Raw genomic sequence first — 144179 nt, 5'->3', positions numbered from 1 at the left:
GCAACTGATAGCAAACCCTTTTCTGTATCCTCCTACTTTCTCTATACTCATTTCAAAGCCAAAGGTGGCTGTTGTGTATACATACGCAACGACTTATCTTGCTCTCGTGTTCCTGAACTTGATTCTTCTGAATTCTCCACACTCTGGCTTCGGCTTTCCTGTCATTCTCTGACTAAATATATCTGTGCTGTTTACTTATCCCCTAATTCTACCGACTATCAAAAATTCTTCGACTATCTTACTTCTACGATGGAACACATTCTGTCCATTTCTCCTTTCTCTGAAATCTCCATTCTTGGAGATTTCAATGTTCACCACCACCTTTGGCTCTCCTCTCCTTTCACGGATCCACCTGGTGAACAAGCCTACATCTTTTCTATCCTTAATGACCTAGAGCAGCTTGTACAGCACCCTACCCATATCCCTGACCGCCTTGGAGAGAGCTCCAACATACTTGACCTCTTCCTCACAACTAATCCTTCTGCTTACTCTGTTAATCTTTTCTCTCCGTTGGGCTCCTCCGATCACAATCTTATTACCTTAACCTGCCCTATCACTCCGGTACGGCCTGTGGACCCTCCAGGGAAGCGTCGTCTGTGGCATTTTGGAGCCGCGGACTGGGAGGCCCTCAGGCAGTACTTCTTTGATTTTCCCTGGAATGATTATTGCTTCCATGGCCGTGAGCCATCTGAGTGTGCCTTGCGCATTACAGAGGTTATTCTCTCTGGCATGGAAGCATACATTCCTTTCTCATATCCTTTGACTAATGCAAGAAAGCCTTGGTTTAATCACGCTTGTTCTAATGCTGTCCGCAACAAGGAGAAGGCCTACAAAAGGTACCGGAGCCAACCCACCCCTGAATCACATCGTCTTTACGTTTCTGCCCGGAATCATGCTAAGTCTGTTCTTCGCTCTATTAAAAATAATTTCATCCATACTAAATGCTCTCAACTCTCCAACTCGAATTCTTCCCGCTCCTTCTGGCACCTTGCCAAAAATCTTTCTAACAACTTTACCTCATCTTCCTTCCCTCCTCTTTTCTACTCTGATGGTTCTGTAGCTATTTCTTCTACTGATAAAGCAGATCTCTTCGCACAGACTTTCTCCTCCAATTCCACCTTAGACGATTCCGGTGCTGTTCCTCCATCACTTCCCCCCTCTGACTTCCTCATGGCTGACATTAAAATTTCTTCAGTTGATGTATTTTCTGCCATCACTGGCCTCAGTACTAACAAGGCATATGGGCCTGATGGGGTCCCTCCTGTTGTTCTCAAGAACTGTGCTTCTGTGCTTACACCCTGCCTAGGTAAACTCTTTCGCCTTTGTCTGTCAACTTGTACCTTTCCTTCTTGCTGGAAGTTTGCTCTCATTCAGCCAGTCCCTAAGAAGGGTGACCACTCCCAACCCTCCAACTATCGTCCAATTGCTTTAACGTCCTGTATTTCAAAAGTTTTCGAGTCAATTCTTAATAGAAAAATTTTAAGGCATCTTTCCTATCACAACCTTCTTTCCGATTGTCAGTATGGGTTCCGTCAGGGACGCTCCACTGGCGATCTTCTCACCTACCTTTCGGACTCCTGGTCATCCTCCTTTCGGGACTTTGGCGAAAGCTTTGCCATTGCACTTGACATCTCAAAGGCTTTCGATCGAGTCTGGCATAAATCTTTAATTTCCAAACTGCCCTCCTACGGTTTCTATCCTTCTATCTGTGCCTTCATCGCTAGTTTCCTTTCTGGTCGTTCTATAGCCGCTGTTGTAGACGGACATCGTTCTTCTCCTAGATCTATCAACAGTGGTGTTCCTCAGGGCTCTGTCCTATCACTAACTCTCTTCCTTTTATTCATCAATGATCTTCTAAGCTGTACATCTAACCCTATCCACTCATACGCTGATGACTCCACCCTTCACCTTTCCATTCGGTTCCCGGAACGCCCATCTCAACAGTTACTTCAACAAACAAGGGATGAGGCTATGGCACACCTAATGTCTGACTTGGCTCGTATCTCTGACTGGGGCAAAAATAATATGGTTGTCTTTAATGCATCTAAGACTCAGTTCTTACACCTATCAACCCGACAAAATCTTCCACAGGTATACCCACTAATGTTTAATAATATTCAGCTTAATCCTGCATCATCCTTGAACATGCTTGGGGTTTCATTTACTCGGGACTTATCTTGGAAAAATCATATTACATCTCTTGTAAAATCTGCTTCCAAGAGATTGGGTGTGCTAAGCCGACTCCGCTCTTTCTTTACCCCTGCACAATTGTTGACTCTATACAGGGGTTTTATCCGCCCCTGTGTGGAGTACAACTCTCATGTCTGGGGAGGCTCCCCACATACAGCTCTTCTCAATAGGGTGGAGTCAAAGGCTTTTCGTCTCATTAACTCTCCTCCTCTTACTGACTCCCTTCAACCTCTGTCTCTTCGCCACTCTGTTGCATCTTTATCTCTTTTCTATTGCTACTTTAATGGTCACTGCTCCTCTGAACTGTCTGCTTGCATTCCTCCACCTCTACGACGGGCGCGTAGCACCCGTCTGGCAGCAAACTCTCATCCCTTTTCTGTCCAACTCTCTAATGCAAGAGTTAACCGTTATTCCCAGTCTTTCATTTATGCAACAGGTCAGCTCTGGAACTGTCTCCCTCTGTCTGTATTTCCTGCTGCCTATGATCTCCAGTCTTTCAAACGCAGTGTGTCCAGGCATCTCAAAATGATCGGATCTTGAATTTGGCTCTCTATTGTATTTTGTTTTTCTCTTGGAGGGAACTGTTACTGCAGGCTCATGGCCTTTGGTTCCTTCTTCCTCGCATAAAAAAAAAAAAAAAAAAAAAGGCCGTCTCCTGAAGGACTGAGCTGCTACTGGCCGTCTCACAAAGGGCGTGGCTGCTGGCCGTCGCTGGGGTATTGCTTGGAGCTGAGGAACTAGCTCCACCCTGATCCTGTTGAGGGTCAGCTCACCCGCAAGGTAGTCTCTGTTTCCTGCTATGTGAGTTCCGGGTCATAGGGACGCGCGGCCCGGGTGGACTTACGTCCCTGTCGCCCGGAGCCGGGCTGCACTCTGTCTGCTCCTCTGTAGGCTCTTCTTGAGGGTGTTGTGATGCCCTCGGTGATATTCCCAGCATTTTACCACTGCCGTTGGGGAAAAAGTCACGTCCCCATGACTGGAGGTGATAGACTTTGATGTTGTTGGTGTGGTGCACTGGTTGGAGGTGTCGGAGGAGGGCGTTCCATGCTGTGGTGGCCGGGTTTTCATCCATCTGGGTGTCACAGGTGATGAAGAGGATGGATGGGTTGGTGGTGGTGTGGAGTCGCGGGAGGTGGAGAGGACAATGGATGCGGTGTTTGTGTCCGGAGGGCGGCGCCCATGTAGCTCGTCGTATTCTCATGTTGGTAGGTCTTGTCTTCTGTAGAGAGCTGTGCTGGATGCTGGAGATTGCCGGGGAGCATGGGGTTTTATGATGGGGCAATGCGGCATGGTGTCTCTGGGGAGTAGTGGTGGATGGGATTTGTGCTTGATGTAGCATGAGTGTGCTGGGGCTCGTGTTAGGAGAAGGAATGTTGTTTTGTGGTGAGGTGGGTGGTGTAGGGGTGGTGACGTATCTTGCAGGTGGGTATGAAAGGCGGCTGGAGCGTGTGATGGTGGTTTTTAGGGTGGGTGTGGGTGATGAGTTAGATGTGTGGTGTCAGTCTGTTTGAGTTGCGTGTGGTGGGGAGATTGGAGGGGTGTGTGGGGGTGGAGGTGCAGCGACAGGGCTGTGGGTGGTGATGGGCGTTGGATGGGGTGAAGTTTGGGTGGGCAGAGGAGAGGTTGGTGCGTGGGTGGGACACATGGTGCTGAGTGTGGGGGATGGGGAGGGTGGCAGGGAAAGGGATGGGGAGGGGTTTGAACTTTGCGGCATTGGCAAGTCTTCAGGTCAGGTGTGATGCAGCGTGACAGGCGGTGGGGTGTGAAAGGATGGGGAGGGAGAGGCGGAGAGGGAAGGTGAGGGGGGTATGTAGCAGTTGTAGGAGGTAGGGGGGGGCAGGGTGGAGGTGGCGGGCAGTGGTTGGTGTGGGGTGGGGGGTGGGGAAGCAAGGGCGAGGAATGGGCACACATGGCGATTCCTGAGTGTCTGGGGCGTGTTGTGGTAATCAACCGTCACTTGGTAGGGGTTGAGGACGTTGGTGATGGTGTAGGGTCCTGTGAAGCGAGGTGCAGGCTTGTGGGGTGTAGGGAGCTTCGCTATCATGACGGTGTCATCCGGCTTGTACAGGTTGGAGGTGGTGTTGGGTCGGAGGTCTAAGTTATTATGTAGGTGTGAAAGTCACCTTTTGAGATGGTGAAGGGGGTCGGACGAGAGGGAGGTGATGGGGGGTTGTAGGTGATGCCACAAAGGTAGGAGGAGAGGTGCTTCCCCAAACACACGTTCGTGAGGTGAGATGCCGTCCTCTCGCGGGAAAGAGTTTATGCCTCATTGCACGATCTTGAAGTGCTGACCAGTCGTCATTCTTCATTTCTTCTATCCAGGTGCAGAGCTGGTTCATTAAGGTACGGTGGTTTCGTTTACGGATGGCGTTTCCTTGCAGCCAGTAGGGGGACGAATGGGAGATGTGATACCCGAAGATTTTAGCTAATTCCTGCCAGATTTTACCAGTAAACTCTGGGACGTTGTCGGATTGGATAGCCTGTGGGATGCCAATATACAGAAACACATGACGGACCAATGGATCGGCGATTGCAACAGCGTGACGTTTCTTTGCTGTGCAAGTGACGATGAATTTAGAGTGCGTATCGACGAAAGTGATGACTTACCAATGGTCTGATTCTGGAGGCAGGGGCCCCACTACGTCAATTGAGAGCAACTGCCAGGGTTTGTGGGTGGTGGTGTGTCCTGACGGGCTGGCAGTCCACGTGATGTCCTTCCCTAAAGCGCACGTTCGGCAGGATTGAATAATGCCCTCGGCTAGGGTGGATGGGTTAGGAGTCCAGTATGCGTCATTGAAAACTTGCTGGAGTGTCTTTGTGCCGAGGTGTATCCCGTTGTGGGTATGTAGGTATCGGAGGGTGCTGAGGGCGGCGTCGGGGGTGAGGAGGATATGCCCTGATGGGGTGAACAAGTGGTCACCCTGGCGATGTACTTTTTGGAAAAGATGTTGGGGAATCCAGGGGGGTCATTCCTTGTGTTGCCACTGTTGGAGGAGGTCTGGTTTGGGCTGTACAGCATTGAAGGGGAGCCAAGAGAGAGTGTCTGCATTTGTATGAAGTTTACCGGGGCAGTAGGAGATTTCATATTTAAACTCCTCCAGTGTTTCGTGCCATCTGATGAGCTGGGTGTTGTGTGTGTTGGACTACCGCAGCCATTGAAGGGACTGGTGGTCGGTAATGATCGTAACCTGGGTCCCCGACAGGTATGCCTGGAAATGCTCTAATGCCCAGACAATGCCTAGGCATTCCCTCTTTGTGGCAGCATAGTTCTTTTCCACCTGATTGAGGGTGTGGCTGGCTCAGGCGATGATATGTTCACGGCCCTCTTAGACTTGGGCTAGCACAGCTCCTATTGCTATCAAGGAGACGTCAGTGTAGAGACGGAATGGGAGGGAGTAGTTGGGGAAGGCCATGACTGGGGCAGAGATGAGCTTGTCCTTAAGTTGTTGGAAGGCGGCTCGTCTTTCGTTCGTCCAAATACAAGGTTCTCCCTTCCGGGTGAGGTTGTGGAGTGGCTTGGCAATGTGGGCGAACCCCTTCACGAAGCATCGGTAATAGGATGTTAGGCCGAGGAAGACCTGGACTCCGTGGACGTCTTGTGGTGGGGGGATGTCCTCAATGGCATGGAGCTTGTCTAGGTCGGGGGATATGACGTCCTGGGAGATGACGTGCCCCAGGAAAGATATGGTTCTGGCGGCTAGGATGCACATGGAGGGCCAGAGTTTGAGGCAAAGACCTTTTGGAGGCACTGGAGGTGGTCAGCCCAGGTCTTGCTGAACACAATAAAGTCGTCTAAGTAGGCTAAACAGATCTCCCAGATGAGACCACTGAGGACAGACTCCATTAGCCACGAGAAGGTGGCTGGGGCATTACAAAGGCCGAGGGTAAGATGTTAAACTCGTAATGCTTCCCATTGCTGATAAAGAAGGCAATCTTACCTCTGTCTTCTGATCATACTGGGACCTGCCAGTACCGCAACTGGAAATCGAGGGTGGAGAATCAGGAGGCACCATACAGGGAATCAAGGGAGTCGTCTATCCTGGGAAGTGGGGTTGCGTCCTTGATGGTCACGTCGTTGAGCTGGTGGTAATTGACACAGAACCTCATGGTGTCATCCTTCTTCTTCACGAGAACGAGGGGAGAGAACCATGAGCCGGTGGAAGGGGAAATGATCCCGGCCTTGATCATTTCCTGGACCTGGCAGTCCTCCTCCTCCCGTTGCTTAGGATTTTTCCGCCGGGATGGCTGGCGGATCGGCGGACCTGTCGTGTGGATTTCGTGAGATGGGTAGGTGGTGTGTCCAATGTTGGAAGACCCTGCCGTGAAGAGGTCCTGGAAATCCAGAAGGAGGCGGTGGAGGGTGTCTGGGGGGAGAGGTGGTCGGGGATGGGGGGTAGGGAGGCAGGAGAGCTGGAGGGGAGGGGGGCAGGGTTCGGCCTCTTCCATCTTCCCTATTACGAGTCTCTTAGGTAATGTTAGGAGGGATGGGGTGAGGTTTGCAATTCGGACTGCCGTGACGTGAGGGGAGAAAAGTTGAGGGCAAGAGGCAGGCCGAGAGAGTTCCTGGTGGCAGGTGTGGAGAGAACAGGACAGACGTACCTGTAGGCCTGTTCAGGGGCAAGCAGGCTTCGTGGTGGGGGGGAATCGTAACTGTGGAGGGGGAGGTATCGGGGAACGTGGGAGGGGGGGAGGGGGGCAGGGTTGGAGGTCGGGGTGCGCAGGTGCACACTGCTCTGAAGGGGGGGCCTGGGGGTGGAAGGGGGCGTCGGGGGATTTCCGGAACTGGAGCTGTCTGTTGTGGCAATCAATGGTGGCTTGCAATTTCTGTAGCAGGTCCAGTCCCAGATACCCATCATAGTTACGGCAGGTGGAGTCAGATATGATGAATTTGTGTTGTGTCGAAGTCGGTTTATGAGTGTCGACATGTAGGGCCCGGGCTTCCCCATGGGTAAGCAGGGACCATCCCCCGTGTCCACAAGATGAGTTGACATCGGGAAAAGTGGGCCAAAGGTCGATTTGTGACGGGAGTAGAAATGACTGTATAGGCAAGATCTGGCTGCTCCCGTGTTGCCCAGAAGCCTGGCTTTCACCCCGTTCAGCCTCATCTTGTTGTAGGCTGGGGCGTGATATTTGAGAGAGGTGGCCCCCGCCGCTGTGAGGAGGTGCGGGGGCGGTCCTAAAAATACAACTGTCGTGTACTGCCTTCTTCTTCCTCTTGCTCTGTCTCCCCAGGGTCAATTTCCTCTAAGGGTGTGGGTTCGTGCTCGTGCCCCTCGTCTTGGGTGATTGGTTTGCGCCTATAGCAGCCTTCAGTTGGTCCCAGATGTCGTGGAGTGGACACCTGGAGCTGCATGCAGAGAATTCTCAAGGATTAATTAGGATGAGGTTCAGGTTCTCCTTGTGGCTGGGGCGTCTGTGGGTGGGGTGCACCCTGGGCAAGCTGGGTGTCGGGATGGGGCTGGTGTGCAGCATAGGCGGACGTGGCTTGACTTATGGTGCGGGTTTGTTCATGGGGAACTTATGCACCACGTTAATTTGCTGAGGGGTGGGGCAGGAGGTCAGAAGGCATCGTATGAGTTGGATGTCCCTGTCTAGGTATCCTGTCGGGTTGTGCATCGTGAAGTGCTCCTTGACCATGCTGAGGAGGACTCTGAGGAGGGTGTTGAAGGTGTGTTGTTGCTTGTTCGCGGCTTTCATCATTTGCCGCTGGGTAGGCAGCGGTGACAAGGCGCCTGGTCTGGATCAAAGTGTCATCCAGGTTGTCATCATATGTCAGGCTATCCAGCTGGGATAGTGCCACCGGTTTCCCTAGTGAGGGTGTGATGGCCTGGATTACGAGTTTCGTAAAGTTTTGCTATGTGAGCCTGAGATGATTTTTGGCACAATATTTGCTGCCGCTTTACCCAAGAATGGAACTGTGACCGCTATTTTCTGTTTGTCGTCCTCAAACCAGGTATCTAGTAATGGTTTAATAATTGCTAGATACGTGTGGACGTCATATTGTTCTGGATCGAATTTAGACAATTGAACGTGTGGTTTGGTTGCCATTTTGCCGGTATTCCCTGAATCCCCCTCACGTATGCCTGGGTCAAGAACCACCACTGTCCACCAATGTTATGCTAAGTGTTTTTAGGCGGCTTCCCGCACTGGAAGCGCCTAGGATGTGGCTGGGTCCTTCGTAGACCGGAGCTTAAATATTAAGAGAGAGGCAGGGCACAAAAACTTAGGGCAGCAACCTTACACGTATATTGACAAATTCGATGCTTAGGAACAGGCAGATATCACAAGACAGTAACCTAGACAATTATAGGACATGTACTGAGATCATGGGTGGCAGTATCACACAGGATACTGATTGGACAATAGTTCTGGATCGAAGTCAACAGCACACTGTACGTACTCGTGATGTTGGGCAGGGAGAATTATTCAGTCACACTAAGGGAAATTCACACTGACACTGGGGTGTGTGGCTCGGTGTTAGGCCCTATTACACTGAGGAACTTTTATTACCGGGGCCGAGACGCGGATCTTGCACATTCACTGAGGTCACTATATTCACTACTCGGCCTTTCCTCAAGTCACTGTTCTCACTGGGGGTCTATCCTCAAGTCACTATATTACTGGCAGATCTTTTACTTAATTTCCCCCCATCACATATTAACACACTGCCCTGTCTATAAGTCACTGTTCCACCATCACTGCACTTGCACTGTCACTCACTGTCGGGATCTGGGTAGGGCGGCGGTGATGGCAGAGGGTGGCGGGGTGCTCACAGCCCTATTCCTGAAGGGGGCTGAGCTTTGACAGGGGCCTCTGCGTCCTGCGGCCACGGGACCACTCGCTGGGGTGTTTCTCTCTCATCCGGGGCTGAGTGCGGCAAAGGGCCCCACACTGTCGGGCCTGGGAACTGGAGTGCGGCCCTCAGGCCTGGGGCCGAAGAGGTTCCGGAGGCGCTCACTTAGGTGCCTGATGGAGGACGAGTGTCTCCTGCGTCTGGGTGGGGAGAAATCCCGCCCGGGAGTCCTGGGGGTGGCCTCAGGGTCCTGTCAGCTGCAGTCTCCTGCAGTCAGGGACGCTGTCAGGAGCTGGCTGTGGTGTCGGCCTCTGTCAGAGTCAGTCAGGTAGGGCCCCTCTGGAGCTGGCTGTACTGAGAGGAGCCCTGGGGATAGTACAGGGCCTCACCAGTAGTCCTCTTGGCTGGGACCTTCCTCCTGAAGGTTGCCTCATTCGCGGTGGACAGCACGGTCGTCTGCGCCACCACCAGTCGGCAGATCTGATGGCAGGTGGCCCTCTCATAGTGGAGTCATAGGGAGCGAGGGGCTTTGGTGCTCCTCCCTGGTGTGGCTACCAGCCGTCGCTGGGTTCCCGTGGGCAATAAAATGAGGGCGGCTACCGGCCATCCCTTCATTGTCAGCACGGCTGCTGGCCATCGCCTGGGCCCGACTCCCCGAAGGAGGCACAGGTGAAGTGCGGCTACCAGATGTCACTTGCCTGTCAGCGCGGCTACCGGCCATTGCCGAGGCTCCGCATGGAGGACAACATGCCTATGACGAGCAGCTGCAGGCCGTCTCCTGCCGAAGAGTGCGGCTACTGGCCGTTGCCTGTGTCGTGTCCTCTGAGGCAACTACAGGAGGAGAGGGGACATACCCTTCTCTCCCCAGTGCGGCTACTGGCCGTCTCTGGTTCCTGTAGGGTGGAATAGCAGCACCTGACAGGGGAACAGCTACCAGCCATCTCCTGACGTGTGGCCCGGCTACAGGCTGTGGCCTTTTGGGGGCATAGCTTCCGGCCATTGCCTGAAGGGCAGAGCGGCTACTGGCCGTCTCCTGAAGGCCTTCCAAGCGGCTACCGACCGTTTCCTGAAGGGCTGAGCAGCTACTGGCCGTCTCACAAAAAATTGTGGCTGCTGGCCGTCGCTGGGGTGCTGCTTGGAGCTGAGGAACTAGCTCCACCCCGATCCTGTTGAGGGTCAGCTCGCCCGCAAGGTAGTCTCCATTTCCTGCTATGGTGGCGGCGGGCGAGTTCTGGGTCATAGGGGCGCACAGCCCAGGTGGACTTGCTTCCTTGTCACCTGGAGTTGTGCCGCGCTCTGTCTGCCCCTCTGTAGGCTCCTCCTGGGGGTGTTGTGATGCCCTTGGTGACTATTCCAGACATTTTAGATTTTGCGCAACTTGAAGACTCTCTGGTAGTGAAGGACTTACTGAAAGTTATAACTCTTCCCCTCTCCACAGCTGAATAAACCCGACTGGACATAGTTTAATACAAAAGACGTTGTCGTAGTGAAGGGGTAACATTGTGACACTTTTTCACCCATGGTGAGTAGCTTAGCCTACAATATTTCGCCCGACGCGCAGGCGCATGCATCTGTCTGCCTGTGGGTACTATAACTCAGGCTCTTTTATCGTTTTAATCATATTTGGCGAATGTGTTGAGGGTCAACCAAGGGAATGTCGGATAATATATTGACCCCACTACATGGAAGAGTGACTTAACCTAACCTAACTCTAACTTCAAGTTTGAATTATTTACATGAGAGGTCAGTTTTCCATGTTACGAGTGAACCACGGGTCAGTTATTTAAAAAGGCAAATGACTTTGGATCAGCTTTCCATAAGGGCAGTTTTCTGTATGACATGTATAATTACCTGTTGTAATGGAGATCCATTGATCAAACATCAAGGTCACAAGGCAAGGTTAGCATACACAGTTTTGATCCAGTTTGGACTAAACTTGGTAGAAAGTTTAAGGGTAAGAGATGGTTTAAGTTATTCAATTTTGAGTACAATCGGATGGAAGTCAAGGTCACAACCAAAGTCAGATTGTTAACCTCAGACCAATTGTAGGGTGCGAGTATAAGTGGCTGGGGAATGTCTGGGAGACGGAGGGTTGTGCGAAGAGAGGAAGAAATCAGTAAGATGGAAGTTGTGGAAGCGACGAAAAAAGTTAAAATGGGGAACGCCCCAGGAATTGATGGCGTGTGTGGTGAAATGCTGAAGCATGGGGAAGAGATAGTAGTAGAATGGATGTGGAAGACGTGCAGATTGGCCTGGGAGGAAGGTAGAGTCCTGGATGATTGGAAGTCAGGTATAATTATTCCTCTGTACAAAGGAAAAGGGGAAAAAAGAAGTATGTGGTAATCATAGGGGCATCTGTCTTCTTAGTGTAATAAGAAAAGTATATGGTATACTTATTGACAGAGTTAGGGAAATAACAGAGGAATTAGTTGGAGATGAACAGGGAAGTTTTAGGAAGGGAAGAGGTTGTGTAGATCAGATATTCATTCTTAGATCTTTAGTGGAAAAGTTACTAGAGAAGGGAGAGAAGTTGTATGCGGCCTTCATGGTTTTGAGAAAGCATATGACAGGGTGGATATACAAGGATGGAAAGTATTAAGAATATATGGAGTAGATGGGAAGTTGCTGAATGCCGTGAAGAGCATGTATGAGGACGGTAAGGCTGCAGTGCGTGTGGATAGTGAACTGAGTGAATTTTTGATACTGAAGGTTGGATTGAAACAGAGATGTGTCATGACTCCATGGCTGTTCAGTCTGTATATGGATGGGGTTATAAAAAGAGATACAAGGTAGGGCAGTGAATGTTGGAGTGGCCCTAATGAGAGAGCAGTGTTTGGAAACTCCCTGTACTGTATTGTTGTTTGCAGATGAAACTGTGCATGTTATGTGAAGAAGAAGGGGAGCTGCAAGGCTTGGTGGATGAGTTTGGGAGAGTATGTGAGAAACGGAATCTAAAGGTGAATGTAGGGAAGAGTAAAGTTATGGTCTTCGAGAGAGGTGAAGTCAGTGAATGTACAGTGAGGCTGGATGAGGAGGAAATGGAAAATGTGAGTGCGTTTAAGTACTTGGATAGTATGATGAATAAGGATGGAAGTTTAAAGGGTGAAGTGCGTGAAAGAGTACATCAAGGAAGAAAAGTTGCTGGTTCCTTGGAAGCAGTGATAAGAAACGGAGATTTGAGCATGGAAGTGAAAAAGTTACTACATGACAGTATTGTGATACCAACTCTAACGTATGGAAGTGAAGCTTGGACCTTGTTGGAGGGACACAAGCCAAGAGTGAGAGCAATGGAAATGAGTTATTTGACAGGAGCATGTGGAGCCACATGGAGAGACGGATTGACAAATGAGGAAGTGAAGGAGCGTTGTGGTGTGGATGTGGATGTGACAGGAAGCGTTAGAAGAAACACACTGAGGTGGTTTGGCCATGTGGAAAGGATGGAGAATGAGAGATTAACGAGGAGAGTATGTGAGTGAGATGGAGGGGGGGAGAGGGAGGGGGAGGCCAAGGATGAGATGGAGGGATGGAGTGGAGTGGTATATGAGAGAGAGGGGTGTGGGCTTGGAGCAGGACAGTGAAATAGCAGGGGACAGGGCGACACGGAGGCGATTTGTTTGTGGCCACCCTTTACGGGATTAAGGCGTCTGGCAATAGATAGATAGATAGATAGGGTGTTGCACTGTGTACTCATTGTGTTAGTTTCTCTCTCTCTCTCTCTCTCTCTCTCTCTGTATTTATCTCCGTGGACACTTTTGTTCATCCTTACAACAGCAGTAATCTGGGGCCTTCCTAGCTTGAATGAAATCGTAAGCGGTAACAAAACTTATTCAAAGTAGTCGCCATCGTGCTGGGGAGATTGTTTCCAACCTTTCAGAGGAGCTTTCCTAAATCAACCGATCGTGGAAAGAGAGAGAGAGAGAGAGAGAGAGAGAGAGAGAGAGATTCAGGTATGAAATTATAGACTGAAAGATATAGATATATTAATATACATGTATATTTTTTTTACAAATAAAATCAAGGTCAAAAGAGAGAGAGAGAGAGAGAGAGAGAGAGAGAGAGAGAGAGAGAGAGAGAGAGAGAGAGAGAGAGAGAGAGATTCAGATATGAAATTACAGACACAGACTGAAAGATATAGATATATTAATATACATGTATTTAAAAATAAAAATTCAAGGTCAAAAGAGAGATGGTGCTGCCGCGTGGCTGAGGTATGCACTCTATGAGCATTCTTGCTGTGATCCTATAGACTCATTCGAGCGTGATCAGGTGGACCTGAGACTGAAGTTGCCCTCGTGCAGTCCACCATTCCAAGGAGAGTGAGTGTTCAGAGGTAACAAAGAGGATACATACAACTGGCAGCTCATGGTTGTGCCCTCAGTAGCGAGGTGTCCAGCATGGGAGAACCACCAGGACCACTGGGGCACATAACTACATGAAGCTCTCCCACCACGACAAGGTGGCTACCACGGGGAAGGGAGGTGGATGTGACAGCGGTGACAATCGACAAGGAAGAGGACGGTGGGAGAGGTGGAGTAGGCCGAAACTGAACAAGGTATTTCCTGGACGGTGGGAGAGGTGGAGTAGGCCGAAACTAAACAGGGTATTTCCTGGTGCCCTGTGGTTTCATGATACATTAGAACCCCAGCAATGGTCATGATTTTGCAGCATAATTCACCTGGGGCATAGCTATTGCAGCTCCGGAGGGTGACGCTCTGGTATTTATTTCCTCACATTCAGTTTGTTTTCAGCTCATGCTTCACTCTGCGCCGCTCGTACGCCGCCTTTCTCTTGTATTCAGCCTTTATACCGTTCATGGTGATAGGGTGTGATGCTGATTTTTCTCACAAAGATAAAAACACAGTACAAAGCTCGGTGATATATAGGAATCTTAGGGACCGGACACACTTGCCCCGGAACATGTGATCGCCAAGAGGAGACGAGGCTCAGGGGTCAGTCCAAAGTTTAGACTCGAATATTGAAGCAGCTCTAACCCGGTGCTTCGTTTCGTTTTGTCGATCACATGTTCAAGGGCAAGTGTGACCGGGCCCTTTGAGCTAACCTGGAATCTTTACAGTACGAATAGCTCCATACATTAAAAAAAGCGGCATGGTGCCAGAGAGGGAAGCGTTCACGTGGTGGCATCGACAAAGCCAAGTGTCTCCAACGTCCGATTATTATTATTGTGTGTGTGTAATTCATCGGGTCGGTCAGGATCACTTGATGGTCGTGATCGTCAGCTTTTACCCTCCCGGAAGGGAGCTGAGAGCTCATATAGTCCGATCTAAGGGCAAGGCTGTGACCTTCACACAAGCACACACCCGTCCCCTTGCTCAAGGGGGACAGTAACCACCCACTTCGTCAGTGAAACTTTTCGCAACCTGAGCGAGGCGCGAATTCCCGTGTGTGTGTGTGTGTGTGTGTGTGTGTGTGTGTGTGTGTGTGTGTGTGTGTGTTTGTGTCCGACTCTGGGCAAAGGCTTCAGGGGCTATTTCTCGGGGGCAATGGCCTATCCCAAGGCCCAGTAGTCCTCCTACACCTCCACATGTCACCACATCGGCGCTAACACCCACCGTCCATATTGAATACATGCTAAGGCTGTCTCATACAGGTCTGGTGTGTTGGTATTAGCGGGGGTACTTTTTCGACATGTTGGCGGGTCTTTTGGTAGATTATTAAATGTCTGCATTATGAAATTCAAATCCTTAAACTGTTCCCTGTCCCATCCAGGATTCGAACCTAGGTTCCTCAGGACTGCAGGCCACCTCTCTACCGATTCAGCTACCGCCTCCCCCAGTATAACAGAGTATCTCAATTCCTTCCCTATTCCTCAAAAGGAGGATGGTGAACTTACCTAAGAAAAGCAATTTCAGCGTGCAGTCCACACACTAGGTTTACGTTTCAGATGTACTGTACTTGAGATTATGACTCCTACTACTAACAAGGCCTCTCTCTCTCTCTCTATCTCTCTCTCTCTCTCGAAATTTGCTAGTCATCATGGTGGAGCTTGGTGTCCGGGTGGGTAGGTTGTTGGGAGGATGGATGGGGTGTGCGGGCAGGTGGGTGGGGTGGGAGGTGGGTGTAGTGGGTGGGGCGGACTAGGTGAGTGGGCAAAGTAGGACAGTTGGTCGAGTAGGTGGGTGTTTGGGATGGTGTGTTGGTGTGTAGTTAGTGGGAAAACAGGTCAGTGGGAATTAGGTCCATGGTAGGATTAGGACCCTGTACGATAATACACCCATGGGAAATATATCCCTGAGGAAATGAGTCAAAGGAAAAATAAGACCAGTGGGTAAAAACAGGTCCATGTTGGGCTATAGGTCCTTGTGCAGATTTGGTGTATCCAAATGGGGAAAATACAGGTCCTTGGAAAAAATAGGTCCATGATGAAAATAAGTTTTTGGGGAAAATAGGCTGACGAGGGAAAGTGCGTCCGTGAGGGGAAACGTCTACTGTAGAAAATAGAGAAAAATAAGACCATGTGGAAAATTGGTCCATGGTGGAAAATAGGGAACAATAAGACCATGGGGAAAATAGGTCCATGAGGAACAATAGGTCCACTGGGGGAAACAAAACATGGAAATACATGCTTGAGCAAAAATGGGTTCATGAGGAAAAATAGGTCAAAGGGGGAAGAGTTCCAAAAGAAGGAAAGTTTGCCAAGGCGTGCATACATTAAACGTAGGTTATACTCGTATGCAACAACATATGCAGCCTTTTGATACGTGTGTACTTATGCATGAAAGAAAGAAAATAAAGCCTATCATTCACATTTTCATACAGTTTCAAGAAAAATATTCATCATCCATCAGGAGAGCACATTGGGAACCTGACTAGGCTGATATTTAAGCAAGGGTGACCAGCCTCACTTACCTGAGTAGCATTTTGTTCCTAATAAACCCAACACCCCTGGGATATACACTCTTGTGGGCCCCATCTGAAGCGCCTTGGGTTGACACATTACGCATCATTTTGGTTATATGGTTACCACCCTGTGAAGTAAACTGGCCACAGTTACCCATTTAGCTTATCATTCAGTGCAGAGTCATCTGAAAACAGCAGTGCAAAGGAACAAGAGGATGGTGGGTGTTATGCTACATGTTCTAGGGTCGACTTCTCGTCCTCTGAACACTAGCTACTGAGCTGGGATTCTCTTTTGAGACCGGGTCTAGAATACGCAACAAGAGGAACAGGGCATAAAAACTTGGATTGACCAACCTTACACGTATATTATCTTAATTACAACTTAGAACAGAATACAATATTAATATTATATGCTGATCAGGTCAGGGGACACAATAGGACTAGTGGACTCTGGCCAGGGCTACTGTAGTCTTGGGCTGCTTACAGGTGTCGTCTGGGTGTGGGAGGAATCTCGTCAGGTGTGCCCTCCCGCAGGAGGCACCAGACTACTGCCTAGGGCTGGGGCGTCCGGAGTGGGCTGCTGGGTGGCATGGAGGAAGGCCCTTCCCTAGGGGTGGCTTGGTGGGGAAGGCAGCCCTCTGGACTGGGGCCAAACAAGGCAAGCAGGCGGGCTTGCCTTTGCCTACTCCTGGAGGAGGGCCTCTTTCTGGTGGGGCTGGGGAGGTCACACCCCAGAGTCCTGGGGGTGCCCCTTGGTGTCTGGGGGTTGCAGCCAGGAGCTGCCTGCAGCGTCCCTTCCCCATGGAGTCCGACAGAGAGGGGCGTCACCCGGGTGCTGGCTGCAGGGCACTGACTCCCAGGCTCACGACAGGGCCTCACCAGAGCTCCTCCAGCTGCAACTCTGCCTGGGAACTGCACCTGTGGGGAGAGAGAGAGGGGTGTCCCACTCAGCCTCTGGGTGGTTGGTGAAGCGAACAAGGGATGTCCTCTGTGGGGGTAGTTGCAAGGGCAGTGGACGAGGAATGTGCGGTGGCCATTCCTTCCCTGACACATACGGTGGCTGTCGTCATGGTTCCACGTGCCCCTGAGACAGCAGGTGAAGAGTGTACGGTGACCGTCCCTTCCTTCCCAGTGCAGACAGCGGCCATCACCACAGTCTTGCTCCCTGAGGAGGCGGTAGACGAAGGGCATACAGAGGCCATCCCTTCCTTCCTGGTGCGGACAGTAGCCATCACAGCGGTTTTGCCCTTCTCCGGGGCCACAGCAGGGAGACCATTCTCCACCCAGTGCAGATGGTGGCCGTCACTGCGGCGCTGTTCTAAGGAGTGGTTGCAGGAGAAAGGTGTACAGTGGCCGTCCATTCCTTCCTGATGTGGGCATTGGCCGTAACCACCGTCCAGCAGGGGGTAGCAGCAGAGGAGCGTGCAGTGGCCGTCTCATCCTTCCCGACGTGGATGGTAGCCATCGTCGCAGTGCTGCCTGGGACTGAATTATTACAAGTCCAACCCTGATCCTGGCGAGGACTGACCCAGCTGTGGGGTAGTCTGCCGGGGCAGCATTCCTGCTCCTGGCTCTGTTGAGGGGAAGAGGGGTGCAAGGTCACACGCGCACCCTATGGGCCTCCCTGTGGTCTCCCCTCAGGGTGGGTGTTTTGACACCCAGTCTATGGCTCCTCCATGGGGTGGGTACTGTGCCACCCATACCGTGGTCTCCCGTTGGGGTGGGGATTTCAGTGGGAGCTTAAAAAAAAAAAAAAAAAAAAATCAGCTGATCTGAAGGACAATTGAAATACCCACCCCAGGAGGAGGCCCCGGGGAGGGCAAGACACCCACCCCAGGAGGAGGCCCTGGGGAGGCGTGCAAGGGCCCTGAGCCAAACAGGCCCACATCCCCCGCTACAATATACCCCCTCTTACCCCCAACAAAACCAGCAGAGAGTTCATTGCCCCGCTGCACTACACTGCAGCCGGGATCACACTCGCCACCATCAGGGTGGGACTTGTACCTGTACAGTCCCCAGTAGGCCCTCGGTAATGTCCACCAGACTTACCAGCAGAGGAACGTCCACCAGATTTTCCTCACCTACAGACCCTGCAGGGAGCAGTGCAGCAGCAACGTCCACTGGACTTGATGTAGAGGGAACATCCACCGGATTTCCCTCATCTGCCACCCACCACCAGGAACAGGGACACAGTAATGTCCACTGGACTTACCGCCGAAGGAATGTCCACCAGGCTTCCCTCACCTGTCATCCCAGGGAAGGGAGCAGAACTGCGGCAGCATCCACTGAACCTGCCATAGAGGGAACTTCTACTGGATTCCCCTCAGCTGCATCCCTCCCCTGGCAGCAGGACCATGGTAACGTCCACTGGACTTGCTGCAGGCGGAAAGTCCACTGGACTTTACCTACCGCCCCCAGGACGAGTGGAGCCTCGGTAACATCCACCGGACTTGCCAGGCAGAAGAAATGTCCACCGGACTTCCTCTGTCCACTGCCCCGGAGTGGAGTTACAGTAACGTCCACCAGACTTGCCAGGCAGAAGGAACAACCACCTGTCTTCCTCCACTACCCCAGAGGCTCCCACCAAGGACAGCATTCCTTGCTCGGCCTGCCCCTCCAGAGGCAGAGGAGGATGCCCCTCACACTCCCCCCATACCTCTAGGGGCGAAGACTGCTCGTCAACAGAGTCCCTGGTGGAGAACATCTGGAGTGGCCCCATCATAAGCCTGGGAGTCCGCTCAATGCAGCCGGCCCCTTAACGTCACCAGCCACAGTTGGACTCCCTGAGTAAGAGTAGCTGCAGGCAGCCCCTGATGGCCTCCCCAGCCCAGTGAGACTGCAGCCCCCAGCCTTCGAGGGGCGTCCCAAAGACCCCAGGCCAGGACCAGCCCAGACCCCCCAGCAAGACTCCCACCACCTTACTCTAAGGGCAGGCACAGAGCTGGACACCTGCTAGCCCTGTTTGGCCCTAGTCCCAAGGGCCACCACACACCTAAGGGCCCCGCCAGCAGGTGGCGGCCAATGACGTCGCCCCACATCCCATGCCAGATGGTCCACCGCGCAGCCAGAGACTTGCGCCTCTCCCGAGAGCGCACCCCAGACGGCCCCCCTCCTACACCTGGCTGTAACCTACACCTGCCTGACATCTAGTTATTTTATATTTTTATTTACCAATACTGACTTGTACTGTGTCACATGTATTAAGTGCTGTATATCTTTGTATGATAATATACGTGTAAGACTGGTTAGCCTGTGTTGAGCCCTGTTCCTTTGTTGCATGCACTTGACTCAGTTCTGAAAAAGAACCCAAGTCCGTGCTCGTGTTCTGAGTACAAGAACTTGGACTCAGAACACGCCGCATAACACTGGTAGCTAGCAGTGGTTCTAGGTCCGGTAAGAGAGCAACAAGGAGCAAAGGGAAAGTAGCAAAAATGGCGACCAAACCTCACGTGCAGTTACCAAAATATGACCCCGAACAGTGCGACATAGACACATACATGTGCATGGTCAAACCTTTATTGGAGATAGGATTTGAGCATGACAGAGAAAAGATTGCAGTGACCCTGCCCCACCTGGGAAATGTAGTCTCCAGCATCACTGCAAAAATCGTCCCTGAGCTGACATGGGCACAATTCAAACAAATCGTGACCCAGGCGGTCACGCCATCACTAGGGAAGGTCGTTGCCTTCTCTCAACTCAACGCCCTCACCTACGAAGGTAACCTAGACAACACCCTCATCCAGGCCAAGCAACTCGTCACCGCTGCCTACCCGGAGGCTGACACTGCCACCAGGGACCAACACACCTTCAACACCCTACTGAGGATCCTCCCCAGTGCCATCAGAGAGCACTTTATGATCTATGATCTGAAGGGGGACCTTGATGAAGATGTCCAGCTTGTCAGGTGCCTCCTCACTGCCTGCACTGCCCTGCAACACATTGACGCGGTTAACTGAGTCCCAACCCGCAAACCACCACAACCCAAACCCCAGACGCCCCCCAATAACACTGTTCCTTCAGTACCACCCACCATTCCAAGGGCACTCCCCACCAAGAGGCACCCCGCCCCTAAAGAAAACACCAACCTCATCTCCATCAACCCTTGGGAATTCTCTGTTTGTAATCATTGGTGCCCTATCCATAACATACGGGAGCAGCTGAAGGCTGCCCGGCACAGATCAGCCACCCAGGGACACCACAAAGTCTCATCCGTAGAGGATGACGGCATCGAGGACGATGCCCCCACAGCAAACTACTCTGACCCCAGTGAAACATAGCTCAGCGAGGAGGATGCCTCACAACAGCTGGATTTATAGGACCGCCCTGCACCTCCTCACAGTAGCAGGGGCCACCTCACACAAATACCGCCCCCCAGTCTATGACAAGATGAGGCTGAATGGGGTGAAGGCAAGGCTACTGGTCGATATGGGAGCGACCAGGTCCTGCCTCTACCACCACTACTACTCCCGCCATACCTTGGCTTTCGGCCCACTCCTCCCCAGTTCTGCCCATCTCATAGACATGAGGGATGGCCCCCTGCCCATATGTGGGGAGACCCGGGTCCTACGTGCCGAAACCCATGAGAATGTGTTTGCTCAATACCAGTTTATTATCTTCAGCTCAACCTGCCATGCTTATGATGGCTACCTGGGGCTAGACCTCCTGCAAAAACTGCGCACCAACATCGATTGCCACTTCAGGAAGCCTCCAGACCCACCTCCAGACCCACCCACCCTCAGCCACACTGCATGTGCACACACCCCCTTTCGTCCTACCCACCCCACCATGTCCTCCACCCTACCCCCTACTGCCCCTAGCCCCGCACTGCCCCGTCCACCCACCTTCCCTGCCACAATCACCTCCACCCTTACCATCTCTTCCCCCACCATTAGGCCCGGCTCCACCTGCACAGGCCCACCAGAAACTCCACTCTGTTTTCACCAAGCCTACCTTCAGGAGCCATCACCTCCTGCCTGTTGTGCCCCACCTTCCTCCCCCTTCATCTCAGGGCAGTGCGCATTGCCAACATTTCCACTATCCCCCTCACCCCCCCAAAAGGATTAGTGGTCGGTGAAATGGAGAAAGCCGAGCCGTGTGCCTACCCCTCTCTCCCCCGCTGCCCTCCACCCTCTACCTGAACACCTCTCATCACACCGAACTGACAGCCTTCGACGCCTCCTCCTGGACTTCCAAGACATCTTCTCGTTGGGACCAAAGGACATCAGTTACACCACATACTTGTCACACGAGATCCACACCACAGGACCACCTATCTGCCAACCATCTTGGAGAAAAAAAAACAACCAACGGGCTGAAGCAGACTGACAGGTCCAGGACATGCTCAATACTGGTGTGATATCTCCATCCACCAGCCCTTGGTCCTCCCCCGTCATCTTGGTGAAAAAGAAAAACGACACTGTGCGATTCTGCATAGACTATAGGCGGTTAAACAACGTACCACCAAGTATGCCACACCCCTGCCCAGGATGGACAATTCTCTCAACTCCCTGTACTGAGCATCCTGGTTCTCCACCCTCGACCTGCAGTCAGGATATTGGCAGGTCCCATTGCATCCTGAAGACGGGTAAAACAGCGTTTTCCACTAGCACCGGGAAGCATTACAAATTCAACGTCCTTCCCTTCGGCCTATGCAACTCCCCTGGAACATTCTTCTGGCTAATGGAATCAGTTTTCAGCGGCCTCACCTGGGATATATGTCTCGCATACCTGGACAGCGTCAATTTTTTCAGCCAGACATGGGCTGACCACCTCCACTGCCTCCAACAAGTCTTCCTCAGGATCCATCAGGCAGGGCTCAAACTCAGGCTGTCCAAGTGTGTCCTAGCTCAACGATCCGTCTGCTTCCTAGGACACATCATCTTCAAGGAAGGCATAGCACCCCACCCGGATAAGCTGCATGCTATTGCAGACTTCCCCCTACCCCGAGACGTCCACGAGATCCGCGCCTTCATTGGCCTCGTATCTTACTACCGGTGCTTTGTGAAGGGTTTCGCTGACATAGCAAAATCCCTACATGACATGAAAAGGAAGGGTGAAACTTTCACCTGGACAGTAGACTGCGTACAAGCTTTCAACACCCTCAAAAAGCAACTAATCACCGCCCCAATCATTGTGTTCCCTGACTACACCCTGCCTTTTCGCCTGTACACCGACATATCCTTAGTAGTGATCAGTGCCGTCCTGGCCCAAGTCCAATAAGGGAAGGAACACATCATCGCCTGCACCAGCTGTACCCTTAACCAGGCCAAAAAGGACTACACCGCCACCAAACGGGAATGCCTGGGCATCATCTGGGCTTTGGACTACTTCCGGGCCTAATTGTCCAGCACCCACGTCACCACAATCACAGACCACCAGTCCCTCCAGTGGTTACGACAATCGGAGATTCATAACACCCAACTAATCAGGTGGAGAGAAGTACTCGAAGAATTCAACTTTGACATAGCATACCAGCCAGGGAAACTACACACAAATGCTGACGCCCTATCCAGACTACCCATCAACGACATCAACGTCACCCCTAGCCTCCTACAGCAATTGAAAAATAAAGATTGGCCCGAATGGATCCCACACCAAATATTCTCCGAGCTCCATCGACATGGCGACCACCTGTTCACGCATTCGGGGCACATAGCACTCGATCCAGACACCGCCCTAGACACCATGACCCACTTACATTAAGACAACGGAATATATCTCGGGACTAAGAAACTACTGCAAATTTTCAATGACATATACTAGACACCAAACCCCTCCCATCAAGTCAAGCAAGTTGTTCAGGCCTGCTGGGTGTGTGCAATCTGTAAAGATGCCACCAGGACACCCAACCCGTCCGGCAACATCACAGCCAAGAAACTGTGGCAACTCCTCTCCGTGGACATAGTGTGACCCCTTCCATGCAAATCAGGCTATAAATACATTATCACTTTCGTAGACACCTACTCCAAATTCCTAATTGCCTGTCCAGCCAAAGAACACCATGCCATCGCCGTGGCAGACGCCCTCATTTGCCATGTGTTCCCTTATTTCAACATTCCCCAGGCCCTCCACTCCGACAACGTCCTGGAGTTCACCAGCAGGGTATGGACAGAACTCACTGAAATCGGGTACAAACTCTCCCACTCCTCCCTACACTGGCCAAAGGGCAATGGCATTTGCGAGAGAAGCCATCACACCCTACTCAGCCAAGTGTGAACCAGGGTCCAAGAAACACAAAATGAAGACTGGCCAGCCCACGTAAAGATCGTGCAATGGGGAATGAACACCTGCCCACACGAGGACAGCATCACCCCGCACGAGTGAGTATTCAGAGAAACACAACTCCTCCTGCCACTCCGCCACCACTTACAGCCACCCGCCACCCCCCCCCCACATCCGATCCCCCTCCACCACTTCAAGCGCTGAATACACAACATACAAAACAACCAGGACCTCCAACCCAACACCACTCCACACAGTCCTTACAAGCCAGGTGGCTCCGTCATGGTGGCCAAGCTACCGGCCTCTAACAAACTATCACCCTGATACATGGGACCCTTCACCATCGTAAAAGTCCCCAACCCCTACCAAGTAACCATCCAATACCATAACACCACCTGCACCTACTGAAATCGCCACGTGCGTCCTTTCCATTCACCTCCAACCACACCACCCCACCAAGCTCACCCTCCTGACCAGCACACCGCACCACCACCCTTCCCCCTGACCACTGTGCTGACTCATGCACCTACTATTTCACACCTTCCCTCTCCGCACCCTCACTCAGCCTCCCTCCACGATCACGTCTACCACCACACCCCCCTCTGACCCCTCGCCTTCTCCCCAGACTCCCCACTCGCCTCTGGTGACCTCACCTCACACTCCCACCTCCATGGCTGTGCTGCCGTTCCCAACCACGACACCACGTGGCCAGCATTCCCCACCCCCTTCACCTGCCCTCACCACCGTCACCCCCAAAACTCACACCCACATGCCCCTCACCCTCACCCACTCTTCATTTCACACCCACACCCCGCACCAGGCTCTGCACCACTTCCCCTTGCTTGACCACCACCAAAGTACCATGCGCCCCAACCTCCTCGCCGCCCACGCCCATACTGACCATCATCACAACCCGATCAGGCCGCCTATCCCACCACTCGCCATATATGCCCCAGCACCTTCACCACCACCTACACCCCCCATACGAACCTCCCCCACACCATGCACACCCAACACCACCCCCACACCCTAGAAATATACCACACAGGATGGAAGATTCCAGTAGCCCAGCCCACTAAGACTCTCCGCCACCCAAGATGAAGATCAAGCACCTCCTGTGGACCCCTACCCAGGGAAACAAATGCCGGCTGAAGGGAACCTCACAAATGCTACACCTCCTGCAGAAGATGACCCAGACCTCCACCCTAGAAATCATATGCAACGCACAGCTGTAGCCGAATCACCCCACACGCCACTGGACTGACCTACTCCACCACCTCACGCCCTCCCAACAGACGTCCACCTTGGATACCTACCACCTCCAGCCACAGGGACGAACTTTCACCCCTGTGATGGTGGTGAAATACCCACCCCAGGAGGAGACCCCGGGGAGGGTGAGACACCCACCCCAGGAGGAGGCCATTGGGAGATGTGCAAGGGCCCCAAGCCAAACAGGCCCACATCCCCCAGTACCATATGCCCCTCTTCCCCCAACGGAACCAGCAGGGAGTTCATCGCCCCGACGCACTACACTGCAACCAGGATGACACTTGCCACCATCGGAGTGGGACTTGCACCTGTACAGTCCCCAGTAGGCCCTCGGTACTGTCCACCAGACTTACCAGCAGAGGAATATCCACCGGACTTTCCACACCTACAGACCCTGCAGGGAGCAGTGCAGCAGCAACGTCCACTGGACTTGCTGTAGAGGGAACATCCACCGCGGTTTTCCCTCATCTGCCACCCATCACCGGGAGCATGGACACAGTAACGTCCACAGGACATACCGCCGAAGGAACGTCCACCGGACTTCCCTCACCTGTTGTCCCAATGCAGGGAGCAGCACTGCGGCAGCGTCCACCGGACCTGCTATAGAGGGGACTTCCACCGGATTTCCCACAGCTGCATCCCTCCCCCAGCAGCAGGGCTGCAGTAACTTCCACCAGGCTTGCCACAGGCAGAATGTCCACTGGACTTCCTCTACCTGCTGCCCCCGGGAGTGCATGGAGCCTTAGAAACATCCACTGGACTTGCCAGGAGGATGGAATGTACACCGGACTTCCTTCCTCCACTACCGTGGAGTGGAGCCTCGGTAACATTCACTGGACTTGCCAGGCAGAGGGAACGTCCATTGGACTTCCTTCGTCCACTGCCCCGGAGTGGAGTTACAGTAACATCCACTGGACTTGCCAGGCTGAAGGAACGACCACCAGTCTTCTTTCCTCCACTACCCCGGAGGCTCCCACTGAGGGCAGCGCCCCTGGCTTGGCCTGCCCCTCCAGAGGCCGAGCAGGACCCCCCTTGCACTCCCCCCGCACCTCTAGGGGTGAAGACTGCTCCCCAGCAGAGTCCCTGGTGGAGAACATCTGCGGAGTGGCCCCATCATGAGCCTGGGAGTCCACTCAATGCAGCTGGCCCCTTGATGTCACCAGCCGCTGTCAGACTCCCCGAGTGAGAGCAGCTGCAGGCAGCCCCTGACGGCCACCCCACCCTGATGAGACCACAGCCCCCAGCCTTCGAGGGACGTCCCGAAGACCCCAGCTAGTCAGGACCAGCCCGGACCCCCCAGCAAGACTCCCACCACCTCTAAGGGCAGAGTCGTGCGCCTGCTAGCCCTGTTTGGCCCCAGTCCCGAGGGCCACCACACACCTTAGGGCCTTGCCAGCAGGGGGCCTCCCACGACGTCGCCCCACAGCTCACGCCGGACGATCCACCACGCAGCCAGAGACTTGCGCCTCTTCCGAGAGCGCACCCCAGACCACAGTGTAGTCCCCCTCCTACACCTGGCCGTCACCTACATCTGCCTGACATCTCCTAGTCTGTTTTATATCTTTACTTACCAATACTGACTTGTACTGTGTCACATGTATTGTGTTAGGTGCTGTATATCTTTCGTATGGTAATATACGTGTACGACTGGTTAGCCTGTGTTTTAGCCCCATTCCTTTGTTGCATGCTCTTAACCCGGTCCTGAAAAAGAACCCAAGTCCGTGCTCGTGTTCTGAGTACAAGAAATTGGACTCAGAGCAAGCTGCATAGCAACAATCATGATTAAAGGGATTAATCCCCAAGCTAGACCTCATCAGATCATATAGCCCTGCTAAGGTTACAGGAGAGAGCTACCCCTCCCAGCACAGCAGCCACCGGGCGGGGTGGGAACTCGCAATCTCAAGATTACGATTACGAGCCCTACACCCTACCACCGAGCTACCGCGCTCCCCAACAGCGATGATTAAAAGTTCATAAACTTGGCTCCACGGACTCCTGCCTTTGACACATATGCTAGGGTAACCCTTCTCTGACACATTATAAATAGGACAGGATTACTGTATTTCCACATGAAAAATGTAAGATGGAGATTAAATAATTGGCAGACTTTTGTCCCAGAGTCTACCTCAAAATTGAAAACGTTTTCTGTGAAAGTCATGAAAGCCTGAGTAGGCTGAGTGGGGCGGAAAACAAGTGTTGTCTAGGACAAGTGTTGTCAGGTGTAACCGGTATCGGTGGTACGGTTCTAGGAGTACGTACAGTATTTCATTCCGAGTTGGGAACGCCTAGAGAGCAGGCTCTTCGTTTCAGAAGGTGCTTAGACAGGAAAAGCAAAATGTTGTTTGCCATAACCTTGCTGGTGGTGGCAACGTGCCTGGCAGAGGAGCAACAGCAACAGGCTCCCAGCAATGTTATCGCCTTTAACCCTGAAACATTTGCTGAGGCCGTCCCAAAGAAGCCGCACTTTATTATGTTCTATGCACCATGGTGGGTTATTTTATTTCCATTGGTTTTCTTAAGTTGTTTAAAGGTTATCAGGATGCAGCCAGAGTGATTGGGACCTTATTTTTAAATATCTCATTGATATTTCTCAAATGCACCACTTTTTAAGTTTACAATTAGACACTAATTTCATGTAGTAATACTTCATTTTTAGGGGCAAGGAAGGGAACTACTGTAATGCTAAAAGAGTGCTCCTGGACATTTATAAGTTAAATTTGCAAGTCACGTTCTGTAAGTTAGGTTGAGAACCTAAATTAGTCTGATCTAATCTAAAGAGGTTTGAACATAATTAGCAAATGAAAATTGCACAATGGTACAATCGTCTATCCATATTTGCAGTTTGCTATTTCTGTATTGCTTATTCGTGAGTTATTGAACCATTACAAAATACACTAGTTTTGTTTGTGTTCGTGTTTTGGGATGATTTTTTGGTCTGTGTTGTTAAATTACCTGAAAATAGCTATGCCGTTAAAAGTACAGGCAGACCCCGAGATATGATACCTCTAGATGCGATACCCAAGCATAGCAGTAGGTATAGAAATACCACACTACCCCACCAAATGATGGCCAAGCCCAGATATAACGATGGGTTTGTTTGTTTTACAGATTTTGATATTTTAGACCTAAAGTTTGTGTTTAGGTTACCGTACTTAGATTAATATGTTTTAGTCATAGGTGGGGTGAACGTTGTCATTTTGCGGTACAGTTTTGATTTTTTCCCAGACATTTTTGATGATTTTCAGATTTTATTTTGGGGTTTAGGTGAGGTATAAATAACTTTTAGGCTTAGTTTAGCATGTTGTAAAGCTATTTGGGGGTTTAGGTTAACTAGAAACTTGTTTTTGGACTCATTTGGGTGGGTTTAGGACTTTGTTGGGGGGGGGGGACTCAAGGCTCAAAAACGCATCCCTGTATGTTACATGTTAAATCTACCCAGAGATATGATACCCTGCCTAGCAATGGGCTTTTACTTAACCATTTGCATCGTTAAACCCGGGTATGCCTGTAGATGCTATTGTTGGTGATGCTGTTTGGCACTACAGATGATTTGTAGACAATCACACAGTTAAACTACAGCTCCAGGGTTCTGTTTTGAAGGATTTTAATTATTCAGTAAATTTTACCTTGTGTTTGTGGTACGTTCCCCCATTGCCGTGAACAGTAAGGAAACATATTACTGTACTGTACTTTGCAATGTAGAACATGTTGCCTCACATCTGCTGAACTAAAACACCTAAGTTATTCTAATTTAAAGCTGACATCATGTTTCCTCCTAAGGGATTCTCATGTTAGAGTTGGCCATATTACAGTTGATTTTTCCTATGTTTTGGAAGCAGAAATTACCAGCAGAACCTGCTAATTATTTCCCAACAGTTGCTAGAAGCTGTTAGCAACAAAGAGATTTGAGATCTGTTATAAGATTTGGAACCACTGGTATGTGATAGTTTCAGCCTAGATTTGGACTCCAAAGAAAAATCACAAATGCAGAAATGTTTCACTCCTAGAGTGATAAGTTGTGAGGCTAGTTACCAAGCTTGTAACCACATTTCACTTATGGTAGTACCTACCAGAGTTGATAGTAGCCACTGTGAGGGGTAAAAATAAATCAGTCCAACATAAATGACCTTATCTGCATGAGTAGGCAATGACCATGGTACAGTACCAATACGATAAAAGCATAGTAAAGAAATCCATATGGTAAAGACAATAATTCAGGAGGCATTATGAACCTTAGTAAATATATGGTACCATACAGAGCAAAATATTATTACCAACTCATTGCTGCATCCAGCACTGGCATCACTATATCGGGCAACAATTGTAGGACAAGTGATGCTATCCATAGTACCGATAACTGTATCATAGGGAGGGAGATGACAATGGGTGCTGCACTTGGGGTGAAAAGTGCAGCTCCACACTGGTCAGTCTTGCCAGGACTGGAGAAAGAGGGGCATCCAAGGTGAGGGAGACTGGGACAACTATACAGTACAGGTACTCTTTTCACTTTAACTTAGCCGAAAACTGCCATCTTTCCATGTGGAATACTGAGTTATTACAAGCGATTAGCAACAGTATGTGATACTAGTTACGAGGAAGTGCTACAGAAAGGCTGCAGAAGTGTAGTAATGTCCTATTTTGCCATTAATCTATGTGAAATAAGCAGCAGAAAGGTTGCAGAACTGTAGTAATGTCTTATTCTGCCATTAATCAATGTGAAATAAGCAGTACCATAGAAGGATGAAAAGCCTGATCAAATTGAGATAAAAAGACTACATTATAGCAGAATAGCAGGAATATGGCAACCAGGAAATTTTAGTGAGAGCATAAAAGCCAGATTGTGTCCCCCCCCGTGGCTGGGGGGACACAATCTGGCCGCAGTATGGGGTGGTACTACTACTCTGCGGCCAGGTTGTGTTAGGAAGAATACTGCCACCATATTCCCTGCATCTTGTAAAAGGTGACTAAAAGGGGCAGGGTGAGGGGACTAGGGAGCCCCTCCTTTGGTTTTTAGTTCCTAAAAAGAGACAGGCCAGAGAAAGGGATGGGGGATGGAGTTATCCCCGTACCCTGTAGATTGGGTCTGTGAATGTGCGTGGATGTAGTATGATTGAGGCTAAAAGGGAGGAGATTGGGAGAATGTTTGTGAGAAGAAAGTTGGATGTGTTAGCTTTGAGTGAAACGAAGATGAAAGGGAAGGGTGAGTCTATGTTTTGAAGTGTGAATGGAAGATTGTCAGGTGTTGATAGAGGAAGGGCAAGAGAAGGTGTGGCCTTGTTAGTGAGTCCGGAAGTACAGCAGTGTGTGATTGAATGGAAGGAGGTGTCATCGAGACTGATGTGGGTGAAAGCGAAATTTGAACATTGAGTTGTGGGTGTTTGTGTGTGCATATGGGCCTGGTAGTGAAAGGGATGAAGAAGAGAGGGAGTCTTTCTGGAATGATGTTGATGAGTGTCTGCAGAGTTTTGGAGCGAATGTGAATGTGGTAATGATGGGAGATCTGAATGCTAGAGTGGGAAATGTAGCAGTTGAAGGTGTAGTTGGTATGCATGGTGTGCCTGGAAGAAATGAAAATGGGGAACGAATGATAGCGATGTGTGTTGAGTGAGAGATGGTGATTGGAAATACGCTGTTTGAGAAGAAAGAAGTCACTGCATGATGGTATTGTGATCCTTACCCTGACGTATGGAAGCGAGGCGTGGACCTTGCAAGAGGGGAACAAGTCAAGAGTGAGAGCAGTGGAAATGAGTTACTTGAGAGGAGCATGTGGAGTGACATGGAGGGACAGGTTGACGAATGAAGAAGTGAAGGAACGTTGTGGGGTAGATGTGGATGTGGTTGAAAAGATTAGGAGAAATACACTGAGGTGGTTTGGACATGTGGAGAGGATGGAGAATGAGAGACTGACTAAGAGGGTGTATGTAGGTGAGGTGGAGGGGGGGAGAGGGAGGGGTAGACCGAGGATGAGGTGGAGGGATGGAGTTGAGAGGTATATGAGGGAGGGGGGGTTGAGTTGGGGGGAGGGGAGTCAAATGGTGGGTGACAGAGTGACTTGGAGGCGTTTTGTCTGCGGCCACCCTTTGCGGGATTAGGGCATCGGGCTATAGATAGATAGATAGATAGAGACAGGAGGGTGGAAGGGTTGTTGATAGAGCTTTGATGGACTATGTGGTTGTGTCTAGGAATGTAATAGGAAGATTGTTGGATGTGAGAGTTCTGAGAGGGGAGGGTGGAGGTATGTCTGACCACTACCTGGTGGAGGGAAAGTTAAGAGTAGGTAAGAGATGGGTGAGAGCTAGGAGGGTTAGGTGTGGCAGGGAGGTTTTGAAAGTGAGTGAGTTGGATAAAAGAGAGAAAAAGATAGAGTATCAGGAGAAATTGAAAGATGAGCGGAATGCAGTGAAAGATCAGGAAAATGGCAGTGTGGAGGAGGAATGGCAGTTGTTTAAGAGTGCTGTGGTGGGGCATGCAGAAGAGGTGTGTGGTGTGAGACGTGTGGGTGGTGGTGTAAGAAAAGGAAGTGAATGGTGGTGCGAGGAAGTAAGTATGGCTGTGGCTGAGAAGAGACGTGCATATGAAGTGTGGCTGCAGAGGAAGGATGAGATGTCATATGAAAGGTATAAGGAAAAGAGGAATAGGACGAGAAGGGCTGTGCGTGATGCTAAAGTGGCAGCAGATGAGAGGTGGGGTAGGCGGCTGACAGAGAATTTTCGACAGAATAAGAAAATGTTTTGGAAGGAGGTGAAAAGGGTGCGAAAGGGAGAGTCTGGGAAGGAAGAACGAGTATAAGCAGAGGATGGAAGGATGTTAATTGAGGTGGATGCAGTAAGGAAGAGATGGGCAGAGTATTTTGAAAGATTGTTAAATGTAGAGGAGGAAAGGGTGGCTGAGATTGTGGCAGATGGAAGGGTGCAAGGAATAAATGTGTTGGGAGAGTTGAATGATTCTTTGATCACGAAGGAGGAAGTGGAGAAGGCAGTAAAGGAGATGAAAACAGGCAAAGCTGCAGGTATGGATGGGTATGCTGTGGAATGCCTGAAGGGTGGTGGAGTGACTATTGTTGACTGGTTAGTAAGATTGTTGAATGTGTGCTTTGTGAAAGGTATGGTGCCAATTGACTGGGCAAGTGCTTGTGTGGTCCCGTTGTATAAAGGCAAGGGTGATAAGTATGAATGTACTAGCTTTAGGGGTATAAGTTTGTTGAGTGTTGTAGGTAAGGTTTATGGTAGAGTGTTAATTATGAGAGTTAGAGAGGGTACAGAGGGAGTGATTGGTGATGAGCAGTGTGGCTTTAGGAGAGGGAAGGGATGCATGGATCAGGTGTTTGCTGTGAGACAAGTGTGTGAAACGTATTTAGCGAAAGGCAAGGACGTGTTTTGGGCATTCATGGATTTAGAGAAAGCGTATGATAGAATTGATAGGGAGGCTTTGTGGACTGTTTTAAGATTGTATGGACTTGATGGTAGGTTACTAAAAGGGGTGAAAAGTTTTTATGTAAATAGTAGAGTGTGTGTAAGAGTGGGAATTGCTGTGAGTGATTGGTATCCCTGCTTGTCGTAAAAGGCGACTAAAAGGGTTGGCGGAGGGTTAGTGCCCCTCCCCGGAAAACAACTAACTAAAAAAACAAACAATAAGCCTCGGACAAGGACTGACCAAACGTTGACAACCAAGGACCGGACAAAGGACATTGCAATTGGAACGTGGAATGTAAGGGGAGCAAATGATGAGGTGAAAGAGAGAGAGATTGTCCAGGTGCTTGAGGATGCGAAAGTGGATGTATGTGGAATAACTGAAACAAAATGGAGAGGAGAAAGTGTGAGAGAATGGGAGTATGGATGGGGTATATGTGCAGGAGTAGGTGTGAATGAGAGGGCAAAGGAAGGAGTATGTATAGTTGTGAGTAAAAGATGGAAGAGGAGCATAAGACAGTATGGATCAGTTGGATCAAGGATTGTGTGGGTAAAGTTGAAAGTTGGAATACAAATGTGGGCGATTGTGTGTGTGTATGTGCCAACGCAAGATCGTGCTAGAAGAGTGAGAGAAGAGTTCTGGACAAATGTAGAAGTGTGCATGGAAAAGTTTGGAAGGAATGATAGAGTGTTTTTGATTGGTGATATGAATGGTAAAGTTGGGAATGTGAAGGTGGATGGAATAGTTGGTGAGTGGGGTGTGCCTGCTGAGATAGATGAGAATGGGAGTGCATTAGTGGACATTTGTGCTGGGAGGGGGTTGGTGATAGCCAATACCCTCTTCAGGCATAAAATGATCCACAGGTATACATGGCGAGTGATGAGAAGGGTGGGTGGTGAATTTAGTGAAAGGAAGGCAATGATTGATTATGTGTGTGTGGATGAAAGGATGCGAAGATGTATATTGGATGCAAGAGTTTATAGAGGTTGGGGGAGTGGACTTTCTGACCACTACTTGGTGGTGGCCAGAGTTAAAGTTCAAGTAAGATGGAGGAATAGAAGAAGGGAAAGACAAGAGGAAGGAGTAGTTGCAAGGAGAGTGGAAAGGTTACAAGAGGATGAGAAAAAGGCAGAGTATAAGAGAGAAGTGGAGGAATGATTGGGCAAATATGAGTTGGAGCAGATGGGGGACGTGGAAGGTGTGTGTAGAATATTTACAGAAGAAATATGTACAGCATGTGATGTGGTGTGTGGAAGGAAGAGAAGATGGAGAGGGGTGCAAGGAACAGCGTGGTGGACTGAAGAGGTGAAACGGGCTGTGGCACAAAAGAAGAAAGCATACAATGAATGGATGAGAAATAGGGGCGTGGAAGAAGTTGAGAGGCGGAAGAGAGAGTTATATGTAGAAAGAAAGAGAGAGGTGAAAAGATTAGTAAGAGAGAGTAAGAAGAGAGTGGATGAGGAATTTGGAAGGAATTTGAGTGTAAAGTGGAGGGACTGTAAGAAAATGTTCTGGAAAGAGGTGAAAAGAGTAAGACAGGGTGGAAGTGAAGTTAGCAGGGGAGTGAAAGATAAAAATGGTAGATTACTAGTGGAGAAGGGAGAAAAAGTGAGCAGATGGAGAGAACACTTTAAGGAATTGTTGAACGTGGAGGATGGAAGTAATGCGAGTATAAGTGGCTGGGGAATGGCTGGAAGAAGGAGGGAGGTGAGAAGACAGGAAGAAATCAGTAGGATAGAAGTTGTGGAAGCAGTGAAGAAAGTTAAGGGAGCCCCCGGCCCTCAAAATATGTAATTTTCTGACACATGGTCGAAAATCAGCAAAATATTTTTAAAAAGTGGTTGTGGTGGTGGCAACACTCAGACAAAGTTTTATCCTTATATCTCGTCTAAAACCGATGTTATTAATGTAACCAAATAAAAATATTGTGACCCCCGGCAACCTATGGTACGTAAAAATACTTTTGTAATGCTATATACGCAAAAAATTACTACAAAAAATTGTGGTTTGCAAAGCTATTTCGTCTCTTGGATATCTCTGGGAACTCCACTGAGAGAGGGAAGAGTCGGTCCCAGAGACCCAGGCAGAGAACATCAGTGCATGCTAGACAGGTAAGAGGGAAGGTGCGTCACTAGTCCCCTCAGCTCGTCCCCAGTACTCCCTCCATTTGCTGAGTTTTTATACTTCGTATTTACTCTACACAGATGGAAGGCAAGGGAAAGCTCACGGACACAGTGATAAATAAACTAACAAATTACTATGGAATTGCGGTGTGGAGACACATAAATGGGACCGTCAGTGACATGAGGAAGGAAATATTGTCTTCGTTCTTTCACTGTACTTCCACTGATGCAGCTCCACGTCATCATTTGTGCCCTAAATCAGTGGAGAGTTGGTGCTTCTACGAAAGAGCTGTGGCCAGAAATGAACCAATACCAAGTCACACAACAATGAAGGTGAATACAAGAGAATAACAAGTGATAAATTGCTAAATGCGTGTTTGTTGAGTAAAACCCAAAATCCTAACGAACACATGCATTCAAGAGTGTGGAGATACTGCTCCAAGTATAAGAACGCAAACAAACAAATATTGGACTTTGCTTCAGCGCAGGCAATATTGGACTATAATGTGGGTTACGTGGAGGGACATTTGTGTGATGAACTGAAATTTCCTATGAGTAAAATAACAATGTCCTTACTACAAGACCGAGATAGGAAAAGAGAAAGGCTGCGACAGAAGGTGAAGAAGAGGAGGGAGGTGGAAGACAAGTCATCGTACATCGCTGGGGACTTTTAGGTTGTTAAATGGCCGCCCACGGGAGCAGGAGATTTAAAAATGGCTCTCCTGTAAAGTTTGTTTTTTTTTAGTTTTGATTGAGTGTATCTCGGCCATTTTTCAATCGATTTTCGCCATTTTTCTTTTTATTTGAAATATAGCTGTAAGGGCAAAAGTCTGTGGAACCAAAATAAGAGAAATGTTTGAGTTCATTTTTTCGTTTAATATTTTTCCACCAAACTTTCAATTTTTATGGAAATTATACTTTAAAAATTCATTGTCCTTATCATGGGAGGGATATAAAAAAAGTTTATGCACAAAAGTGTTACATAAGGCCACTCTTTTCATGGAGACTTAAGCAAAAGATTTTGGTAAGTTCGTTTCACTGATACACCATTTTGAACTGCATTAGAAATTTGCACATGATTCTTAGTTAACTATGGTATTATCGAATGGATGGAAGTGATACTACATACAACAATAGTTAATTAGAAATGGAAATGGTTTATAACTTTTCTGTGTCTGTAAACTAATTCGGTTGTACCAACCAAGAGTAACCATGGCGGGGTCTCCCTTAAATCAGGGAAAGCCCCAGGAATTGATGGAGTGTGTGGTGAAATGCTGAAGCATGGGGGAGAGATAGTAGTAGAATGGATGTGGAAGATGTGCAGATTGGCCTGGGAGGAAGGTAGAGTCCCGGAGGATTGGAAGTCAGGTATAATTATTCCCTTGTACAAAGGAAAAGGGGAAAAAGAAGTGTGTGGTAATCATAGGGGCATTTGTCTTCTTAGTATAATAGGAAAAGTATATGGTAGGATACTTATTGACAGAGTTAGAGAAAGAACAGAGAAATTAGTTGGAGAAGAACAGGGAGGCTTTAGGAAGGGAAGAGGTTGTGTAGATCAGATATTCATTCTTAGATCTTTAGTGGAAAAGTTTCTAGAGAAGGGAAAGAAGTTGTATGTGGCTTTCATGGATTTGGAGAAAGCATATGACAGGGTGGATAGACTAGGATTGTGGAAAGTGTTAAGAATATATGGAATAGATGGGAAGTTGCTGAATGCTGTGAAGAGTATGTACGATGGTGCGAAGGCTGCAGTGCGTGTGGATGGTGAACTAAGTGAATTTTTCTCTTTGAAAGTTGGGTTGAAACAGGGATGTGTCATGTCTCCATGGTTGTTCAATCTGTACATGGATGGGGTAATAAAAGAGGTACAAGGTAGGGTAATGGATGTTGGAGTGGCCCTGGTGAGAGAGGATAGTGTTTGGAAACTCCCTGTACTGTTGTTTGCAGATGATACCGTGTTGTTGAGTGAAGACGAAGGGGAGCTGCAAGGCTTGGTGGATGAGTTTGGGAGAGTGTGTAAGAAATGGAATCTAAAGGTGAATGTAGGGAAGAGTAAAGTGATGGTCTTTGAGAGAGGTGAAGTCAGTGAATGTACAGCGAGGTTGGATGGTGAGGAATTGGAAAATGTGAGTACGTTTAAGTACTTGGGTAGTGTGATGAGTAAGGATGGAGGTTTGGAGGGTGAAGTGCTTGGAAGGGTACAGCAGGGAAGAAAGGTTGCTGGTTCTTTGAAAGCAGTGATAATAAACAGGGAAGTGAGCATGGAAGTGAAAAAGTTACTACATGACAGTATTGTGATACCAACTCTAACGTACGGAAGTGAAGCTTGGACGTTGTTGGAAGGATACAAGTCAAGAGTGAGAGCCGTGGAAATGAGTTATTTAAGAGGAGCCTGTGGAGTCACATGGAGAGACAGGCTGACGAATGAGGATATAAAGGAGCGTTGTGGTGTTGATGTGGATGTGATAGGAAGCGTTATGAGGAACACACTGAGGTGGTTTGGCCATGTGGAGAGGATGGAGGGTCAAAGACTGACGAAGAGAGTGTATGTGAGTGAGGTGGAGGGGGAAAGAGGGAGGGGGAGGCCGAGGATGAGATGGAGAGATGGGGTGGAGAGGTATATGAGAGAGGGGGGTGTGAGTTGGGAGCAGGGGAGTGAAATGGCAGGGGACAGGGCGACTTGGAGGCGATTTGTTTGTGGCCACCTCAAACGGGATTGAGGCATCTGGCAATAGATAGATAGATTGGTTTCCCATGAGAGTGAGGCTGCAACAGGGATGTGCGATGTCGCCTTGGTTGTTTAATATTTACATGGATGGTGTTGTAAGGGAGGTGAATGCAAGAGTTTTAGGTGGAGGTCTGAGTCTGGTGAATGTTGATGGTGGAGAGTGGAATCTGAAGCAGCTGCTGTTTGCAGATGATACTGCACTGGTGGCTGATTCAGAGGAGAGATTGAGACAGTTGGTAGAGGAGTTTGGAAGGGTGTGTGAAAGGAGGAAATTGAAAGTAAATGAGAGTAAGAGTAAAGTGATGAAGTGTACGAGGTTGGTAGATGGTAGGGGGATGAATATAGTTTTGAATGGCGAGTTGCTTGAGGAGGTAGAATGTTTTAAATATCTAGGGTCACATGTTGCTGTGGATGGAAGAATAGATGCAGAAGTGAAGTTTAGAATAAATGAAGTAGGAAAGGTGCTGGGAGGAATGAAAAAAGTGTTTAGATGTCGTTCGCTTAGAATTGATGTAAAGAGAAGGCTGTATGAGGGTGTTGTGGTACTGACTGCATTATATGGGGCTGAAACATGGAATATGGGTGTAGCAGAGAGGAAAAGTTTGAATGTAATGGAGATGAGATGTCTGAGGAGTACCGGTATGTGTGGTGTGATGCATATGGATCGAGTGCGAAATGATGAAGTGCGAAGGAGAACTGGAGTTGTTCGGGAGATGGCTGGTAGAGTTGAGCAGAGGGTGTTGCAATGTTTTGGGCATATGGAGAGAATGGATAATGAGCGATTGGTGAAAAAGATAACTAGATCTGATGTGAGAGGTGTAAGGCTGAGAGGAAGACCACTAATAGGATGGATGGACAGTGAGAAGAGAGCGCTGGATGCAAGAGGGATGTCTGTTGAGCAAGGAAGAGTGGCTGTGCGTGACAGAAATAAATGGAGAGAAATTGTGAATGAATAAGTGATGACGGAGCCCTGAGGGGATATTCTCCTGCATTTTGTCTGCTCAGCTAGTCAGGTCAGGTGTGGGTAAGGGGATGGGTCTGTTATGATGTGGTAGGAGTAAACCAGCTCTGCTGTCGAGCCCTGCTGTGGATGTCACTGATTGCATAGCGCAGTTGACCCTTGTGCGGTGTGGTGCAGTGAGGATCTGTCCGTTCTCCCCTTTGGGGCTAAGATGCGAATGAATATTTTTGAATGGATGAGTAAATGGGGAGTGTGTCGTCCTGTCTCGGCTACCTCCCTTTCCTTGAGGGAAGCAGCATAGGTATGTAGATAGATAGATAGTAAAAAACATTTGAGTACATTAACAGTAAGAGAAGGTAAGGTTGATAGCCACATTGTAGTCTAAAAAATGGGTGAAGAGGACTTGTGTCAGATAGTTGCATGTACATGTGTGATACCTGTACTTAACTTTTGTGCAAGTTTTAGCAAATATTCAGGTCATTTCAACCTGGGTTCACAATAACCTTTACTCGTATACTGTACTCCCCTGTACCTCCACTATAGTAGCAATACAGTGGTCCTCCCTTATCCATGGAACTGCTATCCATGGTTTCAGTTACCTGCAGTTAACTTTGGTCTGAATATATTAACCCCTTAACTGCGGGGCGTCACTTTCAGGACGCTTGGGAGCAAGGGATCATACCGCGGGGCGTCACTTTTGTGATTCTGTGTTATTTTGAATTCGCCCGGGCTTTCAGATGGTGGCTTGTATCATCTATCAGTACTGCCAGTGTCCAACACTAGTCAGCACTCCTAATCTCATCTGTACTCCCATCCATTGTTGACAATTTAGCCATTTCTCCCCGTTCTTGACTCCCCTCCATTACCCTCTCCTATCGCCTGTCTGGCCGCACTACGTTAAGTAAATCTTCCCTGGAATTTTCCACTGATTTCATCCATTGAAGTAGCCCTATGCCCTATTCTTATACTAAATAATATATACAAAAAAGAAATAAGGTAAGTGAGAGTGCAATACACCTGAAATTGGCTAATTATCACCTGACAACACCTCACGTGCACTCGTTCGCTAATTTTCGCTGTTTATTTCCCCTTGAAATATGCCGTATAATCTATTCTCGTAATAAAAATGTATATAAGAAAGGAAGGGAGAAGCCTAAGTGATATTTACATTCACCTGGAACTACCTAATTTATAATGTATTGTCTAGATTGCCTGCCAGTCATTTCATAGCTATATATTAGCAGCTCTCATGAGGCTGACAGTGGCAGTAATGCATTTTCCCTAGGTAGGCCACCCCGGCCCACCATTATCAGTTTACTGTCATCTTTCAAGGTGAAAGTACGTCGGATTCGCGCCTGCTAACTACCGCCGTGTTTTAGCCCCATGCAAAGGGCCCTGTGACCTCTACCCCCTACTAAACCTCGTGTGGAAAGAGGTAAAGGGCTGACAATTGATAGAGAGTGACTATGATCTTTCTGGTGAGTAAAACAGTGCAAGTGGAATTGTAAATACAGTAATGTGTAAATAATGTATAAACAGCAAGTGAAAGCAATGAATGTAAATATAAGTGAACAGTGGAAAATAGTTTTATAAGTTACTGCAAGTGACTGCCTAACACAGTGTAAATAAAAAAGAAATGTAAATAATGTAAATAAAATAGAGAACGTAAATAGAAATGTAAATGAGTAGTATTATAAGAATATGAGTATATATACTAGGAGTAATGAAAGTGAAAGTTTCACTCGAGCATGTATGAATACAGTACCCTCACGTCCAACATGGTAATATTGTCATGCATGGGTCCCGTGTTGGACCAAAAACGTGTTGGACAAACAACAGAGCTTATGGGGAAAAATGAATTATGTCAGCAAGCCTAGGAAAAGTCACCCTAAATACCTACCATATACCTATACATATATTGGTACTACTGTAATTATAATAAATGGTGCTGTACTATGAATGATATCTAACCTTTTAGGATAGTGTTGGTGGGCTTGCTGGGAATGGAAAGTGGTATTCGAGGCTGTAGGTAGTCCTACTGGGTCCCCGGAGTATGGCTGCTGGCGTCACTAGCGGGTAATGGCTGCTGCTCCTCCTCAACCTCCCTCATAAATCCTTTGAAATTCCTCTCCCTTTTCTTCTTCCTCTCGATGATTTCTAGCTTGGTGGCCTGAGAGAGGTACCGCTGCTTCTTGGGGTTCTCAGAAGGCTTCCTAGGCATCGTGAGCAGGATAAAATGCCAATGCAAGGGCAGAAAATGCATCGAGAAAAAAAGCACCTTCCAATGTGAATTATGCGACTGAGTGGCACTGTGGTGGGAGAAATTTGAACAAAACAAATTTGAACAAAACATCACGTGAGAGCAGAAGTATTTTTGATTGGGCGACATCACGATCACGTCACGATAGCGGGTGGGGGAGGCAACTTGATCAGAAGTTTTGATTGGCTGTCAGCATCACAGGAATGTCCAGTATGACCATGGTGGACCGGGGGTGATCGTGCTAGAGGCGAACTCTGCGGATTTCGCCCACTTCTCGGAGCTCTGTGCGTGTTATGCTAATGCACCCATGTTACAGTAATTAAATTGTATTAAATCGTACTAATTTTTTGCTGTCCATGCTAGACGCGAATCGTGCTGGACAAACGCGTGTTGGACGTGAGGGTACTGTACTATGAGTTATGAGAGTGAAGGTGAAAGTGACATTCACTCTCAACGCTAGTATACAGGACGAGAAAGTGAATGCTACGTATTTTACTGATAGAGAAATTGAATGCCTACAGTGACAATAAACTACGATACTATTACTGAAGGAAACTTATGGATAAAGACTGTAGATATATATAAATGTTACCGGTATATAGTAATAGAAATATAAACCGTGAGTGTTTTTATGAATAATAAATGACAGAACACCAGCGGCGAACGATGTCAAGTGGGAAGGTCATACGCCCTCGTAATTTTCATTGCTTTCACGTATTTTTTTTTGGAGTATGGATTCCAAACTATTTGAAAATCATAGAATATTGTTTCTGGTGATAATATCACCAGATGGAGAGAACACTTTAAGGAATTGTTGAACGTAGAGGATGGAAGTAATGCGAGTATAAGTCGCTGGGGAATGGCTGGGAGAAGGAGGGAGGTGAGAAGACAGGAAGAAATCAGTAGGATAGAAGCTGTGGAAGCAATGAAGAAAGTTAAATCGGGGAAAGCCCCAGGAATTGATGGAGTGTGTGGTGAAAGGCTGAAGCATGGGGGAGAGATAGTAGTAGAATGGATGTGGAAGATGTGCAGATTGGCCTGGGAGGAAGGTAGAGTCCCGGAGGATTGGAAGTCAGGTATAATTATTCCCTTGTACAAAGGAAAAGGGGCAAAAGAAGTGTGTGGTAATCATAGGGGCATTTTTCTTTTTAGTATAATAGGAAAAGTGTATGGTAGGATACTTAAAGACAGAGTTAGAGAAAGAACAGAGAAATTAGTTGGAGAAGAACAGGGAGGCTTTAGGAAGGGAAGAGGTTGTGTAGATCAGATATTCATTCTTAGATCTTTAGTGGAAAAGTTTCTAGAAAAGGGAAAGAAGTTGTATGCGGCTTTCATGGATTTGGAGAAAGCATATGACAGGGTGGATAGACAAGGATTGGGGAAAGTGTTAAGAATATATGGAGTGGATGGGAAGTTGCTGAATGCTGTGAAGAGTATGTACGATGGTGCGAAGGCTGCAGTGCGTGTGGATGGTGAACTAAGTGAATTTTTCTCTTTGAAAGTTGGTTTGAAACAGGGATGTGTCATGTCTTCATGGTTGTTCAATCTGTACATGGATGGGGTAATAAAAGAGGTACAAGGTAGGGTAGTGGATGTTGGAGTGGCCCTGGTGAGAGAGGATAGTGTTTGGAAACTCCCTGTACTGTTGTTTGCAGATGATACTGTGTTGTTGAGTGAAGACGAAGGGGAGCTGCAAGGCTTGGTGGATGAGTTTGAGAGAGTGTGTAAGAAACGGAATCTAAAGGTGAATGTAGGGAAGAGTAAAGTGATGGTCTTTGAGAGAGGTGAAGTTAGTGAATGTACAGCGAGGTTGGATGGTGAGGAATTGGAAAATGTGAGTACGTTTAAGTACTTGGGTATTGTGATGAGTAAGGATGGAGGTTTGGAGGGTGAAGTGCTTGAAAGGGTACAGCAGGGAAGAAAGGTTGCTGGTTCTTTGAAAGCAGTGATAATAAACAGGGAAGTGAGCATGGAAGTGAAAAAGTTACTACATGACACTATTGTGATACCAACTCTAACGAACGGAAGTGAAGCTTGGACATTGTTGGAAGGACACAAGTCAAGAGTGAGAGCAGTGGAAATGAGTTATTTAAGAGGAGCCTGTGGAGTCACGTGGAGAGACAGGCTGACGAATGAGGATATAAAGGAGCGTTGTGGTGTGGATGTGGATGTGATAGGAAGCGTATGAGGAACACACTGAGGTGGTTTGGCCATGTGGAGAGGATGGAGGGTGAAAGACTGACGAAGAGAGTGTATGTGAGTGAGGTGCAGGGGGGAAGAGGGAGGAGGAGGCCGAGGATGAGATGGAGGGATGGGGTGGAGAGATGTATGAGAGAGGGGGGTATGAGTTGGGAGCGGGGCAGTGAAATGGCGGGGGACAGGGCGACTTGGAGGCGATTTGTTTGTGGCCACCCCAAACGGGATTGAGGCGTCTGGCAATAGATAGATAGATAGATAGATAGATAATATCAGGCTGTGGTAATCATATTACGGGTTGTCGGGAAGTGTAAAGTGGAGACTTCGTTACCCAACTTCAGAGGTCTCCACAAGTCCTACGGTACTTGACGAAGGCTCAACAAACACCCCAGGAGAAAGCTGAAGATATGTGCCATAAGCATATGTGATTTTAATATTCTAGGAGTAATAACTGATTTTTGGCAAATATTTTTAGAGAGTCTATCGGAGCCTGAATATGCCCGCGGGACACGCAAGACAGAGCAAAACAAGCCCGTGGTTAAGGGGTTAAATGGAAATTTCCAGAAATAAACAATTTATAAGTTTTATATTGCACGTTGGTGGTAGGTGATGGCGACCATCATCCACTCACTTGATGTAGTGCTGCCTAATATTTCCTTAGCCTTTTTCATTCTTTTTCTGTGCCTGCCTTCCTCTCTTCCTATTTCTCCCATCTTTCCTGTCACTCTTATTGCTTTTCTTTCCTTTACAGGTGGCTTTACATGGAGTGACAAGCCAAATGTTTTTCTGTAAGCCAAGAAACCATTTACAGCGCTGGGTGGTAACCATATAACCAAACCATACGTGCTTCCTATGTGTTAACAAGTGGGTTGGTGGAGGATTAGTGCCCCTCTCTGTAAAACAAATAACTCAAAGACAAATGGCCACCCCTGATGGGATTATGGTGTCTGGCAATAGATAGATAGAAATTGCACACCCTTATGAGTAGCATAATGCAATCCCGCGCCATCCCACTCCGTCCTACCTGAGATGTGAATCATCCCCTTGTCTAGCATATTCACGCTGTACAGTACTGATATTTTATCAGTTGCAGAGGATTAGTGAACTCTTCAGCAGACCTGCCCTAACCCTTTCCAGGGCAGTGTATTGGTGCTCAACTCAGTCACCACTTAGTGCACTACCAGCTACCTGTTGCCATAGAGCACAGTTTTGTTTGTAATTTATCAAAATACTGTATTTCATTGCTGATTATTACCGTAGTACTGTATTGACAAATTTTTCTTTAACGGATTCTAAAACATGGTAAGTTTCAGTCCTAACATTAACCCGTGGATTGCGAGCCACTGCTCAGGCTGGGTACTGGGTAGCGTCGCATTGCGAGCCACAGCTCAGGCTGTGCCGGCTGTGCATCACCGTAAACATTTCGACCCCTATGCAAACTTATGCATGGCACTATGCAAAGATGGAGAGAGAGAGATTTTTTTCTTCTCACCTGATAATGCCCTGGATATTTATTTTTAAGTTTATGATAATTTTTTTTTTTTTTTTCACTACTCCTGTGTATAAACTTACACATGGCCCTACGCAAAGACGGAGAGAAAGAAAGAATATTTTTTTTTCACCAGATTATGCCCAGGATGTTCATCTTCAAGTTTATAATAAAAAAAAAATAAAAATTTCCTTCGTTTTTTGCGCACCACGGGGTGTGATAAAAATGGTAATTGCACAATCCACAGGTTAATAAATTCATAAATTACAAAGACGGTTGTGAACAACACTGGCTTCGTCTGGCAGACAAGGCACTTTTGTGGCTACCATAGCACCCCCCCCCCCAGCCTTGCCATACATCACAGCGGTGTGGCGGTCCACCACAATAAACTGGATGTCATAATGCATAAGCTTTTCATTCCATTATTAAACACAAAGATGTTTGCTGGTCATAACTGCTGGGCAGTACTTTGCCATAAATATGACCAAAATAACTGAAGGAGTGATAAGCCTGTCATTTTACTTGTGTAAAAAAAAAAACGTATATGCTACCTGCTCGTTAGTCAATAACCATCTCGGTTGTCAGATCAACTGTCGCAGTATTGCAGTGCTTGTGTTCAAGTAACCCTTATTTTACTTAATAATGGCCCCAAAGTGGAAGAGTAGTGATGCTGGCAATTCGGATATGCCAAAGAGAACCCATAAAGTGCTTCCTATAGCCCATCCCGTCCGGGTGACGTGCATACATGTCCTCCTGGGGCCATCCGGGGGTCGTGTATACATGATCTAGTAATTCGCGCCGTTGTTTGAATATTCAGCTGATTATTTTTACCACCTGCACCCGCTGGCAACCCTCCCGCATGCATCCCAGTCACACTTCAGTTGCCTACGTACCTCCATGATGGATAGACCTATGCAAATCCATATTCCTGTATCCGAACCCTCGTCTGACCACCCGTGCTCACCGACTTCAACACCAATGAAGTCCAAAAGCCCTCGGAGGAAAAGCCTAAGTGATAGTGCGATAGGGAGGGAGTTAGATATGCTTTTATCGCCGATTGTGAGTGGGGAAAGTGACTCCTTCTCTGAGGAACCAGATTTAGCGATGCTGAATATGGAAAAAATACGGATCAGAGGGGGAGAGTGACCATGAATTCTCCACTGTGTGGCAACATTTTCCGTCTGCAAGATCATCAGCCTTTTTTGATGATTAAGGATCAGATGTAGTTGATGATCCTGCAGAGGGTGATATACGCACAGTGGAGAAAGTGGCAGGGAGGTAGAGAGTGAAGGAAGCAAGGAGGCTGGCGGGAGTAGAAAACACCACAGGCTGAGCACTGGGCACGAGAGCGGCCTAGGATGGAATTTTCCACCCATACACCATCACCACCACTTTCACCCACACGGCCTGCATCACTTGAATAATCACCACGTGCCTCACCACGCTGGCCTGCATCACTACGTGCCTCACCACGCCGGCCTGCCTCACCATGTGGTGCGCCATGCCGACCTGCCTCACTTCAGGCCTCACCACGTGCCTCACCACGCTGGCCTGCATCACAACAGGCCTCACCATGCTGGCCTGCATCACTACGGGCCTCACCATGTGTCTCACCATGTGTCTCACCTCGCCAGCTTGCCTCATCACGTTGTGCGCCATGCCAGCCTGCCTTGCCACTTGGCATTTTGCCACAACCTGGCCCATCTGGTTATGTTGGTGCAGGTGCACGCCAGCAGGCACGTGCCTGCCAATACCTTTCAGCAATGCCATCACCACCACAATCACCATTACCAGTATCATCACCTGCATCATCTAATGGTTAGTTTGTGAAATCGCCACCACGACACCATGGTAGGGGCCGTGGCAGGGCATGGGGTAGGCCACGTGCACGGCAGACATGACAGGAGCCAAGGACAGGTAGGTTAGAAACTTTGTATGGGAGGAAGGGACGGGGTTTCAGCCTAAAGTGCCTGTGTTTGATGACACAAATGCAGGTGTGCATCCAGAATTTCCCTGCAACAGAGTTTCTTCTGCCTTGGACTTCTTCCTTGCTTTTTTCACAACAGTAGTGGTGGAGTTCATTGTGAAAGAAGTGAACAGTTTCAGGGATTTCAGCTGCAATTGGGCTGAAACCTTGCACCTGAGAGAGAGTGCGAAAATGAAGGAATGGACTGCAACGAGTGCTAGCGAAATGTATGTCTGGCTAGCATTGACGGTGTTGATGCCTCATGTCAGAAAACATAACATACACGATTATTGGCTCGTGGACGATATTGCTGTGACGCCGGTATTCGGTAAGTATATGCCACGTGACTGATATCTTGACATCCTGGGGTACTTGCATTTTTCCACGAATATGGGCCCACATTTGAATGATAGGCTGTGGAAAATTCGCTCAATTCTGGAGATGATGAAGGAAAAACTTCAATCTTTTTTCAGGCCATTTTGGAAGGTTATGATTGACAAAACGCTTGTTTTGTTCAGGGGACATCTTGCCATCATTCAGTACATTCCATCAAAGAGACATCATTTTGGAATAAAGTTCTTTGTATTGCATGATTGAAAGACTGGATACATGCGTGATTTCAATGTGTATACAATGAGTGATGCAGTGTTGTCAAAGGACTTTCCCCATAGATTCCTTGGCTCTGCGGTCAAGAAATTAATGGACAGGTACTTCGGTGGCAACCACATCCTTTACACTGATAATTATTACACAGCACCTAGTCTTGCAAAGTACCTGCAAGAACACCAAGTTGGATTGTGTGGCACTGTCCGTGCAAAGAGGAAACATCGGCCATCCTTTCCCAAAGGCACCGTGAAGGGGGAGTGCAGGACCTTGCAATCAAGTAAACTCCTGGCAATTCACTGGCATGATAAGAAAAAGGTGAATGCCCTCACCACAGTCCACAAAGGTTGATCGACACAGACAAGTTGGTAGAAGAACAAGGCAGCCAGTGTTCAAGCCTGATGCTGTTATCAACTATAATGTGAACATGCAACTCATCGATAAATCAATTATGCAGATCGGCACAATCGACTGTCTGAGGAGGTTTTAAGTGGTATAAGAAGGCATACCTACCTGTACTGGACATCTGTGAACTGAATGCCATGATTCTGTACATGGATGTTACACAGAACAGCACATCCCTCGGACAGTTCGAGAAGGATGTAATTTACGGCCTTCTGGAGAGGTATGAACAGGTAACTCCTTCCGTGAAATGTAGGCACAGTGTACAGCAACTGCCTGACCTCCTGCAGTGCAGGGACTAGCTCAGCAGGCATTTCATGGAAATACTACCTCGCACACCTGCAGGCAAAGAAGCCTTCCGACGTTGCTATGCTTGCGCCAATTCATCGCGCCGACCACAGCAACACCATATGATGAGGTGGTGGTGTGCTGAATGTGAAGTGGCACTGTCTACTGACTGTTTCTTTGATTTCCACGCAAAGACCGAATGGTAGGAATCTGGGTGTTATGAATAAGTTAGTTTTGTACATACTGGTATGTCGTTTTTTGTTGAAATAGAAAATATGATTTCACTGCTCTGTGTATATTTATGTGAATATTGGAGGCAGAAAGTATGTTTCATGATAAACTTGCAGCCTTATTTTATTTGGAAAACATTTGTTTATGCATATTTCTTATGATGAAAAAGTATATATAACTCAAAGGAATGAGAAAGTCATAGTGGTAAGTACTGTATTTCCGTTTATGGTACTTGGTTCACTTTTTTTTTTTTTGTAGTAGTATTTGTAGTGGTGGTAGTATGTGTTGTAGGTGTGATAGTAATAGTAGTAGATGTGGTAGTTGGAATAGTAGTAATTGTGGTACTGGTAGTAGTACTTGTTGTAGTGGTAGCTGTAGTTATAGTAGTAGTTGTTGTAGTGATAGTTGTTCTTGTACTGCCAAACATACGTTTGTGTGTGTGTGTGTGTGTGTGTGTGAGAGAGAGAGAGAGAGAGAGCGCACGAGTGTCTGTCTGTAACGAGGAAAGAGACAAGCAGCCTGAGTTCAAGGTTGTTGCTACTGTGAACGGCCTTCATTCACCCAGTACGACTGATTATGTAAAAATATTCATGGAAATAGTGTTTGTTGTGGATTTTGGTCTCCTGGAAGTGTCATCGAAGTGATATCAGTGTGGTGGGCTGTAAGCCTTTGTTGTGTCGCCAAACCTCCGCCATGCATATGGACACTGGCAATAATTTGGTGTTATGGTTACCACCCAGCATAGTAAATAGTTTCCTGGTGTACAGGAAACCATTTGGCTTGTCACTCAGTGTAGAGTCACCCATAGGCAGGAGGAGGAGGACTGAATGAAGGAAAGAAAGACAAAAGAGGGAGTGTAAAGTTACCTGTAGGCAGAGGGAAGAGGAAAGAATGAAGGAAAGAAAGACAGAAGAGGAAGGAAGGAAAGGAGGGAGGAGAGGAAAGGGCAGACACCCAAGAGCAGCACTACATCGAGTGAGTGGATGGTGAGCCCTGAAAAAATCATATATTTCCCTTATAATATGGTTGTGGAACAATTCAGTAATGGTGCTGACTATTAGATCTGTTACCTCTTCCTCTCCATGCCACCCTAAAATATTCACATGCACATACCTAAACAGAGGATGACCAAACATTCCAGAGACCATACAGAAGTAGGAAGGACTCCCTAGTGCTGCAGAAGCTGCCTCTAACTTAAAAAACTAAGACTGGGGATGGAGTTCCCATTTGCTACAGAGGTGGAGTACTTTTGACATCTTAGATCTGCACCAGTTGGTTGAAATTGCTTTTCTATCTTAAAGCACTTGGTGATGGTTGCAGCTATCCCTGAGCTATTTTCTTACTCTCCCTATCTGCACTTGACGGACCATCTGATGCCATCAACTTGAAGTCAAAGGATTGATGAGTAATATGAAACCTTATTTGTTATAATTGGTTAAGTATTAAAAGAGATATGATGGTTTAAAGATAGATGATTTTGCCTATGTTTGTAGGGAATGCCCGGCTGTGGGGAGCGATCACGACAACATCTGCCGGACGAGAGGGGTTAAGTGTATACAGTAATCCCCCTGTTATCCAGGTGGTCATTACCCAGACAAATATCCATTATCTGGATGCTGTGATCTGGCTGTTCGAAGCCATTATTCGTATATTTTTCCATTTATCCAGACAAAATGCATGCGTCCAGGTGGAAATTATGGCTGCGTGAACATTTTTGCACCCGGCCAAGCAGGAATATCCCAGTGGTGTCGCCTTGTCTGGCTGGGTAGTTCACCCAGTGTCAGCTAGAGACCCCCTCAGTCGATCTTAGTTCCCTTGCAGTGACAGAGTAGTGAACAGCTCCTCTCGGACAGTTGTCATGGCGGTGCACATGGTAGTTTTTGTGGTTGTTTCCTACCTGTTTCAGGCCATGATATTCCTTGCATGCCTCTTCGTAGGGTGTGATGATGGCTCCTTCATCAGGAAAAAGGAAGAGGGCAGTGTGGACTCTGGAGAAGCGGAAGATCCTGGGTAAGATTGATGCGGGATGGTCGAATCGTGATTGTTGATATTGATTTTATTTTAGCTTACTGTACTCTGCCATGATTTTATCCTATTTTACCATGATTTTATTCCATTTTCCCATTACGTTTTGTGTGCCCACTGCATTGTTCTGTGTAACTGTTTTTTCATGTTTTCATGTCACTGCAGGGAATGGCCCTGTAGTGGTGATTGCATGTCTGTGGTTGATAGGTCTGCTTGACCATGGTAATTTCGTGGCTGTGGTTTATAGGTCTGGTTGACCAGATAGTTTTAAACAACAGGAACAAGTGTTGTACAATGTACTGTAGTGGCCTTTTACACTGGCATTCAAAGTTAGGTTATGTACAAAGGGGGACCAGGGGAGAAGTCCATTATCCAGACACGCTATTACCTGGACTTGCCTCTGGCTCTGTTATGTCGGATAAGGGAGGGATTGCTATATTTAGGGTTCGGTACTATCTGCGGGTTTCAGATATCCACTGGGGGTCATGGAATGTATACACCACAGGTAAGAGGGGATTACTGAACAGCCATACCCTCAGCTTTAAAATTCCTGTATGTAATATAGGGTTCTGTATGCTTATTACTGATTTCCATTCTTTATTCTCTGTCACTTCCAATAGGTGTGGACACTGCAAGCGACTGAGTCCAACATGGGAAGATTTAGGTCAGAAATACAACACTGATGAAGGTGCAGTGGCAGTGGGGAAAGTGGACTGTACACAGCACTCAGCACTATGTTCTGACCATGATGTTACTGGCTATCCTACGTGAGCATGTCACTCTTACTATGCATACTGGTATATATATATCATAGTATTATAACAGTACAGTATTATATTGTCATAAAGTAGTTTATAGTATTAATATAAAGTTGGATTTTTTTTTCCTCATGTTCATAGCTGTTTGACATGCAAAATTTGCATTAATAATTGTTCTTGCTTGTAATTGTATCATTGTTTATGTGAGCCTTCGTTGAATTCAGTTGCCATCCCCAGACTGAAATTGTTTGGGAAGAGTGAGGGAGGAGTGAGGTACCGCGGCCCACGTGATCTTGCCTCACTAGAACGATTCATTGCTGAGCAGTTGGGCACAGATGTGGTGAGTTTGAGTGTGGATCTGCAAATGCAAATCAAGAACTTCTTGCTATATTTCATATGTATGCTAATGCAGAACACTGTCCACTTGAAATTTATTCAAATGATACACATGTTCTCGCTAATGGCGTAGGAGATGAGTGGGAAGAAATAAATTCTGACTTTGGAGTAAGTTTGATGTGCAGCTCAAAATTACTGATCTGTGCTGATAAATGAGGTTTATGTTGAAGAACTTGCATTGGAGTTTAATGTTGAAGTTATAATTTTATTCCACATATTGAGTAAATAATTTAAAACTTTAACATGCTTTCTAGTGGCTGATTGCCATAGTCTAGTCCAAATTTTTTTTTTAGCTAAGGATAAAAAGTGGATAATTGGGTTAGGATGATTATGAGTGTTTGTACCCTTTTCCAGGTTGGGGATGAAGTACCAGTGCCTGAGCCAAAGACTGGCTTGGTGGAGCACACAGAAGCCACATTCAAGGCCAGTGTGCCCAAGGGAAAACATTTTATCAAGTTCTATGCCCCGTGGTGTGGTCATTGTCAGGTGAAGAATTGTACAGCTATTTTTTTCAGTGCTATATTATTTAGCTTTAACCCTTTTGATACCGTTCAGTGCAGTGGCTTTGCATCCAGCCACAGCCAAATGCTTAGCGACTTTCTGTTTTCCTACTTGGATCTCACACAGCGAGCACCTCTTTCCCATGCCCTCTCCCCCTCCTTCTTTAAGCACAAAGGCTATTGGCATATCCAGGGAGTGTTGAAACCAAGGAAAGCATTGCTGGGTGGTCCTCCTTCTGGCCTGAGAGCAAAGGCAGGTGTCCAAAAGAGAAGAGGGAAAAGTTTTTACAATGGAAATAATCATATATTTCCCCTATACTGTATTAAAGTTATGGAAGCATTCATTGATGGTGGTAACCATAAGCTCTATCACCTCATTCTCCCCATGCCACCCTAAATTTTTCACATGCACATACCTAAACAAAGGGATGCAGGTGCCCAAAGGAAGGAAGGAAAGTTTTTTCATTCATTCATTCATCATCTAATCCAGTGTTGTCTCATGAGGAGCATAGGAGCCCGGGGCTGGGCAAATTGGTCCTGACATTTAAGATGAGAATGACCAGCCTCACTCATCCCTTAGTTGCATTATGTGAGCAACAAACCCCAACCACTCCTTGGATATAAACCTGCACCAGCTTAATCTGATTGGAGCACCTTTGTTACCCACTAAACCACCAGGTGCCATAATTTGGTGTTATGGTTACCACCCAGCATAGTAAATGGTTTCCTGGTGTACAGGAAACCATTTGGCTTGTCACTCAGTGTAGAGTCACCCATAGGCAGGAGGAGGAGGAATGAATGAAAGAAAGAAAGACAAAAGAGGGAGTGTAAAGTTACCTGTAGGCAGAGGGAAGAGGAAAGAATGAAGGAGAGAAAGACAGAAGAGGAAGGAAGGAAAGGAGGGAGGAGAGGAAAGGGCAGACACCCGAGAGCAGCACTACATCGAGTGAGTGGATGGTGAGCGCTGAAAAAATCATATATTTCCCTTATAATATGGTTGTGGAACAATTCAGTAATGGTGCTGACTATTAGATCTGTTACCTCTTCCTCTCCATGCCACCCTAAAATATTCACATGCACATACCTAAACAGAGGATGACCAAACATTCCAGAGACCATACAGAAGTAGGAAGGACTCCCTAGTGCTGCAGAAGCTGCCTCTAACTTAAAAAACTAAGACTGGGGATGGAGTTCCCATTTGCTGCAGAGGTGGAGTACTTTTGACATCTTAGATCTACACCAGTTGGTTGAAATTGCTTTTCTATCTTAAAGCACTTGGTGATGGTTGCAGCTATCCCTGAGCAATTTTCTGGGAGGGTACATCCACCAGACTTCATTCTGGGGAAAAAAATCAGCTTCTGGCAATGATAAAGCTTTTCACTCCTAATAGACTGTACCTGGAAAGAATGGTTTGCACTTCAAACTCGTGCTGCATACAATAATTGTAAAGTGAAGAACACTTCCTCTTGATTTATGGCTGTGGTAAGATGAGTTCCTCAATCTTATTGTGTATGTGTACAGCAGAAGAGTATAAAAGCTGGATAATGATTGTAATGTACCAGGACTCGTTTTATTTTTAATCGTTTTTAAAGGCTCCAACATGCTTGCATGCATCGGCCTTGGTCACCTAATGGTGGCTGTCCATGCTGCAGGATCTATTGCAGCCTCCCTGTTCAGTCCCTTAACCCTGAGGTCACACTTAATGACCTCGTCCCATGTCTTTTTCGGTCTACCCCTCACAGCCCCACTCCCAACATTAACACTTCTCACCTTCCTCACCCAGTTATCATCCCCCGTCCTTTCCACGTGCCCAAACCATCTCAATCTACCTCTCCTCATCACAACACCAGTACACTCCAGTCTCATCTTACCTCTCAGCTCTTCCATCGTAAACCTAGCCCCCCAAGCCCTTGCACACATAGACACACTGCACATCCACCTAATCATTGTCATTTCTGTACGTCTGAGCCTGCAAATATCCTCATCCTTTACTGCCCAGGTCTCACTACCATACAGCATTACACTTTAACACATGCTGCATACAAAGACCCCTTAGCACGTAGAGAGAGTCCTCTCAATGTCAGGAGAGGCAAGAGCTCCCTGAACTTCGTCCAACCACTTCTCACCCTAGCCACAGAGCTAGTTGCAGCCCCACCTCCAGCACACATCTCCCAAATAACAAAACTCTTCCACACGCTCAAGAGATTCACTAGCAAGTTCAATCCTTTCATGCCTGAGTCTCCACCTGCACTCCCTGGCATGCCATACACATAAAATCAGCATTATCTCGCAGTCTACCTCTGATACCACTACATCTCTTGTGCACCCATTTATCACGAACACCGCACAAGATGGAATTACTTCCCACGCCCTTATGGCAAACTGCACATGCCCACTTTCCCTCGTCTTTGACAGTACCGCCACCAACTCTGGATATCATCACTTTTGTTTTATCTGCATTTACCCTTAAGCCCTTGTGCCCCATACCATCTCTCCATTCCTAAACCTTTCCTCTGCCTCCCTTTCGTTCTTTGCAGTCAACACCAAATTATCAGCATATAACATCTCCCATGGGAGTCTGTTTCTGAAGTCACGTGAGAGGGCTTCAAGTACCATGATAAACAACATGGGACTCGAAACTGACCCCTGATGCACACCAACGTTCAAGGAAGACTAATTACTCAAATCTCCATTCACTATTTCCTGGGTGCGAGCACCCACATACATAGCCATAATCACCCTGACCAGCCACTTCTCCAAGCCAAGCTTTCTCATTGCCCACTTCACCACCTCTCAAGGGACTCTGTCAAAGGCCTTTTCCAAATCAACAAAAACAAATACAGATCCCTTTTCTTAACCAATATATTTTTCTGAAGCAGTCGAACAATGAATATGGCATCAGTGGTCCCCCTACCTGGCATAAACCCAAACTGCATCTCATCAATATTCACTCTTTCTCTAATCATACCTTCTAAAACTCTCTCCATAATCATAACTCTCTCCATTACCTTCATTATCTGATCTAAAAGCTTTATACCTCTATAATTTCCTCTTTCCAGGGCATCACCCTTCCCTTTATACACATTTACAATTACACTTTTCAGCTAATCATCTGGGACAACACACTCATAAATAATCCTATTTATCAGGTCAGTGACTAACCTCACCCCTATATCTCTTGAGGCCTTCAACATTTCGGCAGTCAACCCAGACACACCTGCTGCCTTCCCCACCTTCATCCTGCCTATTGCCTCACTCACAGTAGCAGCATCAATCAAAGGCCAAGGGCCAAACACTGGATCTGCTGGCTCCAAACCCAGTCAAACTCCTCATTCAACAACCGGCCATAATGCTTTCTCCATGCATCTTTAATATCCTCACTGTTCACCACTACCCTTCCTTCATCATTCTTCACACACTGCTCACCTATAATATCCCGATTATCCCTCTTCATTTGATTTGCCACCTAAATATAATATTTTTCCTTTCCCCACAATTTAGGTTATCAAGTAAAAGTCTCTGTGACTCAGACTTTGCTCTGTATACCTCTCTTCCAGCCCTATGCTTGGCAGCCAAGTATTCCTCTTTGCTACCACCCTTCTTCCATTCCTGGAAAAGCCTTCTTTTCTCCTTAACTGCAGCTTCTACATCCTCATCCCACCACCAAGTTACTTTATGTCTTGGTGGTCCTCTTGTCCAACCGCATATTACATCAGTAAGTCTCAAGAGATTGTTCTTGAGGGCTCTGTACTAATCATTAACGCCTCTGTCCACGGCTCCCTGTTCAGCCACCTCCCTCCTCATCTCGCTGTAGAAGGCATCCCTTACTACTTGGTTTTCCAGCTTCCATATTTTCCTCCTAGGTACATAAGTCCTCTTTTTCATCACTCATTCTTTAAGCACCATATCACAGATCAGTAGTTTGTGCTGCTGCACACACTCCTCACCTCCTGTAACTTTAACATGTAATGTACCAGGACTGAATAGAAAAATATTTTTATAAATACAGTAATCCCTCTAATATCCAGACGCCCAATATCCGAACATCCCCACTAACCGAACCTTATCGTCCTGGGATCAAACATTCCCAAAATGGTCCGAAAATCCAAAAAAATTGGAAAAAAAATCGATTTTTTGCCGTCCGTAATTTGAACTTGCCGCGCGCGCCGCGTGAGAGCATTGTTTTGGTTCGTCATTCCTCCGACGTCCGATAGAGCGCCGCTGCATCCTCCCCACTTCCCGCCTGTCTCTCACCGCGACAAGACCTACGCTCTTCGCCATGGCTGCCCACGTGCTCGCTTTTGTGGTGGTGCCGTACTTGCTGCAAGGCCTCCTGCTGCTCTCTGCCCTACTCTTAGTGTGTGTGATGATGGCCCCGCCTCCTGAGAAAAGGAAGAGAGTGGTGTTGACTCTGGAGAAGAAACGGGAGATATTGGAGAAGGTTGATGCGGGTTGGTCTTCCTCTCGCATTCTCCGCGAGTTCAACCTGGCCCGGTCGACTTTGTTTGATATCAAGCGTTCCCGAGACAAGCTCATGCAGTACACGGCTGACTTCTCGTCGAGAAGCAAACGCAACGTGGAGAGGAAGGTTATGTTACCCCCAAGTATGCAGAGATCGACCGCTCCACGTTGATTTGGTATCGACAGCAACGTGCAGCTGGTGTGATGGTACGTGGAACGGAGCTGAAGGCTGCTGCTGAGAAGTTTGCAAGGCTTCACGACGCCCTAGACTTCAAGGCATCCGAGGGTTGGCTCTTCGCGTTCAAGTTGCGACATGGCCTTACTAACCGTAAAGCACATGGCGAAGCATTGGACGCTAACGAGGATGGAGTGGACGAGTTTCGGCACAAGGTGAAAGGCTTGATCGACAGGGAGGGCCTCACTCTCGGTCAAGTCTATAACGCTGACGAAACTGGCCTATTCTATCGCTCGGTGCCAACGAACACTCTCGCCGATGAGACGGAGAAGCGTGTACCTGGCCGCAAGCTTTCTAAGGAACGGATATCTGCTTTGTGTTGTGCCAATGCTAACGGCATGCACCGGCTTAAGCCCGTTATTGTTGGCCGTGCAAAGCAGCCTCGGTGCCTTCGTGGGGTGATGGATGTCCTTCCTGTCGTATGGTACCATTCTTTGAAAGCATGGTTCACAGCTGTGATTTTCAAAGACTGGTTTCACCATCACTTCATCAAGGAGGTCATACATTACCAGACGAAGACACTGGGAATTCCTCGCGACCAGGTAAAGTTCTCTCCTTCTCCTCGACAATGCACCTGCCCACCCGTGCGACAAGGACTTGGTTGCTGAGAATGGCCGTATTAGGTGCATGTTTCTGCCACCTAATACGACTGCTCTCATTCAACCAATGGACCAAGGAGTGATCGTGGCAACAAAGTGCCTGTACCGTCGGAAGTTCCTGGACGAGGTGATGGTGGTTCTCGAGGACGAGGACGAGCGCAGGGAAGGACGTGACACTCGAGGCAAGCGGACTTTGGAAAACCTTCGCCGCTACAACATCAAGTCTGCGCTGTACAACTGGGCTAGTGCATGGAAGGAAGTCCCTGTGAAAACTCTTGAAAATGGTTGGTCTCGTCTGCTTCTCGGAACAGATGTGGAGTACGATTTCCTAGGGTTTGACGTGGATGACTTCCATGCACGGCTGCGTACGCACGGCGACGATGTTGATGTGGACGATGTTCGTGAGTGGTTGGACGACGACGAGGGCGATCCTGGGTATCAGACGTTGTCTGATATCGAGATCGCATCTTCGGTTGCTGGTGTCAGTCCCGAACTTGAAGATTCCGACGACGAAAGGCGATGATGATGCAGACGCCGCCCAGCAGGACACTACTCCAGCCATCCCCAAGCTGAGCGCACCCGGGAACATCGAGAGTTCGTCCTAGACTACCAGGAACACCCGGACTGCGACAGGGAGATGGGGCCCTTGGGACTCGTGGAGGAAGTGCGTGCTTTCCGGCAGCGCATCATCAATCGCCAGAATCGTCGGTCCTTGCGTCCAGTCAACGATTGACAGTTTTTTCAGGCCCGTGACCCCGCTGTGCCAAGCCCTGGTTCCACTCCGTTGCCTCCCAAGACAGGCCCTCATGCTCCGAGCCACAGCCCAGCACATCAGCTACAGTGGAGTCACCGCTCGACGTGAGTTTGCGGCTGTCTTCAGAGTCTTCTGTAGGTCGGTACGCCATCACCACTACCCACCGATGCACCCCTTGGACGCCTGCCAGTGATACTCTCGGGCTCTGACAGTGAATAAACAGCAAGAACTTCTCCACTAGACCACACGGGAATTTTGAGTGTTGTGCAGTGAAAAAAACGGTGTGTTGTGTTAAGGTTTTCAAGTTGGGAGAAAAGACTAAGTAGAAAAGAAATTTAACGTAACTAACCTTCTTTGTTTTGGCTTTGGAAACTTAAAAAACTTGGGAAAAGTTAATGTGCAACACTTAAATTTAATGGAACATTATTTGGACTAAAGTGAACACTGTGAAAAGAACGGACTTCTGTGTGTTAGTGACTAAGTTCAGTGCAAGACTTCAGGGAAGAGTGTAGTGCAAGTGCTTCAGGAAATCGTTCTTACTGTCAGAGTCCGAGAGGAGGCGGTTATTCATCGAGGTGGCCAGGGACTTGCTGTAAGTAGCCAAAATGTTTCATGTTGTACTATTTTCCATACTATATTTACCAGAATGTTTCATGTTGTATTTTTTCCCATACTATACTTACCAGAAAGTGTCATACTGTACTTCTTTCCATACTAAACTTACCTCATGCATGTGCAGTAGGAATGTGTTTTTCAGAGTTCGGTTAGGTTCGGTTAGGTTAGGTTCGGTTAGAGTCCATAAGTACCAGAATGTTTATTAATGTATGAACATACTTCTAAACCCACATTTTATGTGTCTATTGCATTTATTTCAGTCATTTATGTGCCTTATTGGTGTGATTTGGGTGTTAAATAGGTGCTATGCATGTCCGGAGGGAGTTGTATAGGTGTTTCTCTGTGTTAGGGTCCGTAAGTACAAGTCCATAAGCTGGGGCCCAATATCCGGACAAAACCAATATCCGAACCTACCAATGGCTCTATTGATCCGGATATTGGAGTGATTACTGTACACCAGTTCAATGCCGAGAATTAAAGGTGAATGACATGTTTCATTTATTTAGAATGCAGTATATTGTACTGTACACAATAATAAAAACATGCTTCAGGCTTACAGTTTCAGAGATTCATAACATAAAATTATTCTTATTTGACTCTAGGGATGCTTCATATTGAATTAAAAAGTATTTTTAACTGAATACAGAAAAGGTTTTACCATAGTACAGTAAGCATCCTGTCAGTGAAATAAGTTCCAGTGCTTTACAAGAGAACATATATCATGCTCTATTTCAGGTTTTTATTATCATCTTCTTAAAATATTTTGTTATCCCTTACAGAGACTGGCACCTGCATGGCAGGCTCTTGCAGCATCATTTGAGCATGATGCCTCTGTTACCATTGGGAAGGTAGACTGCACACAGTTCAAGGCACTTTGTGATGAGAATGAAGTTAAGGGCTACCCAACACTACTATGGTTCTCAGATGGCAAGAAGGTCAGACTTGGCAGCAAATAAATACTGTAGTGAATGATAGTATTGTACTGATGTGATAAGATGAAGAGGCCTTTGTATTGGCCGTTTTGGGCTGTCAGAGCACATTTTGGCCAGCTAACAGCTGGACAGATGGAAAACATTCAGCACTGACATCAGCATGAAAAAGGTTCTGTCATACGTTGTATGGCCATTTGTCAAACATAGAACACACATTTTGCCGATCATTCTGTCTATTGCCAGACTCCTAAACCCTTTCACAGTTTTCACACATGTTTGGTTTGTATAATCTACTTACCCTCCCTCATGGTTTTCACATGCATTTAGACGCGTATGAACCACTGGATGAAAAAACACAAGAAAGAAAAGGCGTAAATTCTTCTTTCATACGCATTATAGGCACGTATGTCTGGCTATGGTGTGCGTGACTGTAAACACGTGTCTTGCTGGTGCAAGTTGGAAGTGACAATCTTTTACTTTTAGTGGCTTATATACAGTATTACAATAAATCTAGCTTTGACTGGGACCAGAAAATAGAACTACAGCAAATTTTCATGTAACAATGCAAAATAAGTCAAACAGAAGAGTGGTGAAAGAGGTATATCTGAGTGAATTTGAAGGAGGGAGGAGGCGAGGTAGGCCAAGAAGGTGGAGGGATATGATGGATGAGTGTATGAGGAAGAGAGGTATGGAAGTTGGTGAGGCGTGGGGACTGACATGAGATCGATCTGACTGGATGGATGTTGTGAGAAGAAGTGCTTGATCAGTGATTTGGCACCCCTTTTTAACGTGAAGGCATTCAGTTTGAAGCTGTCAGATACATTTATGTGAAGCTACAGAATGTGGTGAAAGTTTCTTGGCATATCGGATAGAGGCAGGATTCGGGGGGCTTGTAATGATGAATGAATGGAAGCGTGGCCCATTGTATTAGGCAAACTCGGTCTGTCTGGACGTTGATACACCTCACTCTGTCCTAGGGTGGGAAAGGAGGTCAGGATGATGATGGTGATGATGATATTTTACTTTCTCAAAAGGTTCTAATGTCTTCATGAATGAATGCAGTATAGTACTGTACTCACATGCTTAAATTTATACGTTTACAAATTTACAGGCTGAGAACAAAAGAAAGCTACATGTTGTGGCTTTCCAGTGCAACAAAAGAATAATTAGGATATGTATTAGGGCCCATTCTGTAACAAAAGTATTAACCACACTTTCAGCACGGGGAAAATGTCGTGTTGGGCTGAAACCAGTAGGGGTGTGCGGGCCAGGTTTCCTGAGAGGGTTAATCACGTACCGGTAAGAGGTGGCCACGAACAAATGGCCTTCATGTCATCCGGTCCCCCACCGTATTACTGCCCTGCTCCCAGCTCACACCCCCCTCACTCATACACCTCTCCACTCCATCCCTTCATCTCACCCTTGGCCTTCCCCTCCCTCTTCCCCCTTCCACCCCACTTACGTACGCTGTCCTTGTTAGTCTCTCGCTGTCCATCCTCTCCACATTGCCAAACCACCTCAGTGTATTTATCATAAAGCTTTCTGTCACATTCACACCATGATGCTCCTTCACTTCATTTGTCAGTCTGTCACTCCATGTAACTCCACATGCTTCTTTCAAATAACTCATTTCCGCAGCTCTCACTCTCGACTTGTGTCCTTCCAACAAGGTCCAAGCTTCACTTCCATACATTAGAGTTGGTATAACAATACTGTCATACATCAACTTTTTTACTTCCATGCACACTTCCCTGTTTCTCTTCCATCCATCCATCATCCAATCCTACATTGCCCCATGAGGAGCGTAGGGCTAGGCATATTGGTCCTGACATTTAAGATGAGAGTGACCAGTCTCATTCATCCCTGAGTGGCATTACGTGAGCATTAAACTGCAACCATCCCTTGGATATAAACCAGTGTTGTAGTCAAGACCAGGCACCTCGAGACCAAGACCAAGACCAGACCCTCTGAGACCAAGACCAGATCCTCCGAGACCAAGGTCAAGACCAGACCCTCCGAGACCAAAACCAAGACCAAGACAAGGCATATAAAAATATTTTTTGTAAATCTGACTATTATCTGAATGCTTTTGGTCTGTACTGTGCAAATTGTATTGTCCTGCCCTGTTTGTAAGGCTCCCATTGCTCCAAAATCCTGGCTGTACCCCAGTAAGGGAGGAAATACATTTGCAAAATTTATTATATGTGAACAACTGAACATTTAGGTAAAATATTTCTGCTCTAATTGCTTCATTGGCATGAAGAAACAAACATAGGAAAACAAAATTTTTGTGGTTACGTTTTCCAAGCGAACTAGATAACCTGTGATGTACGTGTATGAAGGGTGCGGGGATTGCATACACTATACACGTATATGAAGTACACGGAGGTGAACACAGCTGCAAACATGCATGCGTTCAAACGGAGGTTATCACTGCGAGAATGGCCATGTCATGTGTGCTCTCTCGACTCGCACGCACTCTATTGCCGCTCGCAGGGCTCAGCTCATGCATCATCACCGTAGCACTAGCCAGGCAGTATCTATAGACAGTACAACGCTGTATGGTGGGCCGTGAATCGAATCAGCCATGATCTTTCTCCGTGTATGATCATAAATTCCGACCTTCCCCACACTGAGATGCACTTTGTAATGCTGTCTCGACCTGGTCTCGAGACAAAACTCCAAGACCATGTCAAGCGAGACCAAGGTCAAGACCCAGACCACATCAAACTGGTCTCAAGACCAAGACCAGTCTCGAGACCTACAACACTGATATAAATCTTCACCGGCTTAATCCGATTCGAGTGCCGTAATTACCCAATAAATCACCAGGTGCCATAATTTGGTTATATGGTTGCCACCCAGGGTAGTAAATGGTTTCCTGGTGTACAGGAAACCATTTGGCTTGTCACTCAGAGTAGTCACCCATTGGCAGAGGGAAGTGGAAAGAATGAAGGAAAGGAAGACAGAAGAGGGAGTGTAAAGTCACCCGTAGGCAGAAGGACATGGAAAGAATGAAGCAAAGAAAGACAGAAGAGGATGGAAGGAAAGAAGGAAGAAGGAGAGGAAATGGCAGACAACCGAGAGCATCACTGCATCGAGTGCATGGATGGTGAGTGCCCCCACCTACCACCTCTGTTCCTTATCACTGCTTTCAGATGACCAGCAACGTTTCTTTTTTGTTGTGCCCTTTTAAGCACTTCACCCTCCAGACTTCCATCTATATGCATCACACTACCCATGTACTTAAATGCACTCATATTTTCCATTTCCTCATCATCCAACCTCGCTGTACAACCAGTAAATACGTTTCTCTCAAAGACCATAATTTTACTCTTCCCTATATTCACCTTTAGAGTCCGTTTTTTACACACACTTCCAAACTCACTCACCAAGCCTTGCAGTACCCCTTCATCTTTACTTAACAATACTGTATCATCTGCAAACAACAGTACAGCAAGTTTCCAAACGCTGACCTTATTCAATAGGGATGCTCCAACATCCACTGCCCTACCGTGTATCTCATTTATAACCCCATCCATATACAGATTGAACAACCACGGAGACTTGGCACATCCCCGTTGCAATCCAACATTCAGATAGAAATGTTCGCTCAATTCACTGTCTACATGCACTGCAGCCTTCGCACCTTCATTACATACTCTTCACAGCATTCAGCAACTTCCCATTTACTCCATATATTCTTAATATTTTCTTCATTCCTTGTCTATCCACCCTTTCATAATTATGCTTTCTCCAAGTCCATGAAGGCTGCATACAACTTCTTTCCCGTCTCGAGAAACTTTGCCAGTAACTAAGAATGAATATCTGTCCCTTCCTAAAACCTCCCTGTTCTTCACTAACTAATTCCTCTGTTATTTCCCTAACTCTGTCAGTAAGTATCCTACCATACACTTTTCCTATTACGCTAAGAAGACAATTGCCCCAGTGATTACCACACACTTCTTTTTCCCTATTTCTTTTGTACAGATGAATAATTATTCCTGACTTCCAATCCTCTGGGACTCTATCTTCCTCCCAGGCCAATCTGCACATCTTCCACATCCATTCTGCCACTATCTCTCCCCCCATGCTTCAGCATTTCACCACATACTCCATCTATTCCTGGGGCAATCCCCATTTTGACTTTCTTCATTGCTTCCAGTACTTCCATCCTAATGATTTCTTCCTATCTTCTCACCTCCCTCTTCTCCCAACCATTCCCCAGGCACTTATCCTCGCATCACATTCATTCTCAATGCATAACAGTTCCTGAAAGTGTTCTCCCTTTTTCTCCCTTCTCCTCTAGCAATCTACCATTTTTATCTTTCACTCCCCGACTAACTTCTTTATCACCCTGTCTTACTCTCTTTACCTCTTTCCAGAACATTTTCATACATTCCCTCCACTTTACGCTCAAATTCCTTCCAAATTTCTCATCCACTCTCTTCTTACTCCCTCTTTCTGTTCTTTTCACGTCTCTCTTTTTCTCTGCATATAACTCTCTTCCATCTCTCAGCTTCCTCCATGCCTCTGCCTCCCATTCACCCACTATATGCTTTCTTCTTCTGTGCCACAGCGTGTCTCACCTCTTCAGTCCACCAGGCTGTTCCTTGCACCCCCTTTCATCTTTTTTTCACCCCACACACCACCTTACATGCTGCACAGATTTCTTCAGTGTATATCTTGCACACACCTTCCACCTCCCCCATCTGCTTCAAATCATATTTACTCTATCGTCACTCCACATCTCTCTTATATTCTGCCTTTTTTCCATCCTCTTGCAACCTTTCTGCCCTCTGTGTTTGAACTACAACTTCCAATCATTCCCTCCGGGTATTCCTCCATTGCATTTGAACCTTGACTTTCACCACCACCACCACATGGATGTTAGAAAGTCCACTCCCCAAACCTGTGTGTGCACTTGCATCCATTACACACCTTCTCATTCTGTTATCCACACACACATAATCAGTCATTGCCTTCTGTTTGTTCATTTCACCACCCACCCTTCTCATCACTTGTCATGTATACCCGTGGATCATTTTGTGTCTAAAGAGGATATTGGCTGTCACGAACCTCTCCCTGCACAATTGTCCACTAGATCACTGCCATTATTATCGACTTCCGCAGGCACACCCCACTTGCCAACTGCTCCATCCACCTTCACATTCCCTACTTTTCCCTTCACATCTCCAATCAAAAACACTCTCTCACTCCTTTCAAACTTTTCCATGCATGCTTTCACATTTGTCCAGAACTCTTCTTTCACCCTACATGCACAGTCTTGCATTGGCGCATACATACACACATTCACTCACATTTGTAGGCCTGCTTTCAATCTTACCATCAGGAAACATGGAGTGTGGGGGGGGGGGGAAAGTAATGAAAGAGGACTGAGGACATTAGAAATAGTGAAATTTATGGGTATTATGGAATGGAAGAAAAGGGATTTGGAGTGAGGTGTGGAATAGATGAATGGATAAAGAGGAACACATTGAGATGGTAAGGACATACAAAGAACACCCATAGATCGGATGCTAGGAAAGTGTGTGAAAGTGATATAGAAAACAGTGTAGGTAGAAGCAGGCCTTCCTTATTTGGTGTGGAAGAAAAGAGTGGAACACTACATTGAAGAAGAGTTGGAAGAGGAGGAGGTAGAGGTTGAGTGAGGTAGCTTGGAGGCACTCGAGTCACAGCCATCCTCTCTCTGGGGGTTCCCAGGAGGGATTAAGTCATTGGAGATGATGATGATGATAAAATTAGTGAGATTCTGGAAGGCACACTGTTACCAAAATATCACATGAAATTCATTTTGCAGCCGGAGGATTAAATACAGGTATATCAAAGAAATTGCTAGTCATGGGTTAGGGACCTGTCTTCCTTGTTCTCTCCAACAAGGAGAGTATGTTTTCACCCCTGTTTGTTTTTTGTTTGTTTGTTTGTTAGCAGGATCATTGAAAACAAAAAGAGAGATTTGGACCAAATTTGGTGGGTAGATAGCCCATGTCCGTGGGAGCAGTTGAATAACTTTTGGAACTGATCAGGACTGATTCTGGATCCAGAAAATACTTTTTGCAAAACGCTAGTCAGTGGTGAGAAAACCTAACCCATTATGACAAGTGGTTTGGAAATTACGTTGCCCTTGCTGGAGAGATGCACTCCACTGAGTTCTGTCTTGGTAGATTTGGTTTTACGAGACAGAAAAATAAAATGAAAAATTACACATCATCTCCCTCCCCCTCCACTCAGTAAGAAGTAACCATGTTGTAGTGGATTCTCAGCATAAACAGCCTTTGCATTTAACAGTTCTGTAATGTAGTGGCAGGAGCGTAGTCATAATTGGTTAATATCAGTTACCTCTTATGATGAGCTTGGCAACAGAAATTCTGCATGATATAGGGATTGAAATACATTTGACACCAAAAATACTTTTAAAAGAAAATTGACCTTATTTTAATGCCAACATAGTTGTGAGATTTAAGTGTTAAGATAGTCCTGGGCATTTGATCAGGGAGAAAATGTTACTGGTAAGTGAGTTTTAGGTGTGAAGGTAGTCCTGGGCATTTGATCAGAGAGAAAATGTTACTGGTAACATCTTTCACACTGATAGCATGGTAGTCTAACCAATAGACCGCTCTCATAATTGCAGGGTTTAGGTTCAGTTCTTGGCTGGATAATTGAACTGAACAAAAGTTAGCCCTCGCCTATAATTGCCAGACTGGCAACCTGCCAACGTGTCCTAATCCACTGTAGTGAGGTCTGACTTACCCCTCCAAAGTATTGTGGTCCAGTCTTACAATACTGCACAGTACTTTAGTTGTGTAGATTGGCTTGGGAAGAGGGAAGGGTTCCAGAGGACTGGAAATCAGGTATAATTGTTCCTCTGTACAAAGGAAAAGGGGAGAGAGAAGTATGTGGTAACCATAGGGGTATTTGCCTTCTTAGTGTGACTGGTAAAATATATGGTAGAATACTCATTGATAGGGTTAGGCATATGACAGAGGAGCTAGTTGGAGAAGAACAAGGGGGATTTAGTGAAGGGAAAAGGGTGTGTAGACCAGATATTTGTTCTAAGATGTTTAGTGGAGAAGTATCTAGAGAAGGGAAGGAAAGTGTATGCTGCCTTCATGGACTTGGAGAAAGCTTATGACAGAATAGATAGGCAAGGTATGTGGAAGGTATTAAGAATATATGGAGTGGAGGGGAAATTGTTGAGTGCTGTGAAGAGTATGTATGAGGGAGCTAGGGCTATGGTGCGAGTGGATGGTGAGCTGAGTGAGTTCTTTGATCTCAATGTGGGACTGAAACAGGGGTGTGTAATGTCTCCATGGCTGTTTAATATATATATGGATGGGGTTGTAAAGGAGGTTCAAGGTAGGGCAGTGGATGTGGGGGTGGCCCTAATGAATGAGGGTGAGATTTGGAAGCTTCCGGTGTTGCTGTTTGCTGATGATACAGTATTGTTGAGTGAAGATGAATGGGAGTTGCAAGGTTTGGTGAATGAATTTGGGACAGTGTGTAGGAGGAGGAAGCTGAAAGTTAATGTAAACAAAAGTAAAGTTATGGTGTTTGAGAGGAATGAAGTCACTGAGTGTGCAGTGAGGTTGGATGGTGAGGATATGGAGAATGTGAGTGCATTCAAGTACTTGGGTAGTGTGATGAGTAAGGATGGAACTTTGGGGGATGAAGTAAATGAAAGGGTACAGCAGGGAAGGAAGGTTGTTGGTACACTGAAAGCAGTGATGAGAAATAGGGAGGTGAGTATGGAAGTTAAGAAGTCACTGCATGATGGTATTGTGATCCCTACCCTGACGTATGGAAGCGAGGCGTGGACCTTGCAAGAAGGGAACAAGTCAAGAGTGAGAGCAGTGGAAATGAGTTACTTGAGAGGAGCATGTGGAGTGACGTGGAGGGACAGGTTGACGAATGAAGAAGTGAAGGAACGTTGTGGGGTAGATGTGGATGTGGTTGAAAAGATTAGGAGAAATACACTGAGGTGGTTTGGACATGTGGAGAGGATGGAGAATGAAAGACTGACTAAGAGGGTGTATGTAGGTGAGGTGGAGGGAGGGAGAGGGAGGGGTAGACCGAGGATGAGGTGGAGGGATGGAGTTGAGAGGTATATGAGGGAGGGGGGGGTGAGCTGGGGGGAGGGGAGTCAAATGGTGGGTGACAGAGTGACTAGGAGGCGTTTTGTCTGCGGCCACCCTTTGCGGGATTAGGGCGTCGGGCTATAGATAGATAGATAGATAGACTTTAGTCATGGACTGACCATGGTGATGACTTATGTTTATGCAGAGCCCAGCTGTACCCAGTAATATTTTATTGTAAATGAAATATGTTGTGATAAATACTTTCCCATTACTAGTAATAGTAAGATAAAACTATCTTTCACTGATTCAGATCAAGAAGTATTCAGGTGACCGAAGTCATGAGGATCTAAAGCGCTTCACAGAATCTATGCTAGCATTAGATGAGGGGAGTGAGGGTGGTGACAACACAGGTGCCCAGCCAGATGCACCCACAGTTATCCTCACTGCAGAAAACTTTGAGAATGCTATTGAGAAGGGCTTCACATTGGTCAAGTTCTTTGCACCATGGTGAGTTTCCAGAGGACAGAGGTGAGTCCTTAATCCCTTTACTGTGATTACACTTTTTTCATGATAATCAAACTACCAAAGGCTCCAACATGCCTGCATACATCAGCATTTGTATTCATCTTTAGTACTGAAGGAGTTGATTAAGAGCAGCTATGCCCAATTGCATGTGCCTGAAAAGTCACCCTAAAATTAATAAAATTATTTGAAGAAAATCGGATTGAGCTGGTGAAGGTTTATATCCAAGGGATGGTTGGGGTTTATTGCTCATGTAATGCCACTCAGGGATGAGTGAGGCTGGTCACATTCATCTTAAATGTCAGGACCAGCTTGCCTAGCCCCGGACTCCTGCACTCCTCATGTGGCAAAGTAGGATTGGATGATGAATGAATGAATGATGAAGAAAAAGGAAATCTAGCTACTGTACCATGAAATGATTTTATTTGCCATAATTTAGACTTTCAGTGCATGATGGTAGGCAAGATATAACTTTCATTAACCTCTTCAATATTATGTCTGTATACTGTATAAGCTGCTTGTGGCCACGCTAGGGCTCCAAAGACAAAGTTGTGTATAATCCTTGCTGTTTACTGTACAGTGGATTCTTTGTTGTGTGAAGACACCAGGTTTTGCAGCCACTCTGACAATGTGATCCTTTCATGGGAAGGTATTAAGCTATAAATTATTCCTTTAGCATGTGAAGGCATAACTTTCACTTCTTGTCGCCGTTTGCTTCTCGTCTTCCTACCGTTTGCTTCTTGTCATCCTACCTACTGCTCTTCTCTATTTGCTTGTCCATCTGTCTTCTTCCCCACCTTTTTACCTGCTTACCTACATGTCCGTCCAACTAACTACCTCCCTTCCGTGTTGCCTGCCCACTTACTTGCCTACCTACCTACCTACCCACCCACCTTACTTATTCCCAACCCACTTCCCATTCTATCCAAATGCTGACCTAAGAACCAACGCCCTTACATAATTGCCTGTTCTCCCTGCCTACCTACTTTCCTGGTGACTTTCCTATCTATTTCTCTATATTGCCTATCTACCTACCTACGCCTTGGTCCCAATTAACACACCTTTGTGGTGGATGCGCGAGCGCGTGCTATTTGATATCACACCAGTTGATACACATAACTTATGGGGGAAAATTCATTTGGTGGATGAGGGACTCCAACTTTAGGGGTTAAACTTTTAAACTGATAATTACCCTAGTACTTAGCATACTTACAAACACGCACATGTGTACACGTACCCTCAGTGAGTTGGTCTAAACCTTTTTGCTGCCTCTCTCTCTCTCTCTGTCTCTCTCACTCTCTCATAAATAATACACCCAAATTATACGAGAGTGGCTGAAAGTGTTATTTTATATTGTGAATTATTGTGATCAGATACAAGTGATTTAGTGATATTTTTGCGATAATCAGTGAAGCTGTATACTAAGTGCATTAGCTAATGAACATTTTTGTGGTTGCAAAGTGTGCAACAATGCTATGGAATGACTCATGACATTATATCAATAAGTTTTACAAAAGTAAGTAGTAATAAAAGTCTCATGAAGTTTTAAAAAGTTTGCAATGATTTTCCTCACATTGCTACTGTTTCGCTGAAGTTTAGCGCAAACGTTGTGGAATATCGTGATAAAATCATATGAGACTGGCTTGAATTTTTTTTACCATCCACTCACTCGATGTAGTGCTGCTCTCGGGTGTCTGCCCTTTCCTCTCCATCCTTCTTTCCGTCCATTCTCTTCTGTCTTTCTTTCCTTCATTCTTTCCTTGTCCTTCTGCCTACGGGTGACTTTACACTCCCTCTTCTGTCTTTCCTTCCTTCATTCTTTCCACTACCTTCACCCTGTGGGTGACTCTACACTGAGTGACAAGCCAAATGGTTTCCTGTGCACCAGGAAACCATTTACTACGTTGGGTGGTAACCATATAACCAAATTTTGGCGCCTGGTGGTTTAGTGGGTAATTATTGCGCTCCAGTCGGATTGAGCCGGTGAAGGTTTATATCCAAGGGGTGGGTGGGGTTGATTGCTCATGTAATGCCACTTAGGGATGAGTGAGGCTGGTCACTCTCATCTTAAATGTCGGGACCAACTGCCTAGCCTCGGGCTCCTATGCTCCTCATGGGGCAATGTAGGATTGGATGATGGATGGATGGATTATTATTGTAATTATTGTGATGGAGTAATGTGGCAGTAACCCTATTTTTTATGGAAAAATCTTGTGGTTTGGTGGATGTTTCTGCTTCGCTGGGCTATTTCCTGCATCAGATGGTCAAAACACACCTTGTTTTCTCTCGAATTATTCTCTGGGCTGGGAGTACCTTTAGACATGCAGTTTGTTGCAAATGATAGTAGAAAGATTAAAGTTTGTCATCCATTCATTCATTCATCATCCAATCCTACATTGCCTGATGAGGAGCGTAGGAGCCTGGGGCTAGGCAAGTTGGTCATGACATTTAAGATGAGAGTGACTGGCCTCATTCACACCTCAGTGGCATTACATGAGCAATAAACCCCGACCATCCCTCAGACATAAACCTTCAACAGCTCAATCCGATTGGAGCTCTGTAATTACCCACTAAACCACCAGGTGCCAAAATTTGGTTATATGGTTACCACCCAGCATAGTAAATGGTTCCCTGGTGTACAGGAAACCATTTGGCATGTCACTCAGTGTACAGTCACCGACTGGCAGAAGTAAGAGGAATGACTGAAGGAAAGAAAGACAGAAGAGGGAGTGTAAAGTCACCCGTAGGCAGAAGAACGAGGAAAGAATGAAGGAAAGAAAGACAGAAGAGGATGGAAGGAAAGAAGGATGGAGGAGAGGAAAGGGCAGACACCCGAGAGTAGCATTACATCGAGTGAGTGGATGGTGAGCGCCCCCACCTACCACAAGACTGACAAAAATTTTAGCTCTTAAGATTAAGGATGAGTTAAAACACAAGTTGAAAACACAATTTTTTCCCTATTTCGCTGCACTGAGCACATTCAGTAGGTGTTGTCATGGCTGCTGCAGGCAAAGGGTCAAGGCATCCTCAGCAGCCAAGATTCGGCTGATCTGCATCATAGAGAGCTCTTCTGGTGTTTCTGGTGTTGCTGGCATCAGTGTAACCTCTTGTCTCACCCCCTGTAATGTGTCCTTGTCAGATGTTGCAGTAATCACATCTTCTGTTGTCATGGCTTCACCAGCATGGTTAATTTCAGACATTGCGGATATTAAGAGACAGCTCACACTGTTTGGGAATCGTGTTGTTTGATCACGTGCAAATTATGACCAAGGTGTATAGACTTCCTTACCTACCCACCCACTTCCGTATCTAACTCCCTGCATGCCTCCACCACTTAATAAGTTAGCTACACAGGTGTGTATTGAATGTTTTTCCAGTTTGCAAGTTTCAAATGGGTTGTATTAGAATTGTGTTGAGGGCATAAATTACTCCATTTTGATCACCTTTTTGAATGATGTCAGTGTTATGTCAGTACTGTACTCTGGTAGATATATATGTCTTTGGTCATTGTGACCCATTCAAGCTGTAATTTCAAATATTGTATTGCAGCTATTGCCAGATGATTATATTTAGCTGTAGGGAAGGAAACCACCAGGTTTGAGCAGGATGTGTTGATTTGTAGTACAGTACTTTAATACCTCAATTGTTTGGTAATACAGTATACTCTCTCTCTCTCTCTCTCTTTGTATTTTTTTATTTTATTTAATTTTTTTTTTTATTACCACCGTGTACCTTTTTTTGATAAGGGCTAAGGCGTTGCCTCTGGGTAGAGGGCTTTGATTTTGGGGTGTGTAGCGTTTTATGACTGGATTCCCTTCCTGATGTCTACCACTGACCCTTTAGTGGACTTGATCCCCTGACCCATCAGTCAGAGCGGAGGGAAGGCTGCTAAATGGCAGAGGACAGGGCAACATGGAGGTGATTTGCATGTGGCCACCCCTTATGTGATTAAGGTGTATGACTGTTGATATTTTTTTTGTAATCCAATTTATTTTTATTACTCATCCCCTCTAGCCCTCTGGGGCCTTCAGTGGGATGGTAAGATACTGACTGTTAAAGTTATTATTTTCTTTTTTTAGGTGTGGGCATTGCAAGCGCATGGCTCCCACGTATGATGAACTGGGCCGCAAGTTTGTTGGCCATGATAGTGTTACTATTGCCAAGGTGGACTGCACACAGGAGGTGAACCGATCACTGTGCAGTCAGCAGAAAGTAAGTATTATTATGAATTTGGATGATTTGTATGGAATTTGAGAAGTACCTTGTGAAGACAGAGATGTCCATCCATGTGAATGTTCATATGATACTGTTCATGTGAAGCTAATGAATCTTTTTCATGATTTTGAATTCCTCAGTACAGCAGTTTGTAGTGAAGATAATCTCGCAGCCTGATATGTACTACTGACTGTCACTTTCATAAAAACATGAAAGCTCGGCTTTTGCAAGGCTAAGAGGTCATTCTTACTCATAGCGTGACGTGGTGGTAGGTGTGGAGGCGTGGCTTAGTCGATAGAGAGGTGGACTGCCGTTCTAACGGACCCAGGTTCAAATCCCTGCTGGGGCAGGGAACAGTTTAAGGATTTGAATTTCATTAAATCAGGCTTTACTGATTTACCAGAAGACCCGCCGACATGTCGTAAAAATACCTCCGCTAATACCAATACACCAGTCCTGTATGAGACAGCCCTAGCATGTATTCAGTATGGACGGTGGGTGTTAACGCCGAAGTGGTGACGTGTAGAGATGTATGGTATGTAGGAGGACTGCTGGGCCTTGATAGCAGGCTGTGAAGCCTGTGTCCAGAGTCGAACACACACACACACACACACACACACACACACACACACACACACACACACACACACACACACACACACACACACACACACACACACACACACACACACACACACACACACACACACACACACACAAACACACACACACACACACACACACACACACACACACACACACACACACACACACACACACACACACACACACACACACACACACACACACACACACACACACACACACACACACACACACACACACACACACACACACACACACACACACACACACACACACACACACACACACACACACACACACACACACACACACACACACACACACACACACACACACACACACACACACACACACACACACACACACACACACACACACACACACACACACACACACACACACACACACACACACACACACACACACACACACACACACACACACACACACACACACACACACACACACACACACACACACACACACACACACACACACACACACACACACACACACACACCCACTTGATGTAGTGCTACGTGCTTCTTCCTTCACCTTTATCATTCTTTTTCTGTCTGCCCTCCTCTCTTCATATTTCTTTCATCTTTCCTGTCACTTTTATTAGTCTTCTTTCCTTTTCAGGTTACTTTACATTGAGTGACATGCTTAATGGTTTCCTGTAAGCGAGGAAACCATTTACAGTACTTGAGTAGGAACCATTTAACCAAACGATACATGTTCCCTTCATGTCAGCAAGTGGGTTGACAGGAGGGTTAGTGCCCCTCCCTGTAAAACTACAAACTCAAAGACAAACGGCCACCCCTTAACCCCTAAACCGCGGGGTTGTTTTGGCACTTCTTGCGTGTCCTGCTAGGATATTCGCTCTCCGACAGACTTTGTAAAAATATTTGCCAAAAATCAGTTATTAGTCCTAGAATATTATAATTACATATGCATATGGAACATGCCTTCAGCTTTCTCCTGGGATGCTTGTTGAGCCTTCGTCGAGTACTGTAGGACTTGTGGAGACTCTGAAGTTGGGTAAAAAGTCTCCACTTTACACTTCCCGACACCCCGTAATATGATTACCACAGCCTGATATTATCACTAGAAACACTATTCTATGATTTTCAAATAGTTTTGAATCTATACTCCAAAAAAAAACACTGTGAAAGCAATGAAAATTACGAGTGCGTACGAGCTTCCCACTTGCCCTCGTTCCCTGCTGGTATTCTGTCATTTATTATTCATAAAAACACACACTTTATATTCCTGTTACAGGTAAACCTTTAATTCACGCGAACTTTTTTCACGCGATATCGGTTATCCACGAATTTTTCGTACAATAATTAAAACATAAAATTATAGTACTGTATTCAGATAAATAATTTTAATATACAAGAGAAGTAAATAAAGTTTAAAAATGCCTACCTGCTGCCTGTGTGCATACATATATGTATGTGTGTGTGTGTGTGTGGAAGGTCAGTCCACATAGTCAGTTTGAATCCGATGGTTGAACCATGCATGACTTGCGAATCGTTATTTGTGGCTTATTTTTCTGCCTTCCAGTGATTGCTTGCCTTGTCTGCCAACCTGGGGCATAAGCATAGTGCTAGTGATGCATGTGGTAACACACCAAAACGGACTCATACATACTCTTCACAGCATTCAACAACTACTCCATATATTCTTAATACTTTCCACAATCCTTGTTATTATTTTGTATAAGAATAGGGCAAAGGGCACATTTCAATGGATAAAATGAGTGGAAAAATCTGTCCAGCATTTCTGTAGCACAGTGCAGCTTGTCATGTGGGAGGAGAGGGTAATGGAGGGGAGGGAAGGAGGGGGGGAGTCAAGGACAGGAGAAAAATGGCTAAATTGTCAACAGTGGGAGTACAGGTGACATTAGCAGAACTAAGTATAGCTGGACACTGGTAGTACTGATAGATGATAAAGCCACCACTTGAAAGCCCGGGTGAATTCAAAATAACACAGAATCACAAATGTGACGCCCTGCGATATGATCCCTTGCTCCCGAGCGGCACGAAAGTGACGCCCCGCGGTTAAGGGGTTAAGGGATTATGGCATTTGGCTGTAGACAGGTAGATTAGGTCGTGTTTTGAGTGCATCATCAGGAAGTTGCAATCCAGCTGCTGACTGCTTTTTCCAGGGATTAGAATTGGTGACAGGAAGAATCATCCCAGAATTAGAATGCTGTGGGGTTTGAGGATTACCACTTTCCTCCAGTTATAACCAGTACCTCATTAGGCTTGATGACTTTTTTTGTAGTCATCACTGACTTGTTCTCACTTGATAATTGTAAAGGTTAAAGGGCTTGTGCAGCCCCATACATCAGCAGATGTTCCGTGGAAGTTTGAGCAGCGCTGTTGTTATGTATGGCCTCACACAGTGCAACATGGGGAGGAAGGAACACACTCCCTCGGGTTTTGTTTCATTTATAAAGGCCCCAACATGCTTGCATGTGTCAGCCTTGGTCTCCTAATGGCAACTCTTCTTGCTGCTTGATTTTTGGCAGCCTCCCTGCTCAGTCCCTTATGCCTGAGTTCACACACTATGACCTCATCCCAGGTTTTTTTTCGGTATATCTCTTGCAACCCTTTCCCCAGCAGTAATACTTCTCTTTTTCTGTACCCAATTGTCATCTCGCCTTCCTCTTCGCATGCCCGAACTGTCTCTGTCTAACTTTCCTTATCACAACACCAATGCACTTTAGTTGTATCTTTCCTCTTAACTCTTCCATCAGGTCAGTCTAGGAAAATAAGGTTTCTCCAAACTCTCACCCCACATGTGATGAAACAGCTTGTTTGGCTTTGCAATGTTTTTTTTTTTTTTTTCTTTCATTCTTTCTTTCCCTCCATCAGAAGAGTATTCAAGACAGGTAGCATGAGAATAGAGTGAGAAGACCTCATGAATCATGATACCTGGACAGAGGTGGAGAGAGCACAAACTTCTAGTAAGAAACAAGAGAGACACATTTACTTACACAGCAGTGTTCTGGTAACCAGTGTTTGTGTAATGGGAAGAGGCATTGCTTAGAGCAATCTGGCTACAGCTTCATTGAGATCACTGACTAAGAAAGCTAGAAGATTATACCCAACCAGTCTGTACTCTGGTGTGCTGGTCTTGACCTAGATTCACCCTTCCCATAACCCCTAGACGCTGGGCTATTTATATTGCGGTCGTCCTCTCAGTTCAGGTAATTTTCCCAAAATTGCACGTTTTCAGACCGTAATATCTCGGAACGTAGAGCAGTTATGGAAACAAATTTATCATCATCATCATCATCCGGACCTCCTTTCCCACCCATCGGCAGGGTGAGGAGGGAAACAAATTAAAGACCATATTGTTCATCAACTCTTCTTGCAAATGAAACCGTCCCCAGGTCTGTAGGTGGTATTGTCGATGAGTAAGAACGTGAAGAAGATAAGTGACTCGGCGATTGAAGCGGGATGTCTTTGTATTTGTGCACATGGCCCCGACTTTGGCTTTGATCTCAACTAACTTCACTACAAAATAAACTTGACACAGTGGTGACCAAGGCACGCCCTGTGGCATCATCACTGAGCCCTTTCCTAGTATCTTTGGGCAGAGGCTTGGCAAGGGTGGATGAGGGAAGGGGTCTGCATGATGTGGGAACAGAATTGGATGAGAAGGAACCTGAATACATCATTCTACACCTAACAAAGCCACGGGACAGACTGAAGCACACTTGGGTCCACTGGTGGGAGCTATCCCTACCCTTTGGTGGTGAGATCAAACATGAGCCAGTTCAAACAATAGCGGGAATGCACTTGCAGCACATGCTGTCACCCGACGGCCTCTGTCCACATAAATCGTGACTGCATATCACTTTCCCTGGTGGTTGGGGGTTTAGTAGCATTAAGTTGAGTGAACGTTGCAACGTTGGGTCTGGTTAGTACTTGGATGGGTGACCGCCTGGGAACACCAGATGCTGTTGGCATCCCTACATGTCAAGTGGGGTTGGTGGAGGATTAGTGCCCCTCCCTGTAAAACAATTAACTCTGAGCCCTTGGCCACCCCGTTTGGGATACATGGCGTCTGGCAATGGATGGATGGATGGAAGTTGAGTGAATTGTGGGTGCCCCCACCTACCACAGTATGGAGGGGTTTGATCTAGTCTTCACCCTCTCACTACTGGAGGTCTGTCCCTAGTTGAATAAAATTACTTGAAGCACCAATTTTCGCGCCTAATTGGGTCCAAAAATAATGCGCGAAAGTGGAATTAGCAAAAGTTGGGGCATTGTCTTTATGGCAAAAAGGCTAATTGGTTCCCGGTTATCCAAAAGTAACATCAGATTTTCATTTTCACTTGCAATACAGTACATCAAATCACTATTGTACATTGCATTGTGAGATACAAACAATAAAAACTGTACAGTACACATTATATGAGGAGAAACATACCACAGAGACCAGGTTGAGGTGTTTAACCCCTTAACTGCGGGTGTCATTCCAGAATGACGGCGACAAAACTGGACCAAACCGCGGGTGGCATTCTGGAATGATCGTGAATATTTTGAACACCGCGCGTTTTCCCGGCGCGCAAATATTCTCACGCAAGAGTAGCTGTCGAGTTCTTTCACGCCAGCCATCCCACACCTCCCTCCTCCAACCCCGAGGGGACCCCCCCACCCCTGCCCTGACCCGCGTCAGTCAGTATCTGTCCAGCTCTGTGCGTGATAATGGCGCTCCGTCCCAACTCATCGTCGCTCGCTTCCTCCTCTACAATGTTTAGTGCTAGTGTTCCCTCTACCTCTACACCGGTAAAGGAACTGCCGACGGCGAGGCAGAAGGGGTTGAGCACTCCTGAAATTAGAACTGAGCTGGACAAAACAGTAAGTACTACTCTTGATTGTGGCAGTGAAAGTGACACACTCACAGCAAGCAGTGATGATTTGGCAGTGATTGGTGGTGAACCATTTTCCATTGATAGTGACAGTGATGAAAGTGATCGTGTTGATTCCCCCCACCACCTCAACTTACTCTGGGAAAGGAAAGGCTCCTATGGGCAAATCTGGTATTGCACGTGGGAAGGGGAGTGAAGCGCAGGCTCACGTCTCCCCACACCAGGCCCTAGTACGCATTTTCCCATCAATTTCCCTGTTCCCCTAGCCCAATTGCCCTCACATCATCATCATCATCATCTGTCGGCCCTCTCCTCAGTCTACATCATCTGAGGAGTACGATTACCAAAGCCTGCAAAGCGAGGGAAGGCAGGCCGTGCAGGCCGTGCAGGCAGGCCTAGAACAAAGGGGATGCGTGGCAGTTGGAGGGCAAAGCTGGGCGATAAGCGAGGCGATAAGCGAGGTGATAAGCGGGGTAGAAAGGGTCAAGTTTCACCACGCACCAGGTCAGAAACCCCCCGCCTGCCCCCGCTTCAGTTCCCTCACCCGCGCCACCCCCACTCACCGCCCCCGCACTCACCCTCCCCGTTGCCTCCTGCCTCACCCACCTCCCCGCTTGCCTCCTGCCTCACCCCCTCCCTCACCCATTGCCTCTACATCAGCTCCTTCTCACGGGAAACGAGTGAAATGCAACCTGCCCTGCCACTGAACCACGCACAGGGCAAGTTGATGCATTTGTTTGGACTGGACGGTGGAGATTTCCAGCCACACAATCCACCGTTTGATATGACAAATGCTGAATACAGCCTGCCTTCCCATGCAACGCAGGTGATGAGTTTGTTGATTACTTCCTGGCCTTCCTTGATGATGAAATTGTGCAGCATGTCAGCGATGAGACCAATAGGTATGCAACTCAGTGTGCAGCACAAGGGCTGGGACCTATTGGCTCGCCAAAGCAAGTGTCATGGTTGCCTGTCGGGATCAGAGAGCTGTATGTTTTTTTTGCACTCATGTTTTTGATGGCCCATATAAAGAGACATGAGTTGGAGGAGTACTGGCTCGTGGATGACATAACTACTATCCCCATATTCGGGAAGTATATGTCACGGGATCGGTTCCGACAGCTGCTTGGATACCTGCACTTCGCTGATAATGACAACCCGTCCCAAACTGACCCTTTGTGGAAAGTGAGGGATTTCCTCAACAAGATTAGGGATCGATTTATGCGATTTTTCAGGCCTATGCAGAAAGTCGTCATAGACGAGTCCCTGGTATTGTTCAGAGGACGTCTCAAATTCAGGCAGTACATCCCCAGCAAACGCCACCGCTTTGGGATAAAGTTCTTTGTGCTGTGTGACTGTGAGACGGGGTATATAATGGATTTTGTCATTTACTCGGCTAGCACAATGGATGTGAACAGGAAAGACCCCTTGGCTTCTCTGTCTGTAAAAGTGCTGATGGAGAGGTATTTTGGTGGTAATCATGTGCTGTACACAGACAATTATTACACAGCACCAAACTCTCCAAATACCTTGCTGAACACGGCATTGGCACTGTTGGCACTGTACGGAGCTACAGGAAAGAGTGGCCTAGTTTCCCGAAGCATCATCATCATCCAGGGGAGATGTTCACCTGAAGAAGTCAGAAAGCTTCTTGCGATCAGGTGGCATGACAAGAAGGTTGTCAATATGATCAGCACCATCCACAAGGGGGAAATGAAGAGAACTGGGAAGGTCAGCTACAGGACGGGAGAGCCAATCATGAAGCCTGATGCCGGCTATTGATTATAATGTAAATATGAGACTCGTTGATAAGTCTGATATGATGATTGGCGAAATAGACTGTCTCAGGAGAAACACCCGATGGTACAGGAAGGCTTGCCTGCACATGCTCGATATGTGCATGCTCAATGCCTTCATTCTTTACAAGACAAGTCGGGGGCATAAGGCAACCATCACTGAGACAGTTTTCCAAGACTGTCGTTCAGCAGCTACTTGAACGATTTGGTCAGGTGACGGCATTGATCCCGAGGCGACACTCTGACACACAACCTGACCGTCTTGAGTGCCGCAATTACATGAGCCGGCACCAGCTTGTGAAATTGCCTCCAAAAGCAGGCGGCAGGTTGTCACAGGGCCGCTGCAGAGTATGTTCAACCACCACACTAAGGCCTAAGACGAGAAAAATGAGCCCACACCAGTGCCTTGAATTCCAAGTCGCTCTATTTGTAACTCCGTTCTTTTCCGAGTACCACTCTCTGATTAAATACTGATATTGACAGTGATATATAGTGATGCTAAAGTGACGTGCTTTGCCAATAATTGTATAATGGATAATGTAGTAATAAGGGATATTTTGCCTAGAAAATAAAGGAAATATTGGCCAGTATAATAAGTGATATTGTAATAAGAGAATCTGCGGCACTTGTGGAATTTTGCGGCACTTATGTAATTCTGTGATGCGCCAGTGACGCAATATAGTAATAAGTGCATTGTAAATATAATGTATATTGCCCATATTATATGTAAAATAATATTAGAAGTTAGAAAGAATGAAAAGATCGCAGGAAACGTCCAGTGAGCGGGTGCCGCCGCAGGAAGTGAGGCAGCCGCAGTGAAGAGCGGGCGCAGCCGCAGGGAAGTGCCTTTTACCTACCTCAGTGAACACAGAGTGGGTGTTTATCGTATGTACAGTGTTCATATATGTTTATATTACTATTATGAGAGAGTGGTTGGCATTTGGTATTGTGTGTGGGCGAAAATAGTTATTTCACACCCCTCACTTCTAACGGCTCTCCCGTCCTGTGAAAGTCAACGAAGTCATGAAACCTACATCAATGGAAAGCTGAAGGTTTGTACTTTCTAATGGTACCTTATTTTTTTCTCTAGCTTTATTCTGTGCAGAGTTATTAAGGTTTAAAGGTTTGTTTACATTTGGCTGAAACCCCCGCGGGAGAGGACAGTCAGACCAAAACAATACCCGCGGTTAAGGGGTTAATGGATGTTGGGGGTAAGTATCCGAGGCGCGTGGCGGGCTTATTTAGCCACGCCAGACGTATTGGCGCCACCTCTTGCTGCCTCGCTACCACTCTCTCTCTCCCCCCACACCACCAGGCCCTTTCCCCACACTACCAGGTATAGTAGAGGCCATTGAACCGTGAGAATCCAACACAACGGAGCTAGCACGCTCGTACACAATGGCAGGAATGGGTGGACAGAGTGTTGACATGACGTCATTCAAGATGGCGGTGGGTTGCGGGCGGGCGGTGCAGGAAATTCAAAGTTGAAAATATTGTCCCAAACCCAAAATTTGTGCGCGAAAATCGATTTTTTTCAAGCGAAAGTGGAAGTTAGGGAATATTTGGTGCATGCCGCGAAAGTGGATTCCGCGAATCCTGCTGTAGCGAAAGTTGGTGTACTACTGTAGGTCATTGGACTGAATGAACATTGAACAGTAGAGTCGGGATTTAAGACGAAACAACGATCTTACAATAAGGAGCATTTAATTTCTCCCATAATTACATAATAGCTTGGTATTACCACTCAGTTGTGCAAAAGAAACTGTGGGAAGTGGGTGCATTTAGGTATTGGATTTCCAGATACAACTTGTGTGTTATGATCTTGTTGGTCACTGATTGGCTTCCTTGACCCAACCCGTCCCATGTGACCCATGTCCCATATCAGCCTTCCACAGCCTGCCTCTGTGTTGTGTAGACGGTCGCTGTGATGAGTTATTTCCTTATTTCATTGCTCCTAATTTCCTCTCCGAACGAGCATGTGGTTCTAAAGTACTGTAACTGTACTTATGCTTAAACACCCTGAAAGTACTATGAACACAATAAAAGCATTTATTCTAAATGAAAATGTAAAATTGTCTAAGTGGCGTTTGGTGTGGGAGCTGAGACCGCTTTCATACGAGGCCACCAGTGGCTGAGTTGCCTCCCATAGTTTTCAATGGAGCCTTTCATACGAGGCCACCAGTTGCCTCCCATAGTTTTCAATGGAGCCTTTCATACGAGGCCACTGCGGTTGCCCGGCCGGCGACCAGCTCCTGGCGGTGGCTCGCTCGCACAACTCCGTCACTGGCGGTTGCTGCCACTCGCTGAAAGCATTTTGTCAAATCAGAGCTTTCATACGGCTATAGTAGTTGCCGGCCCCTTCACACTGGGAGACCAGTTGTGACCACCGGTGGCCTCGTGTGAAAGCGGCCTTAAAGTGCAAATGATCAGACAGAAATGAGTCGGGTGTGTTTACGATGTGCATAGTTTTCTTTGTTGGGAAAAAAAAGAAAAAAAAAAAAAGCTAATAATGTTTTCACCTTTAGTGCAACGTGGAGAAGAAAAAAAAAAAAAAAAGCTCTGTGGCCGATGTTTATGAACTGACGGTTTTTGGTCGAGAAAATTCGGATCTTACGATATGTGAAGACACTACGTGTTGACATACATAGTTAGGTAAGATAACTATGTGAGTTCAGTTCTTGTGAATTATACTGTACAGTCATACAAATTATACTGTTTGGCTGACTTGCTTATTATTCACGCTTACTGCATTCGTGTGTGTCCGAGAAGAGAGAAATACGCAATCACTCCAGGCTGACGACTTCTTTATAGCATTTTTTTTTTCCTTTATTGTTGATGACAAATGGCTTTCAAAAATAGTTTCACTGCATTTTTTTATTTTTCTTATTGAGAGCCGAAAGTGATTCTTGGCAAAATATGCCATGCTGGGTTCACGTGTTGTTTACACTGAGCTCTATGAGAGCTCAGTGGTTGTTCAGATCAAAAGTTTTTTGCCTGATTGGTAATGAGGACTTTCAAGAGGCTTAGTGGCAATCCCTGGTGATTAAATTTTTTATGGGGAGTATTAGGGGGCAAAACAAATCGTTTAGGTTAGGTTAGAATGCAGTATGCACTGATGTGTCCAGTTGGTGAGATCGTATCTAAACACACTGTCTTGGGTGTCTTAAGGCAGACATTTGTAATAATCTGTAATATTTTTTAACAAAAAATATAAGGCTCCTAGAACCTAACCCGCTATTTTACATGTAAATACTGTATATGTCACGTTTTAGCGTGAATTTGATTTTGCACGAGGTTCTGCATGACCTATCTTGTGTTGTATGAAGACTATCACATTTTTTTTTTTTTTTTTTTTTTAAACAACATGATAGTTTTCCTAAAACTGCATGGCACAGTTTAAAAGTAAAAGGTAAAGGTGGGTGTGGATGCCATGAGGTGCTTAGCTGTGGTACTCATCTCCGGAACTTAGGCTTTGAGCCTGTGGTAGGTTTTTCACCCAGTATTCTGGGTACAAGTCCCCTGCATCATCTAGATTACCACAGCTACCTTCCCTAGGTGTTATCCTAGGTACCGGTACTCCTTTTATCTGCCAACTGACAGAAGGTGGATGGTCACCTGAGTTGAGTGACACCTGCTGCCCATACCATGATTCAGACTCAGTTGCTAATGGGCATGCAGCTCCACAGTCAGTGACACTGACCACTCAATCACTGTAGCACAGTTTAGCTCCAGGTTAAAGATACATTATCAAGATGAATGGAAGAACTTGCAGATGAAAGAAAATTGAAAACAGTGATCATAGTTTTTATTTGGAGAGCACTGTCAACTTGATCACCACAGGAATCAGTACTAGTCCATGTTACGTCATCAGCATTTAGTTAAAACCAACATATCTCACCACTCTGATACACAGTGTGAAGTGACATTAGTAGAGAGAGAGAGAGAAATGTAGCATATCATCATTGACAGGAACTGTTCATTCATGTATGTTTTTACAAAACCATTGTGTATCTGTTGATGTAGATGAATTTAAAATTATGCACTTTTGATCTTATCCTCAAAGAAAAAATTGCATTCATTAATAAATGTTTTGTCTTGTTGCAGGTGAATGGTTTCCCAACACTCTACTTGTACAAGGAAGGTGAAAAGGTAGCAGAATATGAGGGTGATCGTTCACTTCAGGATATGGCAGCATTTATCACCCGCCACCTAACCCACGATGAACTCTAAATTGCCAGTCACACAGTGTAGAAGTTATAGAAACGCACTGCTGTATCCTGTGCTTTCTATTCCATCTTGACAATTGTTCATCATTAGCTGTAGTTTATCCAACACAGACACCATGACCTGTTTGCTGATAAACATTTTTGATCACCCTGAAAAATATAATCCCCTCGATATTTTTTTTTTTTTATTATTGTATTTCTGTTATCTGACAGTTTTATTCACCTTAGGATAACCTTCTAAAGTGCAGGGATCAGATATAGCCTTCAAGAACACCATCATTGATGTCATTACCATTTTGAATTATTTGGTTGTAGCAGGAACAAAAGTTAAATTAAGCCATAGAATTGAAAGGGTTAAGAATTGCATCCCTCCATGTTTTACCCAAAGCAATTTTTATCTCCATAACATATTTTAAGCACTAGAATTCAGCCAATTCTTTTTTGGCTTATTCCAGGTAATGTCAGATGATTTTAATGAATTTGGAAGTCTTCTTGTTCTTTAAGGGTATGTTAAGGCTATGTGTAATGCTTCTAGCTTGGATAGCTTGTGTCAAGTTAAATATAATTACCAGGGGATTGGGGGAAAAAAATCTCCAGGTTGAGTGGGTTAGGATCTCATCTTTCCTTCACATTTTGCCTCCATAAGCAATACAGCAAGCAGGTAGTGCCTGTAAATAATCTGCTAGTACCCATAAGAGGCAGTCACCATAATCTGATTGACATTGCTGTACTGAAGTGATACAAGTATATGAGATTTAAATTTATATGCTGCTGCTTACAGTTTAGGTTCTAGTACAGGATTTCTGTCTTGTAATAATTATCTTTATATACTGTATATCACCTCCTTTTTTGCCTGCTGCATTGTCATTGTCATGGCATGGACAGGGTCCCATAGATGTATATCACCTCTCTGCCTTGCAGTGTATTTCAAGTGACAGACCATTTGAGAGCATTCTTGGTTAGTGTGATATGAGTGGACACATGATGAACTGCACCTTCATGTATGTTATACTGGTTTTTGCAGTGTAGATGATATGATGTACTTCCCATTATTTTACCTTTTTTATTATTATGTGGTAGGTGGGGGCACTCACCATACACTCACTCAGTGTAGCGTTGCTTTGGGTGTCTGCCTGTTCCTCACTTCCTTCCTTCTTTTGCCTTTCTTTCCTTCATTCTTTCCTCTTCCATCTGCCTACAGGTGACTTTACACTCCCTCTTCTGTCTCTCTTTCCTTCATTCCTTTTCCTTCAATCTATGTGTGACTCTACACTGAGTGACAAGCCAAATGGTTTCCTGTACAACAGGATTCCCTTTACTACACTAGGTGGTAACCATATAACCAATTTATGGCACTTGGTGGTTTAGTGGGAAATTAAGGTGCTTCAATCAGATTGAGCTGATGTGGTTTTATATCCAAGGGGTGGTTGGGATTTATTGCTCACGTAATGCCACTCAAGGATGAGTAAGGCTGGCCACATATCAAATAAATAACTATCTTAATGTTTTGGAGTTAAGTGGTAGAGGAAGTTTCTGTTAGATTTTAAAGTGAGGCTTTTATGAGAGATCAGAAGTTGCATTGTGCTGGGAGGACCATCATTACAATCTTGGGTGTAAGATTCCTCTGTGTCAGATTTACAATTTTTATGTTGCCTTTGGTTAGTAGTACTTACCATCATAAAACTATTAGTACCTTGATTTACAGTTACCTTTGTTAGAATTGTTATAGTAATATTTTCTATTGTAGTCTATGCATTTTATGGAATTATCTAAATTCACCCATGTTCCTTTCATTGTTGTAATGATTGCATGTCTGTCTTGGTGATTTTACAGGTACAAGTATGTGTAGTTGTTTGAAAGTTTTGGACTGAGTACTGGTACCTTTATTTGTAATATCAGGATGATGATGCAATGGATGAGTAGTTTTGATAAACAGTGCTCATTAGACTATAGTACAAGCTGTGTACTTTTCAATTTTGTATAATCTGTGATGTACCAGATATTCGTACTGTTAATATGAATATAATATTACTCATGAAGTGCTCATAATACTTGTATATAAGATGCAATACTAAGTATTGAGTCATCATTTGTCTGTAATAGGACAGTCCCATCAGTTAGATTGTAAGCACATTTTCCTAACCACTGTTTTTCATCCATTTTATATGGTCAGCGACATAAGCACAAGATGAATGGAATTGTACTTTTTACTGTATATGATGTGATGCTGTAAGTCTTCCTGGTGTTCATCTTTTGCTGTGAATACTGGCATTTGTGTTTCTGGGATATATACTGTACTTTCATGTGAAAGACTGGAATTGTTTGTGTACATGAAAAAAAAAATATATATATATTACACTTATACCATGGTATCCTATTTGATGTGCCTGTTGCACAGTTACATGCTGCCCAGCAATTTTGGGTAACATTTTATGTATTTATTTATTCTTTTCCTCTCTGCTGTTAAAAGCTTGAGGAAGGTTGAAGGAAACATACAAATACCTTCCCAATTTATCTCATAAATCCATTACAAAAATTGTATTTAAAATCAGCAGCAGGACCAGAGAAAATTACATATCTTCACCTAAAGAACCTTGCCATGAATGAAATCTGTAAACTTTCTGACCACAACCAAATCCTTGATATTTGGAAGAAAGCAGACACTATCTCGGTACTTGATCAACCACTACTGGAACACAACAGAATTGTTCCTGTTGTTCAGTCAGCATACAGAAAATACCATTCAACTGAAACTGCACTAACAAGGATTCACAGTGACTTGGTGGCAAACACCTGTAGTGAGATGTCCTCTCTCCTAGTTCGGTTGGATCTGTCTGCAGCTTTTGATACAGTATATCATAAACTATTGTTGGATGATCTGTATTCTTATGGCATTCGTGATAGTGCTGTTTTGCTTCTTAAGTCGTTTCTGTTGGACAGATTTCAGAGAGTGGTTGTTGATTATGCTAGCTCTGATTCTGCTCCCCTTCTGTTCGGAGTCCCTCAAGGATCAGTTTTGTGTCCAATTCTATTTTAGTAGTTTATTGTCATTACTTGATGCTCACGATGTTTCCTATCATTTTTAAGCTGATGACACTCAGCTTTATGTTAACATGCCAGACACTGATGATACCAAGACTAAGCTTGAATCTCCAATGTCTGATATTAAGATCTGGATGGCTAGAAGGAAACTTAAGTTGAATGTTGGTAAAACTGAGATCATCATCATCAGAGGAAACAGAAGGGATGATGACACTAATAATGCCCTGGCCTTTGAACATTGGTGTGTCACAGCTTCATCCAGTCAGTTATGTTCAAAATCTGGGTGTTTATTTTAATTCAAAGTTAAATTACAAAGAACATGTTGATCAAGTTGTCAGAGGGTGTAACTTGCATATCAGAAATCTGTACTGTGAGAAAATTCCTGAATAGACATTGCCTCTTAACATTGGTCCATGCAGTGGTCTTGTCTCTTTTCGATTATTGTAATTCACTGTGGATTGTTCTTCCAAATAATTATACTAACAAAAGTTCAGTCCGTGTTGAACATGGCAGCACGGCTTATCTTTGGTTCCCCCCCCCCCTCCCCCGAGAACTTTGACTACCTCATTCCTAATTGAGCTGCATTGGTTACCAGTAAAGGCTAGAATTGAATTTAAACTGTGTCTTATTCAAGGTTCTTAAGTTTGGTGAACCGAAGGATCTTGCTGAATTGTTAAAACTTCCATCGGCACGCCTGGGTGTGTTGTTACGTAATGAAGATGATTCCTTGCATCTTGACGAGCCTGGGGCCATTCACCAGTCATCTTTCTCTGGTCATTCTTTTGTGAACAGAGCCCCTAGATTATATAATAGAATGCCACTGTCCATGAAACAACTCTCTTCTGTTGAATCCTTTAAGAGACAGCTGAAAGCCTTTCATTTTTCAAAATGCTATGACCTGGAGGGAGGTGCTGTGATGGATGATTATAGGGTTTAATTATTGCCACTTTATATATATATATATATATAATTGGTTTTATGCTTGGTATCCCTGAAGGGCTAAGGCGTTGCCCCTGGGTAGAGGACTTTTGGACTGGAGCGTGTAGCATTTTATGACCGGATGCCCTTCCTGATGTCCACCCTTGGGTGGATTCGATCCTCTGACCCTTCGGTCAGAGCGGAGCGCTCTAACCCACTGAGCCACGGCTGCTACATATATACAGTGCTCGTCAGAAGTATCGAGCGGCCTGCATCCCTCCTACGAAACAAACCTTTCAACATTGAAAAAACATGTAAATAATGCATTATATTTACCTTTAATGTTTGGTAGGGTATCCTTTATGCTTCTTCACAGACCTTAGACGTCGTGGAAGTGAAAGGGCGAGGTTCCTCAGGTGCTGGGGTGGTATTTTGGCCCAGGAGTCACGAATGGCTGCTTCCAGCTTAGGCAGAGAGCTCACGTCCTTCCCTTGGAGATTCTTCTTTACGAGGTACCAGAGGTTTTCTATCGGGTTGAGGTCTGGGCTATTGCCTGGCCAGTCTTTCATGAAGGAGACCTTGCAGTCACGAAGCCAGTTGGTGACCGATTTGACCTTATGAGCAGGTGCACCATCCTGCTGAAACACTCATGCACCAGTGAGCTCGAAGGACTCAGGTAAATGATCACAAAGAAGCTCCAGGTAAACGTCCTGATTCACTCTGCAGTTCTTGGGAAGCACAACAAGCTTCCTCAAACCTTTCCCAGAGAAACAACCCCATACCATAAGTGAATCAGGGTGTTTACCAGTGCTCTCCACGTAACAGGGGTCAAGCGGGTCACTACCTTTGCGCCGTACACGCGCGTTTCTCGATTATAGGTAACGCTAAACGTTGCCTCATCAGACCACAACACTGACAACCATTGGTCCTCACCCCAGTTAAGGTACTTGTTAGCAAAGGCAAGCCTACGAAGTCGCTGGTAACGTGTAAGAAGAGGCTTTCTCACAGGTCTGTGACTTGTGTAACCAAGTTCATGGACTCTTCGAGACACCGTGTGCACTGAAACCTCACCAAACACTTCCGGATTGCTCTCCTTAATTTTCCTTGCACTCGCATGAGGATTAGACTCCACTGCACATTTTCATACATTAACAGACCTCAGGGAAGTTTTCCTGGGCCTACCAGACCGCGTTTCTTTGTAGGAACATCACCACTATTTTCCACTCGAAAACAGGCACACCACCTCCGCACTGTTGATCAAGCCACACGAACCAAATCACTAATTTCCTTCGTGGGGTGGCCTGCCTCCTTTAGAGCAATGATCTTTGATATGATTTCACTCAAAAGTTCACGGGTAGGGGCCATAACAAAGTGGCAAAAGCCAAAACACTGCGGGACACTAGGTAAAAAATGGCGCAAGAAGAGAGGGAGGCGTGGCGGGGTTCCTCTTTCTCACACAGCCTGTAGGCAACTGAGGCGGGAGCCAACCAGCGCGCAGTAAGGCCTCAAGCTGCCGTGACGTCATGTTAGCGGCCCAAACATCTGGCTCAATTTTTAGTACCAAAAAAGGGTGATTCTTTTTTCACCAAAAGTATTGCGTGCCTTGACATAGGCGCTCGATACTTCTGACGAGCACTGTGTATATATATATATATATATACACAGTATATGGAGCCTCTGTGGAACAGTGGTAAATTGTGCGTTTTTGTATACTGAAGAACGAGGGTTCGCGCCCTGCCAGGGTAATAAACTTCAGGAGTGTTCTTCTGGCCACATGCTGCTTTGGCGGACACAAGGGGTGCTGTGGCTGAACCAGTGTCACATACTAAAGTACAGTAATCCCTCCACTATCTGATGTAATAAAGCCAAAGGCACGTCCGGAAAGTGGTCCTGTCCAGATAGTGGGCACCAGCCTCCTGGACTGGTACTTATAGACCCTATCCCAGCCTAACTTTGAAAGCCACCTAAATAACTCCCTACCGGACATGCATAGCACCTATTTAAACCTATTTAAGACCCTATTCACACCAATAATGGACATAAAAGCATGAAATAAGTGAAAAGGAACCAAAGAATGAGGAATTAGAAGTGACTGTACCTCAGCCAGGGTACTTACATCACGTTTGTGGCTGCCTTTCTAAGGTTTTGGCAGTGGTGAAAATGCTCTTGAAGCACGTACAGTAATCCAGTGTTGTGCTGCACTTAATTCTTTGCACTGTGAGTTATGATTGTTTAACACTGCACATTGTTCTTAACTGCACCATCGCAGTTCTAACTGCCAGATAAACTAACAATTTGCACTCCACAGTTGATCCATTGCACTCTTAAGTTCAAATTTCTTAACACTGCACAACACTGTAAATTTCCATGTGGTCTAGAGGCGAGGTATTCCAGTATATTCACTGTTTATTCATAAAAAACGAGCACGTGTGGCTTCCAGTGTCTATTCACAATCGAAGTTAGAAAGTAACTGTTGATGTCGGAGAAACAGAGTTGCCAGATCGCAACGGCCACATTACCAATCTCCTCAATTTTCATTACCAAATTTAACTTTTCATTACCAAATTTGTAAAGCTAGCATTTATTCTTCACTAATTATATATACAAGTGGAAATACATGTAATCACTCTCCTTATAATTAACACCATGTTGATTATTTTCATGCTATGTAGGGTAGCACATTAATCAGAGAGAGCAAACAATCCACCATCTCCATCCTGTGTATCCTCATACATGTGAAAAATCCGATGGTAATGCAGTATTCCGATTCATTACGAAACGAATTTTTCATTACCAAATTGGCCCACATTTGGTAATGAAAAATAACAAACGGCAACCCTGACAGGGAAGGGGGGAGGGAGGAGGAAGGAAGGGGTGAAGGGGCCATGGTGTAAGCAGCTGTTTGGCGCCGCGCGGCAATTTCAAATTACGGGTGGGAAAAAATTCGGATTTTGGGGGGATTTTTTTCTTTTTTTGGCCATTTTCGGTTCCGATGGTCCAGGCCCCCGATGTCCGGTAAGTGGGGATGTCCGGAAAGTGGGCGTCCGGAAAGTAGAGGGATTACTATATGCTTGCACCTAGTCAGCTTGCGCGGGCCGATTACACTTGGTTCACAGACTACGCACACATCCAAACCCACTCCAACACAACAGTTACACTTACAAGCACTTCTCACCTACATACAATCTCTACTAGACAGCCTAAGCCATTCGGCAGAGATACATTGGCTGTATCGTCCCCACTTCTGTAGGGATAGGCCTGTCCTGCAGTGGACGCTCAAATGGCTGATGAGATGAGATGAGATATACAGTATATATTTTCTGATGTAGCTTGTATATGAGAGATGTCACAATTCTTGTAATTGTAAAAATAATGTATATGTGTATCGAGCTCTAATGAATTCCCAGAGGAAGAACTGGCGCTTTTGAGAAACAAAAACACTAGATTATTATTATTTAATTATTATTATTACTGCTGCTGCTGCCGCTGCTGCTATTCTAAACAGTTACTGTCAGTCCCACACTACCTCCTTCAGAACAAGGGTAGGCTACTATAATCCAGGACACTTGATGGAGGAGAGCAACCTACACCCTAGATGGCATTTTACACAATAGAAAAGCTACCGATCAACTTTGGGACCTGAACTGTAGAACATATTCTGACCCAACAACCTTACCTGCTAGGCAAACTACCCAATATTGTGGCCCATCTCCATACAGACCAATATCTCTGCACCACCATCATTATAGAAAGACTAATCTGTAAGATTATCATCCCCTACATTCACATGCCCCCATCTCAACAAGGTTTTTGATCCAAGTATTCAACAAACACACACCTTTCTAAGCTGCCTGAAGTTACTCAGAATTGTTTTAACAAGTAGTTGCTCATGGTTCTAGTCAAAGGGATAGCCTTTTTTTTTTTTTTTTTTTTTTTTTTTAATATATCATGTAGGTGCTACTAGGGACAGACGTTGGTCTCTGCACTGAATTGCTTTGGACTAATGATAGCTATCCTCAACCCTGTATGCTTGTAAGTGGGCATAATGGGATATGGCAGCCACAAAGTTTCACGGTCACTAGGTTTAATAAGGCACAAAAGTCAGTAGAGCAGCTTATGTTTAGTGGGTCATGGGATTTCTCTTACAGCTTGGATGTTAGAAGTATCTTGGTGTAATGTTTCCTGCTTACAGAATGTGTTGGAGAGTGAAGTTATAGCAAGGTGGAAGTGAACTCTGTGATGGTGTGTGATATATGGCAGCCTACTTTTGCATTTCTGTTTTCACTTATCTGAGTCCTGTTTCTATTTATTATTTTTTATCTGCTCTTTATAGTCTGCTATTATTCTTTCTTTAGTGTCGTGTTCTAATTTGACATCAGTTTTATTTTAGTTATGCAACGTTGGGTCTGGTTAGTACTTGGATGGGTGACTGCCTGGGAACACCAGATGCTGTTGGGATCCCTACGTGTCAAGTGGGGTTGGTGGAGGATTAGTGCCCCTCCCTGTAAAACAATTAACTCTAAGCCCTTGACCACCCCGTTTGGGATACATGGCATCTGGCAATGGATGGATGGATGCTCCTATTATGAACCACAACAGTAGTAATACAGTAAACATACAGTACTTCAACTTTTAACAGTACAAGTCGTGGTTGAATGGTGGCAGAGGTCTCACACAGGAGTAGACTGCATTTACACACTACTGCTGGAATTAAGTAATGAATAGGGTTATTCACAGTTATTGAGACAGAAAGTGAATCCCAGTGTGATGTTACATTGAATGGAGAGAGAGTGGAATTGGTGAGAGAGTTCAAATATCTGGGTACAGTGATAGAAAAAAGAGGAAAATGTGCAAAAAAAGTGGAAAGTAGAGTGACACAGGGAAGGAAAGTAGCTGGTGCAATGAAGACCCTGATAAGAAACAGAGGCTTGAGTGTTACAGCTGCACAAGGCTTACATGGTGGAGTGTTAGTGCCAACTTTAACATATGGATGTGAGACTATCGTGTGGCATGAAAATGAAAAGTCAAGAGTGAGAGCAGTGGAGATGGAACTGCTGAGGAATGTATGTGGAGTGCAGAGAGTGGATAGGATACGAAATAATGTGATTCGTGAAAGATGTGGAGTGAGGAAGTCTGCGGACACCAGAATCGAAGAGAGTATGCTGAGATGGTATGGTCATGTGGAGAGAATGGATAATAATACAGTGGTGAAAAAAGTATATCAGAGTGAATTTGAAGGGGGAAGGAGGCGAGGTACGCCCAGGAGAAGTGGAGGGATATGGTGGATGAGTATGAGAAAGAGAGGTTTGGTAGTTGGTGAGGCTAGAGGACTGACGAGATCAGGCTGGCTGGATGAATATTGTGAGAAGTGCATGATCAGGGATTTGGCACCCCTTTTAATGTGACAGCATCTGGATTGACCCAATCGGATACATTTATATGAAGCTACAGAACATGGCGAATGTTTTTAGTGAATCAGATGGAGCCTGGATTCTGGGGGCTTGAATGGCAAGTGAATGGAAGCATGGCCCATTGGACTGGGCAAATTTGGGCTGTCTGGACATTGCTGACCTATGGTGAGAAATGAGGTCCGGATAAGACATACAGTATATATATATATATATATATATATATATATATATATATATATATATATATATACAGTAATCTTCCCAATATCTGATGTAATACTGCCAAAGGAATGTCTGGAAAGTGGTTTTGTCTGGATACTGGGCCCCTGTCTCCTGGACTGGTACTTATGGATCCTAACATTGCCTAACTTTGAAAAGCCACCTAAATAACTCCCTACTGGACATACATAGTCCTATTTAAGACCCAATTCACACAAGTAAGGGACATAAAGCATGAAATAAAAGGAACCAGATTCTCTGGAATTAGAAGTGAGTATGGAAAATATTTAGCAGCGTACAGGGTACTTAAAGCACAACCGTGGCCACTCCCTCTAAGGCTCTGGCAGTGGTGAAAATCTCTTGAAGCACGTACAGTAATCCAGTGTTGTGTTGCACTTAATTCTTTGCACTGTGAGCCATAATTGTTTAACACTGCACATTCTGTTCGAAATTGCGCCACGCCAGATGCAGCACACCAGTGTTGCACTCTGCACTTCATCCTTTGCACTCCGAATTCTAATTTCTTAACACTGCAAATTCCCATGTGGTCTAGTGGCAAGGTATTGCAGTTTATTCACAAAAACGAGCATGTGCGGCATCCACTGTGATAAGCATCTACTCACGATGGTAGTTAGGCGGTAACAGGGGAAGGGGGGAACAGCAGGGGGCCAGCGGATGAGCGTAAACACAGCTGTTCAGTGCCACACACCAAGTTCAAAGTACAGGTAGGAAAAAATTCTGATTTTTGGGGGGACTTTTTTCGTTTTTTTACCATTTTTGGGTTCCGAAGGCCCAGGCCCAAAATGTCCAGGTAGTGGGGTCTCCAGTTAGTGGGCGTGCGGATAATAAAGGGATTAGTAAATATATATATATATATATATATATATATATATATATATATATATATATATATATATATATATATATATATATATATATATATACAGTATATATATATTATATATATATATATATATATATATATATATATATATATATATATATATATATATATATATATATATATATATATATATATATATATATATATATATATATATATTGTCCTGGAAGGAATGTAGAGTCCCGGAGGATTGGAAGTCAGGTATAATTATTCCCTTGTACAAAGGAAACGGGCTCCCTACGTGTCAACAAGTGGGTTGGTGGAGGGTTGGTGCCCCTCCCTGTAAAACAACTATCTCATTGTCAAATGGCCACCCTTTATGGGATTATGGTGTCTGGCAATAGATAGATAGATAGACAAAGGAAAAGGGGAAAAAGAAGTGTGTGGTAATCATAGGGGCATTTGTCTTCTTAGTGTAATAGGAAAAGTGTATGCTAGGGTACTTATTGACAGAGTTAGGAAAATAACAGAGGAATTTGTTGGAGAAGAACAAGGAGGCTTTGAGAAGGGAAGAGGTTGTGTATATCAGATATTCATTCTTAGATCCTTAGTGGAAAAGTTTCTAGAGAAGAGAAAGAAGTTGTATGCGGCCTTCATGGATTTGGAGAAAGCATATGACAGGGTGGATAGACAAGGATTGTATAAAGTATTAAGAATATATGGAGTAGATGGGAAGTTGTCGAACGCTGTGAAGAGTATGTATGATGGTGCTAAGGCTGTAGTGCGTGTGGATGGTGAACTGAGTGAATTTTTCTCTTTGAAGGTTGGGTTGAAACAGGGATGCATCATGCCTCCATGGTTGTTCAATCTGTACATGGATGGGGTAATAAAAGAGATGTAAGGTAGGGCAGTGGATGTTGGAGTGGCCCCAGTGAGAGAGGGTAGTGTTTGGAAACTCCCTGTACTGTTGTTTGCAGATGATACTGTGTTGTTAAATGAAGACGAAAGGGAGCTGCAAGGCTTGGTGGATGAGTTTGGGAGAGTGTGTAAGAAATGGAATCTATAGGTGAATGTAGGGAAGAGTAAAGTGATGGTCTTTGAGAGAGGTGAAGTCAGTGAATGTACAGTGAGGTTGGATGGTGAGGAAATGGAAAATGTGAGTACATTTAAGTTCTTGGGGAGCGTGATGAGTAGGGATGGAAGTTTGGAGGGTGATGTGCTTGAAAGGGTACAGCAAGGAAAAAAGGTTGCTGGTTCCTTGAAAGCAGTGAAAAGAAACAGGGAAGTGAGCATGGAAGTGAAAATGTTACTACATGACAGTATTGTGAAGCTTGGACGTTGTTGGAAGGACACAAGTCAAGAGTGAGAGCAGTGGAAATGAGTTATTTAAGAGGAGCCTGTGGAGTCACATGGAGAGACAGGCTGACAAATGAGGATATAAAGAAGCATTGTGGTGTGGATGTGGATGTGATAGGAAATGTTAGGAGGAACACACTGAGGTGGTTTGGCCATGTGGAGAGGATGGCGGGTGAGAGACTGACGAGGAGAGTGTATGTGAGTGAGGTGGAGGGGAGGAGAGGGAGGGGGAGGCCGAGGATGAGATGGAGGGATTGAGTGGAGAGGTATATGAGAGAGGGAGGTATGAGCTGGAAGCGGGGTAGTGAACCCCCGAACCCTATAACATTTATCCACTGACAGACCCCTACAAAATGCTTTAAAATATCAAAAGGGACCTAATAGACATTCCTAAAAATAAAATACTCTAATGTACTGTTAAGTGCACTGTAATTTTATGTACGGAAACAACGTCAAGTTGACGATGAGGATAATATATCAAAGTCCACCAAGCCGGGAGACCCATTTTCTGTCACCAGGCAGTACATGTACAGTAATACCCCGATATATGATACCCCTAGATAAGATATCCCGGCTTAGTGATGGGGGTATAAATACCACCACACCTCGATATCTGATGGGCGAGCCCCAGTTTAACGATGGGCCCTACAATGTCGCGCCCACTGACTACAGGCCGAAATTTTGAATTGCACGCATTCCTTCGGCCAGCTGAGCTCGCCTGCCTCCCAGGATGCACAGAAATGCTCGCGCAGGCCCCACAACCATCACTCAACCCTGCACTTACCCATATTGCTCTTCTCACACCAGCCATCTCAGAGTAGGGATATCCCTTACGCTCGCCCACCACACCGTGTTACACCACCAATGTTTCGCAAGCTGCTATCATAGTGCATCATAACTGTGTTTGAGCACTGCCGTGAGTTGAGCAGTGATACCAATTGTGTGTGGAGTGCTATATTGTGTGATTTTGGGCCCAAATAAGTGTGATAATGTCTGGTAAGCATGCTGCACGTGGTGGGGATAGTGATGGTGCTAGTGGAGGCCCTAACTCAGTTTTTTTTATCGAGGCGAAGATGCACTTGACAGTCAGCATCAGAGAAATTACCTGTGTAAAAAATACAGGTTCTCTCTTCATGCACTTGACAGATTGGTGATGATTGGCTTAATGCAGCATTACTTCATAATCTCTTTATTATTAATTGACATCATATATCTGATGGGGAAATTTGGGTTAGTAAATGTTATTCGGACATGTTGCATTCAGCCAATCGTCACCAACCTGTCAAGTGCATCTTCGCCTCAATAAAAAAAACTGAGTATAGTCATGGTGGTAAGCGGCCTGCTAGTGGTGGTGCTGGTGATGTTCCCGCAAAGTGTGTGCGTAAGACTGTCACTAGAGGTGAAATTAGAAATCCTTAAGCAGCACGACAAAGGCGAAGGTGCGTGTGATGTCGCCATGGCTCTCCACCTGGCCCAGTCGACTATCTCCACCATCATAAAGATTAAGGAGGCCACTAACCCCTGAAGCATGGGTCGTCGCGTTTGCGACGCTCGCCAAAAAGGACATAACGGCGGATCGTCGCGTTTGCGATTCGAGTTAATTTTGAATAAACGTGGGCGAGGATGTTCCTGCTGGTATTGTCTATCAGTACCACCACCCTTTAGCTACAATTAGCATACTTTACCTTTGTACTACTGACCTCCGTTGTTGCCAAGTATCACGTTTTTCCCCCCTCTCCCCCCCCCCCACCATGGCCCGGCCAGCCTGGCTGTGATATATGGCAGCGCTCTGACTGCTCAGAACTGTAAATCTGCACTCTCCTCTCACAAGCAGTTTATGCTAATAGGAAACGCTTGTTTCCCCAGTTGTCACACTAGCTTTTTTTCGCGCGGTTTGCCCCTGTTTAGCGTCAGTTTACCGCAGGCTTTCACAGTGACATTATGGCGAGTTCTAGCTCTTCCGAGTCAGTGCGAGCGGCTGACAGGAACGAGAATAAAGTGACAGGCATAAGGCAGAATAAAAAGCGCGCCGTGGTGATCTTTTGGGAAGTAAAATGATTGAAAATAATGTAGTATACATGTTTTAAGCTGTGAAAATGGAAATGTTTGTTGAGTGATGGGAAGACCTCTGCCGCACTGAATGTCGGCCGTACACTTCGTTGATTTTAGCCTTATTTTCAGTGCTTACTGTACAAATACGGATTCCAAACTACCTGTATGTTGTAGTATAAAGTTTACTGTGACAGAATGAGGCTGTGGTAGAGGGGAAACCGGGCTGCTGGAGGTGTGAAAGTGAAGATTTTGTTACCCAACTTTGCAAGTCTCCACAAGTCCTTGGGTAGTCCACGAAGGCTCAACACCTGTCTCTGGAGAAAGCTGAATGTAAGTACTATCTGCCATAGCAAGTATAATGTTCTAGAGTTAATCTCTGATTTTTGGCTAATATTTTCCTACAGGTACTCAGACCTCGATCAAACCCCGCCACCCGGGGGGGGGGGGTCGGCTGTCCATGGCCGCGCTTTAGGGGTTAAGGATGCTGTTGGGGAGGCTGCAACCTTATCCGCCTCCCTTATCACCCGTCAGCGAGAGCCTGCAATGGAGGAGCTGGAGCGGATCCTCTGCACGTGGGTGGAAGATCAGAACCAGTGCAAGGCACCCACGAGCCAGGCAATAATATGCACTAAGGCTCTCTCGCTCTGTGACGAGTTAAAAGTCAGGCGTGATCTTGATGAAAGCGAGACCTTTACGGCGAGCCATGAGTGATTTGACTGGTTCAAGAGGCGGGCAAACCTCCACCATGTGAAGGTGTGCGGTGAGGCAGCGAGTGCAGATACAGTGGTGGCAGCAGCGTTTCCTGACGAGCTGAAACACATCATCGCGGAGGGTGACTATATTGCGAGGCAGGTGTTGAATTTTGACGAGACTGGGCTCTTTTGGAAGAGAATGTCTCCGAGACATATCTTGCAATGGAGGAAAGGTCTACGCCAGGATTCAAGGCCTCAAAGGACCGGCTGACACTGCTGCTGGGGGGTAACGTCGAGGGCAACCTGAAATTGAAGCCGCTCCTAGTCTTATCACTCCGAGAACCCCAGGGCTGTGGTGGGGTACGTTAAGGAGAACCTTGGGGTTATCTGGAAGTCGAACAAGAAGGCTTGGTTGACTTCAGATATCTGTTCATCGTATTTCCACTCGTACCTCCCTCGTGTGCTGAAGAGGTATGCGTCACGTGAAAATTTGGTGAACAGATTTCTTGTGGTGGTGGATCATGTGCCTAGGCACCTGCCCGCAATGAAGGAATGGGCCAGCAATGTTGAGGTGATGTTCCTGCCCCCCAACACCACGTCTTTGTTGCAGCCGATGGACCAATGGGTGATCACAGCCTTTAATGCTTACTACTTCCAACGCACGATGAAGCAGTTGGTAAAAGCCTGCAACAGTGATGACAAGACAACAGTGCAGCAGTTTTGGAAGGGGTACAACATATGCCATGCCCTTGAGAATATAACTGCTGCATGGGACGTGGTTAGCCAGGTGGTGATGAATGGTGTGTGGCGGAAGCTGTAGCCAGAGTGTGTCCACTCCTTCACCAGCTTCCCTGAGGGCGTGCAAGCTCCGCCTGACGAGCGTGTGTGGCAGGACATAATGGAATAGTCACATGAAGCAGGCTTCAGGGAGGTCGACAAGGATGATGTGGAGGAGGTTCTCGAGAACCACAGGGAGAAGCTCAGGAATGAGGTGCTCCTCAATATGGGGATCCAGCACACGCGCCAGAAAGCAGAGGAGGAGGAGGTTGTGCTTGTGGTCCGAGCTCTCAACATCGAAATCCTGAAGGAGATGCTGATGGAGCTGGACGAGATAATTGACCAAATGAGAACACATGACTCCCTCCTAGGACGAAGCAGGGATACAGCTAGTCAGCTCGAGGAGGGGATGAAAGTCTACAAGACGATGCTAGGGGAGAAGAAGGCGGCGGCCAGGCAGACTTAGATCACAGCCTTCTTTAAGCAGGCCCCCACCAGGCCAGCAAGTCACACAGGATCTCCCCAGCCGTTGACGAGCAGAGCATCTCCCCAGCCTTCAACCAGCAGAGCATCTCCCCAGCTTTTTAACCAGCAGCGCATCTCCCCAACCTTCAACCAGCAGAGAAACACCAAAGGACACCTCCTGCAGCAGATGTGCTCGGCCCATTGTGCTGGACCTAACCTCCAGCCGATCGCTGTTTCCCGTGTCACCTGTCTCCACTAAGGCACTCTGCCACTCCATCGCTGCCTTCCTCGTCCAGGCCTCCAACTCCCACACCACCTCAGCCACTGTCTCTGTCTCCCTTGCCACGACGAGAGCCACCGCAACTGACTCCATCGCTACCTCATCATTCATCACAGTGGTCTCCCTCGCCGCCACCTCAGTGGACATCGCAGCTGTCTCCCTCACCACCTCCTGTATCATCGCATCGCACTCCATCGCCACCCCCAGAGCCATCGCATTGCACCTCATCACCACTGCCCGAGCCAGTGCATCACACCCCATCGCCTCCGCCTGAGTCATCGCATCGCACTCCATCACCACTCCCCTCTGACCCTTCCCTGGAGACAGGGTTTGAGGGCTTTAAGGAGGAGGAGGACTGAGTGTTAGGGAGCACCACATGTCCCCTAGCCTCAGGGGGGATGGCAAGGATGATGACCAGGACTGGACATGGACTTATAAGAAGTGATGAGAGGTGTTTGATATTTTCTAACCTATTCCTTATGATTTTCAGGCTTTAGTTGTTACTTTTAGTAAGTTATTTACAAGTTTTAGGCTTGGGTTAGCCTCCTTACCAGCTGTTAGGCCATCAGGATTGCCTTTAAACCTGTTTTTGGGCTCATCTAGGTGGGTTTTGGACCTGGTTTGGGGGGTAACCCAAGTCTGGTAAATGGTCCACACTGGAATACCTTTTTTTTACTGTACCCCAATATACAATACCCCGCCTAAGGATGGGGTTTTACCCAACCAATTAGATCATTAAACCGGGGTATGCCTGTTGTGTATAAAACATGTTGTAAATGCTAAAATTCATCGAAAATCAGCTAAGAGATGTTCCCAATATTGAAATACTGTATGTATTGTGATGTACACTGTAATCTAATGTACAGAAACACATTTCATATTGATGGTGGTGGTGATGTAGACATTATTGGAGAATACTGTACAATAACACCCAAATAAACATTAAAAAAAAAAAAAAAAAAAATTAAATGAAGCATGCCTGACTATTGTACTGTAATGTGTACACCATACTGTACTTTCTCCAATCGGAATTCTAGCACTCTGCCACACAGAACGCAACAAAACTTTCATCTCATAGTAACAAGAACAAACTTCTCTTGGGAAGAAACAGTTGTCTAAAATATTTTATATATTGTTTTACCGATTCCTTTGTAGCATAATTATTTTGTTTAGTAAAATTAACAAATGTTTATCAACTCTTCTTGTTTAGTAACACAATTTAATTGACTTTTCTTTCCAGTACACTTTCATCGGTGCTTTAGCAGAATCCAACAGTCACTTGTACAGTGCAGTAATATACTCTTCAGAACACTAAAGTGGGTACCACACGGGGACCCGTGAACGTTGTGTGCAGCACAAAATGGACGTCCAAACTGAGCTTAGACGTCCATTCCCTATCACGTGGTGGACGTCGACAGCCACCTTCTTTTTCTCTATTGAGTTCACCCCACGCAAGTGGAAGGTCACTTGTTCCACTCCCTAGCAGGTGACGTGTTTATCATCATCAACAATGGACATGAACCAGCTACTGTACTGACTTCTACAATGGGTATTTTTGTAAAACAAATAAAAACATAATAAGTCGTATAAAAGGGTAATACAAACTTTATTAACGATATTGAATTAATCATAACATAAGACAGCAGACGAAACACATTATTTGGCTACAACTACAGATAAACTCTAAAAAGAAGAAGCAGACTATGAAGTCACAGATGTCCATGAATGGGTCTGGCGGCCTTCCGCCCGTGGACGTCCATGACCCCCGCGTGGCAGCAAATTTGGATGTCCACGGCCACTTTGGACATCCACAAGTCTCCGTGTGATAACCCCTTGCGTTGTACTTACCTGACAGGAGAGGGGAGGGGCAGCAGTGCAACGCGTCAGCCACAGCAGCACTAGAGGGACATCCATCGCAACAATGCCATTGAAGAATAGTTTTGGAAGAGACATAGAGTGCGGTGTAGGTTCGTCTGAATATCAGCCCCATACCAGCAGAAGAATACAATGGAAAGTGAGAGAACATCCATCTTCCTGCTGCTAGCCAATGAACACTCTGCATTAGAATTCTCCCTCCCCTGCCTTAGCCAATCAAAACTCTTCATCTCCCCTCCCCACCCACCACCAAACACCGTGAGCTGCTAGGTTCACCAACCATCAAACCTCCCTCCCTCGACACTCCACCCCTTTCATATTACAGTACATGTACAGTATAACCCGATTCTTTTTGTGAATTTTATTTCTTTTTCTTTTTTTTTGTGATTGTAGCTGGAGGTCTGATGACAACAACTGTCTCATGCAGGATAATAATGTACTTTTAGCCAGAAGAAAGGGTCCTTCATGGCGAGTACTCGAGTAGTGTCAAAGATTTTATGCTTTCTGATGGATACCATTTAAATTCAGCCATTAGCTACTCCGAATAATGTCATATTCCGGGTAGTGCCAAGACTGATAATTGGGAGTTTACTGTGTGTCTGTGTATTTACCTATTTGTATTTACCTATCTGTAGTATACAGGAATTGAGCAATGCTCGTGTTGGCCTGTCTCCATATCCACATTTATCAAGTCTACCTGTACACACATGAATGTTTTTCTCATGCACCATCTCTTTGTCTAAGTCGTTCTAAATATTTAAGTATTTACCTAATGTACCTAATTGTGATATACACGGAATGTACTATGCTCGTGGGTTTCCGTCGCTGTTTCTCAATAAGTCAAATTTAGCTTTAAACTCATTTAAGTTTTTAGACTGGACGATCTCTTTGTCCAGGCTATTCTATAAGTCTATACTTCTGTAGGGAAAGCTATATTTCTTGATATCCTTCAAGCAGCTTGACTCTTTCAATTTCATTCCGTGTCCTCTTGTTGCTCTCTTATCCCATACAAACAGATCTTCTTTGTCAATTTTATCTACTCCCACCATGGTCCTGAACACTGCAATCATGTCTCCCCTATTTCTCCTTTCCTCTAAGGAAGGCAAATCCAGTTTTTCCAGCCTCTCTCTGTATGACAGGTCTGTCAGACTAGGGACCATCTTGGTTGCTGTTCTTTGTATTCTCTCAATCTTGTTTATATCTTTCTTTTTGTGTGGGAACCAGACTACCGCTGCATATTCTAACCTGGGGCGGATCATGGCCACTATAAATTTTTTCATCATCTCCTCATCCATATAATGAAATGCTACTCTTATGTTAGTCAAGAGTTTATAAGTCTCTCCAACTATTTTGTTAATGTGCTTTTCTAGTGACAAACTATCTCGGACCAGCACTCCCAAATCTTTCTCTTCTCTCCTTTTTGTGATTAATTCATTACCCAACAAATAATTCAGTTATGGCCTCCTGGTACTTTTACCCATTTCCAATATTTTACATTTCTTTACATTAAATTTCATTTCCCACGTCCGGCTCCAATCGTGTATCCTATCCAAATCCTCCTGCAGTATTTTACAATCCTCCTCAGCCTCTACCTTCCTCAAGATCTTTACATCATCAGCAAACAGACTTGCATAACTGTTCACTCCATCTACCGTATCATTTACGTAAATCTGGAACATTACTGGCGCCAACACTGAGCCTTGAGGGACTCCACTTGTTACTTCCCTCCATCCAGACATCCTATCCTTTGTTACTGTCCTCATTTGTCTGTCTCTCAAAAAGTCTCTCATCCATTCCAGAAGTTTCCCCTTCAGTCCTCCTATATATTCTAGCCAACGGCCATACCACGTTGAGTACACCGCTTCCCGTCCGATCAGCGAAGTTAAGCAACGTTGGGTCTGGTTAGTACTTGGATGGGTGACCGCCTAGGAACACCAGATGCTGTTGGCATCCCTACGTGTCAAGTGGGGTTGGTGGAGGATTAGTGCCCCTCCCTGTAAAACAATTAACTCTAAGCCCTTGGCCACCCCATTTGGGATACATGGCGTCTGGCCATGAATGAATGACACATTAGTCTCTCACGAGGTACCTTGTCAAAGGCCTTCTCTAAGTGTAAGTACACACAATCCACCCAACTATCTCTCTCCTGTACCACGTCAATCGCTCTTGAGTAAAAGCTCAACAAGTTAGAAACACATGACCTTCCACTTCTGAATCCAAACTGACATTCAGCCAAAATATTCATCTCTTCCAGATATTTTATCCATCTGTCTTTCAGGATTCTCTCACACAATTTTGCAACCATGCTGGTTAGAGACACTGGTCTATAATTCAGGGGTTCTTCTCTGTTTCCTCCCTTGTAAATTGGTACCACATTTGCCCTCTTCCATTCTTGTGGCACTTTCCCCTCTTCCAGTGAGCATACGATTAAACTGTGAATTTTATCCGCCAGTTGTTCTCTGCATTCCTTCAGTACCCAATTAGAAATTCCATCAGGTCCTGGGGCTTTCCTTACATCTTGAGTTTCCAGTAATTTATACACCTCCTGTACCTCCACTTTTATATCTTTTATCACCGGAACATTTCTAATCACTCCCTCCCCTTCCACAAGCTCCTTTTCTTTAGTGAAAACTGACTGGAAACATTTGTTCATTATTTCTGCTTGCATTGCCGCATCCTTAAAGACCTCTCCTTCTACTTTCAGTTTGGTGATTCCTTCCTTTTGTTTCAGTTTGCCATTAACAAATCTATAAAACAGTTTGGGTTCATCCTTGCATTTGTCTATTATACCTTTTTCAAAATTCCTTTCTTCTTCTCTACATATTCCTGTGTATTCATTACTTGTTCTTTTATATTCTTCCTTTGTTCTGTTGTTGCCTCTCTTTCTCCAATTGTTCCACGCCTTATCTCTCTCTTTTTTTGCTATCATACACCTTCTATTAAACCACTCCTTTTTCCTGTTTTCTTTCCCTCTTACTCTTGGTACAAATTTTTCCACTCCAAAATTATAGAGGTCTAGAAAGATATCCCACTTCCTCTGTATCTCTCTTGTTTCTCTGAATTTTTTCCAATCCACATTTTCAAAAAAAGTTTCTCAATCCTTTAAAATCTGTTTTCCCAAAGTTGTATCTTCCCTGTCTATGAAGCTCGTCTCTTGGCCCGACATTCCCTATTAACATCTGGAACTCAATGACCACATGATCACTTTTTCCTAAAGGACAGAGATATTTCAATGATTCTATTACATCGGGTTCTTTGGTAAACAGTAAATCTAACCTTGCTGGTGTGTCCTCACCTCAAAACCGTGTCTCTTCTTTGACCAATTGCGTCATCACATTATTCATTATTATATTTAATAACATAGTGCCCCACGAATCCTCGCCGCCTAAAGAGTACCATTCCTTCCAGTTCACCTCTTTACAGTTAAAGTCACCCACCAAAATTATATTATTGCTTTTCTCAATTATTTTTTGTAAATAGCTAGCCATATCTGACAACATCTCATGGTATTCGTCATCCTTCCATGCTCTCGTGTTTGGGGGAACATACACTACCGCCATATCTCTCTTAACATTCTCTCCAGTTTCTAATTTCATATATATCACTTCAGCCCTGCCTTCTCCCATTTTCACAGTATCTACATTTATGTTGTTCTTCACTGCTATCATCACTCCTCCTCCCGTTTTTTCTTTTCTGTCTCTTCTCCACAGTTTGTATTTACCATCTCCCAAATGAACATCAATATCTTCTCTTAATTTGGTCTCTACAAAGCACATGACATCAGGTTCATGTTCTCTCAAGAAATTGTTAATTTTGATCCTTGTCGATATGAAACCATCAACATTAGTATATATCACCTTCAAATTATTTTTGACGTTTTTAATACCCTCATCTCTCCTACTCTCTGTCCGTACCACTTCCTAACCTTCTGATCTTTCACAACCATCCCCCTTAGTTTCCTTCACTTCTATTTCCTTAACCCGCCCCGTCCCGGCCACTTTTCGACCACTGGTACCCCCCAATCCCGGGCAATTTTCGACCTTTTTTTTTTTTGCTAAAACTTTCGCTTTTGGTGAGAAACATCGAAAATTCATAGAGAAATCGCTCACCTGAGGTTTAAAATACTCATTACAGGTAGGAGAGCCTCCTTACCTTACTGGGTTTTCTATCAGGCTGGCGGCAAAGAAAACGAGTTCTATGGGAGGATAACTATTTCACACCACTCATAAACGGTATTTATTTATTTACTGTTACGAATTAATATGTAGTACAAAAGTATATTGGTTTTCAAGCAGTAATATAGGCATTATAAGCATTGTTTCACTCACTAATACCTGACCTTTTTTTGCCACATTATCTGATCATCATTTCTAACTGTTTCTTCCTCTAATGCTATGTAAAGTTTGTCCTCCACATTGTCATTGATTGGGGAATCACTCTGGCCCTGAATTTTGTACCGTGGCATGACATGGCTATACTGGCCAGGTCACTGATAACAGGTGAATTGCTGAGAAAAGGGCATGCAGGGGGGGGGAGGAGGTCATGCTGGGTAAGTCATTGTCTCTGCCTAGCATCTTGTTGAGGCAGGTGTCCCGTGTATACGTACCAAAAATGACTCGCGAAAATTGAAAATTGTGGAAATTATGAACCTTGCAATTGCAGGACGTTGAAGTACGTCCTCGGGATTAGCTGTGACAAAACGTGAGGACGTGGAAGTACGTCCTCGGGACGGCGCGGGTTAAATACCACTTCCTTACTTTCATATCCATTACTCTCCAAAAAAAAGTATTACATTCTTCCTCTGTCCTCTTATCATTTTTTCCCTTTACTTCTTCCTTCAATGATTTTAAAACTTCTCTTTTTTCTTCATTCAAATCTTTTCTTATTATAATATTTTCCATCCCTGCCTCTTTGCTTAATTTCCAGGTCACTTTAAATATCTCATTTATTACACTTTCTGATGTAAACTTGACTCTCATTGGTCTTGTTTCCTCTTTCTCATAAAGCCCTATTCTCCTTACTTCCTCAATTTCTTTTACCCGCTTGTCTCCTTCGGGGTCAATCTTGCCTAATATTCCTCTCACCAGGTTCGTGTCTCTCTCGAGTCTTACGAACCTAACCTTTTCTTCCTCTTCCCTGTTTCCAAATATTACCACACATCTGTTCCTTTCTACAGTTTCTCTCACTGTTTTCTCTGTTTTCTTCAGTATTTTCACTACATTTTCTTCCATTTTTTTCTTGTTCATTTCCCTTTCTTCCTGGAAGATTTCTCTTAAGCTGACCACTTCTTTCTGTTCTTCTACGTGTGCCCACTTTGCCTTATGTTCTTCTACTACACTACTCACCTTCTCCGTTTTATTAGTACTCTCTTCTAGTTTCCTCCTCAATTCAAAATTTTCACGCTTCAAATTTCTAATCTCTTCATTTGCTGTCTCATTGGACTGGATCAGACTCTGTATGGTAGTCTCCGTATTTTCAGACACATCCTTTATCACTAGATTCTCTACTTTCTTTTCAAGTTCACTAATCCTCATAATTAATGTTTTAACCAGGTCCATGACATTGGTATTTGTATCAAATCCTTGAAATTCAAGTCCCTCATTGTTTACATTTTCGGTCATGTTTGATGTTAGTTTCATTTCATTCATTCATTGCCAGACGCCATGTATCCCAAACGGGGTGGTCAAGGGCTTAGAGTTCATTGTTTTACAGGGAGGGGCACTAATCCTCCACCAACCCCACTTGACACGTAGGGAGAGCGTTATGCCAACAGCATCTGGTGTTCCCAGGCGGTCACCCATCCAAGTACTAACCAGTACCAAAACAGCTGTTACCGAAAAAAAACTACAAACATTCATGTATACTCTGCCAATAAATCTTTACATTTTTGGTAGTCTATTAACTTTCATTATTTTAAATTTAAAACAAGACCTTAGGAGACAGGACAGACAAAATTTCTGAAACTACTTAAGGTTAGCAGCGATGGCTGGGACATCTGCTCTCTCCGGCTGTGTGTGTGTGTGTGTGTGTGTGTGTGTGTGTGTGTGTGTGTGTGTGTGTGTATATATATATATATCTACAGGGTGTCCCTGGAGTTATGTCAAAAACTTTGAGAAATGACAGATGAGGGAATTCTAAGCAAAAAATGTTATATGAACATGTGTCCAAATCTCAACCGTTATGGAGCAACAATTACTGATGACATTTTGGGCGAAAATGTCTCCTTCATAATTCGCCCATAAGGTCATCAGTAACTGTAGCTCCGTAACGGTTGGGATTTGGACACATGCTCATATAACATTTTTTTCTTAGAATTCCCTCCTCTATCATTTCCCAAAGTTTTTGACTTAACTCTCGGGACACCCTGTATACACAGTGTATAAATATATCTATCTATCTATCTATCTATCTATCTATATATATATATATTTACATATATATATATATATATATATATATATATATATATATATATACATTTACTTATTTGGGAGACATGTTGTGTGCTGGAGGTGGGGCTGGAGCTAGCTCTGTGGCTAGGGTGAGAAGTGGTTGGAAGAAGTTCAGGGAGCTCTTGCCTCTCCTGACATTGAGAGGGCTCTCCCTACGTGCTAAGGGGTCTTTGTATGCAGCATGTGTTAGGAGTGTAATGCTGTATGGCAGTGAGACCTGGGCAGTGAAGGAGGAAGATATTCGCCGGCTCAGACGTACAGAAATGACAATGATTAGGTGGATGTGCAGTGCGTCCCTGCGTCCAAGGCCTGGAGGGGCTGGGTTTACAATGGAAGAGTTGAGAGGTAGGATGGGACTGGAGTGTATTGGTGTTGTGATGAGGAGAGGTAGATTGAGGTGGTTTGGACATGTGGAGAGGATGGGGGATGATGATTGGGTGAGGAAGGTGAGAAGTGTTAATGTTGGGGGTGGGGTTATGAGGGGTAGACCGAGAAAGACAGGACGAGGTCATTAAGTGTGACCTCAGGGTTAAGGGACTGAACAGGGAGGCTGCAATGGATCGTGCAGCGTGAAGAGCCGCCATTAGGTGACCAAGGCTGACACATGCAAGCATGTTGGAGCCTTTAAAAATGAAACGATATATATATATATATATATATATATATATATCAATCAATCAATCAATCAATCATTTCCTGTGGCACCCCATGGGATGCATAGGGCCTCAATGAACTCTCTCCACCAATATTTGTCTCTTGCCATCGCTTTAGGTCCCACCAACACTCCTCTCCTGTTTCTTTTTTCATTGTCCTCAACCAGGTTTCCCTCGGCCTACCTCTACCTCTTCTTCCTCTAGCAGTCCACTCTGGCACATCCTGTATTAAACTACCTTCTTTTCTGTATATGTGCCCCAGCCACTTCCAGCGAGACAGTCTCACATATTCATTAACTGGTTCCACTCTCGTAATATCCCTTACTCTTGCATTTGTAACTCTGTCTTGCCACTTTACCCCAAGAATCGTTCTCAGTATTTTATTCTCAAATCCTAATACTTTCTAATCTGTTGCAATTGTACTGTACCATGACTCATGCCCGTATATTAAAATTGGTCTAACCATGGACTTGTAAATATTCACTTTAGTATGTACCGAAAGCATATTATTATTCCAAACAGATTTCAACATTCCAACAGCTCGCCAAGCCTGTCTAATCATCTCCTCAATTTCATTGTTTAATGATCCATTAGATGATACAAGTGTTCCCAGATATTTAAAGTTTTCTATATTCTTCACCACATTATTCCCAATTACACAATTGATTTGGTTCTCCACATTCATATTAATAATTTCAGTCTTTCCACAATTTATTACCAATCCCAATTTTTCTCCTTCCTCCACCAGACAATCAAGCACCCTCTGCATCTCGTAAATACTTTCGCAAATCAGTACATCATCATCAGCATAGTCCAAATCCATCAGCTTCTTATTTTCTTTCCAGTTAATTCCTGCACCTGTTCTCCTTACAACCTTTTTCATAACATAATCCATAACCAAAACAAACAACAATGGCGAAAGAACTCCTTGAATCACTCCTGACCTAACTTGAAATGGATCACTCAAAGAACCAGCCACCATTACCTTACAAAAAGTACCTTCATGCAAGCTTCTAATAATACAGTATTTACAAACTTTTCTGGTATACCATAGAATCTCATAATTTTCAACATAGCTCCACGTGAATCACTATCAAACGCCTTTTCAAAATCCACAAAACACATACTAAGTGGCATTTTCATCTCATTAGCTTGTTGCATTAGATGCCTTACAATAAAAATCTGATCATTACAACCTCGACCCTTTCTAAATCCCGCTTGTTCTTCTCTTAAAATTTTATCAATTACTGGCTCTATTCTGTTCAACAAGATTTTGGAAAAGAGTTTTGCAACTACAGGTGTCAAAGTTATCCCCCTCTAATTGCCACACACACTTAAATCTCCCTTTTTTGGTATTTTTATAATCACTCCATTTTTCCACTCTTCTGGAATTCCACCATTATCCCAAGCCACATTAAAAAGTTTCAAAAGCGCATTCATCAACTCGTCATTTTCCACCTTAAGCATTTCAGGGAATATTCCATCCTCTCCTGGGGCCTTAAAATTCTTTAACTCCTTTATAGATTTTGCTACCTCTTCCAAAGTTATATCCCCTGTTTCTATCTGCAAATATATATATATATATATATATATATATATATATATATATATATACCTGTATAATGTGCATGCTGTGAACCTACAGAACATAATAATAGTGTCTAGAAATCTAATTACATGTACAGTCACCGTACATAGTAAATATCCCAGGCTTGCCGTAGCCAGCACCATAATGGGGTTGCACATCTGAACACTGTAGGTATACCTCCCCGACCCCCGACTCTCTCTCACTGTCTGCTTACCTGCATGTCTCACTGCTGCTTACCCTTCCGTTTGCACCTCTGACGCCTTGTGAGCCCGTCATGAAGACTGGCGAAATGTGGTAGGTTCGGTAACATTTGAAATATGAGAATGAATCTGAGATAGCATGATCCGAGATCATCGTCTGCTATTATGTGGGAAGGGGATATGTTCAGACACGCAACCCCATTATGGCGCTGACTACAACGAGCCTGGGGTATTTACTAAGGACGGTGACTGTACATGCCTTCAGTAGGAAACACTGGTGAAAGACTTAAATGCTGGCACCTCTTCCACCACTTAAAGTATTACCCTTTGCTAATAATTCTTAAAGCTTTGGCATGCCGCTGACAACATTCTTGTCATCCCGAAAACACCCGTAGACCCGCCAATGAAGATATTCTCATCGAAGTAATATATTCGCCAAAAATCCATTTATTGTCAAATTTTCATGGGATGTGAATGCCAATGTCTTCCCATTTTCTCTGTGAATCATGTGGCTGCCCCAGGCTGCCATGCAAAAGAAAACGTCAGTAACTTCCCATAGGTGTATGGCATGTAGGAGGACTACTGGGCCTTGGGAGCAGGCTGTGAAGTCTATGCCCAGAGTCCGGGGGGAGGATCTCTGATCGTAGTCAGACCCTGCTTACCGTGCCACGTCTGTTTACCTGCAGTTATTTGTGGATTTTTCATCATTTTCTATGTCCTACTGCCTTTATATTTACAGTAAATCTTATCCATGATGGATATTGACAAAGAAAAAGGCAAACCCATTTTGAAAAATGAGAAATGCATATAAAAGAGAAAGTTTTGAGTGTAGACTAATGCAAGAAAGCCTTGGTTTAATCACGCTTGTTCTAATGCTGTCCGCAACAAGGACAGGGCCTACAAAAGGTACCGGAGCCAACCCACCCTTGAATCACATCATCTTTACGTTTCTGCCCGGAATCGTGCTAAGTCTGTTCTTCGCTCTACTAAAAATAATTTCATCCATACTAAATGCTCTCAACTCTCCGACTCGAATTCTTCCCGCTCCTTCTGGCATCTTGCCAAAAATCTTTCTAACAACTTTACCTCATCATCCTTCCCTCCTCTTTTCTACTCTGATGGTTCTGTAGCTATTTCTTCTACTGATAAAGCAGATCTCTTCACACAGACTTTCTCCTCCAATTCTACCTAGACGATTCGGTGCTGTTCCTCCATCACTTCCCCCTCTGACTTCCTCATGGCTGACATTAAAATTTCTTCAGTTGATGTATTTTCTGCCATCACTGGCCTCAGTACTAACAAGGCATATGGGCCGGATGGGGTCCCTCCTGTTGTTCTCAAGAACTGTGCTTCTGTGCTTACACCCTGCCTAGGCAAACTCTTTCGCCTTTGTCTGTCAACTTGTACCTTTCCTTCTTGCTGGAAGTTTGCTCTCATTCAGCCAGTCCCAAAGAAGGGTGACCACTCCCAACCCTCCAACTATCGTCCAATTGCTTTAACGTCCTGTATTTCAAAAGTTTTCGAGTCAATTCTTAATAGAAAAATTTTAAGGCATCTTTCCTATCACAACCTTCTTTCCGATCGTCAGTATGGGTTCCGTCAGGGACGCTCCACTGGCGATCTTCTCACCTACCTTTCAGACTCCTGGTCATCCTCCTTTCGGGACTTTGGCGAAAGCTTTGCCATTGCACTTGACATCTCTAAGGCTTTCGATCGAGTCTGGCATAAATCTTTAATTTCCAAACTGCCCTCCTACGGTTTCTATCCTTCTATCTGTGCCTTCATCGCAAGCTTCCTTTCTGGTCGTTCTATAGCCGCTGTTGTAGACGGCCATCGTTCTTCTCCTAGATCTATCAACAGTGGTGTCCCTCAGGGCTCTGTCCTATCACCAACTCTCTTCCTTTTATTCATCAATGATCTTCTAAGCTGTACATCTAACCCTATCCACTCATAAGCTGACGACTCCACCCTTCACCTTTCCATTCGGTTCCCGCAACGCCCATCTCAACAGTTACTTCAACAAGCAAGGGATGAGGCTATGGCACACCTAATGTCTGATTTGGCTCGTATCTCTGACTGGGGTAAAAATAATATGGTTGTCTTTAATGCATCTAAGACTCAGTTCTTACACCTATCAACCCGACAAAATCTTCCACAGGTATACCCACTAATGTTTAATAATATTCAGCTTAATCCTGCATCATCCTTGAACATGCTTGGGGTTTCATTTACTCGGGACTTATCTTGGAAAGATCATATTACATCTCTTGTAAAATCTGCTTCCAAGAGATTGGGTGTGCTAAGCCGACTCCGCTCTTTCTTTACCCCTGCTCAATTGTTGACTCTATACAGGGTTTTATCTGCCCCTGTGTGGAGTACAACTCTCATGTGTGGGGAGGCTCCCCACATACAGCTCTTCTCAATAGGGTGGAGTCAAAGGCTTTTCGTCTCATTAACTCTCCTCCTCTTACTGACTCCCTTCAACCTCTGTCTCTTCGCCGCACTGTTGCATCTTTATCTCTTTTCTATCGCTACTTTAATGATCACTGCTCCTCTGAACTGTCTGCTTGCATTCCTCCACCTCTACGACAGGCGCGTAGCACCCGTCTGGCAGCAAACTCTCATCCTTTTTCTGTCCAACTCTCTAATGCAAGAGTTAACCGTTACTCCCAGTCTTTCATTTATGCAACAGGTCAGCTCTGGAACTGTCTCCCTCTGTCTGTATTTCCTGCTGCCTATGATCTCCAGTCTTTCAAACGCAGTGTGTCCAGGCATCTCAAAATGATTGGATCTTGAATTTGGCTCTATATTGTATTTTGTTTTTCTCTTGGAGGGAACTGTTACTGCGGGCTCATGGCCTTTGGTTCCTTCTTCCTCGCATTAAAAAAAAAAAAAAAAAAAAAAAAAAAAAAGACCATAAGTATGAAGGAGTGAAACTCGCACCAACAAAGTTTGGGGCTGTAAAGGAGGAATTTTCAGAATGTGATTTCGAAGACCTTGGACAGTACAGAAATATGAGTGATGTTGCTAGTGAATTGGTAAAGAGTAACACAGGAAGTGAAACATGTGATACTGGAGGTGGTGGTGGTGTCAAGTGGGAGGTTAGTGGCGAACGTAATGCTTGTGATGTGACAGAGTGGCGGTGAGGGCAGTAGTGATGACGGGTCGCCACCACCTCATGCCAACCCATGTGGTCCTCCTACCTCCAGCCAGACTCATGCCAGTGCCATACGTGCCCATTTCCAATGTGCCAGAGCTCCTTGTACCATTCATGCAGGTGACTCAGCCTGGTCAACAGACAAAACTGCACTGTTTGTAAAGATTTTTACTGGGACGCCATGCTTGACTGTCCCAGCACCAGTCATTGCTCTTGGATTTATTCAGCTATTAATTGCGAGATGTTTACTGAAATATTTGGTCAATGAAACTAACCTGTATGCAGCACAATCCTTGTACAATGCTTCCAACCCAAGGAGGACTGAGGGGGATGAAATGAATGTGAAAGAGATGGCAAACGTTTCGGGTATAACTATGTTGATGGGAGTGGTGAAAGCCCCAAAGATGACAATGTATTGACATGTGCCTGCTGTCAGTGCACGCACGACTTGGAAGCAATGTGCTGTAATTTCTAAGTATTTTCACATGTATAATTGTATAGCAATTACTGAAGACACTACTGACAGACTCATTACAATCAGAACGGTAGTGGAATATCTGACCAAGAAATTCAAGACCTATATTCCCAAGAAGCACCTGTCTCTAGACAAAGGAACAATGGCATGGAGGGGCCGTTTAGCTTTCAAGATTTATAATCCAAATAACCCTGAAAAATATGGGGTAAAACTGTACATGCTGGCTGAGTCAAAGACGGGTTGTCTTTGATTCTGATGTGTATGCAGGGATTGGGAAAACAGCCACTGAAACAGAAATGGATTTGATTGCACCACTGAGGAACAAAGGTTATCATTTATATATCGATAACTACAACAACTCAGTGGAACTTAGTGAACAGGTCCTAGAATAAGGTGTGTATATCTGTTGTACTCTCAGACAGCAGCATGGTGCACCCAAAAATCTCCTGCTAGAAGCTAAGAACCTGCCAGCTGATACACTATATTCTGACAGAAGGGTGATGTTTTCATAATTCTGTGGAAAGATAAGCAAGTTATTTCAGTAATAACAACTTGCCACAGCTTGTACCACTGCAAGAAGAAATACTGGGTGGTGAAACACTAATGCTTCCCCACCATCCCCTCCACCTACCATCTACTGAGCATCTCCAGGAAGTGTATTTTACTGGGGCAGGTGGAAGGGTTATACTGAAGCTCAGCTCATGGTCTACAAACATCATTGCTCAGTAAGTATAAATACTGTATAATTATTTATATAGATTATTTGTACAGTATTATGTATGCATATACAATATATCTATCTTTTTGCTGTATGTACTGTGTTCGTAACAATGATGTCCATATTCTGACATTCTTGAATGCATATACAGGTCTCCCTCATTTTACAGTTGGTATGCGTTCCTAGAAAGGCAATTGTAAACTGAAATATCGTAAAGCGAAATTAAGGTTTAACCCCTTAACACGTTGACCGCTTATCGGGCCATCGATGTACCGAGCAGAAGTTTCCCCCTCAGCGTATTGGTACATCCTTGACCCGAATGTCCCTTTTCAAAAACTTTTGAAAACGTGAGTATATAATCAATATTTATTTCCATCTGCATTTATTAAAGCTACAGATGTGCTGCAATGGTATTATTTAATACAAAACTACTTATACACAGGTAAGTTATTGATTAATAATCAGCTAAAAATTTATTTGTTTTTCGTTCATCATTTTTTATACAAAATCAGTTTTCACACAATACAGTTAGCTCAAATGCATTATAATCAATATCATAGAAAGGCAGGTATCAAATATAACACTTATGAATGCATTTCTTGTATAAAGAGTAAAAAATCAACACTCCGTTTTAAAAAAATTGAGATAATATTTCATAAAATAAAACATAGTTCCAAGATGCACAAGAAGCCTGGTAACAATTTATAAACAAAGTAAATGAATTACATAATGTAACAGTAAGTAACTGTAAAGGAAAATACTGTTAAATTAAAAAAAAAATTCTAAAAATTTTAAATCTTATGATAAATGAAGGTTATATAAAACATACAAAAATAATTAACTATTACACTATATGACTCGTAATTTGCAAAACTGAATATCAAAATATCTAATTTTTGCCCTGTATTATATAACCTATTAGTATGAAGCTGCATGCTTTTCATTGAAACATGAAATACAAAGGTGGGGTTGTCCATCGCACCCAACACAGAAGGTTGATACTCTCCTTGGAGAGAGAGAGAGAGAGAGAGAGAGAGAGAGAGAGAGAGAGAGAGATGTGCAGCTTATTGAAATAATAAGACATATTTTATAGGTACTAACAGGTATATACATTAGAAAATACACATTTTTCTAAAGTAATGAAATGGTACATCAATGCACCAATTCGCAGAGCAACAAGATATCATCAGTAGGTCGCGTATTGGTACCCAGATGCACCGAGGCAACCTCGGTACATCGATGCACCAATACGCGAGGCGAGAAAAATATATTAGTGGTCGGCAATTCGTATACAATTATGTACCACGACTTTTACTGCTCTAACCAATGCACCACCCTCTAAGAGTGAATCATACCTCCTCTCCCTCCGAAAGTCCGACGGACACTGGCAGGGGAGCGAAGTGAAGTTGACGCTGGGAGGGCGAGAGTGCAGGGTTGCCAAACGCGGCGAACGTGTTAAACGCGGCTGTGTACGGCCGATCCCCCCCCTGTGCCGGGGTTGTAGCGGGGTCTGAGTACCTGTGGGAAAATATTTGCCAAAAATCAGAGATTAACCCTAGAACATTAAAATTTTTATGGCATATAGTACTTACATTCAGCTTTCTCCTGAGACAGATGTTGAGCCTTCGTGGACTACCAAAGGACTTGTGAAGACTTGCAAAGTTGGGTAACAAAGTCTTCACTTTCACACCTCCAGAAACCCGGTTTTCTTTCTACCACAGCCTCAATCTGTCACAGTACACTTTATACAACAACGTACAGGTTGTTTGGAATCCGTATTTGTACAATAAGCACTGAAAATAAGGCTATAATGAACGGAGCGCACGGCCGACATGCAGCGCGGCGGCGATCTTCCCGTCACTGAACACACATTTCCCTTTTCACGGCTAAAAACACGTATACTACATTATTTTCCTTCATAGTACTTCGCAAAGGCTCGCTTGGCACTATTACAGCCCTAAAAATCACTGTCACTGCCAGTATTGTGATGCGGGAATGAGGAAGACCACCGCGGCGCGAGTTTATTCAGCCTTACGGCAGGCACTTTATTCTCGCTCCGGTCGGCCACTCGCACTTCATTTCTATCGCTCACTTTCACTCTAGCTGTCAGTTTTTTGCCTTATTCATCAGTGTCACTGTCCATTGTTATAAAAATAATATTTTCTACACAACAAACTGTCACTGTCAGAACATAGAATAGGAACATATGCTTTCAACTTCTTACACTGGAGTGACTGTCACTCGCAATACTTATATTATTACTATGTACAATTATTTACACAAAAAAACACTGTCACTGTCAGTGCTTTTACAAGTACATACACTAATTTACACTCATCAGACTGTCACTGTCAGTACGTAAAAGAAAACTAAACACTAGTATCACTGTCACTCTCAGTATTTTTTTCAAGAATCTTACCCTTATTTTCAATATCTAGTCAGGCTGTGGTAGTCAAAGAAACACGGGTAAGCACAGAGGGGAATTTTGCACTCTTTGCACTGCAAGGAGGTGCGCCTAAATGTTCTGTCCTGCCTGGTAGTGTGGCTGCACACATGACACCTCCTGAGTGCTTTTCCCCTCTTGGCAGTGGCAGGCAGTGGCTCCAGGCGGTGTCGCTGAAGGTAGGCCTGACACTGTAGGCGGTCTGGAGGTGTCTGTGGGTGGCGCTTGGGACCTGATGGCAGTACCTGCCCAAAACGCTGAAGCAGCTGGTTGACACAAGTCTTTGAAAATCGTAGGAGAGAGTAGTTTGCTGGCTTCCTGTTCTTGATCTTATACAGGATGAAGGCATTCAGCATGCACATATCAATCAAGTGCAAGAACACCTTCCTGTACCAGCGACGGTTCCTCCTCAGGCAGTCTATCTCTCCGATCATCATGTCAGACTTGTCCACCAGCCGCATATTGACGTTGTAGTCAATGACAGCATCAGGCTTCATCACAGGCTCGCCAGTCCTTCTGTCGACCTTCCCTGTGGCCAGCATTTCCCCCTTGTGTACTGTGGTGAGCACATTCACGACTCTCTTATCGTGCCACCTGATCGCCAGCATCTTGTCAGTTTTCTTCAGGTGCACGTCTCCCCGCTTTGATTTTTCAGCCTCGGGGAAGGCAGGGTAGTGTGCCCTATTGCTCCTGACAGTGCCACATGATCCAACACCGTCTTCAGAAAGGTACTTAGCGAGTTTAGGAGCTGTATAGTAATTGTCCGTATACAGGACATGATTCTCGCCAAAGTACTTTTCCAACAGCACTTTCACCACAGAACCAGAGAATCCAAGGGGGTCAGTCTTGTCCAAATCGACATTGCTGGCGGTGTAAATAACGAAGTCTAAGATGAACCCCGTCTTGCAGTCGCAAAGCACGAAAAACTTTATTCCAAAGCGGTGGCGTTTGCTTGGAATATACTGCACAAACCGAAGACGGCCCCTGAACAAAACCAAGGACTCGTCAATCACCACTTTCTTGAAAGGGCGCAGGAACCTCGTAAACTTATCCTTGATCAAGTTCAGGATTCCCCTCACTTTCCATAAGGGGTCAGTTTAGGAAGGCTCATCATTGTTCGCAAAGTGAAGGTAAGTCATGAGCTACCTGAAACGATCACGACTCATGTATTTATTGAAGATGGGTGTGGGGCAAAGATCGTCTGAACTCCAGTATTCCTCGAGCTTATGCTTCCAATTGTGGGGCATCAATAACATCAAACCAATAAATACAAAGAGTTCCCTGATCGTTACAGGAACCCATGCTGCCATCCGCGACGTGGATGGCGTTGCAGCTTCACCTTCTCCTTCACGAACTGCAGCAGATTGCCCCTCATACCTGTTCGTCTCAGTACAAATCTGCTCCATTGCCTCGTTATGCAGGAAGGCCAACAGGTAGTCCAAGCATTCACCATCCTCTGGGACAGGAAAGTCAGCCTGTATTCCACACCCACTGGCATCAAAGGGCAGATCTTCCGGCACAAAATCTGAGCCCTCTGACCACACGAAGGCATCCAGAGTGCCCTGCCTAGGCTGGGAGGTGCTGGGGGCGGCGGTGGGTGAGGCAGGTCGTGTGGCAGTGGGTGAGGCAGGCGGTGAGGCAGTGCGTGAGGCAGAGGCTGTCCTAGGTCGTGTCGGTGTAGTGGTGGTGGTGGTGGGGAGATAAGCAGAGGGTTCAAGGTCACTCGCGGTGGCGTGACTGGCAAGTTGCCTAGTGCGAGTAACCTTAGGAGCTAGCCTTACACTAGGGGACAAAGTTCTAGCCCTACTAGCACGAACACTGGGCCTACGGAAACCTCTACTACGTAAACTCGACTGCCTACTTCCCTTCCGAGGTGGTGAAGGCGACTCCGAAGACTCCGGAGAAAGGGCAGCTGAAGATGACGACGAGAGAATGGGGCTGGGAGTGCGTGGCGGGCTGGCGGTGGCGTGACGTGGTGTAGGGGACAATGGCTGGGAAGCTGGGTCACCACTTCTTTTCCTCTTGGCCCCCTTTCCATATTCTAGGCCCCTTTTCACAGGAGCCTTGCCTGTTGAGGAACTTGGCACAGGAATAGTCACTTCTGGCACAGACTCAGCACTCGATTGCGTGTCCGACTCTGCCAGGCTAGACAAAACACCGACGTCACTTCCATAATCCATGGACGCTTTCAATAACTCACTAGCTATAGCCGAGTCACTAAGTCCCTTAGCAGTTCCTTGTAAGGTTTTGTACAGGGTGGAGGTCACAAAACCCTTTTTCGGAGGGCTGGAAGGCACAGACTTGGAAGAGCTTGAGTTTGACATGGTGTCACCTTGAAAAATTCGCGTGGACTGATGCTAAACAGGGGCAAACTGCGCGAAAAAATGCTAGTGTGACAACTGGGAAAACAAGCGTTTCCAAATAGCATAAAGTGCTTGCGAGAGGAAGGCGCAGATTGACACGTATGAGCCGTCCGCGCGCTGCCATATCGCACGACGAGGGAGGGCCAGGCAGCGGTGCGTGGGTGGGTAAAAAAAAATGAAACTTGGCAACAACCGAGGTCAGTAGTACAAAGGTCAAGTGTGCTAAAAGTAGCTCAAGGGTGGCGGTACTGATAGACAATACCAGCTGGAGCCTGCTTGCCCGCGGTTATTCAAAATTTACTAGAATCGCAAATGCGACGATCCACCGTTATGTCCTTTAGGCCGAGCGTCGCAAATGAGATGATCCACGTTTAAGGGGTTAATGGGAAAAATAGGGATGCGTTCCTGGACTCGTGTATAAGGAACCGAAGACACATACAAGTGATCTAATATGCAATAATAATGATGATGTTTTATGTATTGTAGTGCATCTGAATCACATAGGTATGTACATTTGCAAACATAAAGACATGAAATAGCAAAAACAACTTGAAATACAGCTGTACTGTACTGTACTGTTATGTACCCTCCTACTGTACTGTAGCTCCGTCCACCCTTAGTCGGTCCCCCCCAAGGCTGGAGGACGTAATGCCTTAATGTCTCCTCCGAGGCTAGGAGACATCCTGGGCCAAAGCCCATCACTCGTCAACACAAGAGGTGGAGAGGGAGGAAGCAGGGGTGGTGGAGGTTTGGATGGCAGGGGTGGATGACTCAGGAGAATGAGAGGTGGTGGAGGTTTGGGTGGCAGGTCTGGATGACTCAGTGGTAGCAGAGGCAGATGGACTAGCAGTGGGTTTGAAGAAGCTGGAAAGTGTTGTTTGCTTTGCCAGCCTCCTCCTGGCCTTGCAGGATTTCCACATGCCCATTCGTAAATGCGAGGGAGCTCAATCGTAAAATGAACACTTGGAACTTAAGAAGAGGGATCGTAAATGCGTAATATCGTAAGATGATGCAGCTTAAAACGAGGGAGACCTGTAATACTGTAGAAAAAAGTCGTACGAACAGTTAGAGACTAAAATGAATGAAGTAGCACATAAAATATCATCAGAAATAAAAAATATACAAGTTGACAGTGTAATGATGGAGTGTGCCTGGCCTTCATTAAACTTTTATTTTTAGGTGTTAGTAATAGTGATGTTGGCTGTTTGTTCATTATTTTACACATACATTACTACTGAACAAACATCTGCATACAAATGAAAAGTAAAATGAATAAAGTAGCACAAAATATAACATCAGAACTAAAGAAAGAGTATGAACATGTTTGCTGCCCATGTTTTTTTGCATGTCACTGTATTTTCTCTTACAGTATTGGTACTGCTTATATTCTCTTCAGCCTTATATGCATATATCCTTATGGAAAAATCTATTGCACACAATTTAAGACCAAATTGAATAATATAGTGTGCAAAATAAGGTCAGAAATAAGAAAAGAGTATAAACATGTGCGAGTAACTAAGCGTGGCCTGCCAATGCCCAGCTGATTGTGGGGTGACACAGGCAGAGCGCACCAGGTGGGCCGAAGTGTTAAGTACAGTATACACAATACTTATTTTACACCAATGATCCTGATGATCATATTATGAGTATGTACATTCAGTACTACAGTATAGCCTATGTGTAAAAACTGCACCAAAAATGGGAAGGGCTGGGAGTTATGAGACAGAATATGGTTCTATGATCTCAAATGGGATATTAATCAATGATGAAGAGGTACTAGTTCCATTATTCCTTCACTGCCACTTCGTGTAAGAGATTCCCTGACTAACAGTGGTGAGTGAATCCCACATCCCTATGCTAACTTACATTCCACAAATTATGAACTGACAAATGTTAGAAAAGCCATCAACCATACAAATGCAGCTTCTCAAACTCCATAAGGCATAACTTTATCAAGAGCAGATGGGTTGCCTGTTACTCTACAAGCAACATTCTGAATACCTGTAATTAAAATTCTAGTACAGTGGGCTCGTACAGTATGCGAATCGCATAGTATGTGAGTGACCAAAAATAATAACCAAAAAACCTTGACTGCGCGAGTTTAGCCCACAATATGCGAGGCAGAGGCAAAGAATGGCCCAAAACTACTATTTTCCCTGACTACATGACCCCCCTCCCTGCACGACACATCCATCATAACTTAGAGACTCGTGAGGAAGGTACTCAAGAGGAGTCTACAGTAAGATCTTGCCAATAACAACTTCAACAATAATGTTTTCGGCAATAACGGTAAGTTAGAATAGATACCCAGTTTCTCTAATAACATTTGGATTCATTTGAATAACGGTTATTTCGCGAATGCCAAGTTGTTATACTGCAAATACATCTATAACAAGATGAGGAATGAAACAGACAAACAAGAAGAGATGATGGAAATTGCCGAAAATGTGAGCAGTAATGAGGAGGAGAGGGAGGATCCTCCCCTCAGCATCTCTGATTCCCATGCCACCATCCCCTCCACCTCCACTGCCCCACCTGACTCACCAGCCACCTCCCCCTCCACCTCCAAAGCCTCACCTGCTTCACCTGGAATACCTGGAACCCCAACAATAATGACTGCTGCTGCATTCTGGAGGAAATATAACATTTGACAGGCCTTAAATTTCTTCATCAAAGCCTGGAATAATACAGCACTGGCAAACGTTAAACACGTGTGGTGTGGTGGGTGGTGCATCAGTGGCACTCTAATTGTGTTGCTGTGCCTCAGACCCCTGTTATTTAAGTCCATCAGGCCTGCTGTCTACTGTTGTTAAAGTAAATGACTATATTCTTGTTACTGTAGCTATATCTGTAGTATATGCCTGAAAAAATTCCCTTTATTATGTCTCTAAGGGTCAAAAAATGTCAAGGCATGAGGGGGTAATGTGGTAGGTGGGGGCACTCACCATTCACTCACTCGATGTAGTGCTGCTCTCAGGTGTCTGCCCTTTCCTCTCCATCCTTCTTTCTTTCCATTCTCTTGTCTTTCTTTCCTTGTCCTTCTGCCAACGGGTGACTTTACACTCCCTCTTCTATCTTTCTTTCCTTCATTCTTTCCACTTCCTTCAGCCTGTGGGTGACTGTACACTAAGTGACAAGCCAAATGGTTTCCTGTGCACCAGGAAACCATTTACTACACTAGGTGGTAACCATATAACCAAATTTTGGTGCCTGGTGGTTTAGTGGGTAATTATTGTGCTCCAATCAGATTGAGCCAGTGAAGGTTTATGTCCAAGGGGTGGTTGGGGTTGATTGCTCATGTAATGCCACTCAGGGATGAGTGAGGCTGGTCACTCATCTTAAATGTCAGGACCAACTGCCTAGCCCCAGGCTCCTACATTCCTCATGAGGCAATGTAGGATTGGATGATGATGATGATGATGATGATGAGGGGGTACTGCCCATATGTAATTTTTCCCACAAGGTTATGTATTCAAAGTGCACGAGGACCAGGACTGCCCATCCACTTGGGCACTGTGCGAGCCCACTGTACCATATTCTGAATGTAACCAAAACTTAAATGATATTCAGTACCAAGTAACTTACTACAAATAAAACACTTGGGCTTGTTTGAACTTCAGAATGAAGTAATAACTGGCTAGCAAGGTGTTCACTGGTAGTGAGGGAGGTGGTGGTCAACTCCTGACTGTCAGGTCACAAGATCAGTCTCAGTTGGGAGAGTTAGAAGCTCTACATATTTTTAGTATTCACTGACTTTCCACAAGATCTACATACATACCATAAAAACATCATTGTTAATACCATTATATCTGTTCTGAATAAGAAAGGCGTAGCCTATCTCAAAACAATGGGTTCACTACCACAAGACCTAAAGACTTGCCAACACATCTAAACAAAATCCTCATCAGAAACATTACACCAATCCTGGATTATACACAGGCAGCCTATCTCAAAACAGAGGGTTCAGTATTTGTTCCAAAGTGGTGGCACAAGGACACAAAAGTGGCACAATTTCTTGTCCATAAGGACTGCCCTTTGGTCATACTGTATGCCATGTTGGAGAGAAAAAAAATCCAGCACTGAAAAGTGGACAGGAATATACCTTCAAATGTTTGCCTTTTAATATCCCAGGATTACACAAACAAACGTGGAGGGATCCTGATAAATATCAGTAATCCCTCTAATATCCGAACGCCCAATATCCGAACATCCCCACTAACCGGACATAATCCTCCTGGGATCCAATATTCCCAAAATGGGCCAAAAACTGCAAAAAATTCGAAAAAAATCTGACTTTTTTTCCCTCCCATAATTTGAAATTCCCGCCTGGCGCCAAACAGCTGTTACACCATGGTCCCTTCACCCCTTCCTTCCTCCCCCTCCCCCCTCCCCTGTCAGGTTGCCATTTGGTATTTTTCATTACCAAGTGTGAGCCAATTTGGTAATGAAAAATTCGTTTGGTAATGCATTAGAATAACGCATTACCAAATGGATTTTTCACATGTATGAGGATACACAGGATGGAGATGGTGGATTGTTTGCTCTCTCTGATTAATCTGCTACCCTACATAGTGTGAAAATAATCAACATGTTGTTAGTTATAAGGAGAGTGATTACATGTATTTCCACTTGTATATATAATTAGTGAAGAATATATGCTAGCTTTACGAATTTGGTAATGAAAAGTTATATTTGACAATGAAAGTTGAGGAGATTGGTAATGTGGCTGTTGCGATCTGGCAACTCTGTTACCCCACCAACATCAACAGTCACAGCTTAACTCCGATGGAGAGCAGATACTCATAACAGTGCAAGCCACAGGTGCTTGTTTTTTGTGAATAAACAGTGAATAAACTGCAATACCTTGCCACTAGAACACACAGGAATTTACAGTGTTGTGCAGTGTTAAGAAATTACAATTTAGAGTGCAGAGGATTAACTGTGGACTGCAAACTGGCGGTTCAAACCAGTCCAAGACCAAGGGACTTGTAAGTACCCAGAATGTTTAATATTGTATAAACTCACCTCTAAAACCTCATTTTATGGTTCTTTTGCTTTTATTTCAGTCTTTTATGTACCTTATTGGTGTGATTTGGGTCTTAAATAGGTGCTATGCATGTCCAGAGGGAGTTGTATAGGTGTTTTTCAGAGTTAGGGTCCGTAAGTACTAGTCCATAAGCTGGGGCCCAATATCCGGACAGGACCACTATCCGGACCTGCCTATGGCTCTATTGATCCGGATATTGGAGGGGTTACTGTATATGTCAATGTTCCTAGTGACTCAAGAAAAATCAGTAAAATTACTGTACAGAAAATCAATCGACACAGTTATGATTTCGCCATAAAGAATACAAGGTACTGGTATTCCAAGCTGACCTGAGCATGGAGCTTGGCTTCCACAGTATTTCTTTTATGACCAAGCTCATATTATCCTGTACAAATTATTCTCTCCAATGCCTCTTTAGGTACAATCTAGCTTCACAGCACATCATATATTTCAAGCACTTCACTTTCTGGCAGATTAAGAAGTGTATATTAAATCACTACAGTAAGCAATACTGCCAAACCTTTACACATGAATGATGGACAAATAGCTGACCATCCAAACCTCTGAAAATTTCATTCCAGACTGAATTTATCAGTGCTACAAATGACATGTAGCAGATGACTTGCTCAAGACTAGCATTGGGTGATGGCTTTATTATACAGTACAAGTTCAAGCCATGCGTTACTAAAAATGAACTGCTATAAGCAGTCATCCATGTTCTAAGACACTAAGTAGATAACTGTATTTCACTTTTTCTACTACTATTAGGACAAAGTATCAAATGAAGATAGAATAATTAGTTTATTTTTCAGACAGTTAATGCAAAAATTCTGAAAACTTGTTATTATTGTTGGGACCTCATGCTTATATAAACATGAACCTGATGGACTGCAGGCTGTAACTATTTTTCTCTTGAAGTCCATCTTATTTGGGGGGAAAAGGAATGGAGGTGAGGGGTATTTTTATTACTGGTCAGCAAAGTCACAATATTATACTGGTGTTAATGAGTGACTAGTTAAATGGTCAACCAAATCTTGTTCTGTATTAAATAATTTCCCACAGACTTCACACTTTATTTTTTTCTCATCTGTGTGAGATTGCATGTGCTTGGTAAGAGGCCATTTACGAACAAACATCTTACCACACACCGAACACTTGAACTTCTTTTCTTTGGAGTGAAATGATGAGATGTGCTGGTATAAATCACTCCCACAAATAAACAGCTTACCACACTTTGGACATTTGATCTCTTCTCCTCCTGTATGAGTTAATATATGTTTTGTGAGTTCCTTCTCCTTAGCAAACTGTTGACCACACTCATAACATTCACACTTCATCATTCCTACATGACCTCTTGAGTGCCGAATCAGGTCCTCATTACGATAAAACATTTTGCCACATTCTTTACACTTGTGTTGTTTCCCTCCTGTATGCACTACAAAGTGCTGAATTAAATCTCTGTTATGAGGGAACAATTTACCACACACTGAACATGTGAACCTTTCAGTGTTTGGATGAGTTAAAGAATGAATGAAGAGCTCTTTCTTGTCAAAAAATTTCTCACCACAATCTGAACACTCAAAGTCTTTATTATGAGTTAATTTGTGCTGGTTGAGATCATTTTCACAAGTAAGCACTTTACCACAAACAATACATCTTAACTTCTTTTCAACTGCTTTATCAGAGGATGAAACTGTGTTGTTCTTGCTAATGCAGACTTTCACACTCTCCTCACTGGACTTTTCAAGTGGCTTTTCCTTTTTCACTTTCACCACAACACCACTAGTGCTGGCTCTCTGAGTTTCTGTCAAACTTGTATCTGAACAATCACTGCCACTAGCAGACTGCTGGTTACTCTCATGACATTCATAATTCATCACTTTTACATGAACTACTGAGTGCTGGTAGAGGTCCTCAAGACGATGGAACATTTTACCACATTGCAAACATTTGTGCTGCTTCCCTCCAGTATGCACATCAGAGTGCTGAATTAAGTCTCTGTTTTGACTAAACACTTTGCCACACACTGAACATGTGAACCTCTCAGTGTTTGGATGAACTAACGAGTGCCTAAAGAGATCTTTCTTATGAAAAAAATATTTACCACATTCTGGACATTCAAACTCTCTCCTGTGAGTTAATTTGTGCTGGTTAAGATTATTCACACACACAAACAATTTATCACAAATAATACATTTGAATTTTTTCTTATTTACTTTATCAGTGGATGGAACCATGTCATTCTTTCCGCTGCAAACTTTTCCATTCTCCTCACTGGACTTTTCAACTGTCTTTCCCTTATTCACCTCCATCACGATACTACCAGTACTGGCCCTCTGATTATCTGTCAAAACTGTACCTAAACCATCACTGCCAGAACACAATTTCTCACTTATCTCATCACAGTCTGTGGCTAGGCCTTCTTTATCTTCAACCACCCTATCATATCTGGCTCTCTTACTCCCATACATATAATTATTGAAGCCAGCACCAATACACAGTTCCTCACTCTTCTCATCTAAATTCATGACTGGCACTTCTTTAACCTGATTCACTACATCATTTCTGGTTCTCTTTTCCCCACACAGACCTCTACTGGAACCATCACTATAAACAGACAATTCCTCATTTTTTCCATTGGGGTCGATGACAGGTCCTTTCTCATCCTCCTCTACTGTATCATAGCTGCCTCTCTTACTCTCACACAGACCGGTATCTGAAGCATCACTGCCAACACACATTTCACCACTCCTCTCAAACTGCCTTTCCCCAACCTTCTCCATGATATATCTCCTCTGCCTCACTTCCTATCAGTAATATATTTACAGGCACTAATTACAATTTAAGGATGTGTTCTAAAATACCAAAATTTTTCAGCAAAACTAGTTCTGCAAACTGGAGGAAATCTGCTCCCTACTGAAGGAAGAAAATAAAAAATAAAACAAGGGCTTGCAGTACAGTGAAATCAATGCTGGCAACACACACACACCCACAAACACACACATATCACCACTCTCTGCAAACTTAACAAACTGGTCTTCCTTTAACTCCATCAATCACAACACTGCTTGGTCTCTAATTGTTTGTTCAACCCGTTGTATACATGAACCAATCACTGCCAAGGAAAATAGGCAAAAAAAATGCTGACTTTCAACAGTTCTTTATCTTACCAGGCTTATCATTTTAACTTTATAAAAACTACTGGTTGTCATTCTTAACTATTACTGGTCATGTTTTTGTCACTGACTCCAAAGCTATTAAAGACGCGTCACGTACCAGTAGTCAGTTAACTGTTTCAGAAGCATCTCACTGCCACAGACTTGGTGTTTTGGCATACCGGTAAATCTTGTTGTTCATGAGGTCTGCCTTCAGTCTGACCTGGAACAAAAACAATGATGAAACAATCAGTGTATTGAAAAAACAGGACAAAACACCGATGAGCCATTAGAAATAACATATCATTTTGAGTCAGAGGCAGCATAACATTTTGAGTAAGGCCACAGCCAGACTAGAGGTCAATTATGTATACAGTGTGTTGTCCAAGATGAATAGCTGAAGAGTGTAATTGTAAATGTGTACAAGTGGAAGGGTAATGCCCTGGAAAGAGGAAATTATAGAGGTATAAAACTTTTAGGTCAGATAATGAAGGTAATGGAGAGAGTTGCAGAAGGTATGATAAGAGAAAGAGTGAACATTGATGAGATGCAGTTTGGGTTTATGCCAGGCAGGGGGGCCACTGACATTGTTTGACAGCTTAAGGAAAAACATATGGGAAAGAAAAGGGAACTGTACAGTGCTTTATTTTTGTTGATTTGGAGGAGGCCTTTGACAGAGTCCCTGGAGAGGTGGTGAAGTAGGCAATGAGAAAGCTTGGGATGGAGGAGTAGCTGGTTAAGGTGGTTATGGCCATGTACGTGGGTGCTCACACCCAGGTAAGAGTGAATGGAGATATGAGTGATGAGTTTTCTGTGAATGTTGGTGTGCATCAGGGGTCAGTTTTGAGTCCCTTGTTTATCATGGTATCTCAAGCCCTCTCACATGACTTCAGAAATGGACCCCCGTGGAAGATATTGTATGCTGATGATTTGGGGTTGACTGCACAGAAGGAAACAGGGGCAAAGGAAAGATTTAGGAAGTGGAGAGATGGCATGGGGCACAAGTGCTTAAGAGTAGATGCGGATAAAACAAAAGTGATGATGTCTAGGGTTGGTGGCAGTACTGTCAGAGAAGAGGGATAGTGGCCATAGGCAATCTGCCACAAGGGCATGGGCATGGGCAGTACAGTGAAGTCTCTTCTATCTGAAAATTATGGGACTTTCAAAGTTTCATTTAATCGATTTTTTCGGATAAAAGATACTGTAATAATATGTAGGATACAAGAGAACAGTATTGTACTCACCCATCACCCATTTCTGGCGACATCTAGCCCACCACCACCACCAGCACCCAAAATGCCACTCAACCATCACCAAAACACTTACGTAATACACTGTAGTAACTACGTATGTAACTGCACTTTTGTAACTGTAATAGAAACTGTCAACTAAATTAAATCTTCACTCAAATAAACTTCAATAAACCTTTACCAAAACAATAACGTACTTCACTGTAAGCAATTCGAACAAATAAAGTCTTAAACCTAATTGTCTTTTTCATATTTTCTGTTTCCTTATTCAATCATTTCCACATCTTCCACATCATCCAAATCTTCCGAGGTGGTGGTGTCACGGGGTTTTTAACGTATATTCAATATTAAAAGATAATATTCAATAATACTGAGTGCAGGACAATGAGCTGTTTTGTGAAAATCAAGCAATGATTACTTTATGTTGGCTTGCTTCGTCAATTCTCTAAGGACGAGAATTTATAAACTTTCTCAACAGTACACAGCAGAGACTAATTCCTCACAATTGCTGTTTGTTAGTACTGTTAGCCTCTGGAGAAAGTGACTTCACCCCTGACAATCAATAACTGATGCTATTAATGATAACAGATTCTTGCTGATGCATTAACTCCTAGATGGCACAACGGATTTTTAGCTTAATACAAAAAGACTGGCCTAAATACCAGTTATGAATAGCAAAGCGTTTATGCAAACTAGGAGCTACATGTGAAATAAGCTTAATATGGAAAATAAAACACGAGTTTACATTACATTAAGCTCGAGAAAAAGAACTGTTAAATTTATTGATTACAAAGAAATAAATTTACGTTACATTTCAAAATGAATTCAAAATAAGATCGCACTCACTCGCTCACTCAAAAGCTAACTCTTAAGCCTACGAAAATACGAAAAGAAAATACTGGTCAGAAAAGTGGACAAAGCGGATGACTGGGTGTCAATACTGGAAGGACCCTGCACTTGCTAAGTCTCTCGCCAATCACACTTGGTGGGAATACGGCGGCGGTGGGAACTGGGTCGTGGAAGGATGCTGCCACACACTACCTGCTTTTCGCGGCGTACAAATCTTGACTGACTTCAAATCGTGGGAAAGAACACGAGTTTACATTACAATAAGCTCGAGAAAAAGAACTGTTAAATTTATTGATTACAAAGAAATAAATTTACGTTACATTTCAAAATGAATTCAAAATAAGAACGCACTCACTCGCCCACTCAAAAGCTAACTCTTAAGCCTAGGAAAATACGAAAAGAAAATACTGGTCAGAAAAGTGGACAAAGCGGATGACTGGGCGTCATTACTGGAAGGACACTGCACTCGCTAAGTCTCTCGCCAATCATACTTGGTGGGAATACGGCGGCGGTGGGAACTGCATCGTAGGAAGGACGCTGCCACACACTACCTGCTTCCGCGGCGCACAAATCTTGACTGACTTCAAATCGTGGGAAAGAGGCAAGTGTTGTGGCTGCATTGCTAACGGATAGAATGAGCGAAACACGCCCATAATAAATCGCTCAGCGGAAGTGCTAATGTCTCACACAAAGACAATCATTCATGACACAGTGAAAAATTGTTCTGAAAACACTCCCGACTGGATGAATACGTAGCGGTTACTCTGAACGATAAACACTGGGATTCCACTAGAGTTCGCGGTTTCCCACTAAAGTTGATGTCACGAGCCGACTCGTGACAGGTGGATGGGGACTGGTGCAACCAACACTCGCTCTAGTGACTAGCGGAGCAATCATAAACTAATGCTAGTGGCGCGAAACAAGTCCGCTGAGTTTGAATTTTCGGATAAATTTCAGATTTTTGGGTTAACTGAAATTAGGGTTAATGACACATTACGTTAAAAGAATTTCGGATAACAGAGACTCCACTGTAATTCCATCTTGTGCAGTGTTTGTGATAAGTGGGTGCATAAGAGATGTAGTGGTATTAGCAGTAGATTGAGATACAGTAATGCTGATTTTATGTGTGCATCGGGAAAAGCAGGTGGAGATTGTCATGCGTGAAAGGATTGAACTTGCTAGTAAGTCTCTTGAGTATGTGGAAGAGTTTTGTTATTTGGGAGACATGTTATGTACTGGAGGTGGGGCTGGAGCTAGCTCTGTGGCTTGGGTGAGAAGTGGTTGGAAAAAGTTCAGGGAGCGGTTCCCTCTCCTGACATTGAGAGGGGTCTCCCTGTGCTAAGGGATCTTTGTATGCAGCATGTGTTAGGAGTATAATGCTGTATGGTAGTGAAACCTGGGCAGTAGGGGAAGAGGATATTTGCAGGATTGAACATACAAAAATTATAGTAATCACTCCAAGATCCAATGTAATAAAGCCCAAGCAACGTCCAGGACTTGGTCTTGTTCGGATTTTGGGAAAAATGCCCCTGGACAGGTACTTATAGACCCCAATCCAACCTAACTTTGAGAGCCACCTAAATAATTCCCTGCCGGAAATGCACTGCACCTATTTAAGACCCTATGCACACAAGTAAGGGACAGAAACCATAAAATAAATTAAAAGGAACCAGAGAATGGGAAAATAGAAGTGAGTAAGGAAAATATTTAGCAGCGTACAGGGGTACTTACAAAACGTTCATGGCCGTCGCGAAGATTAACCTGCCTCCTCTATGGCTCTGACAATGGTGAAGGTGCACTTGAAGCACATATAGTAATCCAGTGTTGCGCTGCACGTAATCCTTTGCACTGTGAAATATAACTGTTTAACACTGCATATTCTGTTCTTGTGTCACGCCAGTTGCAACATGCCAATGTTCCACTCTGCACTTAATCCTTTGCACTCTGAATTCAATTTCTTAACAATGCACAACACTGTAAATTCCCATGTGGTCTAGTGGCAAGGTAATGCAGTTTATCCACTGTTTATTCACAAAAGCGAGCACGTGGGCAGCCATGGCAACGAGTGTGCAGTCATGACGGTAAGTAGGCGGGAGACGGGGAGGATACAGGGGTGCTATAGCAGAAGTCACCGAAACTACACTCCAAAACACAGCTGTTCGTCACCACGCAGCAAATTTCGAGTAGAGATGAACAGATTTTTTCTTTTTTTTTCTTTTGACGTTTTTTTGGCCATTTTTGGTGTCCCAGATGACCGGATATCTTAGAGAATAATCCGAGACTTGGACTAATTGACCCAAACCCAAAATGTCCGGGACTTGGGCGTCTGGGTCTTAAAGGGATTACTGTACAATGATTAGGTGGATGTGCAGTGCGTCCCTGAGTGCAAGGCCTAGGGGGACTATGATGGAAGAGTTGAGAGATAGGATGGGACTGAAGTGTATTGGTGTTGTGATGAAGAGAGGTAGATTGAGGTGGTTTGGGCATGTGGAGAGGATGGGGGATGATAATTGGCTGAGGAAGGTGAGAAGTGTTAATATTGGGGGTGGGGTTGCCAGGGGCAGACCGAAAAAGACCTGGGACAAAGTCATTGTGACCTCAGGGTTAAGGGACTGAACAGGGAGGCTGCCATAGATCGAGCTGCATAGAGAACCGCCATTAGGCGACCAAGGCTGATGCATGCAAGCATGCTGGAACCTTGAAAAACGAAAATAGGGGTGAGGGGGGCACTCATTGTCTACTCACTCAATGTAGTACTGCTCTCGGGTGATTACCCTCTCCTCTCTTCCTTCCATCTTTCCTGTCTTCCTCTTCTGTCTTTCTTTCCTCTTCCTTCTGTTTATGTATGACTACACTGAGTGACAAGCCAAATACTGTAGTTTCTTGTACACCAGGAAACTATTCACTATGCTGGGTGGTAACTACATAACCAAACTGTGGAGCCTGGTGATTTGGTGGGTAATTTAGGCACTCCAGCCAGACTGAGCCCATGTAGGTTTATAACCTGGGGATGGTTGGGGTTTCTTGATCACATAATGCCACTCAGGGATGACTGAGGCCGGTCATTATCATCTTAAATGTCAGGACCAACTTAACTAGCCCCAGGCTCCTACACTCCTCACGGGGCAACACAAGATTATATGATGGATGGGGGGAAAAAAAAAAAAAAAAAGTTCAAATTGTCTTCTTCAATTCATATCCAATGCATTTATTAAAAAATACAGTACACAAATCACAATTTAATTTATAGAGAGACTGCTTATTTTCTGTTTAATTAATCTGTTTATTTTTCATAAAACAGTTGCACAGTTTTATAATCACAATTTTATTCTGTAATACATGTTTCACCACTGCATTAAGGCACAAAGGCAAAAACCACAGACTTACCAAAACCCCAAGATTATGACATTTCATCTCACTGGCATAAAAAAAAAAAAAAAAAAGCACCAAAGCTAGCAGGGATATTCCAAAATAAGAGAACAAATTTCTAAAATTACAAGCGCAAATAGCATATAAATTTGAAAAAAACTGCATAACATTTATGAACCTCAGGCAAGCTGAACTAGAATAAGGATATGGGTCGGATTCTGTAACATGCTTGTCAGCTGAGGAACCTAATTTAAATTTGGTACCTCAGATTATGCATTATCAGGGCACCATAACACACCCCACAGTGTGCTATTCTCTATTCTTTTCAATGGTGCCTTACCCTGTTCATAAATTGCGTCCATCTCAAGTCTGCTGCACCAGCTGATTTTTCCTCAGCCAATGACATTGGGTCTTATTTGAAGACTTTGCCATGATAAACCAATCACAGAGCTTTCCTTCATCAGCTGTTTGGCTCCCTAATGTAAACACAAAATTCGTCCATCCACTAATACAGGGAAGAACACAACTATCTCATCATTTAAGCCAATGGGACTGTGAAGAGAGAAAGAAATCCAGTAGGCTTGCACAGTGCATGAGAGATTGGGCGGTCCACGACCTCGCGCACTGGAAATACATAATCTTATGGGAATAATTACATATGGGCGGTACCCCCTCATACCTGGACATTTTTTGGCTCTTAGAGACATAATAAAGATCATATTTTTCAGACATTGTACTAAAGCTATAGCTACAATAACAAAAATATGGGTAGTCACCTTAACAACAGTAGACAACAGGCCAGATGACCTTAAATAACGGGTTCTGAGGCGCGGCAACACTTACAGCGCCGCACTCCCCACCGCACCAACACTTCCCTCCACAGACTCCTCTTGAGCACCTTCCCCAGGAGCATCAAAGTCATTTACTTCAGCCATAAACCCTTCAAAGTCCAATGCTGACACTTCTGACATTGCATCCTCTTCATCCTCAACAGGAACAGGAGCAGACGATGTCGTTGGTTCCACAATTTCACCAACTTGAGCCCGCTGTGTGTAGCTTGTTATGAGCGTCTGTCTTCTCCTATTTATTTCTTCCCTGTGCCTGTCTGTGTAGAAATGGAAGAGTTTGTTGATACCAACCAGAAGTTCCTCCGTTCTTAGGTTGCTCACTTCCTGTTCCTTCACCTCTTCCTTGAGCTTATCCACGGCAGCAAGGATCTTGCTAATGTTTGACATACACAGCTCAGTCCTGCCTTCCATCACGCTAGGCTGCTCAACTTGACTCTGCCTGCCGTCGGGCTCTGCGTCAGCCTTGTCTATCCGTTGCAACAACATGACACGTGACGCGCTGTGTGAGGGGTGGTCGCGCACTAATAGAAAATGGCATTTTTGAGCCACTCCTTGCCTCTGGCTCGTGTTCTGTGCAGTAAACTCGCGCATTCAAGGGTTTTTGGTTGTGATTTTTGGTCACTCGCACACAATGCGAATCGTGCACTGTGATGACACGCACTGTGCGAACCTACTGTACTCCCAGCCATAAAGAACTTGTCAATAGATCCGTTTTTTCTACTGATGAACTATACTACCATGACACTGAGGATTTTTCTTTCATACTTTTTTTCTGTTAACAAACATGTTTATTCTCTTTTGGTGCCTTGATGGGAAAACAGGTCCTATAAGTGCTACCAGTTACCCTTGGAAATCTATTTATTTGACTAAGTCCATGCTATAATTTACAGTTTTTATCTCCTTCATTGTTAAAGGATTTTTACTTTCTCCTACCTTTTTCATACATTACAACTCATTTGGGTGATTACTCTGGTAACTCGAGACTGGCTTAGTCCAGCGAAATAATCATCAACTAACCAAAACTTACACACCAAAAATGTACCTAACCTAACCCAACCAAACCTGTCATCATCATCCGGACCTCCTTTCCCATCCTAGGGCAGGGTGAGGAGTACCACGTCCAGACAGCCTAAGTCTGTCCAATCTAATGGGCCATGCTTCCATTCACTTATTATTCAAGCCCCCGGAATCCTGGCTCTATCTGATAAGCCAAAATCATTCACCACATTCTGTAGCTTCACATAAATGTACCCGACAGAGTCAATCCTGACGCTGTCACGTTAAAAAGGGTGCCAAATCCCTGATCATGCGCTTCTTCTCACAACATTCATCCAGCCAGCTCGATCTCTTGTCAGTCCCCTACCCTCACCAACTTCCATACCTCTCTTCCTCACACACTCATCCACCATATCTTTCCACCTTCTCCTTGGCCTACCTCACCTCCTCCCTCCTTCAATTTCACCACTTTATTGTTATCCACTCCCTCCATATGACCATACCATCTCAGTACACTCTCTTCGATTCTGGTGTCCACAGACTTTCTCCCTACACATCTTTCACAAATCACATTATTATGTATACTATCCACTCTCTGTACTCCACATACATTTCTCAACAGTCCCATCTCCACTGCTCTTACTCTTGACTTTTCATTTTCATGCAACACCATAGTCTCACATCCATATGCGAAAGCTGGCACTAACACACCTTCATGTAAGCCTCGTGCAACTGCAACACTCAAGCCCCTGTTTCTTATGGCCTTCATAGCACCAGCTATTTTCCTTCCCTGTGTCACTCTACTTTCCACTTCTTTTGCACATTTTCCTCTCTTATCTATCATTGTACCCAGGTATTTGAACTTTCTCACCCAATTCCAGTCTCTCTCTCCATTCACGGTAACATCACACTGCGATTCACCTTCTCTCTCAATAACCATCACTTTACTCTTTTCTACATTTACTCACAAGGCACAACGCTCATAGAAATTAGCAAAACTCTGCACTAGTCTACCAAGTTCTTGTGCTATTTGTAAGTAGCACTGCATCATCAGCATACAACAAATTAAGAGATATTCCATGCAATACCATTCATTACCAATGCCATCCCTCTCTCCATTATTCATGTTTTTATTTCTCGCATCACCCCATCTACACAAATACTGAACAACCATGGGGGCATCACACAAACTTGTCGCACGCCCACACCAATCATGAACCATTCACTTAGATGCCCATTTACCCTGACACATGCTTCACTACCATCATAAAAACTCTTGACGGCACCTAGCAACTTACCGTCTACACCATACATGCGCCAAACCTTCCACAATCCTTGTCTGTCTACTTTGCCATATGCCTTTTTCAGATCCATGAATGCCATAACACCTTATGGTCCTCACACACTCTCTCCACTATCTGTCTTACTGCAAATATTTGATCCACACATCCTCTACCACTCCTAAAGTCACCCTGTTCATCATTCACAAGGACTTCTTATATCTCCCTTACTTTCTCTTAATAATTCTTCCATATACCTTCCCTACAACACTCAATAAACTTATGCACCAATAGTTCTTCCACTCACAATGCTCACCTTTATTTTTATACAGGGGTACAGTCAAAGCCTTTTTCCATTCTGCTGGCACAGTTTCACTCATCCATGCCTTCGTACATATCTCCAACAAGCACTTCATTCTGCTCTCTCCATTACATCTAATCACCTCTGCATACACCTCATCAACCACAGCTGCTTTCCCATTTTCAGCTACCTCACAGCACTCTTCACGTGTGTGAGTGTCATGTTTCCTGGCACTGCATTTCTTCTCTGCACACCCCTAAAACCAACCATCTTTACAGCTGCTCTGCTCTCTCTATTCCAATTCATCAGGCTTTCAAAATATTTTTTCCATCTGGTCCTTCCTTCATCTCCATGGGTTAATAATCTACCACTTACATCCTTCACACTTTCACATTTCTTTCGGCTGTCACTTCTACATTTCCGCACCTCTTTCCACAATAATTTCCTATTTTCTGAGTAACTTGCATTCATTTTTCTTCCTAGATCATCATTTACCCCCTTCATTTTCCTCTTCACTGGGCTCTTTACGTGCTTCTTGTTCTCAACATATTCAGTTCTTATTTCAACAGAACCTCTGTCCTGTAACCACTCTAGCAACTTCATCTTTTCCTCCACTGCTCTCTTAATCTCATCCCACCATGCCGTACCTTTCTTCTTTGTTGTTACTCTTGCCATACCACACACCGCTTTAGCATTCCTAACTAAGCAATCCCTATATACATTCCACAGGCTGTCCAGATCCATTTAATTCCAATTCACTGATCCTAATTCCCCCTCTACTTTGGTCCTGTATTCATCTGTCATTTCTTTGATCCTCACCAGTCAAAACTTAATAATAATGTACAGTGAATGCCATAACTTCCAGAAATCCTGACCTAACCCAACTAGACCTACTTACCATTATTTTAACTTATATGCCATAACAAAAGGAGATAACCTAACCTAATACGACCTGACCTAACCCAGATTTAATGTGGATGCCATAAAAGAGAGAGATAACCAACCCTAACCTAGCTTAACTAGACCTGACAACCTAATTTTAATATAAATACCAAAAGAGGGAAATGACTTAACCAGACCTTGCCAAATTAAACTTTAACATAAATGCCATAAGAGAGGCAGATAACCTAACCAGACCTGACCTAACCTAATTTAAATGTAAATGCCACAACAAAAAGTGATAACCTAGCCAGACTTGACACCTTGATTTTAATGTAAATGCCATAACGGAGGGAGATATCCTAACCAGACCTGACCTAAGCTAGTAATTTTAATGTAAATGCCAAAAAACAGAGCTATAGCATAACCAGATATATGAGACTTAAACAAATTTTCACACAGATGCTATAACAACAGCGAGATAATTTAACCTAACCATTCCTGACAATCTTATTTTAATGTATTGGAAGTCCCATATTGAGGGAGATTTCCTAACATGGCTAGACCTGACCTGACCTAATTTTATTGTAGAGGCCATATGAGAGGGATTGAATCTAAACTATCCTAACTTAACCTAACAACACCTGACCTAATTTTAACCTAGAAACAGATGGAGATGGGCTAACCTAACCTACCCAAATGTGACCGAACCTAATTTTAGAGTAGATGCCATAAAAGAGAGAAATAACCTAACCAAACCAGACCTGACCTACATACATGCTACAACACAGGAACAAAAGAGGTAGGCCATCCCCCCTCCCTGCTCTTTATTTACTTAATACATGAAAATACATTTGCAATGGATGTATAAAGCAGAGATGTTCCTTACAGCTGCCTACAAGTGAAGAGCATATATATTTCAGTGTCAGTTAGCTGAGCAAAAAAAATAAATAAATTAATAAAAAATCCCACATTCTCTGCTTGGGTGACCCAACCCGCAGATGGCTTTCCCCCTCCTACTTACACATTTATTACACAATCCTGTTATTTTACCAATGACTGAGTATTCTCAGAAATTCTTAATGCACAAAAAATGATTATGACAGGTCCTTTATCATTTTAGTGGTTCCTTTAGTGCTTTAATAACACTGATCTGAGTGGCAGAAGGCCAGAGGCTATTGATGAGCCAAGGGGTCACATAAACGATAAACACAGTGTTCCTGTGTTGTGGCATAGGATAAGGTATATCCTCCGTGCACTAAACTTGCGATGCCAGATATCACTGCAAGATGGCTGTGCCCATGCTCTGCGAATGATTACATAGTACAGTAATACCCCGATATACAATACCATGGCTTAGCGATGGGGGTACAAATACCACCACACCCCGATACCCGATGGCCGAGCCCCGGTTTAACGATGGGCCCTCCGATGTCGCGCCCACAGACGACGGGCCAAAATTTTGAATTGCGCGCATTCCTGTGGCCAGCTGAGCCCGCCCGCCTCCCAGGATGTGCAGAAACGTTTGCGCAGGCTTCACACCCACCACTCACCCACATCACTCATCTTGCACCAGCCATCTCAGAGAGAGGATCTCCCTTATGCTCGCCCACCATGCATTGTGTTGCACCACTAATGTTATGCAAGTTGCTATCGTAATGCATCGTAACTGTGTTTGGGCAGTGGTACTAATCATGTGTGGAGTGCAAGACTGTGTGATTTTGGGCCCAAATAAGTGTGATAATGTCTGGTAAGGGTGCTGCACATGGTGGGGCTAGAGGTGGTGCTAGCGGAGGCCCTAATCTTGGTGGTATGCGGCCTGCTAGTGGTGCTGCTGGTGATATTCCCACAAAGTGTGTGTGTAAGACTGTGTCCCTAGAGGTGAAATTAGAAATCCTTAAGCGGCATGACAAAGACAAAGGTGCATGTGCTGTCGCCTTGGCTCTCCACCATCATAAAGAAGAAGGAGGCCATTAAGGATGCTGCTGGGGAGGCTGTAACCTTATCCACCTCCCATATCAACCGTCAGCGAGAGCCTGCAATGGAGGAGCTGGAGCGGATGCTCTGCATGTGGATGGAAGATCAGAACCAGCGCAAGGCACCCACAAGCCAGGCAATAATATGCACTAAGGCTCTCTCGCTCTGTGACGAGTTAAAAGTCAGGCATGATCTTGATGAAAGCAAGACCTTTACGGCGAGCCATGGGTGATCTGACTGGTTCAAGAGGTGGGCAAACCTCACCATGTGAAGGTATGCGGTGAGGCAGCGAGTGCAGATACGGTGGCAGCAGAGTTTCCTGACGAGCTAAAACACATCATCGCGGAGGGTGACTATAGTGCGAAGCAGGTGTTGAATTTTGATGAGACTGGGCTCTTTTGGAAGACAATGTCTCTGAGACATATCTTGCAACGGAGGAAAGGTCTACGCCAGGATTCAAGGCCTCAAAGGACCGGCTGACACTGCTGCTGGGGGGTAACATCGAGGGCGACCTGAAATTGAAGCCGCTCCTAGTCTACCACTCCGAGAACCCCAGGGCTGTGGTGGAGTATGTTAAGGAGAACCTTGGGGTTATCTGGAAGTCGAACAAGAAGGCTTGGTTGACTTCAGATGTCTGTTCGTCGTATTTCCACTTGTGCCTCTCTCGTGTGCTGAAGAGGTATGCGTCACGTGAAAATTTGGTGAACAGATTTCTTGTGGTGGTGGATCACACACCTAGACACCTGCCCACAATGAAGGAATGGGCCAGCAATATGGAGGTAATGTTCCTGCCCTCCAACACCACGTCTTTCATGCAGCCGATGGACCAATGGGTGATCACAGCCTTTAATGCTTACTACCTCCACCGCATGATGAAGCAGTTGGTAACGGCCTGTGACAGTGATGACAGGACAACAGTGCAGCAGTGTTGGACGGGGTATAATATACGCCACACCCTTGAGAATATAACTGCTGCATGGGACGAGGTTAGCCAGGTGATGATGAACAGTGTGTGGCGGAAGCTGCGGCCAGAGTGTGTCTACTCCTTCACCAGCTTCCCTGAGGACGTGCAAGCTCTGCCTGTCGAGCATGTGCAGCAGGACATAGCGGAATTGTCGCAGGAGGTGGGCTTCAGGGAGGTTGATGATGATGACGTGGAGGAGGTTCTCAAGAGCCACAGAGAGAAGCTCAGCAACGAGGAGCTCCTCAATATAGAGATCCAGCAGGTGCACCACGAGGCAGAGGAGGAGGAGGTTGTGCCTGAGGTCTGGGCTCTCAACATCAAAATCCTGAAGGAGATGCTAAAAAAGCTGGACGAGATAACTGACCAAATGAGAACACATGATCTCCTCCCAGGATGAAGCAGGGACACAGCTAATTGGCTTGAGGAGGAGATGAAAGTGTAAAGGACGATGCTGGAGAAGAAGAGGGCGGCCAGGCAAACTATGATCACAGCCTTCTTTAAGCAGGCCCCCACCAGGCCAGCAAGTCACACAGGATCTCCCCAGCCCTTGACGAGCAGAACATCTCCCCAGCCTTCAACCAGCAGAGCATCTCCCCAGCTTTTTAACCAGCAGAGCATCTCCCCAACTTTCAACCAGCAGAGAAACACCAAAGGACGCCTCCTGCAGATGACGTGCTCGGCCCAATATGCTGGACCTAACCTCCAGCTGATCGCTGCCTCCCATGTCACCTGTGTCTCCACTAAAGCACTCTGCCACTCCATTGCTGCCTTCCTCGTCCCAGCCTCCATCTCCCACACCACCTCAGCCACTGTCTCTGTCCCCCTTGCCACGATGAGAGCCACTGCAACTGACTCCATCGTTTCATCATTAATTGCAGCAGTCTCCCTCGCCACCTCAGCAGACATCATAGCTGTCTCCCTCACCACCTCCTCTTTCATCACATTGCACTCCATCCCCACCCCCAGAGCCATTGCATCGTACCTCATCGCCACCGCCCAAGCCAGTGCATCACACCCCACTGCCTCCGCCTGAGTCATCGCATCACACTCTCTCGCCACCCCCCTCTGACCCTCCCCTGGAGATCAGGTTTGAGGGCTTTGAGGAGGAGGACTGAGTGTTGGTGAGCACCACATGTCCCCTAGCCTCACGAGGGATAGCAAGGATGATGACCAGGACTGGACATGGACTTATGAGAAGTAAGTGATGAGAGGTGTTTGATATTTTCTAACCTATTCCTTATGATTTTCAGGCTGTATTTTTGCTTTTAGTATGTTACTTACATGTGTTAGGCTTAGCTTAGTTTCCTTGACAGCTGTTAGGCCATTTAGACTGCCTTTAAACCTATTTTGGGGCTCATCTGGGTGGGTTTTGTACTTGGTTTGGGGGGAAACTCAAGGCTGGTAAATGGTCCACATTGAAAAACATGTCAGAAGTACCCTAATATACGATACCCTGCCTAACGATGGGGTTTCACCTAACCAATTAGATAATTAAAATCGGGGTATGCCTGTACAGGTATCTGCCTCAGTGCTGTATCTTCATGTGACACTAAGGGATCTGGTGCCTTAAATGCTCTGTGAATCCATCATTGGGATTAAACCAATGCCCCCACCCCACATACACACACACACACACACACACACACACACACACACACACACACACTGAGGGGCATCGAGGGGAGCAGAAGCACGTTGCCATGTCTCCATACCTGGCCAACTTGGCCAGTGGCATTACCTATATTAGTATCTTTATATGAGTCAAGCTCTGTACCAGGTTAGACCAAATGGTGTTCTAATATAAAAAAGAAGAAGTTTTAAGTAAGACTTGTTCAAACAGTAAAGAAAACAAAGTAGCGCAAGAATACGCTAAATCAGCTGATCGTTTGTTTAGTCAACAACTGCACCAGGGAATGTAAGTAGTATACCGGTATGTGCTTTTAGTACTGCATAATGACCACATTCTTAAGTGAAGCAAATTTGGAAAAGAAAAGGGATAAAGGTAGAAAGCAGGATAATGATTTCTACCAAGAACTGATTGAAATGGAGACTCACAATAAACTGGTGGAACGAGTACACAGACTAGAGATGGCTTTTCAGAATGAGATTGATGAAATTTAGAAACGGATGCACTTGCAAAAGGAAGAAATAGAAAAATTAGGAAAGGAAGTCAACAAGACAGACACAACCATAGATGAGGTGACAGTAGAAGTGGGTTGACTTAGGAGAAAAATTAGTGAAATGGCAAGTACAGTAATCAACCACGAGAGTATTATGGAAGAGTTCAAAAATAATTCAGAGACAATTAGGCAAGTAAGCAGTCTGATAGATCAGAGCAGTGATATTGAGAAGATAACACAGGTGAATGAAGCTGTGCAAAAGCTACAAAAATGATGTGGAAACCACATATGCTGAAATGGTGAAAGTAAAGAAAGACTTAGAAACAAGGGTGGAAGAAAAAAGAATTAAAAAGGAAGTGAAAAGAATAATCCAAACAATCCTAAATTAGTCAGAGATTCAGCAGATAGCAACAAATCTATACTAATCACTGGTATAGAAGAGGAAGAAGTAAGAAACAAGATATCAAGAGACAAAAAGGAGATGGCAAACATAATGAGCATACTGAAAGAAGTATCAGGGGAAATCTGTAGTAAAGACATAGAGGAGCATAAAAGGTTAGGGAAATATGAGAGAAACAAGTCACGACCCCTAAAGGTAACTTTCCAGAGTGTAAACACTGTGGACGAGATACTAAAAATGCAAAGAATCTTATGGAAAAAGAGGAGTTAAAAAATGTATGGATAAAAAGATGCCTAACACAAGAGGAACTGGAATTACTGAAAGAGAAGAGGGAGGAAGCAAAAACAAAAAATGAGGGAAGATCAGAGGAGGAGAAGAATACATTTTTTTACAAAGTAATTGGATTGCAGGTACAAAAGTGGTACATAAACAGGAGGGAATAAAAAGGAGGAAGGTAGTAGAACCAAGTCATGACAAGTATATAAACAAGATGATTAAGTAATTGTACTCAAATGTGGATGGAATGGTATCTAAATTATTAGAGATGAATGATTATATCGGAGAAAATGAACCACATATAATATGCCTAACTGAAACAAAATTAACAGCAAGGATATCAAATAACATCCTAAATTTAGAGGAATACAATGTAAGGAGAAGAGATAAGAACTTAAGCAGAGAGTACAATTCAGAGTTTAAGAGCATTACTACATGGAATGGAAGAGAAATCAGAAAGAATTATACCAACTGGAGATTTTAATACAAATATAAATTGGAATACTCTAGATATAATAAGCCAAGAAAGCTGTTGGGACCAAAAGCTCCTGGATCTCATGCAGGAGTTTTTCCTAAAAGCAACATGTAAGGGAAAGCACCAGAAAAAGAGGACTTGATGTACCCTCAATGCTAGACCTTATATTTACTAGGCAAGAAAATGATAATGACAATTTAATATATCACCCTCCATTTGGCAAAAGCGACCATGCAGTACTAAATTGCAACTTCACGATTGCATATGACATAGTTAACAGCAATGAAAGTTACAAAAAGAGCCTAAACTACAAAAAGGGAAACTATCATGACCTAAAGAAGTACTTCTTAGAAACTGATTGGGAAAAGGAGCTTAGGTGACAAGATTTAAAAGCTACATATAAAAAATTCTGTGAACTTTATGAAATAGGAGTCCAGAAGTACATCCCACAGCACAAAGAAGCAGAAAAAAAAATAAAGAAATGGTTCAATACAGAATGTAAAAAATCAAAGAAAAAATGAGATTTGTTGTGGAACAGATACAGAAGACAAAATAGTGAAAGGGCATATAACAACTATAAACAGGCAAGAAACGATTATACAGGAATAAGGAGGGAAGCACAAAAACAGTTTGAGGAGGATATCATAAATAAAAGCAGTGATCAGCCAAAGCTATTTTACAGTTACATCAGAAGCAAAACCAAAGTAAAAGATAAAATACAATCCATTACGGATGAGGGAATCACCTATACACATGAGAAGGATATTTGTGAAGCACTAAATAAGAATTTCCAACCAGTTTTTACAGAAGAAAAATATTTTGAGAGGGACTATGTGGAACATGCATGCCCACACATACTACCAGACATACAAATATCAGAAAATGTAATACAGGAGGAGTTAAGTAAATCAGACAAAGGAAAAGCAAATGGTTCTGATGAAATTTCATGTTGGGTGCTACATACCTGTAAATGTGCAAAGGAGTTAAGTAAACCATTATCTTTAATTTTCAAGAAATTTTTGAGACAAGGTAAACTACCTGATATTTGGAAGAAAGCAAACATTGTTCCCTTATTCAAGAAAGGGAATAGACAAAATCCACTCAACTACCGACCGCTATCACTAACATGTCGAGCCGACAGACAAAGGTTCAGTTCGGTGCAATTCCTGCAAAGAACTGGACCCATTACATCTGCACAACACTTGCATCCAGAAAACATTAAACAAACACCTGGACCTGCTCCTTATGCTCCTTCCCCCCACCCATCAACCCCCCTTCCAATCCTACTCCTACTTCCTTCACACCTTCACAGCCAAACCCACCGACCCTTCCCACACCAACCAGTCCCCCAACTCCTCCCATTCCAACCCATCCTAATCCACCTCAACCCTTACCTCC

The 144179-nt window shown here is 44.9% G+C and overlaps 1 protein-coding gene and 1 non-coding gene across 2 annotated transcripts; both read left to right on the top strand.

Annotated features, from left to right (window-relative positions):
• The first annotated feature begins 26517 nt into the window (after positions 1–26517).
• prtp (thioredoxin domain-containing protein pretaporter) lies at positions 26518–84977 on the top strand. Its single transcript, XM_080278925.1, has 8 exons — positions 26518–26818; positions 49634–49780; positions 50009–50111; positions 50522–50653; positions 58111–58266; positions 66670–66866; positions 70961–71093; positions 82494–84977. Exons 1-8 carry the CDS (start codon positions 26667–26669, stop codon positions 82617–82619), a joined length of 1146 nt encoding a protein of 381 aa, XP_080135051.1. The 5' UTR covers positions 26518–26666; the 3' UTR covers positions 82620–84977.
• A 17400-nt stretch (positions 84978–102377) lies between these two features.
• Positions 102378–102496, top strand: LOC145408300 (5S ribosomal RNA). The gene has a single exon (XR_013898892.1). It is a non-coding gene; the product is annotated as a 5S ribosomal RNA (ribosomal RNA).
• The last annotated feature ends 41683 nt before the right edge of the window (positions 102497–144179 follow it).

The sequence above is a fragment of the Coenobita brevimanus genome, chromosome 76 (genome assembly GCF_032717465.1).
Source record: "Coenobita brevimanus isolate Jiangsu-jjx chromosome 76, ASM3271746v2, whole genome shotgun sequence".
NCBI lineage: Eukaryota > Metazoa > Arthropoda > Malacostraca > Decapoda > Coenobitidae > Coenobita > Coenobita brevimanus.
The sequence above is the reverse complement of the archived record's forward strand: the minus strand, read 5'-3'. Positions and strand labels throughout refer to the sequence as shown.

Excerpts from the sequence above, each read along its gene's own strand:
- prtp (XM_080278925.1), top strand. The coding sequence starts at position 26,667 with ATGTTGTTTGCCATAACCTTGCTGGTGGTGGCAACGTGCCTGGCAGAG. Across the intron at positions 26,819-49,633 it reads ATTATGTTCTATGCACCATG|GTGTGGACACTGCAAGCGAC; the intron begins GTGGGTTATTTT and ends CACTTCCAATAG. Across the intron at positions 49,781-50,008 it reads GATGTTACTGGCTATCCTAC|ACTGAAATTGTTTGGGAAGA; the intron begins GTGAGCATGTCA and ends TGCCATCCCCAG.